This window comes from Corylus avellana, chromosome ca10, assembly GCF_901000735.1.
Source record: "Corylus avellana chromosome ca10, CavTom2PMs-1.0".
NCBI lineage: Eukaryota > Viridiplantae > Streptophyta > Magnoliopsida > Fagales > Betulaceae > Corylus > Corylus avellana.
This window is the reverse complement of record NC_081550.1, coordinates 7,744,815-7,854,814: the sequence shown is the minus strand read 5'-3', so window position 1 is coordinate 7,854,814 and position 110,000 is coordinate 7,744,815. Positions and strand designations below refer to the sequence as shown.

At 35.2% G+C, this 110,000-nt stretch overlaps 6 protein-coding genes across 6 annotated transcripts; 3 read left to right on the top strand and 3 right to left on the bottom strand.

Annotated features, from left to right (window-relative positions):
• The first annotated feature begins 4,169 nt into the window (after positions 1–4,169).
• On the top strand, positions 4,170–12,747 carry LOC132164119 (GTPase LSG1-2-like). The gene is made up of 7 exons (XM_059574543.1): positions 4,170–4,562; positions 5,094–5,195; positions 5,280–5,366; positions 8,373–8,466; positions 9,553–9,609; positions 11,326–11,405; positions 11,500–12,747. The coding sequence occupies exons 1-7, from the start codon at positions 4,339–4,341 to the stop codon at positions 12,602–12,604; spliced, it is 1,749 nt and encodes a 582-aa protein (XP_059430526.1). The 5' UTR covers positions 4,170–4,338; the 3' UTR covers positions 12,605–12,747.
• An 18,142-nt stretch (positions 12,748–30,889) lies between these two features.
• LOC132163223 (serine/threonine-protein phosphatase BSL3) lies at positions 30,890–48,690 on the top strand. Its single transcript, XM_059573430.1, has 21 exons — positions 30,890–31,743; positions 33,480–33,540; positions 33,677–33,755; positions 33,872–33,951; positions 34,037–34,131; positions 34,275–34,374; positions 36,197–36,266; positions 36,958–37,059; positions 37,148–37,229; positions 40,073–40,252; positions 41,655–41,925; positions 42,031–42,268; positions 42,382–42,552; positions 43,396–43,634; positions 46,057–46,141; positions 46,255–46,353; positions 46,437–46,636; positions 46,733–46,808; positions 47,538–47,673; positions 47,757–47,896; positions 48,007–48,690. The coding sequence occupies exons 1-21, from the start codon at positions 31,305–31,307 to the stop codon at positions 48,088–48,090; spliced, it is 3,027 nt and encodes a 1,008-aa protein (XP_059429413.1). The 5' UTR covers positions 30,890–31,304; the 3' UTR covers positions 48,091–48,690.
• A 1,501-nt stretch (positions 48,691–50,191) lies between these two features.
• LOC132164038 (uncharacterized) lies at positions 50,192–59,393 on the bottom strand. Its single transcript, XM_059574443.1, has 9 exons — positions 59,224–59,393; positions 56,983–57,073; positions 56,834–56,894; positions 52,353–52,430; positions 52,114–52,187; positions 51,526–51,639; positions 51,322–51,429; positions 50,579–50,617; positions 50,192–50,463 (listed from the first exon to the last, which is right to left on the bottom strand). Exons 1-9 carry the CDS (start codon positions 59,310–59,312, stop codon positions 50,377–50,379), a joined length of 741 nt encoding a protein of 246 aa, XP_059430426.1. The 5' UTR covers positions 59,313–59,393; the 3' UTR covers positions 50,192–50,376.
• A 15,029-nt stretch (positions 59,394–74,422) lies between these two features.
• Positions 74,423–76,569, bottom strand: LOC132163962 (protein FAF-like, chloroplastic). Its single transcript, XM_059574350.1, has 2 exons — positions 76,461–76,569; positions 74,423–76,189 (listed from the first exon to the last, which is right to left on the bottom strand). The coding sequence occupies exon 2, from the start codon at positions 76,151–76,153 to the stop codon at positions 74,696–74,698; it is 1,458 nt and encodes a 485-aa protein (XP_059430333.1). The 5' UTR covers positions 76,154–76,189; positions 76,461–76,569; the 3' UTR covers positions 74,423–74,695.
• Positions 76,570–101,698: 25,129 nt separating this feature from the next.
• On the top strand, positions 101,699–102,960 carry LOC132164586 (E3 ubiquitin-protein ligase PUB23-like). Its single transcript, XM_059575122.1, has one exon. The coding sequence runs from the start codon at positions 101,710–101,712 to the stop codon at positions 102,919–102,921; it is 1,212 nt and encodes a 403-aa protein (XP_059431105.1). The 5' UTR covers positions 101,699–101,709; the 3' UTR covers positions 102,922–102,960.
• Positions 102,961–108,097: 5,137 nt separating this feature from the next.
• LOC132162852 (NAC domain containing protein 52-like) lies at positions 108,098–108,718 on the bottom strand. The gene has a single exon (XM_059573071.1). It carries the CDS (start codon positions 108,716–108,718, stop codon positions 108,098–108,100), a length of 621 nt encoding a protein of 206 aa, XP_059429054.1.
• Positions 108,719–110,000: the final 1,282 nt, after the last annotated feature.

The following is a 110,000-nucleotide window of genomic DNA, read 5'->3' as shown; positions in this document are numbered from 1 at the left end:
TATGTGCACTACAAGTTGTCCTTGTAATCACGGTTCTGGGCCTTTAACTGACTAGGTCTCCCATTTTCAAAAACTAGTGCTCGTTCCATATTTGTGACTGAATTATTGCCACTACTAGCCACCATAGCCGAGCTGTCCGTGTTCTGTGGTTTAAGCATCAGACCTCTTCTGCTTTCCTCACCTCGAATCAGTGCCACCACCTTATTAAAACACGGAACTTCATGCCTGCCTAGAATTTGAATCCTCACTTGATCAAATTCTAAATTAAGTCCAACAAGAAAATCATAGACTCTATCTTGCTCGATGAAATCCTTTAAAACAGCGGCATCTTCAAGACACTTGGTTTTTATCACTCTATAATGATCAAGTTCTTGCCACAAAGATTTCAATTGGTTGGCATATTCAGTAACAAATTTACTTCCTTATTTTGCTACAATCGTCTTCACCTTCACCTCATATAGTTGAGCCGCATCTCTAGCTTTCGAGTATGTCTGTTGAATCGCATCCCAAATATCCTTGGCAGTAGCCAAGAACATACATGTGTCACTAATCTCAGTAATCATAGAATTCCACAGCCACACCATAATCATGGAATCTTCTTCATCCCATGCTTCAAAATGAGGATCTCCTGGTTTCGGCCCCGTACCCATGAAATGGCTGATCTTTCCCTTTCCCTTCAGCATGGTGCGGGCAAGTTGAGACCATTTGAGGTAGTTTTTTCCATTCAGCCTATATGCTGCTTGGATATTTTGCAATTCTTCGGGTTGTTGGGATCAAACAATCTCCTCCGATTGTGCTGTAGCGGTCGTCTTTGCAGCCTCCGACATTCTTCACAAACAATGATCTCTTGGCGATTAAGGCCGATCACTCGAAACGGAAGCCACCAGCAATGAAGGCTGGCAAAGGTAGAACTAAGATCAGAAACTGCTCTAAGAAATTTCAGCAATGGAGGCTAAACAGAAAAAGTGCAAAAATACTCTGTTTTTGAACTAAAAACAGGGTAAAATAGAGTACAAAGAAGCAACAATATGGTCTTGGCAATGAAGGCCTGTGTGAAGAGATTTTTAATCCCAGAAAAGAGCCTAAAGCTCTAATACCATGACACAAACTGAGAAACACTTCGTGGATGAATTTTCTTCATTAATTTGAATAATACATAAAACGTTAGATATATACATCAACCCTAGCAGCAGAAAAGGAAAACTAATTAGGTTATTTCAGATCCCATGATTTATGGGATATTCTAACAAAATATGACATTAACCAAATCAGCCTAATTCTAGGAATACAGGCTGTTACAAAATTTCCTAAAATAGCTAACTATACACGTATAGAATACAAGCCATTAAACACGTTTTCCTACAGTAATAACTTTTATCTTTTTGCTAGTTTTAAATGGAACATTGACATTTTGTTAGTAATTTATGGAGGACATTAACACAATTGATGGTTTAAATGGGACATTGACAATCAGGTAGTAGCTTAAGGGGGGTATATGTACTTTTTCCTTTAAAATAAAAATGGTTAAAAGTTATCACCTTTTAGTATTTTGGGAAAAAGATGTAAACATCAACTCACATGATGCATGAAATATTTAGTTTACATTGTGTTCAAACCTTTTATGTTTTGATAGAGTCGTATTATTGTATGAATATAGGTATTTAGGTTTAATTTGTAGTATTTGCCAAGGAACAAACAATTGATTGACCCTGATGAATGAACGTTCGTCCGTTGGTGAACGAATGTTCGTATATCTAGGTGCAAACATTTGTTGCTTCTATAATAGGTTTATAAGGTTTTTAAAGTAGGATTAAGGTTTTTATCATATCATTAGGATTTACGTGTAAAGATTATGACTTTAACATATTTATATAATGTGATTGCAGTAACATAGAGCTAAGATTCAGACTATGTCTGTTTTATTTTTTGTCGTGAGCTTATTGAGTTTTTATAATATGTTTTAAGATTGCTTCAATGAACAAATGTTTATATATGATTTTCTTAAATAAGAAGAACAACACTTGCATCATATGACAACCTTGAGTCGTATGCTACTATTATATGAGCTTGAACATATGGTCACAGAGGCTTATGTTTATGTTTTGCCTTAGATCTAATGGTTGTGTAATACCCTATCACATTGAGACACAATATTGTCCACTAATTTACAAAACTTGAACAATATTATTGTCATGATTTTTCTGGTTACAATTAGTAGGTTTACACCAATAAAAGTGATTAATAGCCAATTTGTTGTTTCCATTTATTTAGATATAAAAACTAATGAAGTAATTTTAAGTAGGTTAAAAGATAATTTTATACCAATCGCCCAACAATTATATTAGATTAATGGGGAAAATGCAGTTTGCCCCCCTGAAGTTTCAGGAGTTTTTCAATTTTAACCCTAAATTTCAAAAATTGGCAATCTACCCCCCCTGAAGTTTAAAAAATTGGCAATTTAAACCTTCCGTTTAATTTTTCTGTTAAATTGGACAGAAATTTTTTTAAAAAAGCTTGAGAGTAATGATGTAATTTCATAGATTTCCGTCCATTTTGACAGAAAAATTAAATAGATGGTATAAATTGCCAATTTTTGAAACTTCAGAGGAGTAGATTGCCAATTTTTGAACTTTAGGGTTAAAATTAAAAAACTCCTGAAACTTCAGGGAGGTAAACTGCATTTTTTCCTAGATTAATTAACTAGTAGTACTTAAACTTATTGATCATTTTGGGCCAATTTAAATCTTGGTAATTGACCACTGTAGCCGAAGAGGAAAGATCCCTCTCCACAACAAAAAAAGGAAAATGAGAAATACAAAATAAATAAAAATGAAAGCCTTTATTTTTTGGATTATATTTTACCAAAACACTTTCCCATTAGGATTAGTAATTATCTTCTTTTACTTAACCGACTAGTTAATTCTCCATTTAGGAATCTTCATTTCTTATAAATAGGGACTTTATCATCCTTTGTCTTCATAGCCTTTTTATTTTTTATTTTATTTTATTTTATTTTATCTCTCTTTCTCATTTGTTAGAATTAATTTTACATGCTCCCCTTGAAAGGAAAGCAACGAAGCTCCTAGTTAGGGCCCTCTTTTTTTCTCTCTCTCATCTTGCCCTTTCCACTGTTCGGTCACCGTAATAGATCGAGAAGAAGGAAGAAGTGAATATGGGTTACTTGACGATGAAACATTTCAAGGGTATGTAGATCTCAAGTGGCTGCCTCATGAATTATTTAATTGTTGTTGCTGAAGTTGCTGCTATTCAGTTTGAAGAAGAAAAGGCAAATGTTCTAAGTAAGAAAGATTGATCAAGGAAAAGGTTATAAAGAAACCCATGACCATGCCTATGGACAGCCCAAGGAAACAAGGGTTTGACGAAGAAAAGATCATGATTTCTGCTTTCTTAGCCCAAAGGCCAAAGAATGGTTTGTAGGGAATCTATGGTAGTGGAAAGGGGGAGATCGATTTCAAGATAAACCAAAAGAAGTCTAAATATAATAACAAAAAACCTACTGCCGGTATGAGATCGGAGAAGAGGTAGAAATTTGATTTGCCCCCCTTTCCAAACCCACCACCGGACATGCCTAAGGAAGTCAAGAATCATATAAAGGTAGTAGATGGATTATAGGTGTTTATGGAACCGGCCGGTTATTGCATAACCGGTTAATCGGGTACCCGGTTACCAATTCCAGTTGTTCAAAATTAATAACCAGGTACCCCGGTCCGGTTGCCGGGGACAATAACTGATAACCGGGATCGGGTTGACACCCTTACTCAGAGCACATTAACAAATAAAGACATTTCATTTCTAGATGTGTAAGTTTCCTAAGAGTATAATATTCTTACACAATTAATTAGTGGATGGTCTGCCCTCTAATTGGGGAGCCTCCCATTTGAATTAGAGGATGCCACATGTTTAAAAAGAGTATATGTGGCGAAAAAATATGTAATTAGGTGAATGTTATTTTTGTCTTTTTGCTGATCTTGAAAAAAATATTGACATTTGGTTAGTAATTTAAAAAATAAAAATAAAAATGGATGATAGTTAGAGTCTTTTAGAGAGAAGGGTTGAAGTTCTTTTTAGGAATATTTATTTTCGATTAATAGAAAAGCATAATAATAGACGACCAAAATAACCCTCGACAAAAATCTAAATAACACTTCTTTATTTTCAACTCAGCCCCCCTCCACCGCCATCGCATTTTAATCCCCATATTCATCGTCGTCGACCAAGGAGAGAGAAAGTTGCTTCTTTCGGCAAATTGGTGTTCCCAGGGTTTGTTGCGGAGAGAGAAGAGAAAGCAGGAAAGCATCGGTTGCTGAAGCTTTTGAGATGGGGAAGAACGAGAAGACAGGGCTGGGGAGGGCTCTGGTGAGGCAGCACAACCAGCTGATCCAGCAGTCCAAGGAGAAGGGCAGCAGCTACAGGGCCCAGCAAAAGAAGGTTCTGGAATCGTTCACGGAGGTCAGCGACATCGAAGCCGTCATCGAGCAGGCTGAGGAGGCCGACCGCGCCTTCTCCCTCGACCACCCCGTCCCCAACCTCCTCATCAGCCTGTGCGTTTCTACTCTTCACAATCCCCCTCTATTATCATCGTTCCTGTTATTGCTTTCTTTTTCTTTGAGTTTTGTCTAGTCGAAATACCGAATTTAATTGATGATTTTTGTTTTCTTCTTTCAAATATTGATTACTTACATATTTGGGAAAGTGCAATTAGGCCTTCAAAATTGGTGGTTGCCTTAGGAATTTGGTGTTGCTGTTTCACTTTTCATTCAAATGGGGAAAAAAATTAACTCTAATAATGTCATATTAGTTCTAGTGTTGAATGTTACAAGCATACATTGCGAAGCCGAATGGGAATGCAAAGAACAATGATTTCGATAGAACATCTTGTTAAGTGAGATAGGTTGGTCATAGACAATAAATTTGCTTCATATCTTTTAGTTTCAGAAATTTTACATTTCGAAGCATGTCTTTTCTAATGATTTCCTTTTTGTTCTGTTCCTTGCGACTTGGAAACTTTTTAAGCTCACCCATTTGTTATATTTGCAATTGATTTTTCTCTGATGCCTGTTGTGTGGGTGTAGGGATGCAAAAACTAGCACCAGTGACATGACGCCCGAGCAAAGGAGAGAGCAACAGAAGATAGAGGAGATGCTGCATGCCACCAGTCTCCGAGTTCCACGGAGGCATGTGTTTCTTCCCTTACCAAGTTTAAGTTTAATCGAGCATTATTTGTTGAATTAGTCGAAAAGTTTATCCTTTTTCCGCAGGCCACCATGGAATGCCAGAATGTCTGTGGAGGAGCTTGACACAAATGAAAGAAAATCTTTCTTAGCATGGCGCCGAAGCCTTGCAAGGTTAGGATATGTATCATGAAGTTATAATGTCTGTTAATGTGGACACCAACACACTTGCACACATGCAATCAGAAAAATGAGTATCAAGATATTTGTTCCTATATACCACATTTTATGATGAAATGGGGGAAACATTCACTAAAAATGAGTATCAAGATATTGGGTGGGTGGTTTTTTAATTGATCAATCTACATCTTTTTATTTTACTAGAAAATTAGTTTGGGAAGTAAACTCAAAGGTTGCTGTTTTCTTTTGCACGGTGTCTTTGTGTATACTCCCGGTGGACTTAGGAGCGCCCCACGCTTTTTATTTATGCACTTGATTAACTATCAAAAAGTAAACTAAAAGGCTGTGTTGCATTGGGTGACCCAACTCATAATTTCAGTTAAATTCTCCCTTTGTTTTTTGTTAGAGGAGTGAGTATTAATTATGAAAAAAGATACATAAAAAAGAAGAAGGTAAAAGCAGAAAGCTGGACAGGGATTATAACGACAATTTGCATGTCTGGCAAGACTAGCAGACAGGTCAATTAAGCTCAACATGCCTGTAGTCGTTGGAACTTAAAGATAGAGGAGAACAAAACTCAAGATAACCACAAAGCAATGAAATTGCTCCACTCATGTTTCCATATGGTGACTGCATCTTGAAGGCCTATTTGTGGGGAAGGGACATCTACTGAGCTAAAAGCGTATTATTCCAAGGCTAGGAACTTCGTGAAGACCTTGGCTTTAGTAAGCAAGTAGCAGAATACCTGTTAATAAAAAGACATACATGATGGCATTAAAAATTACTAACATGACAAGTGATATTTTCCCTTTTTTTTACCTCTTTGAGATCATTGGAAAGTGAATAAGAATTTCAAATAATTGATTTTGTAAACATTTTCATGCTTACAAACAAATGCGAAAAGTTGAAAAGATTGAGAGATGTTTCTACATCCAATTTTACGAAGGATGAAGAATCCTAATGATGTTTAACAACAACTAAGAAGTTTTATAGCTAAACAATGATGCTTGTGGGACAAATGCAAAAAGTTGAAAAGATTGAGAGATGATTCTACATCCATTGTTGGGAGGAATGAATGATTCTACATCTCCGGGGGTTGTTTTGAGGATGTTTGGGTGGGTTTGCTGGGGTTTTTCTATGGGTTAGCTTTGGCTACCCTTTGTATACTCCCTGTGTAATTAGGGGCGCCACACACTTTTCTCTCTCTTTAATAAAACTTCTTATTACTTATAAAAAAAAAAGAATGAAGAATCCTAATGGTGTTTAACAACAACTAAGAAGTTTTATCATGGATTTTGGGCTTGTGGGTGCTCCCTGTGTATACAGCCTGTATACTTAGGGGGCACCTTACGCTTTTTTAATAATTTTTACATTACTTATAAAAAAAACAATTAGGCGATAGCAAAATTATAACTGTATTCTAATTAAATAAAAAAATTATATAGAACCATAATCTATTAACAAAAAGATAATAATCAAGAAATTGCAAAGCCTATACTAGCGTGTAATTAAATAGACAATCAACGGTGAAGTTTTATCTTTCATGTAGTGTGTAGAAAAAACATAAGCAATGATCATTTTCATTTTAGTTAAAGCTTTGGTAGATAAAATATACTAAAAGAGATATTTAGATATACACATATATGCATTTATACACATAACTTGAGAAAGGCATGTCATGGTGATGGATTGGTGCTGGATGTGAAAGAAATGTGGGGAGACCATAAATCATCTTTTGCTCCATTGTGCAGTGGGTGGATTTTGGTTTAGAATGGGTCATGCCCCAAGGGGTGGTGGAGTTGTTGACTAACTGGAGAGGTCAGTGTGGAAGCCGCTGTAATTTAGATGCCTGGAGGTTGGCTCATTTGTGCTTTAATGTGGTGTATTTTGAGGGAGCATAATGCTCATAATTTCAAAGATTCTGAGAGATCGGTGTTAAGAGTTAAAAACTATTATGTTCAAATCTTTTTATTTTTGGGTGGTGGCTAACACTAGTTCTCATTTTTCTAGTGTCTTAGATTTTCTGGATTCGTGTTCTTCTACTTTTCCCTAGTTGGTGATCCCTCTTGTATATTTCTTGTTTACTTGGGTTGCTCCCCTTTTCGCTTTCTAGTAAGATGAATATATATATATATATATATATATATATATATATATATATATATATGAAGATGAAACAAAAGGAATTCCTAATATCCTTGAACTATTGAAACTTATTACAACTTAATGTGGATAATATCCATTATCCAATGGACTTGAAACTAAAACATTGATCTTATGGTACACTACAACGTGATTTTTTCTTCCAACCAAATATAATATCCGAAGTTAAAAGAAGAACATTGGTTCTTTTAGGTAGTGTAAAATAACTAGTATTATAAATTCATTAGGATTTTTGCAAAATAGTTCTGAATAAAGTAATATCAGGAAACAATAGTGTTTTGATCTCTTTCTCTTACTTTGATGTTGTGATACATGGAGGAATCTTAGGTCCTGCCGGTCTAAGGCCTTTGTTTTCAATGTATGTAATAATTTTTTTTTTTTTTTTGATAAGTAATAAACCAATCTCAATGTATCTAATAAAATTAGATGGCAGACTGACAATGCATCATAGGGGGGATATTGGTGGGTATGAAACACTCTTTAAAATAAAAATAATGCAGTCGTGGGAAACTGGCTTTGATTTTATAGGTTAGTTTTGCTTTTCATTTCCAGATTATTTTGCAAACTGTCACTAAATTGGGGATTTTGAGTTCTGAAGCCTTTTGAGTTCAAATAAAAGTTCACATACTGATAGATTTTTTAAGTGTGGCTTTTCAGATTTTCATTATTTATGTCTTTGTGCTATTGGTTGGTTGATAAGTCATTTTGGACTCATATATATCATGAGGGGTAATTGTCTTTTTTTTTTTTTTTTTTTTTTTTGTGATTAGTATGATGGGTAATATAATTGTTCTGATTTATGTACTTAGCATTCTTATAGCAATGTATTTGCTTCAGACTTGAGGAGAATGAGAAGCTTGTTCTTACTCCTTTTGAGAAGAATCTGGATATCTGGAGACAGTTGTGGCGGGTGCTCGAACGCAGTGATCTGGTAATGCTATGTTGTCTTTAAGGATGTGACATAAAAAATTCTCATTTTACAATAGGAAAACAATTTATTTGTAGTGTTCTAATTGTTGAGCTGTAATACTGTAGGCTACAGATATATGCATGAACATCCCAAAGCAGTTAGTCCAACTGATTTCCCTTAATGGTCTGGAAAACAAAAGTGTAGATACCTTAAATGCTTAGCTTTTCCATCAGTTGATGAATGTAGATATTTGGAGGAGCATCCTTCTTAGAAGTTTGAAGATGCTTTTACAGAGTGCAGAAACAAAAAACAAAAAAAAAAGCTTTATACTCCAGATAAATTAATTTAAAGTTCCTTTCAATTATCAACCACATTATAAACATTATTAGCTTTTCAAAGTTTAACCAACTTCAGCATCTTAGAGTATTATGAATTTCCAAAAACTGCCTAATGAAGAATATGCATGAGAGAGGGATCCATGAGTATAAATTGCTGTTCGTGTCTTTGCACGTTTCTGGTCATATATTCTCAGACTATCAAATGGCCCTGGAAGTATCCTGGACATGTAAGCAAAGCCGTGCACAGCGCATATTGTTTTTGGTTTATCTGTTACTCAACTGCCTTGGTAGTTGTATGTGGTATCACCTTTACATTTTGATTGACTTTCCACATTGCTTTCTTAATGGTTCAGATGTCAAAAGGTACTACAAGACGTTAACAGGGATATTTCATTGTTAAATGGAATTGGTTAATTATTAGTAATAAAGACCACCCCTGCATTACTGCATTTAGTTGGGGTTGTAATTGAAATAGTATTTCTCAACCACCATTGGAAACACTATTGCTCTGTGCATGAAAATCTTCCTGGGCTAAAGCAAATTATTTTGATTATTTTCTTACTCTATTAAACAGATATGTTTGCATCAAGGCAGTAAATAATTTCATAACATGCCAGAATACTACTTATCATATATATATATATATATTCTGCTCTTCCTACATTAGTATTAAGATTTTTGATAAGTGCTTATCAACTTATCAAAAATATTTGTCCTAAGCTATATGATTGACCTTGGTTTAATGCTGATTTCATTCTGTCGTTTTCAGCTTGTAATGGTTGTTGATGCTCGAGACCCACTGTTCTACCGCTGTCTTGATCTGGAGGTAATGCTTTCTTTCTCTTGTTTAGAAAATAATCCATCGGACATGATCTGGTCCTCACTGTGCCTTTTTTTTTCTTCTTCAAATATGATCTCTCTCCTAGACTTGAGATAACCTTAAGCAAATCTTAGATATTTTCTTGAAAAAAAATTCTATGGCTCAAGCACACACTATCTTGACAGTTCAAAGTTTATTTATTAAAAAGATGGGGGATGACGGCTACTCCGAGGTAGTGCTAAGTGCGAAGGGACTCACTCCCACTCTGGGAATCTCCTTTGGGGGGAATGAGAAAAGGTTTCTGGATCTGCTGACTTTCCTTGAAGAGGGACAACGTCGTGAGGTTGTGGGTTCTGCTTCTACTCTGAAGGGGAGGAGAGAGCTTAAAAATTTGGAATGTTTATTAACTTTGATGCTTGAGGCAATGGTTCTAGCCGGGGTAAAGGCTGGGCTATTATGCGGGTTTAGGGCTTCTGTGTGGTTTTAGGGTTTCTTTTGTGGGTGTCGTGGTGCTTCTCCTTTTTTTGGGTTTTTTTTTTTTTTTTTTTTTGGCTTTGCTGTTCCTTGTGTATACTCTATGTGTACTTAGGGGCACCTCACACTTTTTTAATGATATTTGCTTGATTACCTAAAAAAAAGAAGTTAATAAAAAGATGAGTCTTTACGGTCTTGATCAAGTTTTGCGCCAAGTAGGGGTAGCAGCCGGGTATTTTTATTTGGGGGAGTAAAGAAAGGTATTGTGGCTTTGTTAAACAGATAATCAGCAATGGTTAGAATCTTTCAGAACATCCAAATTGCTCTAGAATATCAGTTTCATTCTAGAAACCTTTTTAAATCTTGATACCAGTTATTTTAGATAGAATGAATATGTTTGTATGGAACATGACGAAACAAAAGGAAAGATTAATTTCATTCAGATTTTTAATTAACTCTACTAACATTTTGGTTTGAGAAATAGATTTGTTAATTCAGTCACTCCCTCTCTCCCTCCCTATATTCTTCTAGAACATATCACGGAACATACAGAAGACACTACAATTTGTTAAACAAGTCTCTGTTTTGAGTAGAGTGTAGCTTCGTTTTCAAATACATTAGGATTTGTTGAACTGGGAGTATTCTTTTATGTGGGTTGGGTGGCCGTCTGATTATGTAACAAATTACTGGAAGGGAGGCAGAATGGGGTGCTGATATGTTGCTCGAGGAGGCTAGTTCTATAAGTAGGGAGCACATCAAAATCTTGATAACTTTGGCTAGAGGGGGATGCCGGGGTGGTGTTGGTGCAATTTGGCTCTACCATTTATTCCAAGGAGTAATACCATCCTGTACTAGACAACTTTCTTTTAACCTCTTTCTCCTCTCAATTTTTTCCCCGCCTAATTAATGAATTCTCAATGATCGTTTGAAATGCTTCTCATATAAACTGTTTGCACATTTTCATGAATCATGATTAATAAATGTTGTGAGTTGGTTTATGTAGTGAAGAACTTGGACTTGTTTCCGGTGGTACAATTCATTTTTGTGATGCTTTAATGTAATTTCACAGTGGAGGGATCTAACTTCTATTTGTACTCAGAGAACTAAGAGATGAAAAAAAATGCCTGGACATATCTATGTCATCTGTGAATAAACTCCTACAAAACATAATTACTTCCTCCTTTTTCACTTGATGATTTCATGACTGCATATCAATATGGGCATGACATTGAATTTCTTTGAATGCAGGCATATGCACGAGAGATTGATGAGCACAAACGGACATTGCTTCTTGTTAATAAGGCAGATCTCTTACCATTTTCTGTCAGGTTAGTATATCTACTTTGTCGAGTCTTTGCTGTGGCAAATCAATTCTTCAGGTTTTAACCTGTTAAAACTTTCATTGATTGGCTTTGCCTGCAGGGAGAAATGGGCTGAATACTTTCGCCTTAATGAGATTCTCTTCGTGTTCTGGTCAGCTAAAGCTGCTTCTGCTGCTCTTGAAGGGAAATGGTTTAGTGATGAGCAGAAGATGGATAATCCTGATACAAAAATATATGGAAGGGATGAGCTTTTGGCCCGTTTACAGTGGGAAGCAGAAGAGATAGTGACGAGGAGGGGGAAATCGGGCTCATCTAATGTTCAGTCTCCTGGTGGAAATGCTGCAGAAAGTTCTGCATCAAAGAATGTAGTTGTGGGATTTGTTGGCTATCCTAATGTGGGGAAGAGCTCAACAATTAATGCTTTGGTGGGCCAGAAGCGGACTGGCGTCACCTCTACTCCAGGGAAGACTAAGCATTTCCAAACATTGATTATGTCTGATGAGCTGACCCTATGTGACTGCCCCGGATTAGTGTTTCCATCCTTCTCAAGCTCGAGATATGAAATGATTGCTTCTGGGGTGTTGCCTATTGATCGGATGACTGAGCACAGGGAGGCTGTGCAGATAGTAGCCGATCGAGTTCCTAGGCATGTCATTGAGGATGTGTACAACATCAAGCTGCCAAAACCAAAGCCATATGAGCCACAGACCCGACCCCCTCTGGCATCTGAACTATTAAGAACTTATTGTGCCTCTCGTGGGTATGTTGCCTCTAGTGGACTGCCTGATGAAACTAGAGCTGCCCGCCAGATTTTGAAGGATTACATTGATGGGAAGTTGCGCCACTATGAAATGCCCCCCGGAATCTCCGATGAGGAAGTTGGTTCAGAAAATGGTGTAGAACCGAGCTCGTTTGAAGAACATGATTCAGATTCATCTGATGTTGAAAACACTGAAGATGTTCAAAGTGAAGATGCACCTATTCTTGAGCATGTGCTGGATGATCTCAATTCTTTTGATATGGCTAATGGCCTTGCTTCCAAAAGGGTGACAGTTAAGAAGCCTAAGGCACCTCATAAACAACACAAGAAGCCTCAGAGGAAAAAGGATCGCTCGTGGAGGGTTGGAAATGATGATGGTGATGGAATGCCAGTAGTAAGAGTCTATCAGAAGCCAATGAATACAGGTCCTGTAAAAGTTGGGTGAGAATCGTTTTTGTTTTTTGTACTGTTTGTCTATTTGTAACAGCAATTTCTAGCCTGCATATGGTAATGCATATATGGACTATTTCATCTTGGGAAGGAAAATATCAGTTATGACTTCATAGATGCATTATACCTCAAAAATTATTATCAGAGCTCTTTACAATTACTTATATTTGCATTCATAATTCACCTACCCAATATAACATCTTATTTAGGCACCTAATGTGCAATTTGATATATACACACCCTTATAATTCATGCACCAAATATGTGACTTGATTTTCTTCATTTATGTTGTAGTGTTATTAGATTGGTTTTGATACCGTTTGAGCTATGTTGTACGGGAAAAATATAATTAAAATTTGTGATACTCTAGATTGTAAAAGTTAAATCTCATATTAGATGGGTGGATTATAAGTTTCATAGTAGTTGTGTACTAGATGATATTAGATTATATAAGTGATTCTACATTGCTTCAGTTGTGATATATTGGATCGTAGATAAGTGAATTATGAAGTGAATGCACAATCCCACATAAAATTATATTATAAATAATTATACGAAACTTTAATTATAATTTTGACTAGTTATTTTGAAGTATCTTGACTTTTAATAAAGAAACACTATTTCGTAGACTTATTATACGACTAGAATTTTGTAACAGTGAAAATTATTGTTGATTTTTTATTTTACAAGCTCTTGCTATTCTAAAAGTTGATTTTTACTGTTCAGTTGTATGATTGTAATATATCAGTCTATTAAATTGATATATTTGTTTATTTGTTTATATCAGTCTATTCGTGATATAAGTCTATTGATTTTTTTATTTTACAAGCTCTTGCTATTCTAAAAGTTGATTTTTACCGATCAGTTGTATGATTGTAATATATTAGTCTATTAAATAACATTATTCGTAATATATATATATATATATATATGAATCAAGCTGAATCAGCTAATCATGATAATAACTTTTTTTTTTTATAATAATATTAATAATAAAAGGTGTTGCCCAACCTGATCAAGGATTTACACGTGTTCAACTTTATCTCTGGTTTTGGTTAGGTTAGGGAGTTTGAAAACGCCGGCAGAAGCTAAAAGACAAAAAATAATAATTTCGTCAAATTTTGATCGCGCATGCGTCCATATTTGCGTATACTGCCACAGGGAAGGCGTCGCTCACGCCTCACAATAATACAAGATCAATATGTATAATATACAGAAGGGCAAAGATGTATAATCTACTCCCCTCTTTTTCTCTTTCATAATAACTCCTTTCACGCATGCCCGTTACCTTTACAAACTCTTTCACAGGTGTTGTAAAATAATTTGATGGTCGAAAAATTCTGGACCACAAATAAATAAAAATTAGTGTTATAAAATCACGTTAGAAAGTTGTCTTTAGAAAGTTGATTTGGTGCTATCAGAGTATTCAATTGGGTCTCTTGACATGCAATTAAGGATTAGATAATAACGTCCAATCTTTATAGAGAACATACCTTGAAATATGAAGGCTAGACAATTCCATAATTCTTACTTCCTCCCCCAATGTTAACTGCAAATTGGGCAAATAAATATTAGGTTGAAAAAATTGGACCGGTCACTCATGCGAGACAAGGTGGCACGTGTGATGTATATATGGCCCAATTGGTAGACTAGGCCCAATATCTAAAGATACTAAGGGGGGCCCATAATTGAATATAAGGTTTCAATCCTTATCAAATAGATCATACAATTTACTTCCCGTTAAATTTCTAATAATGATGTCACGTTATAATCAATTAAAAGAAGGCACATGCTCTTTTTAATATAAAAATATAAAATACAAATTTTGGGAGCGATCGGATTCAGACCACCACCCCAGATTGGCAATAGGAGATGGCTAAACTTATTGAAAATTATTTCATGAAAATTAAAGTTTTCCTCCGATTTAAAATATTTCAACACTGAAAAGTTCTGAAATTTTTTCCGTGCTTTATAAGGATCGCCTTTCTTTTCTTTTTATTTTTTTTATACACATGCTTGTGGTGTCACCTAATACGTAGATGCGCGTCGCATCGACGCTTTAGACGCACTTAGCACGTAAGCATCGTCGCACACTCGCATGCGCGACACGCTTATTATTGTGAAGTTATATTATTTGTGGGTCCAGTACTCTGTGGCCCGTGCGACTGCAGTCTCCTCCTTGGAGTTTCCAGTTTTAATGACAGCCAAAATCTACAATGAGTGTACACATAAAGACGCAAACAGGGATTTTAAGATTTACTTCATGATGTGTTTATGAAGGAATGTTTCAAGATTTAACAAGTTTGATATTTATATTTTATATGTTTGCTTTTGGTACAAGCCTTAACTCTATAGGAAGGACGAATGACACAAACTACAGAAGCCTTAACTATATGTTTGCTTTTATTTTTTAATTTTTAATTTTTTATATTTTATATTTATAAATTTTTTTTATTAAGTAAGACACATGTTATTTTTTGATTGGATATGACGTGATAAGACATTAAGACTAAAAACATTAGAAGTTTAACGAAAGGCAGGCAGAATGATGTACTTGATAATAATTCGAACTTTAGGGAGTAGGCGGTGCCATTTCATTAAGGGTGAAAAGGTGGGCGGTTAATAACTACCCGCTAACCGCTAACTGCATATATATACTTTTTTTTTTCCTTTTATTTTAAAAAGCTGTTAGCAATTATTAGGGCTATTAACCGCTTAGATGGTTACAATTAGTAGGTTTTAGCCAATAACCACTAATTGTAACTGTCTAACCGGTTGACCTTTCACCCCTACATTTCATGTATCCATCTCTGTCAGGCAAACTTTAAACCTATGTAAAACGCATCATCTATATAGTTCGGATAAGACTCAAGTTTTGCCCGTGAGCATGGCCCAAATGAATTGTTTGCACTGAAGGGAATTTAAACTTTAAACCATATAAAATTTACAAATGCTCCCTCAAAACAAATCCAACTATATAGACTTACCCCAATCCCACCAAGGGCATAGAGGTAGGAAATCGATGAAGAGTCGAGCCATAACCTTGCACCCAAGTCCCGTCAAGGGCATACTCGTAAGAAGTTAGTGAGTAGAAGTTAACAGGCATGAGTCTTATTCCCTTAACATCGTGCTTATTGAGATCCAAACCCACTAGGGAAATCGGGATGTCACCAAGACTAAAATTCTTACTACTTGAACCAACCCCTATTATGATTTTTATTAATATTTTTCATAAATCATTTTTGAGGAATCCTTTTGAGCTGATCATGGCTAAGTAAATTGCATTTAGGAAGTAGGATAAGATTTTCATGGACCAATTTGTTGCGAGTTGGGCAAATACCATCACAAGGAACGACCGCATAAATCTGAAGAAGAAAAAAATGTTAAACATCCTAAATTTTTGTTTCAAAAGTTGGTTCCCAAATAATTTGTCACCATCTTATGAGTTGGTGACACATTTCCTAAAATAATAAATCTCATAAGATGATAACACATCATTTGGAAACCAACTTTTAAGAATAAAATTTGGGATGTATAGTACTTCTCAATCTGAAAATGATGAGCATCTTTTAGACAAAGATTGAGAGGGACGTGTGGGGAGAAAGTAAATTAAATTAAAATCCATTCTGCCATAGTAATACTCTCCCAAGGCCAATGTATCCAACCACCAAGAATTGTTTAGGAAACACTAATTTTATATTAGTTTTATGTTAGCTTGACAAGTCACATCAAAAAATTGTCAATTTTTATATTACATGTTGGGTTCAAGTCATGTCGAGATATGTGTATAAAATTATATAAATCCATTATAATCAACTCATTTAATTAAATGCATCATGCTCTTTAAATGAATTTACGAGCGGTTTAACTAAAAATATAGTTGTTATTTAGAAAACATATTATATATATGTCCAATCTCTAGTGGTGGTGAAGTAAAGTAATAAGAAAGAAGTTGGAGGAAGTTATTCACACACTATTTTAAAGAGAGAGAGAGAGAGAGAGAGAGAGGTGTGAAACAAACGAAGTGTGCTGTCATTGGGGTCTGTCTGTCTGATGTTTAAAATGGAAGAAATAGGAAAGAATGTCGGTGAAAGATTCCATAGGTTTTTGTCAGTTAGGGAAACATTCAAGAGTCAAGACGATAGAATACATTTGTGAAACAAATGGACTATAATTGAAAGCACCTCCATTCTGTTGCCAACTGTACTTGTCTATCAACTATCAACTATCAACCATCAACTTCTTCATTATTCCTACATATAAACCATGCATTAATTGTACATACAAACAGTGGGGGCATTGATATATAGATATGGCAGAATTTTTAAAGTTACATGAATTCATCCAACTATTTGAAAAATGTTACTTAAATATGTCATGTTATCCATGAGAATTTAGAATAGTTTCTTTAAGCTATTGCGCTCTATGTTGTAAAAATGTTTGAGCCAAAAGTTGTCTTTCAATTTTCTGAAAAAGAAGCCTTTTGAGATTGAAGTTTTGGGTTATGATGTAGATTTTTAAATTACGGAATTTAGGCCTTTTTAGGCGTCGAAACGCTTCAAAAATGTCACATTTTAAAAAAAGTAGTATGTTTTAATTGAGAATTGAGTATATTTTTATCGGGTTTTTGCTCTTCATGTTGTAAAAAAACTTTGAATAAAAAACTCTTTTTTTTTTCCCCTATTTCTATAGACTAATAAGTATCTTTACAAAAGTGAAGAAAAAATATTTTGGGAACGAATTTGTTTCTGGCTACTTAGATAACTTGCCACTTTTTTAATATGTGACATTTTTGAATCGTTTCAACGACTAAAAATAGGCTAAATTTCATAATTTGAGAATTTTTAATTTTTTTTTTTTAAATTATAAGGGGTCCTAATCCAAAAATTCTTTTTTGCTGTCTCAATATCATGCCCACCCACATCTTTAATAAATAATATTTTTTAAGCCGTTTGATAAAAAAAAAAAAAAAATTAAATTTACAATTTTTTTAAAATTGTAAGCGGAAGATGAGCTCACACGTCATTATCACTATATTAATGGAACCATAGCAATTTGGGAATATATATATATATATATATATATATATATATGGCAATATCTTATCTACGCTAACAGACCTAAGTTCATTCATTCAAAAGTTACCGCTTTAAAAGCAATAAAGAAAAAAATAAATAAAAATTCTGCATTAGTTGTATTAATGATTAGGTAAGACTATACATTATATCACCTTATTATAATCTTAAATTTTACTATTAATTGCCTTAGTTCGAAATTAAATATTGTAACGTCTAAATCATGATCTGTCAAGTACAATGCAAATTGCGACAAGTGGGCACTTCATTAACTCATGAAACTCTTAATTGTTTTTTATTTGATTAATCAATTAACCTTCTTTTTTTTCTTTTGAAAATGATTAATCAATTAGTATCTCATTTAATCAAATAAAATACGTAAGAACACTAATTGTGCTGCCCACCTTAACAAGGTGAGACAGCTTATTAGTTAATCATAGGTTATTATGCATAAAAATTAAGATACCGCCTAATTAGGTATCTTAACCATTGAAACTCTTAACCAAACCAATTTTTAGTTGTGACCCCGCAACTAATACATGTTTAAAACAAATTACAAAACTCTTTTTCAAAAATACAAAATATTTTTTCCAAAAAAATTAATATTATATTTTTTTCTAGGAAAAAGTTGTTCGTGTATAAATTGTTTTGCAGAATTGGAGGTGTAAGGATGCTGATTATATGTATAATAAATAAAAACAGTAAAAATATTTTTAAAAAAGTTGAAGTGGTGCTGCCGCCACCGCCGCGGCCTGAACCATCAAACTCTCTTTTACTAGTAAATTTATAATTCGCTTGGTTTTATATACAATTTGGATGGTTTTAGTTTAATATTTACTTTTTAAATGGCAATTGCATTGATGAAAAACTTCTCTCACTATTTTGCTTTCTCTTTCCCAAATTCATTTTTCTTTCTCTCAAGCTCATGCTCCCTCAATTTTTGCTCTCTCTCTCTCCTCGCTATGTTTTTAAAACTCTCTCAAGTTCTCTTTCATAGACTTTCGATGGGGTGGGTGTGCGTCCGTTTCTCTTGTGCTCCCTCAATTTTTGCTCTCTCTCTCCTCACTCTATTTTTAAAACTCTCTCAAGTTATCTTTCATAGACTTAGGGGTGGGCACGGGTCGGTTCGGGGCAAGTTTTGGCCTTTTCGGCTACCCGACCCGAGCCCATCGGCCTTTTCGATGGGGGTGGGTGCACACATCCCCCCCTCCTCCCCTAAGTAAGATGGGTGCGTTCCTTTTTGCATTGTAACTTTGACGTGGCTTCTTACGACTTACCAAAACATATCACATCCTTTTCTTTTTCTTAATATTGGTTTGCTAAGAAAATACGAGGTATTATATTAGGTTTTCCATTTTGGCTTTCCCATTTCTATAAAAGTAAATAAAGCTTATTTTCTTTGGATAAATTACACTTTCTTCTCTCCATCTTCCAAGTTATCATCCCATTTGCAATCACTCCTACAAACTTTAAGTCACTATAGTCTCACCATAAATTTGAAGTTTTAGTTTCAATGTCACTCCTTCATCTAAAGTACATGTTAATTGGGAAGCAAAATACATCAAGGATGTTAAGGAAAGACAATCACAATCCAAAGAATTTGCACTTGTTGTATGTGTGAAGCAAGGTGAATCTCATAAGGAAACAATATTGAGCATTTACTATGCGTGTATAACAAGCATAATTCCCACCTACCATTTTCCAACATTAATCAACACATATTTTGGGACTTGATTCACGAGATGTATTTTCCCGCTCATGTATATATACGGAGCTCATTGTAAGTGAAAATTATACACGCAAAAATCAATTCAATAAAATTAATCTTTTTTCCTTTCATCGTTTGTCTCTGATTTTCATATGGTATCATAGCCCCAAAACGATCCTTAATGGTCCATTCATTTGCTTCTTGTGATTTTTCTTTGATGGTGATCTTTTTTTTTTTAAGTAGCCGTGCTTTGACAAAGCCTACCCAAAATTGCCGCATGTTCTTGTTAGTTAGAGAACACTAATGACCGTGTCATATGCCGTGATTCTTCATTTTCTTCACCCAAAATAGCATTCATTTGAAGGTATGTCCATTGTCACTGTGTACCATCTCCTTGCTCTTGCTTGCTTTGTTGACCCGTTAACATGTGTGAGTTAGAGACAAATATCTCAACACAACTCATGTTACATGTATATCACCGGGTGCATTAATCTCGTGAACTGTGCTTACTTTCCACAAGTTTGGAATACACTAATTTCTATTTATTCTGTCAACTTGCTTGCCAACATATCAAAACAACCCATTAGTCTAGCCCACCTACCCAAAATATCAAACCATCGCCAACCCGCCTGCATTGTTGACCCACATAATTGACCCACGCACACACCTTGGTTGTGTGCCATAACCAGTCCAGACTTTCGGTTTGCTTCCACCTTCTTGATCATATTTTCAATAAATAAATAAATAACAGACAATCCCAACCATGTTCACAACTTCCACACCATCATTCCATGGCAATCCCAACCACCATCTATATCTTCACCATTATGATCATCTAGGTGTGGTGTTGATATCTCAACCATTCATTCAGAGAAAACTACTAGACAGAGTCTGACAATCATTATGGTTCTCAGTGCCAAGAATAATCTCAAATTCATTGATTGCACTATCTCTCAACAAGTAGATTCCTCCAATGATTTTCAACAATGGATTCGTTGCAACAATATGATAATGTTTTGAGCATTAATGTCAATTTCCGGTGATATTTGTACCAGTGTTATTTATTGCAACCTTACTCATGACATTTGGGTAATCTCAAAGAGCACTTTTGTAGTGACCCAAAATAATTAACTAGGCCTAAGACAGTTTGGTTAGAGGGTTAATTAGACTTTGGGTCACTAGGGATAGCTGGAAAGACATTTTTAGAATTTTGGACTTTCTGAGCAACAGTACACGAACGCTCGCATGGGGGGACCACACGAGCACTCGCCTACTATAGTACACGAGCGCTTGTGTGGGAAGCAGGTTGAGCATTCATTGATTTTTTGTTGACCGATGATTTTTACCCAATCGAACACCTGAAAAGCATTTTTGACCTTTTGTGAACAAAATGCGATCATGCACACCTTTTCAAAATCATACATTTGAGCATTTTTAACCCGTATTGAATAGTACACGAGCGCTCATTGCTACAGTACGCGAGCACTCGTACCCTTTCAGGATTTCTCCTGCAGCGCTTTCAGCTTTTTCCCCTATATAAACCCACCCCTCACATAACCCTTAACCCTCATTTTAGCCTCAGTTGCCCTAAAGAAACCCTGCTTGGTTAGTTTTTGAGAGTTTGTGAGGTGTGTGAGTGCTCTTGGAGAAGGAGGAGGTGTGGAGCTCTAGCTATCTTCTAAGGTGACTTCTTAATCCTTCTTTCATGCTTTTCTAATTGTTGTTACTACTCTCTTAATGTTACAAGCTTTAAAGATGACATGACAAGTTCTTGTGCCCATTTTCTTGTAAAACTAAGAGCAATTTCGAAGGTTTCCAACCTTCCAAATCGCATGATAATATGTTACAAGCTTTAAAGATGACGTGGCAAGTTCTTGTGCCCATTTAATTGTAAAACCAAGAGTGATTTTGAAGGTTTTCAACCCACCCTTGTTCTCTTTAAAAGTTGCATGATAATATGTTTTTCACTTTGATGTGCCTATTTCTTAACAAAACCAAGAATGTTTTCAAAAGACTTTTAAACACTTCTTTGATTTTTTGTGATGCTTGTGTTTATTTGAGCATAGGAAGGAAAATACCAACCCATAGCCTTAGATAGAAGCCTAGACACATATTTGGGGTATTTTTGGCCGAGTCTTACTTCCTAACCGAACGCTCACCCTAGGTAACGAGTGCTCGCCCAGAGAGCAAGCCACCCATCCCTTTAACCCCAATAGTGTGGTACAAGGTTTTAGTAGTCTTTTATGTTAAATGGAACATTGTAGAGTTCTCTAGTACTACTTATAACGATGAGTTGTGTTTCGTTATAGCAGTGGTTCGTGATGTCGGAGGATTCAAGCAAGCGAATGAGGTAAGTAAACACTTACGAACACTTTCCTTAAAAACGTGGGATATGTCAACTGACTGACCATGCATATAATATGAGTATGTCTACTTTTTGTAATAACTTGGTAGCTACTTTAATAATTAGTTGATAAGATGCATCGTATGATATGGTACACCGGTACGTATAGAATAATGGTCATTGGCTTATTATATAAACTTAATTCTATGGTCAAATGTGTGCGTGTTATATGAGCCTTGGATCCAATGGTTGTTCGTGACGGGCATAGCCATTGCCTAATAGTTGGTCACTATATGATGAACATCACTAGTAGCGTGAGCCACCCGAGGTCGGACTGCTAGTGTTATGGACGATAGCATACAATGGTCGGGGCAAAGCCATTGTATTACAGGTCTCTCAGGACAACGCCAACCCTACTAAGAATGGGTAATATCTTGGGTAGACCATACATTATAGTTATGACCTATAAAGCATTAGTTTTCTGCATTAAAATATTATCAACCAAATAATATTTTCAAGATATATTAACAGAGACAACAACTCCTTTCAATGTTTACCAAAAACTACACATTTACTTTTGCTTAATAATAATGAGCTCCTTTCATATCCAATTGTGAGGTGTACTTACTAAGTCGTTAGACTTACGCAGTTATTACTCTTATAGGAAGCCTGTTTCTAGAACCCAAGAGTGGTACGTTTGCCATTATAGACTTTGCTTTAAGATCTTCATATTATTATAAGATTTGCTTTATATTATTGTTAGTTGCTCCATGTCTTAATTTGAGAATTTTACTTGTACCATAATGATTTATAGATTTTTTCAGATTTATTTTACCTTTTTATGCATTAATTCTAATAATGCTTAGAGGAGTGGTTCCCCATTTAGCCACCAGTTGGTTAAACTGGGGTAATTGTCAGTAACCTTGTTAGGCTGGCCAATGTTAGTTTTGGGGGCATTACAACTTTTCCCTAGTGAATAGTCCTCGCATGTTCCAAATAGAACAAGATATCAACAATCTTGTTCAATGGACCATGTATGTAGCCATGTATTTCACCAAGTTGAGGGGGTTATTGGATGAACTATTTGCACTTTAGCATAACCCATCTTATACTTTTGGGGCACTAAAAAAAGTCTTCCGACTTCAATGATATCAATGCATCATGAAGTTTCTTATGGGTCTCAATGGGCCATATGTGCTAGTTCGTGGACATGTCATCTTGATGGAACCTTTACTTTTGGTCAATCGAACACCAACACTACATTACAACTCCACCTGTCGTTAAGGGCATCGCCCTCATTGCAAAAGGGGATCTACCACAACAAGAGGATAGCCGATTTGGTTATTAGAAGAATGAACGACCGAAATGCACTCATTGCAGTCACGAAGGTCAGACTACCAAACTATGCTATCATCTTCATGGATTTCCACTTGGCTACCGCAAGACTGACTCTAGCTCTAGTTCTGGTCCAAAGTGTATTGTACATTCAACAGTAATAATAATCGCGCGTTCATCATAAATAATAGTGATAACTCATGAGTAAGAATAATTGTAATACCCTAAAAAAAAACATCTAATAATTTATTAAAGAAAACTAGTGTTACAAAACATGGAAAAAAAATAATAAAAACACTAAAGTAGGCAAATGCCTAAATAGAAATACGATATATTAATAAATGACAAAAAATATTCAAAATTGGGTGGGCCGATAGATCAACTCATGAGGGGTGATTAATCAATGCTATGTTAGCACCTTATCCATAGTCACCGATAGATTGATCCAAGATAACGATTGATCATTGTCAAACATGCATGCAAAAATATTGCACCCAAAACTTGAGAAAATATGGGGGTTTTATTATAAAAGCTCCCAAAACCCTAAAAGACCAATTTCTTCATTCAACCAACATCCAATAGAGTGATAGTGTGTGTGCGTGTGCATGTGCGTGTGTCAGTGTGTGTGAGAGAAAGAGAGAGATAAGCCATTTGTATGGTTCTTTGAGATTAAGGAAAGGAAATCCACACCACTAAGGTGGTACTATAATCCGAAACTCCAGTCTCTATTTTATATTTTTTAAGTTTACTTTCATTAATAGGTTGTCTAGCATTTAAAAGTATAGATCAAGTTATGAAATATTTTACTTATGGAGAAAGTGTTGAATAATTAAATTTATTTGACTTGGAGTGTTAGTCATAGTGCCTTTAAACTAAGTAATTGGTAATTAGTTGAATTCACCACGCATAACAACTACTTAGAGAATAATGTAGCGAAAAACGAAAATAAATGATATGAGACAACTAATCATATGTCCTTAAATAATTATCATGTATCATCAATACAGACCCAAAGCTTCTAAACAAACATTATTATCACAATAATAATTAATCACTAACTAATCAAACCTGATATTGTAAACCATTCGCTCAACATTTTCATCCTAGCAAAATTTTCACTCTATAGTCTGATAAACCAATGATCGTTTCGTGACCGACGCAGTCATGTTTGATTGGCAGGTCACTACATGATGCATATTATTAGTAGCATGAACCACCTGAGGTCGGACTCAATTGGGCTGTTAGTAGGACTGTAATCGAATCGAGTCAAACCAAGTATTGAATGTTCAAGCTCAGTTCGTTAAATTCTTTTCGAACACGAGCTGAGCTCAAGCTTTCCACCAACCTAGATAATCTGTTCAAGCTCTGTTCATTTATTTTTTAGCTGAGCTTTAACTTGTTCACAAGCTACCCAATTGATTTAATTATTTTATATATAAAGTAAATATCGTGATTGTTCAATTTTTTTTTCCAAATTAATGCAAATTATTAGTTATTTAATTATATTTAAGATTTATTGTTTGGCTAATTAGAGAAATTAAGTCAAATATTAAATAATCACACACGCACGCGCGCGCGCACACACACACATATATATATATACACACATATAAACTCACTTATATATACACAAAGACACTTATATCTATATCTAGACTCACAATTATAATAATTCAACTAATATATATATATATATTACATTATAAAGAACATTTAAAAAAAAAAAATACTTAACATGTTCTCATTACAAAGTTAAAAATAATATATAAGAATAATAAAAATGAAGTTATACGAGTTTGTACGAGTCGAGCCAAGCTTATATGACCTGAGCCTACATGTATATGAGCCTGGATTTTTTGGTTCAAGCTCTATTTGTTTAATAAACGAATCGATCCCGAGCCGAGCTAATTCAAGTCGAGCTCTAGCATGTTCACGAGTAGTTTTGCTCGCTTACAGCCCTAGCTACTTGTGTTATGGATGATAGTGTACACCAACTGGGACACCGGTATTATATTACAGGTCGTTTGGAATAATGCCAACCTTACTAAGAAAGGGTAATATCTCGGGTAGACCATACGGTTTGAACTATGACGTGATTATCATGTTACAACATATACATACTATATCTATACTGCATTTATGATAAGCTATCATGTCATAATGCTACATGTGGTTTATAAACGACTGAGTTCATCATCTAATGACTTGTACGCCATGTGCAGTTTTACTCTTTAAGTCATTTGACTTACCCTTGCATTCTTTTCTTATCTAAGTTGTTTAGCTGAGGATGGACCAGATGAAGCATCCGATCATTATGCGAGACTTGTTTCGGATCATTTTTGAGGAGTTGGACTATGTTTGGCCCAAGTTCACGTGGGACATTGATAGTACTATTCGCCAAGAGATGCCCGAGATTATCTTTATGTTGTATTTAGTTAAGCGTCAGCTCTAATTTCATTCTAAACAATTAGGAGTGATATATATTATATTTTGATGACTGGTCTCTGAATGCAACATTTGAGAAATTAATATATGTTATAATGCTTTTAGTTTCACTCTGATTGTTATGATTGTGGTTTTAAATTATTATCTCCGTCCCTTAGTCAAAGTCTGAGATCCCTGAGTCTTTTTCCCCGTGGAATAAGGCTGGGAGATAAACCATGAAGTCAATTACTACTTAATTGATTTTACCAGAGCTTTTCATGCTTATGAAAAATCATGATGTAATATTCTTAGATATTCTTTAAAAACCACATGATGCTTGTTAAACAATAATTTAGTAGATATGGCTCAATAAAAACATGCTAATATGTATCAAAACGGGATTGAAGTTAGGCGTTAGATTTTCTTAAGGATGAAGCCTCAACAAGGTCACCTTCTCTTTTTAGAATCTCTCTCTCTCTCTCTCTCTTTAGGGTTGCTCGTGTGAAGAAATGACAGAAATGACATTTTGTTGAGGATAATGATGTTTTATAGGTGTCTTGCACGCTCAAGGGATGAGGTGACTAAAAAGATAAAAAAATTCTTAGGCAGGATCAAACATTCGGGGCATACTTTGAACATTCGGTTAAAGAAAATATCAAATGTTTTAGTGGGATATCAAACATTCGACTTAAAAAGAATCTTGAACATTCAAGTGGGATATTGAACATTCAGCTATAGAAAATATCGAACATTCCAGTGGGATGTCGAACGTTAAACCAAAAAAAATATTGAACATTTTAGTGAGATATAGAACTTTCGAAAATGGAGAATGGTAAAAATATCAAAGTTGTTTTAGAGGAAATTTAGCCCATAGCATTTCGTATGTTTCCAAAAATGAGGGTTGATTTTTAAATTATAATTATCAAGAGAAATTTAATTATTTAAAATTTTGGGATTACAAAGAGGTAGTTACTTTTTCAACAACACGAAATAGTATGGTTAAATAACTTAAAGTTGGGTATAGATCAGTGTTATACCACACACACACACATAAGCCATTTGTGAGTTAATATTTTTTGAGGTTTTAACTGGGAAGAAAATGTGATAACTTGAATGATTTTGTGATAAAGTTATGATTTTTAAGGCCGAAATATGTTAAAAGGCTTTTAAAGTAGCTGCCATTATAACCTTAGGACACAATAGGAACGAGGAGATGTCGTAAAGTTAAAAGCTTGAGTTGAGAAAAATGCCTAAAATGGATTTTATGTAGTCACCAACAGATTGATACGTTTTAGTGATCAATCGGTGCCTAAAGACCGATAGATCGCCCTAGACAATGATCAATCAGTGAAGGTCATAAGATGAGATTAAGGTTTTAAAGATAAATTGGCATTTGTGAAAATGACTCATAATAGAGTATACAATTTGCAAAACAAGGGGTTAAAAGTCAAAACTTGAAGATTAGCACAAGATAAGTAATTACCTATGAGAACGCTAAAACAATTTATTTGTTGAGCATGAATATTTTTATTGATATAAATTGTACATTTTTTACATACATGATTTCTCTTGAACATAACTTGTGAGCCCTAACATTTTGAGAAAATGATTAATTTAAAATGTATTGTTACTTATTGTGTTTATTCATAAAATTAATTATTTTCTCATAACTAGGAAATTATAAAAAATGTGTGGCATGTCGCCCTAAGAACAAATTGATGAAGAATTGGGGGCATGTGTGCACAATTTTATATGGACTTTATCTTATGATCTGTTGTGAGTGGAATGTTAAATTATCATGGATCTTTTGATGGCTACTATTACTGGCGTAACCACCAACTGATGGTGGTCACACTTACGAGATCTCTACCTGCATGCCACCTGTGGTATCAACCCAGTCGAGTGATTAGAGGGTGACAGGCTATTGTACCTTACCAGAGCAGCATAATTGTATCAAATGTTTCATGAGATGTGCAAAGCAAACCATATACTGAAGGAGATAATGGCACATATAGGCCATTTAGATGATAGTTATAGAGTGTGATATATTTATTGATATTATAATATGCACTTCATTAGCATGATTTTTTTGTCTTTGAGCTGCTACGTGATTTCTTAAGCATATGCCTTAAACCATTTGTTAAATGAATTATTTCAAATGACCGCATTATTGTGATAATCCCTTTAAACATAACTTGTTCAAAACCTCATGTTTAAACCTTATGTACAATTATCTTCTTGACTCTTATCACCAATATAAACTAAGCTCATTGCATGTGCTAAGTTTAGTTGGTGATTTACTTACTAAAATTGTGGACTTACGTATTTTTTGCCTATAAAACATCATTTTTTTTTTTTTTTTTTTTACAGATTAGTAATGATATATGGTTCCATGAGTGAAAACTAGAGCTTAGAGGTATTCACTATGTTTTCAAGGTTATAGTTTGAAGTCTTATGAAGATGAATTTTATGATATTCTTAACTTGTTATATTTGAGGGAATAGTGTAATATAAAGGTTATTGTATTTATGGAGGCTCTTATTTGTATTAGCAATGTAAGAGGATGGGAAGAAGAAGAAAAAAAAATATATAAAGGTAAACAGTGATGAGCTCAAATCAAGATTATGTTTTCGCTGCATATATCTTGATATTATAATAGTTAATTAATATGGAAAGTACAATAATAAAGACTTTATCAATAGAAGGGATGACAACTTAATGAGTACGGAACATAAGAACTTTATTATTATTTATAAATATAGATAGTGAAAATGATAACAATGACAATGAGTTCTAGTGACAACTATAGTGTTAACAATAGAAAAATGGTTACAACATTAATCTAAATAGCCAAATAAAATGGAGAAAAGAGTGAGTGATTAAGGGAGAGATGATGTGACCGTATGGTATTGTAGCAATGAATGACATAACCTAAAATCAATAATGATTGAGCCTTTGAAAAATGTTGGACCATGTATGATGAGAAAAATAAGGTGTCTTATGGTTGAATGAGTTTTCCATGAAACTTTTCTTAAGGTATTGTTTTCCATATTTTTTTTCGTAAGATTATAAAACATATGGGAATAACATGGGTGAGATGAGAAACTTCCTCTTTATTTATCTTGCTTTAAGTTTTGTACCAACCCCCTTGGTATGGTTGGAAAGTATTCGCCCAACAGTAGAGATAATAGGAGGATGAAATAGAGTTTTCATGATTAATATGAGGGAGTGGTGATTTTTGTGTTCTCCTCCCCCGCAATGTTGGGTTGTGTTGCTCTTTATAAGAGAGTGAAATGCACCCAAAAAAAAAAAAACAAATGGTGATGAGATATCACATTCTGACCTTACCTTATGCATAAGGCAATTACGTGGCCTGAACATTTCAAAAGAAGAAGGAAACGCCACCTTTTTATTTTGAATAGTGAATTTTTACCTTAGGCAGAATATTTTTTAGTAGGTAGGTGAGAGGTAGAACTTTAGGGTTAATTACCTTTCACGTTTTTATTATTTTTCACTTAGGTTTCAATTTGTATCATAGATGATATTTGACTTATGGGTAAATACTAGTTTAATACTTTTGTCACCATTCCGTTAGCTAAACTAATGGATTGCAATGTGAGTGGTTTCAGCCACCCCCTGCGGCCAATCTAGGGGTGGTTCGACCATCCCCATAGCCTTTGGGGGTGGCTCGGCTATCTCCAAGACCTTCGGGGATGTTTCGACCACCATGTTTTGGCTATTAGGGGTGGTTGAGCCACCTCAAGGGCCTTAAGAGTGGTTTGACCACCCCCAGACAAGCCACAGGGGTGACTGAAACCACCCCCATGGTAATCCGTTAGTTTAGCTAACAGAATGGTGACAGAGGTATTAATTGGTATTTACCCATAAGTCAAATATCATTTTTGATATAAATTGAAATATAGGTAGGAAAAATTAAAAATGTGAAAACCTGGGTACTAAAAAGGTAATCAACCCTTAACAAAAAAAGCTTGTTTTTGTTTCTTACATATGAATTTTGTCTCTTACATTATGAAAGTTATTGAGAAAGTAATTTGCACTCCCGATGTGTATTAATGGTTGAAAATATATGAAAGAGTGACTTGTCGAGGCTCAATAAACTTAGTTGAGATTTAACTATTCAACTTGTTGCATACCATCTCCGTGTCATATTTTCAATGACATATTCATTGTGCCAAACTACACAATGTGTGATCACGATATGATAATAGAGCTGTTGGACCACATATATGCCTTCCAAACCATTTCTCATTTTCCCCATTAAACAACTCATGAGCTTGGTTTATGGTTGAAAAAATGTCTACTGAAAACTTAAACAAGCCATGTGCAAGTGAATTTCTTGAGATAAATCTCTATTTTGATGCAACTTATGTGAATCTTTGTATGTTGTCATGCTTGTATTTGCATAGGTGTTGTTTTGACTTCCTTAATGAAGAAGATATAAGTCAGATTGGAGCTTTTTTGAACCAGCATCACCTTGTGCAGTGACAGAGGAAGAGGGTGGCCGGTTAAGCCATGGCCACACCCCAACTCGAAGGAAAAAAAAAAAAAATTATAAGGTATTTTTTTTTTTTGGTTATTGTTGTATATCGGCCCCTTAGTAATACAATTTATTGGCCCTTGGCCCCTGCCCATATGCCATGAGCCCAACAATATATGATATGCCCATCAAACCTAATAAAATGAGGATTACTAATAGAGATCTTATGGATCGATTTAATGAAACTTCAACCCAAAATCTTGATTCAATTTAAATTGGCCTCTAAGGTGACAAGTGTTTTTTGATGGGTTCTACATTTGAAAAGTGTTTTTTTTTCTTTTTTGGGAATTATTTACTATTAATTTTGAAAAAAAAAAAAAATCCCATATATATGATTTGTATTGATAATTAGAGAGAGTAAATCAAACAATATAAGGCGCGTGAAGCTCAGCTTCTTTTGATACACGTCACTCTATCCATCCGACCCATTAGTTAGGCAAAAGGGCAAACTCCCCACAACTAGGAACAGGTAATACTTAAACCCGTTCCCGGTTAATCCGGTAACTCCTCTCTCCGTTATCCGCCCCCAACTCCAATCCTGACGGCGTATTGCATCTCATCCGTACTGTACACACCCTTTACCGGTTGATTGCGATAATAAATAAAAAAATAAAAAGGATTCAAACCAAATTGAAAAACGCCACTACCACCTCGAGAGGGAGGGACCCAAAAATACGAGCTAAAAAATAAATAAATATAATATTTATTTTTTAATTAGTTAGTAAATGCATTAATATTTCTTAGAGAGAGAGAGAGAGGGGGAAAAGCAAAAGAAATACATGGGTATTATTTAACAAAATATATATACTTTTTTAGAGAGAGAGAGAGAGAGAGAGGAGAGGGGGAGCGATTGGTAGAGAGAGAAAGTGAGAGAGGGAAAGGGATTGGTATTTTTATTTTTCTCACTTTGATGCGTTTGTTGGGCCTATGAGATTTTCTCCATCACCCGTTTTCATTTCCTCGAGGTTCCTTCGGAGAGAGCGAAAGAGGAAGCCAAGATAGTTTTCTTTTTTTTTTTTTTTTGGTTCTTTGATTGGAACTTGCTTGGAAAATTTGCGTGGTTTTCCTGAATTCAAGAATCGAGGATCTGAGCTAGGGTTTCGGTTGTGATAATTCTCCGAGTTGAGGGGGGATCGTTCGAGGTGGGGGGCTTTGATTTCACGAGTGGATCAAAATGGTGATTAGGAATGCGAATTTGCGGAAATTCTAGCTCCGATCTCGAAGGTAGGGCTCGAATCGAGGATTGAAGCAATGGATGTGGATTCGTCGTCCATGGTGCCGGAGACCGATCACGATCCGGGGGTGCAGAACCACAATACGGCGTCGTCTCCCGCTGCAATGGAGAGAGAGCAGCTAGCGGAGGCATCGCCGGCTCAGTCTCCGTCGCAACCATCTCCGCCACAGCAGCAGCAGCAGCAGCAGCAGCAAACGGTGTCGCAAGTGCAACAGAACCCGGTGGTTGGGCCGAGGCACGCGCCGACCTACTCGGTGGTGAATGCGGTTATAGAGAAGAAGGAGGATGGGCCGGGCCCAAGGTGTGGCCACACGCTCACGGCGGTTGCGGCGGTCGGGGAGGAGGGCACGCCTGGGTACATTGGTCCCAGGCTGATTTTGTTTGGAGGTGCCACGGCGCTCGAGGGAAATTCCGCGGCTACGGGGACTCCTTCGTCAGCTGGAAGCGCTGGCATCCGTATGTTTCTCAATTGGATTGCTTTTTGCTGTTGCTATTCCACTGTATTTCTTGTTGGGTTTTAGAGTGTTTTTGAGAAAGAAGTAAGTCTAGTTGTAAATTTTGGTATAGCATGCGAAACCCTAATTTCAATTCCTAGTGATCAAAGTGGCTAGGGATTGTATTTGAAGCCGAAGTTACTGGTGGCCCACATATTTCTTGTCTTGTTGATGCGTATTTTTCGAAAACCCTAATTTCGTCGTTGTTTGGAAGTGTGAACCTAGCTTTGCTAATTAGAGAATTTGGTTGCTCTGTCATTGATTGTCGTGAGATTAGTATAGAATTTGTTGTTGTTTTTTGGCTTTAGTTGTTCAAGTGGTACGCGATCCCTAGTCTTATTGAATTCAATGAATTCTGCCTGTCTTCAAATGTTTGTTTTTATATCGTCCATAGTACAGGCACTTATAACCCAAAAAAAAATAAAAAAAATATCATCCATAGTACTGGTAGTTTTTTTTTTTTGTTTGACTAAAGTGGTCTTCTGTCTAGATGGTGTCTCCTCCCTGTAACTAAGAAATGGTGGGGAAGGTTACTGGTTCAGTCTCGTAGAGGTGCGTGTTGTGTTTATCTATCACAAAAAGAAGGTAATTTTCTGGCCATAAAGAAAAAAAAAGAAAAAAAGAAAGCACTCATTCAAGTTGCATGCTAACCATAGTAGGGGTGAAGCCCCAATTAATTCAACTTGCATTTTTAGGCTGCTTTGTTATTAATTATGGTGCAACAGAACTCCAAATTATATTTGGTGAGTAAATTTGACCCTTGTATTTTCGAATTCCAATTAGTTGATGCAGAGAAAATGTGGTTAGCTTTGAGTTGCTTTAAATTCCAATCAATACAAGTGGTATAGGAGGCCTAGTTTGCTTTAATTCATGTTTCCTTATCCTTTTGTTGTTGCTATTGGTGCTCAGAAACCTCATTCTATTGTTGTTTGTCAACTTTTTGTTTAGCCTGTAAAACAAAAGTTTCTTTCAAGCCTTTAATCAAGCGATACATATGATCGCCATTCAATTTTTGGAGTGAAAATTCCAATTTTTTATGACGGGGAACCCCTCCAAGCTAGGACCATTTCGTGTACCCCTGTCAGACAACCTCAGACCCGTGCAAAGCAGCCCCTCTACATGGATCATGTAAGATTTTGGCTTTGCTGGCGGATGTGGCCCCTAGAAATTGTTTGCTCCCAAGGAGATTCGAACCTTAGACCAAAGAGGAATTCCACCTAGACCAAGACCCTTACCACTTGAGCCAACCCCGTGGGGTTAATTCCAAAGTTTTTGTTCTAGCTGTTCATGAATCATAGGACAATCCACAGTTTCTGATTTTTTTTCTTGTTTATGTTGCGAGCACCCCTGGTGTTGTTTTCTTGTGCTCCTATCGAGTAAATAATTTGTTAATTTGAAAAGTAAGCTAATTTTCTTGAGATGCAAGCCTTTCAGTGTTGGTTCTTTTGCTAACATTTCTGGTGCATGGTGGCATTGAATCCTAAACAAGTATGAATTTCATGTTTATTGCAATAGGATTTCATTGAGTTGTGGTTTTGACGAATCCATGTAAGATATGGCACAAGATGAAATATAATCGTTTCCTTTTTCTTTGCAAATTGATTCCTTTTTTCTTTCTAAATTTATTGTAAAAGTGGAATGTCTACTTTGTCTTTTGGAGTGACAATGTTCCATTCTTTAATCTTTTACTTATTGCAGGACTAGCGGGTGCTACAGCTGATGTGCACTGTTATGATGTTTTGACAAAAAAATGGTCTAGGTAAGCCTAGGAATAATGGTTCTTCATCTCATCAGACTATGGCTATACTTAATTGTGCATGTTTGGCTATAGTTGAATAGTGCATTTTTACCCCTCTTTAAATTATTCTAGTGCTAATTATATGCTTCTTTTGCAGGATCACTCCCTTTGGAGAACCACCCACACCGAGGGCTGCTCATGTGGCCACTGCTGTGGGAACTATGGTAGTTATTCAGGTTAGCATACAGTATAGTATCCTTTTGGTTGTCATTGATTAAGTCATGATTCAGTTAAATTTTCTTTTAAATTTACAATTTAGTTCTTACTAGCCTTTTTTTGTTGTCCAAAACAGGGTGGAATTGGTCCAGCTGGTTTGTCTGCTGAGGATCTTCATGTTCTTGACCTCACACAGCAACGTCCACGATGGCATAGGTAAGACTCGTTAAGGATGTGCATGCACACCTTTTTTTGGATGTATTCTGGGATTTGTTAATCAAGAAATGCTGATATTCTGTAGAGTTGTTGTTCAAGGCCCTGGGCCTGGGGCACGTTATGGACATGTGATGGCTTTGGTGGGGCAAAGGTATCTAATGGCAATTGGTGGGAATGATGGTAAGTCACATGAAAATCTTGCATTACCTTTTTTTATTTTGGATAAACTAACATCATTGTGCGTGGATTGGTTATAATAAAAAGAAATATATTTTGTGTTGAGTTGTAAGTGGTTGTAATCGGTATTGTTGTATGCCTTTCAGGGAAACGGCCTTTGGCTGATGTATGGGCCCTGGACACAGCTGCCAAGCCTTATGAATGGCGCAAGTTGGAACCAGAAGGGGAGGGTCCGCCTCCATGCATGTAAAATTGCTGTCTCTCTTTCTGTCTCTCTCTCTTCTCTCTCTCTCTCTCTCACACACACGCGCACACACATTGATGCAGAGATACAAAATCATTAAGGATCACATTTATTTTTCTTACTCGAGGATATGCATTGCTTTAAATGAGTCCTCTAATTTTGTTACTGAATCTTTGTATATATGGTCTTCATTTTGTTGGATGTCTGCCTGAACTTCAGCTTTAAAAGCACTCATGAGCAATAAATTGCATGAACTTGTTGACTGACTGATCTTCACGTGACATTATGTGGTGAAACTTCTGAACTCTTGGGTACATTACTGATTGAAATTGTAGTGGTGATTAATTACCTAGAGATATGAGGGTTTGTTGGTGATATGGCACTTGATTTTCAAGGTTTTATTAGGGATAATTTATCCCTTACTAGACGTATTATGTTCACATTATAATTGTAGTTTTAGTACTGGTTAGGGACACTTGATGCTTATAACTGTTTTGGAGGTTAGATAGCTAGACATAGTATATATAATCACATTTATTTGTTTATAACTCATAGCTAGTTTTGCATAAGCTACACTACTAAATGGTAGAGGAGAGGAACTGGATGTATCAATAACTCATATTCCCTCGATCATCTGTGGTTTAAACTGGATGGCACTTCTGTCATTGCTTTTTTATGATTGCTGGCTGTTATATGGTTGGAATCTTAAATTCAGTTGCATTTCACGATGGGAGTTGGAATCCATAGATTTTCTTAAGTTTATTATGTTTTAAGATGTGCACAAGAGATGGGGAGGATAGGCTGAGTTTAACCGAAGTGGTGAGCTTGATGTTTGTTCTTTCTATGAGATATTGAGGGAGCCTATCAGTTTCCATTCCCTTGGGTGCCCCAATGAATTGCCAGAGAACTATGGTCTTCTTATTCAGGGTTCAATGGGTGATGCCTAAGAAGGTAGTTGATGTGGTATTCTGTTGGAAAGAATTGTTGGGGAACCGTAATAATAGTATTGTCTGGAATGCTACTTATCTCTGCCTTATGTGGACTTTTTGAAAGGATTGGTAATCGGAATTTTAATGGGGTGGAGCTTGCTATGCTTGATCTGAAATCTTTGTTTGTAAAGATCATTGCACGAGTGGATGCTTGCTTTTGGCTTTGTCCAAGTTTCCTCTCTTTTAGATTTTGTTGAGGGGCTATATTTTTCTTGTAATCTTTAGAACTTTTGTACATAATCAATGTGCTGAAGAATGCTCCTCTTTTTATTAAAATTTTAATATATGTATGTGTATGTGTGTGCGTGTGTGTGTGTTGACAACTTTCTGCAAAAAGTAGATGATCTTCAATTGCTTTGCAACTTTGTTCTTTTTACATTTTCCAGTGTGTGCACTCCTTTTTAGCACATATTAGGACTTGTGCTGGACGTGGATGAGCAGGACTGTTGGGCTTAGAAAATCAAGGGCCATGTAATGTGAGATATTTCCAGTTGTACAGTTTTGTGGCCTTTGGAAGAATTTAATCGGATGGTTTTTGAAAACTGCTAGTAGTTCCATCTCTCTTATATTTGTTTGTTCATTGACGCTTATGATAATAATTAGCATTGGCTCTTGTGTTACATGTTTTTGTGTCATGTGCATGCATTGTGGATACTCATGAGAGAATTGTTTTTCTTTTTCTTTTTCTTGATTGTCAGAAAACATTTGTGGTACTTACTAGAATACGCTATGCACAAAATCTTCAATCACTGGTTGTACTTGTGAACATGATGTTATGATTCATGAATAGCTTTCTTGTATTTTATATCAATCGAGTTGGGTACTTATTTATTAGGTATGCAACTGCAAGTGCACGCTCAGATGGTCTTCTTCTGCTTTGTGGAGGGAGGGACGCGAACAGTGTGGTGAGTTTAAAAGTCTAACATGCATCATATTTAATTTCAATATGTGATATTTTGTGGCACTTGGTTTCACTTATTGTCATTTGATGATAATTGCTGAAAGGATGGGTTTAAAATTTTTTTGTGGGGTGGGCCTGGGATTAGATATGTTAAAAGTAAGTATTAGCAACATTATTGTATATCTTAATCTCCTGATTATTTTAATAAAATTTACTTTCTTGCCATGTCTAGTATCTAGACATATGTTGACTGGAAGAAGTTCTAGGATTTGATATGAAGGGAACCAATTGGAGGAAAATGGGCGGCTTTTTTTAATCAAATGGTTATTAATGATATTAGAAACACAAACATAATTAATCAGAAATTCAGGGAACTAAACTGAAATGGAGTCATTAACGTTTTAGGAGCATTTGAGGCCTGTAAATAAGCATGCATCAGAATATTCTTTTTCTGCTATTGTGGAAAGGAGCAGTGGCTTTAAAATTGAAATTTGCTATTTTAAATTAGTTCCACCCATTTGTCTAGGAATACTCATTTGTATCTATAAATTCATTCTGCTGTCCAGACGCGGCGGGGTTGGGGGGGCAGAAAATGAAAAACAAGTTATTTAGTAATGCATTCTTTTTCTGCCTCGTGTTTGAAGTTCAAGGTTAATTAACCTGATTTTTTTTTCTTCATCCTGTATTTCTTGTAGCCACTAGCAAGTGCATATGGACTTGCTAAACATAGGGATGGTCGGTGGGAGTGGGCAATTGCCCCTGGTGTATCACCATCTCCGAGATATCAACATGCAGCAGTGGGTTTTGGTTTCTTTTATTATTCTTTCAGTTGAATCCTGATCTTTTGTATTTTATTCATAAGAGATGAATTACACATGTTTGTAGGTCTTTGTTAACGCACGGCTTCATGTGTCTGGAGGGGCACTTGGTGGGGGGCGCATGGTAGAAGACTCATCAAGTGTTGCAGGTACTTGTACTTGATTTGACTTGATTTGCTTTTTACAAACTTTGGAGTTTTGCTCTGGTGTATGATGAGACTCTGGCTTTTAATGTACAAGTCAAACATGGGTTGCTGGGACCACTAGGTATACAAGTACGTCTTGACCTTATCCTGGTTGGGGCTCAGCTTGAAACTAAGTTTGGACGGAGTGGCATTTAATATGTTGACCGAGCTCTGGGTAGGTCAAGCTGAAGTTAAACTCAGTGCTTACAATCTTGGGTCAATGAATAGGATTCTGGGCCAACTTAGCAAATTGATGGTTATATATCTATGTCAGGGTGGGGAGGCATTTATGTTTCTGTGAATGGTTCTGAATTAAACTAGGATGCGATGAACCATTATTTTTTGGGGAAACTTCACTTTGACCCCTTGAACTTCAATTCGATTTTACAAACCCCCTCTGAACTTCCAAATTTCTCATTTTGGACCCCTGAACTTTCATTTACATCCAATGTGGACCCCTCTGTCAGATTTTAAATGTTATATGACGTTTATACCTCTAATTTTTGTATAAAATTCCAACTTCCAAAACGTTTTTTTATTAAAAAAAAAATGAAATTCAAGGTCATTTTGGTCTTTTTTGTATTTTTAACGGCTAAAATTAACGGTAGGGTTCTAATTGAGAGAATAAAAGTTTAGGGGTCCAAAATGAGAGATTTGGAAGTTCAGGGGGATTTGTAAAATCAGGTGGAAGTTCAGGGGGCCAAAATGAAGTTTCCTCTTATTTGTTTTTTGATCAAGTAAAAATTTAGTAAAGAATTTTTTTTTTTTTCTTTTTTGGGCTGGGCCAGACTGCCAGAGTCCCATCACAATAATGCCCCTACTCAGGAAGCGATGAACCATTCTTATTTAGACTTTGTATTATAAAGCTAAATGTGAAAAGTTGGACATAATTTATTGAAGAGAAATTGAGATGAGTCCTTCTCGTGCTTCCTTATAGGCTTAGGTGGGTGACTCTAATTTATCTCAGCTGAGAATTTAACAGCACACATTACTTATTCTGAGAAAATGAAAAGGATATTGCATTTCTCAATTTTTACAGCGCTCTTCCCAATTGTGAAGAGAAGTCATTATGATTTTTTTGGGAAATGATAGTGGGGTTTAGAATCATAGAATCATTCAGATTTCTTTCAAACTTGCCTCTAGCATGGAAGTCATGGAAAACCTTCATAATATCCTCCTTTAAAACATTCTAACAAACTTGGAAGAGTGCCATAGAATAATTGTTAGGGACCCGGGCCTTATCACTATTCATTGCTTTCACACCTCCAAGACCTCCTTTTCCTCAAACACTCTCTCCAACCAGTTAGCCTCAGTCTCCCAAATGGAGTCAAAAGAAAGGCTGCCATTTGAACTGCTTGGTATACAGAATGTTATAAAACTGCCTAATGTGTTCACTACATGTGTGGTGTGGGGAGCAGCTCCTTAAGGTAGCATTTTTGGAGTTGTTTAGTATTGCCTGCATTAGGGAGGCCTTTGTGGCATCACCTTCGGTTATCTAATGGCTATCCTTAGTGGCATGTTAATTTTGTCAGAGCGGCGCATGATTGGGGGACCTCACTATGATTAATTTAAGAAAGAGGTAGATCATTGTGGTAGATTAGTTCTGCACGTGTAAAAAGAGTGGGAAAACCATAAACCGCCTGCTACTCCATTACTAGATAGCTTGTGCTTTATCGAACTCTATCTTTGGCTTAGCATGAGTCTTGCCCTGCCGAGTTTTAGATCTCCTCGCTTGTTGGAGAGGAAAGTTTGGTAGTCCTCAAAATGAAGCTGTTTGGAAGATGATTCCGCATTGCTTGATGTGGTGTATTTGGAGAAAAAGGAATGTTCGAAACTTTGAAGATAGAGAGAGGATGGTGGTAAAGTTAAAGGCTTTCTTCTTCAATACTCTATACCAAAAAATGGCTGTCTATGAGTATTTTCAGGACTTTGTTTTTTTTTTTTTCCTTTTTCTTTTTATAGTTAGGTATTTTTCTTGTATACTTCTTGTGTATTTGCGTGTGCCTTTTTGCGCTTTTAATGAATTTCATTTACTTATAACAAAAAAAAAAGGTGGGGTTTTTAAGTGGGATAGGATTTTCAACTTCTCTGGGTTGGTAAAAATTGAACTGATATAGTCATATAGGACTTACCAATAAAAGAAAAAGAGTGATGATGTAGGATGCTCTTTTGCCAGACATTGATTCTTATTTTTTCCCCCCACTGATCTGATCTCATGCTGTTAGATGTGCTTTTTCACCTAACCTCTTGGATTTATTTGCATATCTGACTCTAAAATGATTTCTGCCTGTCTTATTTGTTTTAGCAAATCTTGGATTTTCTATCTAGGTCTATCTCTCTCCCTTGAACACATCACTGTTCAACAGGTGCTAGCTTGTCACTTTCAGGGTCTGATTGATTTGTCTTACTTTCCTGACAAACTGAAATACGGATTTGTCCTACTTTTCAAAACAAACTGAAAAGACAAGTTCTCTTTTGACATTTGAAATTGTGTTTTATTTCGGTGCTGGTATTAAATATAATTGATAACTGTGCGCTACCTCAAAATGAATACGGGAGGTTAAGCTCTCGTAGAAAAAAAATTGAGAATATCATAGTCAGTTAAACTTAATATCATTAATACTTCTTTGTTGCTGTTGTTACAGTTATCACCCGAAACAATTATTGCTGTTATTACAAAAGAAGTTGATTTTTTTTTTCCTTATTCAGAGGATGATATTTTTTTTTTTTTTTTTTTTTTTTTAAGTTCAGAAGATGATCCAACTAAAGATATCTAACAAAATTTTCATGTTCCTTCCTATTTATAGTGTTGGATACTGCAGCAGGCGTTTGGTGTGATACAAAATCTGTTGTTACTACTCCTAGAACAGGCAGATATAGTGCTGATGCTGCTGGTGGAGATGCTGCAGTCGAATTGACAAGGCGTTGCAGGCATGCAGCAGCTGCAGTTGGTGACTTAATATTTATTTATGGTGGTTTACGTGGTGGTAAGAAATGAATATAATTATCAAAAAATATAATTATGTAATTCATCTTGCTGCATTTATTTCCAGTTCTCAATTTTCAGACATGAATTCTGTCACCGAGAAAATAGCTATGTGCATCATCCTGTCTTTTGATAACTTCAGTCTATGCTGATCATAATGTTAGACTCTTAAAGTCTTGCTTAAACTTGTTTGAAGGAAAATACATTTCCTCTGGGTTTGGGTGCCTTAGAATACCAATGAGCTTTAAGCAAGGTGGGGTTGGGGGGGAGGGGTGAGGTTGTGGGTTCAAATCCCACCGGGTGTGTTACTTACCAATTAAAAAAAAGGGTGCTTTAGAATAGTGGTCTCAATTTAGATTTTAGATAATATGGACACTTGCAAGATCAATGATGGCGCTTTTAAGCAGATGTTTGTTGAAAGACGGTAAAATGGTGAGTCGATAGCTGATTGTGATTTGGTGACTCATGGATTTCACTTCATCTAATGATTTGATGGGCTAGAATCATGGGTGCAATATGTACTGCATTGCTTAATGATTAGAATTTGACTTTTACATAGAACAAAGACAAGCGGTTTGAGATTTAGGGAGAAGATTGGAAATGGGGTGGAAGGATTGGAATATTACAAGTTAATGAGATTCAAAGATTGGCTGAGAAACAAGAACGAATTAGATTGAAAGATTGGATTTGGAGATGATATTAGAGGACAATGTACTTGCATTAATGATAGGACAAGATGTGGATGTAAATGATGTTCAGTTACTCGTTAGAATGTCATTCTAACCTGTTATTTCTTAAGTGCTTATGCTCTTCTGAATTCTCGTTCCTCTCTTCTTTTGGTCATAAATGTGGCAAGAAAACGTGGGTCATCTTGCATGATGTGGCCTGCTGGTCATACTATTTAAAAAAACTCTCCACGAGATATGTAATAAGATATATATGGAAGGAGATAATGTATAGGAGTATTAATGTTACACCTTGGTCCCACATTGAAAGGATGAGTAGCCCACATAGTGTGGGTGATTTATAAAGACACTTATGGGTACTAAGTCCCACATTACTTATTTAACTAGTCATTTTGAGGTAATAATAACAGATGTGGCTAGCACTTTCGTTGGGTCGTTACAATTAAATTTAGGTTATGCGTTTACTCTTTATAAAAAAAGGGGATTATTCCCTTTTCTGCATTTTAGGCTTTATCTGCTGTTATACAGCAAACACATTGTCATTGCAGCATTATCTAGCTGCATCATTGCAAGCTAACAATTTCAGAGTTTGGCCTTCCATGTAGGATATATAAGCTTTGTCTGGGTGGTTGTCTTTCAAAGCTTTTCTATTTTGGATATTGGCGTTCCCACAGAGTTGATATTGTAACATAGTGATTTGTTGTGTTTATGCTGTAGGTGTGTTGCTTGATGACCTACTTGTTGCTGAAGATCTAGCTGCTGCTGAAACAACAAGTGCTGCCTCACATGCTGCGGCTGCGGCTGCTGCATCTAATCAAGCAGGTCGGTTACCTGGAAGGTATGGATTAATTGATGAAAGGACAAGGCAAGCAATGCCTGAAGCAGCTCCTGATGGTGCAGTTGTGCTGGGAAATCCAGTTGCTCCCCCTATAAATGGTGACATGTATACTGATATAAGCACAGAAAATGCCATGCTCCAGGGAACACGGTTAGCTAGTTATATCATTTGTATTTGCATTGGATGCAAGTAATTCGTACTTTGTTGCCTTCCTTATTCATTCAAAGAGCATTTGGATATGGTTTTTTTATGCAGGAGACTGAGCAAAGGTGTTGAGTATTTAGTTGAAGCATCAGCAGCAGAAGCAGAGGCTATCAGTGCCACGTTAGCTGCTGCCAAGGCACGGCAAGTTAATGGAGAAGTTGAACTGCCTGACAGAGATCGTGGGGCAGAGGCTACCCCTAGTGGGAAACAGATATCTACCTTAATCAAGCCTGATTCTGCTGGGCCAAATAGTATTGGTCCAGCTGGTGTTCGACTGCATCACAGAGCTGTGAGTCTAAGATTTTGATTATCTCTTGAATATTATCTCAAGCCAATTTTGGCATGGAATTATTTAAAACATTTGTGCTTCTATCTAATGTTTTTATACATGAATTATATCAGGTTGTTGTAGCTGCAGAGACTGGTGGAGCTTTAGGTGGTATGGTCAGACAGCTTTCAATTGATCAGTTTGAAAATGAAGGCAGGCGGGTCAGTTACGGGACCCCAGAGACTGCTACTGCTGCTAGAAAACTATTAGATCGACAAATGTCCATCAGTAGTGTGCCCAAGAAGGTATAGTGGACCAAGTTATTTAATATAATCAACACTGTTAATCGATGTATTTTGGATGTAGAATCACGAAACAATGAAACAGGATACATACAGCTTGGCACAGTTGGTGAAATTGCTACTCTTATTGTGTATGCGTGTGTAAAGTTTAATAACTTATTCTGTTAAGGGTTTATGTCTCTATAAATGAGACCCAGGTGGCATTTCTTTTCTTGGTTAATCACAGGATAGAAAAGTGTACTGCTAATTTCTGTCTGTATACCATATTTGGATTGGGTTGAGATCATTTGAATTCTGAAATAAGATATATCTCTTTGTGATTGCTTCGCTTTACTGGTTACCATCACATGGATTTTAGATCAATGCAGCGTACTGATCATGTGCTGAAAAAAAGAAATCTCAGTTGTCCTAAAATAAAACTTGTTTGGAATAAATTTTCTAATTATTAATTCAATATTTTGCAAGAATGATACTTGGCTTGTGGAACCTATATCATCAAGTTCTGAAGTTTTTCTATGCTGCAATTTGAATTATTTGTTGTTTACACCTGTTTCAAGATTTTTTGGATTGTTTTGTTTTGCTTACATATTTTTGCATGTTACCTGATGGGTATACATGCATCTGTCAATTATATTCATATTCCTTTCAATATCGAAACAATGGGATGCTGCTAAATCGGCTGAATTCTTTCGATTTATTCTCCCAACTTTTTCATACACGTTATCTCCTGTGTCCATGGATAATGCTCCCTTTATGGTATCATAAGCGTACCTGTAAAACAGATCTATTTTTTTTTCTTTTGAATTAATTTTTTTAAAGAGTTTCCTTTTTTCCTTCTCTTATCAGGTCATAGCGCATCTTCTAAAGCCTCGTGGATGGAAGCCTCCAGTTCGCCGGCAATTTTTTTTAGATTGCAATGAAATTGCTGATCTTTGTGACAGTGCTGAGCGGATATTTTCAAGCGAACCAAGTGTCTTACAGCTTAAAGCTCCCATCAAGATATTTGGTGATTTGCACGGGCAATTTGGGGATCTCATGCGCCTTTTTGATGAGTATGGAGCACCTTCAACTGCTGGGGATATTGCGTAAGTTATTTAATTAATGTATATTCTTTCTGTGTCAAGCATAATTAGTCATGCCATTAAGCTCTAGCTCCAATGATACCTCTCTCCTTAAGAATGGGATGGAGGGTAAGGTCGTGGGTTGAAGAAGATTCATTGGATGCATTTTTAAGGTGGCAATAAAAAAAATGTAATAGTTTACACGGTTCCACATTTGAGTCTATTGTTCAGCGTGGGCAGTGGGCAGTCCTTGGTTTAACCTTACCCACCAAAGTTTGCCCTCTTCTTACAATGATGCTAAGTTTGTTTTTTTTGGGAGGTAATTGGTTGTTGCTATGATATTGCAATGACATTGCTAGGTGACTAAGATTTACTCATCTGATGGTGCTTTTGCTATAGAGGTTTTGTCTGGATAGTCAAATTGATATAACCTGGTTAGATAGATGAAGTTATGGAGCTCTATAGTGAACTAGAAGTGCCCTAATTTTATGTGTATGGTAGGTTAATCATTGAGAGCTGAAATCTGAGGAAATTAAATCATTGTATCTCGGTCTATGTTTTTTTTCCTCTTTACCACTTTTTGGCACTATCAGGGTGCATTATGATTTTCCTGCACTAGATTCTGCATGAATGAAACACAGTTTTTACGCATGTGCAGACACTGTCATGTGCTTGTGTGTTGTACATTTGAGGAAGGCTTGATGATATTAGTTTTTCTTAGATTTATGTTCAATTCAACTTAAGTTTTAATGTACGTTTCAAAACCTTGTATACTCTCTCTTTCTCCACTGAGCGAAAACCTTGCAAATTGAGATTGGAAATATTTGGCATCTAAGTTGAGATTGGAAATTGAGGTTGTAAACTTGTTTTTATGTGGGCCATTAATTGGTATACTTGACTTATTTTATTCGACAGCTTCATGACAAACCCATCTTCCCAAATTGTGTATAGGCTACAAGTGTTAGTTTCAGTTTAATTTGTGTTGCACTTGAATTCCTAACTCTCTTAAAAATTCGTTTTTATTCCCAATTTGTAAAAAATCAGATTAACAAAGTTATCAAATTTAAAGCCAAACGCCAGATATATCAATTCCAAAATCAAAGCACACCTAAAAGAAAATTCACACAGATTTTGGTAACAAAGTGGAAATCTTTGGAAGAATTCTTCAAAAGTAAAACCACTCTAGGGGCCAGCCAACCCCCAAGGTATTAACTATAGAAGACTTATGTTACAAACTAGTCAACTTCCAAAATCTTTGTAATCCTAGACTCAGCTTGTAACCCAAGCAAAACGACCCTTTTTCTCTCACTGCAGTGGCTCAAGAACTTTTGACCTTCTTTTACAGGAATTACGTTCATGAACAAACCTTGTTCACTGCAACCTAGAACTTTGGTGGCTGAAGGTTTTTCTATGGTTTGAAAGATGATAAAATGAGGAGATATTTCATGGTTTAAGCTCAAAAGGTGTTTAATATACTCTCCCAGTGTAATGAAAAATAGCCTTAGGGTCTTATAAAAATTGTTGGTAATTAGGCTTATATAGATGGGGAGAAGATAGATGTTTTTCAGTCAAGTTAGTTTAGGATTAAAACACTCTGCAGCTGCATCGATCGAACAAGAAACTAGGTTTCACAAAGATCGCATTACTTCAATTGAATGAGGTTCAATCATGGCTGCAATCGAGAGTCTCGGTTCTACATTTATGAACATCTTCGATCAAACGAGGATTGATCGATTGTGCAATTGAAGCTTGTTAGAAGTTTGAATTTAAATGGCTCGATCTCTTTGATCAAACGACTTGGAATCATCCTTGCAACTGAAACTCTTTGGAACTTGAAATTTGATTGCTTCATTACTTCGATTGAATGACCAGCGATCGTGCTTTCGATCAGCTCAGCCCTAAACCTAAACCTTCCAACTTAGCATGTCTTGACACTGAATTTACCAACATTTAATCCTAACACACTTTACCGAAATTACAAAGAGTCTCATTGGTAGATGGGTTTGAGGCTTGCTAACAACAATCAAGGCAGCTAGCAGCCGATCTTGCGCATCAGGTGTTACCTCCATCCATTGAAATTATGCCTCAACGCTAAACTTGCATCCTCCACATAACGCAGATTTAGTTGACGGTGATGCCTGGTCGCACCATCCATGGTGGTAAATTTCTCGGTTAGTGCACCAATTTGTATGGCCAATGCAAATACAGTTCTATTGAAGGGAAGTTAGGGTTCCCATATTGGTATGGCCGGGCATAAAATATTTTGAAGTTGGGTAAAAAAGAAGAGGTAGAGAGAGAGAAACAGAACATAACCGATAGCCCCAAATTATCTCAGGCCAAGAGAAAGAAATCTATACTCGAACACTTATGTTCCTTTTTGTTCTATTTTGGTAGTAAATAAACATTTTGTGCTCCCATGATGCTGACTTTTATGATTGACTATCAGATATATCGATTATCTCTTCTTAGGAGATTATGTTGACCGAGGCCAGCACAGCCTGGAAACCATTACTCTCCTGCTTGCTTTAAAGGTAGGTTTTTGGGCTTGGTGGTTTTTCTTTGTTAAGTTAATTATCTTTTTTGCTTACCTAACTCTTTCTTTTGGAACTTGCCCAGATTTACATAATTTACATCAATTTTGCAGGTGGAATATCCCCTAAATGTACATTTAATTCGTGGGAATCATGAAGCTGCAGATATTAATGCACTTTTTGGCTTCCGGATTGAGTGCATTGAGCGTATGGTATGTATTAAGTGCATCAAATAATGTCTGTGCTCTCTTGCATAAACTGGTTGCATCTAACACCTGTATAACTTGCTGAGCAGGGTGAGAGAGATGGAATATGGGCATGGCATCGGATCAACCGATTGTTCAATTGGCTTCCTCTGGCAGCTTTAATTGAAAAGAAAATCATCTGTATGCATGGTGGTATTGGTCGATCTATAAATCATGTGGAACAGATTGAGAATCTTCAGCGTCCAATTACAATGGAAGCAGGCTCAATCGTGCTTATGGATTTATTGTGGTCAGTGCATGTTTATGCTGTTTGAATTTGGTGCTTGTAATGATGGTATGTGTCTATTTGATTTGTCAATGACATTTTAATGTGATTTTCCCTTAGGTCTGACCCAACAGAAAATGACAGCGTAGAAGGATTGCGGCCTAATGCTAGAGGTCCAGGGTTAGTTACGTTCGGGGTGAGTCTTGTCTTATAGCTTCTATTCTCTTCCTTACAGTAGCAGAATAACTTTCAATTTTGTATATTAAGAAGTGGCCTATGATTTATGAGTTTTGATGTTGGCAGAGTTGGTATCCCAAAATTAGGATATCTCTGAATAATGTGTCAAAAGTTTTTAAAAGAATAATGCACGTCTGAAAGTTTTCCAGAGGCCCATGATTTAAAATGTTCTTGTAGATCTGTTGGTTTTTCAAAATAAGGATGTCACTGAATATATTGAAGCCAATGTCTCTGTTCCAGCAATGTCAAAATTAGTTCTAGGCTGTTGATAGTGTTAGAATTTAGTGACTGTGGATGTGCAGAAATTCTTTTGGGTCCTAGATTCTATATCTAGGCTGTGCTTTACACACATAAGTAGGACTTTGGTTATCATGTCTGAATGGAAGTTCTTTGTTTCCATTAATTTAATTTTATATGTTTCAATTGATCATCTGACCTCCCCCTTTTTTAAATGCTGTTTGATATAAACAATTGAAATTTTTAGAATATATTTGGAGAACTGGTCCATTGTTGATAATCTATCTTGTACCTGTAGTCCTAGGCCTTGGTTCAGATCATAAAGGTGTAGGTTGGGTTTTGGATAAGTCTCAAGTTTAAATCTTACTAATAATTAGAAGTTGGGATTCTCTTGGTATTTTCCATATCATATTTGTGTATCATGTGCATCTAAAAGGGTTTGTTGTTTCAGCCCGACCGTGTCATGGAATTCTGCAACAACAATGATCTTCAGTTGATTGTACGAGCACATGAATGTGTAATGGATGGGTTTGAGCGCTTTGCCCAGGGACATTTGATTACACTTTTCTCGGCCACCAACTACTGTGGTATTTTCCTGGTCTTTGTGACTATTTTTTTCAGCCCCTTGGATGATTTAGCATTTGAAGTTTGTCCTTGCCCCTTTGAACAGGTACTGCAAATAATGCAGGAGCAATCTTGGTTTTGGGTAGGGATCTGGTGGTGGTTCCAAAACTTATTCATCCCTTTCCACCAGCAATTTCATCGCCAGAAGGATCACCAGAACGTCATATAGAGGATACATGGATGCAGGTCATGCTGCTTTTTATATATATATATAGCCTGAAGTGAGATTTATCATTTGTTCCAATATTGGCTTGGTGTTAAACCTTGTTTTGTTATTTGTTTTTTAACGAGATCAGGAGCTGAATGCTAACAGACCTCCAACCCCAACTAGAGGCCGTCCTCAAGTAGCAAATGATCGAGGCTCTCTTGCGTGGATATAGTATATTGGTCGGAATCGTTTCCCTGTATTCATGAAAGGCACATATTGTCAGCTGGGGTTACTTTTCTGTATGGCGAATGATGCCATATACAGGGGATTCCTGTATTTGTCATATGGTTCCCTGATGAAAATTGGAAATTTTGGGTTCTCACTGCTCAATTGGAAGCAGTTGAGGAAGATGGGGGGGTTTGGAGAAGCAGGTTGCAGGCGGCGGATAGGTTTTGTTTGATGTGCCAAGAGTTACAATTTCGGGTCTGCTCACCGTTGTAAATTGAGCTACGGGCAGGTAGAAATCAGTTCTTTGTTGTTTCTTCCTATGGGTTGGTAGTGATTGGTATTTTTCACATTAATTATATATTTTTTATTCCTTGTTTTAGGCCTATTATTTTTTCTCTTTTTGAGAGGACATGAGGTCTTTTATATGTGATTGTGAGATATATATAATCTTTGTGGGCGTCCATGTATCATAGAGGTGTTGCTTTGTGTAATTTTCATCTCTTTTCTGTACAATGTAACTTGTGTGTGAGGATAACAAACGTTTTTGCCCGACACATGAAGAAATACGTGAAGTTTTGGCAATAGAATGTTTTATTTTGATTTATGTTGCAAAGAATTAGAGACGAAGCTTCCTTCGACTCGCAGTTTTCTGTGAATGTGTGTTGGGGTGGGCATGGATTCCAACGACCGAGTCGGAACAGTTGTAAACATCACCTTTGAGGAGGAGGATTTTTGAGCCTTGTCTGTGTCTACAAAAGTTTAGAGTTGGAATTGATTAGAATAGTTGGAGTTAGACTGGGGTTCAAAGACGTCGACGAAGACAATCTTTCTACTGTCTTTGATAGATGAAGACGACGATCTTCGTCTATTGAAGTGGAAGGTAGGTTTATTTGGCTTCCTCCAAGTTCGTACGAATTCAGATCTTTGTCTTGGTTCAGAGATATTTTGGAGTGGGGGAGATTTGACTTTGAGAGGCTAGGAAGATTCATGAGAGCTCAGAGAGTATAGATAGGCCTCAAAACGGCGTAGGTGTAGTCACTAGTCAGCTAGGGTTCTAAAGGAATTTATAGCTTCTTCAAACGATGTGTTTCGGACTTCAATAAAAACGACGTGGCTTTGTAATTATTTCAAAAATAAATAAAAGTTGGGTCAGGTCTAAAAAAGTTGGAAATCTGCAAGGGCTTTTTGGTCTCTGACTTCGACTTCTGCTGGAAATTAGACCCCGCCTCTGCCTACCGTTAGAAGTCGACCTAAAGCAGGTCAAAAACCAGGTTGAGAACCGGGAAATCTAGTGGTTTATACCGCCCTAAATTCAATGTCATTTTTGCTCATCTTTTAGTTGTGCCGCTGCTCAACTCCGTATGAGGCAGTGCAAACAATCTATTTGGTCCTATAGTCCCCGATCACTTCTCTGGAGGCTGGAGATGGAGAAGTCCACGGAATGAGAGAGCTCGAGTGGCTTTCAGATAACATTAATCACTGGCTTGCCTAATGAGATGTCAATCATCCATTAGGAGCTTCCTCACAAGTTTTGATGTGGGGAGAGGATCTCTGAAAATGGCATTCGTATTCTTTACCCCTCATTCCAACTTAGTGGCTTCTTAAATCCAGGCCAGATGTAGAAGTTGTCGACATGGGTGCATGAAGCGGCCTCCATTTTCAAAAGGGAGCGCACCTGCTAATATGCAGAGGCAACAGGAGATGGGAAGGATTTGCATGCGTCGCCTACATCCCTTATACTTTTGCCCGTGGAAACAAAAAAATATGTATTTACATTCTCTGCTTGCAGCATCAATCTATACCCCTTCACAGACCAATAAGAGCTTCTCAAATTTTCCTAGGCATTCCTAGGCAACGTTTTGTAACCTCCTCTAATGGTATTAAAACCAAATCTTCAAATTGCAAGTATAATTATACAACTTAATAGATAAAAGAGAAAATTCTATGGACTCCCATACTCTCAAGTACACACTTCTTAACTCCTAACGTGGCAGTAAAATCCAAATTTAATAATGATCTAGCCTAAATTTATTGGTGATTTTTAGTGCCATGACAAGTAGCATGCACTTGGGAGTTTGTCGCATTTTTCTTATTAGATAAAAGCATCACAAATTCTACTCTATTATATCTATTTAATTATAATCTGTTATTCCTTACAATGAGCGTAGAGAAGTTGTTCCAATTACGTCTGCTGTCGACACAATAATAAATATGTTAATAGAAAAAGTCAATCGTTGATACAAATGTCAGCCTGCATGGAGAGAGCAGCCTTCTTTCGGTGATTTGTCAGCTAACCTCGCTTTACAGGCCTTTGAACATATGATTTATTGGGGTCTTCTGTCTTAAGCTTTGGAGGTCGAATTTCACCCTTCTTCCCCTGCAAATGCACATAATAAATAAGTCCATGCTTTCAGCCTTTCTCATTTGCTTTTCACGTGTGATATACAAAAACAGCCCAAAAAGATAAAATAAAAAAGTAGACACCATCTCACCTTCTTTCCACTCTTCATAAAATCTCTCCAGCTTGAAACCTGATGACCAAAACAAAAGGTAGATGAGCACACGGCCAAATTGCAGAAATATTTGCCAAGGAGAGAAAAAAAAAAGAAAAAAAAAATGTAAAGTTTGTCAAAGAACAACACATGGAGTTATAATAGTCAACAATTGCATAGCATCATCAACATAAATTTCGAACTCCAACCACGAGATTATGGAGAGCTAAATAATGTTTTATTGAAAATTTCAGCATAACGCAACATGTTGGGGTTTATGCACATGGTAGCAAATTCAGACACGCCTTCATCGGACAAGTTCATAATCAAAAGGCATTCATATATTAAAAAGTTGAAGAGTTCTATTGGAAAGCCAAATAAAATAATTAAAACATAGCCAAAATGTTAAGAATACATATAGTCAGCTCGGGTTCTTCCATTTTTGGAAGTAGAAACGAAGGCATTCTTTGTCTACTTAGGAGTTCCACCCTTTTACACGAACTACACAAAATGAATATCATGAATACAAAATGCATGAAGGCTAACATGTAATGCAGAGCACAATAATATGGAAAGAAGTCAACGAACTAACCGATATGCTTACAAAATAATAAGTTTGTAAAATATTGGTTAGACGGTAATGAAACCAAGAGCAGTATTATGCAATTTGTGCTTTTGCACCAAGGCTGTGTGCCAGATTGAAGGTGGTTTCAGGAGACATTAAAAGAGAGATGGAAACAAACCCTCTGTTCTCTTGTTCCTTCCCACTGCTCTTCATGCTCACGCTTTCTCTTCCACATCTCTTTTGTTTCTTCTTCATCCTTCTTCAATCTACCTTCCTCTTCCGATATCTGAAACGATGAGAAAGGAAGAAAGATCATGAGAATATGAAGCCAAAAATGAAAACAGCCAATAGAAACAAGGAAATAACAGAGCTTTCAGCATACCCTCATCTGCATTTTTCTCCTTCGCCATTCCTGTTGTGTTAAGATTTCTCGAACCTTCAATTTCAGCTCCTGCTGGAACTCCTCTGACTGTTCATACATTTGCTCATATTTTCCCTTAAGCACACCAAAGAGCATAAGTTAATAGGTTATGTCAGAAGCCTTGGATTGGGAAGGGCAATATATTACGGAAAATATTACTGCCTAATGTCAGGAACGACCACCCCTCTTCCCCACCAATATATATACAAAACCCCACCACAACCAATTAGAGGGGTTAAAATAAAAAGCACCAAGACAAAACAATAAAATATACTACAGTAACAATCATTAAGTTAAAAACAGAAAAAAAAAAACCCAGCATGCAAAGAATGACCAGTAGTGGAAAGAAGGCATTCTGAATATTAAAATACTCAATGCACTACCCCCCTCCTCTCGTATCAGAGACGTGCATAAGAGTACGGACTTTCACATAATTATCTGACAACCTCATCCGTGAAGCTTCTTTTTAGATTCTCAACAGAAGAACTCACATTGGAAATATGAGAAATAATATAAATCAAGTATATGGATAAGGAAAACTCTGCATACCTCTTCAACCAATGACTTAATTTTAGAAGCTGTATCTTTCTTTAGCTGCTTCTTCCTCTTTATTCTAAGTTCCTCTGCAGTTCACATTAGATTAAGAATGAGCTAAAGAGGAAAATGGAGGGAAATGTAAGAATCCTGAGAAAAAGGGTGATAAAAGTATGTACACGCAGAAGATTTCTCCTATTTCGACAGAGGTTAGATTTGCTATGAAGTTAAATCATTAAAACTTTAGTACCAACCTTTAGCTGCATTCACTTGGCTAAGAATATAATCTCTTTCCTGTTCATCAAGTAAGAGTTGTTGGGCTTTTGCCAATGCTGCTCACAAGTCAACAATCCAATGTTGGTGAATAGTCAATTTTCAATTTAATATAAAAATACATAAAACTTTCTGTGTTTAGTATCCATATTCCTCCACAACATAAAAGTAACCATAGCATAATGAAAAGTGGCAAGTGAAACAAACTATTGTGATGTCAACATGCACATACATAGAAGAAAGAACCCGATCCTACCAGTTCATACAGTAATAACATGATGCCAAAGAAATTTTTACACATCTATTCTCTTTCAAATGTGATAATGTGTTCAATGAATCATGACAAACCTAAGAAAGCATCAGTTATGTCTAAGACCCGCAATGGTATCAATGAGGTCATCCTTCATTTTCTTGATAAGTAATTCATCTTATTAGAAAGTGTTGTGGGGTGCAATCTAAGTACACAAGAAAGACACAATTAGGGAGAAGAACACAAATCTAAAAATTCTAAAAAATTATTGAAGCAAGAACTGTTGTAAACAACCATCTAAATATAAAGAGATTTGAGCAAAATAGCTTTTAACTCTAATGTAGTTCTCTCACAATCTTCAGAATTTCAAATATTGCATTCCCTCCAAATGCACCTTACTAAGCACAGTGGAGCCATCCTCCAAATTGTTATATTGCGGTGTCTTCCAAATTGACCTTTCCAACTAGCCTACAGCGCCACCATCTGTTGGGGGAATGACCCACTCTATCTCAAAAATACGAAAAATTGAAACCTACAAATCTCTAGCCATTTCGCAGTGGAGAAGAAGGTGATATGTAGTTTTCCTGCTCTTTTGGCACATGCAACACTAATCCATCACAATGACATGCCACTTTCTCAAGTTGTCCAAAGTTAAAATCTTTCCTAACACTGCCGTCCATATAAAGAATGCCACTTTTGAGCGAGCCTTATTTCTCCAGATACTCTTCCAAGGAAAGGGAGAACCAGCAGGGGGATTAAGCGCATGATAAAATTATTTAACCTCAAATGACCGCCTTTTGAAAGGGGATCCAACAAATTTTATCCTTGCCACCTCGTCTCAACTTGAGAGAGTGCACAAGATTAAAGAACGAAGTGACCAACTCCATCTCCAAATCATGCACTGATCTAAGAAAAGTGACATTTCACTGTAATGAGTCGTTTGAAAACTGCACATGATTCGCCATTGAAGCCTCTTTACAACGAGCAATACTAAACAAGACTGGAAAAGTGGTCTTCAAGGTCTAAGCTCCACACCACAAATTATGCCAAAACTTGATCTTAGACCCATCTCACACCTTAACTCTTAAAAATTTCGAGAAGTCCCCCAACCCCCTCCAAATGTTTTTCCACACCCCTACCCCGAGGATCCAAAGACCGCATTGGGACACCACCTTCCCCACAAGCTGGCATATTTAACTTCCACCACCGACCTCCACAAAGCCTTCCTCTCCGTGGCATAACGTCATAATCACTTTCCTCAAAGAGCTCGATTAAACAAAAGCGAGTTTCTAACCCCCAAAATGCCTGAAAAGATTGGAATGCAAATCCCAAACACAGCTTCTGTCATGAATTCCTATAATATAACATTCTTTGGGAAAAAGGTAACATAGCACTCATTGTTTAACCCCCTTGTCCCCTTATAATCCTATCTTTCCTATCTTTTGCAAAGCTAATTCCTACTACCAAATCTAAATCCCTTTTCCTGATCATAATAAATCTTAAATCCATAAGTTCCCCTAACCCTCATCCCACCACAAATACACATAGGAAAATTCCCTACCCCTACACTAGTTTGTATCAGAGCAAATATCCTAAAGTGAGATTCTTGCTGAAAATTTCTTCCTAGTTCATGACACCAACTAATGCGGATTTGGATTCTAAGTTAAAGGCTTTTTCTCAAGATCATGAAGGAACTAAGAAGACTGTACACTATGAGTTCAAGGGTGTGTTTAATGGAAAAAAAGCTGGAACAATGCTACTATACAAGAGACTTTGGATAGGCTGCCACCATTATGTTGGGAAAAACTCTAGCTGGAACTTGGAGTTGGATTCCTCTTTATTAGGCCCGAGTTTATCCCCACCATTGTTGGCAAACATTGCACCATTCCCCCTCCAAAGTCTCATGGATTCAGCCCAGTCAATTGGCTGCCACATTGATCTCAGTTGGATAAATTGGTTTTCAAGCATCATGATGCTATGTTCAGTGAAGGAACTCAGCCTTACCATCCACCACAAGTTAGACTAAAAGGAAGAGCCTAAGGAACACATGACAAAGACAAGGGAGCGATGGAACAAGATGGACACACTTTTGAATTTGAATACGTCAAGACCAAGTTAGTCTTGAAATGGTTTTATCAGGTCTTCAGTTTACTGGTCAAACTAGGAGTTTCAATCCTAGTTGGTTAAAGAGTCCATATAAAATACTTCACAAACTCAAGTAAATTCAATTTGTAGGTAATGGAATATTCAGTATTTAGTTATTGAAAGCATGTGTGCCTAGAGTGTTCTCTCTCTTCAATCTCTCTTCTTTTGTCTACATGCCAACAGCCCCTAACTCCTCTCTTATCCTTCCATTTTTCAAGCCTAGAGCATAGCTTTTCCTTCATATACTTGAAGCATCAAAACCCTAATTTTCCTGTAACCTTTAGCAACTAATAGCCTATCAAATTCCTTAGAATCCCAAACACAGCCACTTTCCAGAATTTCTGCAACCTATCATTCTTTATTTCAACCAATTTTTCCCTTCAAAACCCTATCTCTTCCAAACATATTCCTTTCTGTAAACCCTAAAGCCTTTTCCTCATAATTATTAAATCCAAAATCCACACATTTTTTAAACCCTAAGCCCACCACAAGCACAGTTGTAGATTTTCCCTATATCTACACTACATCACTTGGTCTTTGGTTCCAATCTTACCAATCAAAAATGTCTGGCCAGAAAACATGAAGAAAATAATGCCATCAGGCTACACAATTCACTGCTGCTATCATATTCCTCATCATGCAGTCCTTCAATTTCTATGCCTAGCCTGCCCGATTATTTCCAAGTTCTTGCAAATAGTTGGGCCCTATCCAATAAAATATAGAAACAGATGAAACTCTCAGAAACAAATGATTGATGGAAGCGAATACACAAGCAGCATATGGATAATTATTCTAATACGTCTCTTGAATGGAAGCGATCAGAAAACCTACTACCTAGAATCAAATTGTTTATTATAGAAACTTTGTCAACTATAGCTGTCCATGTAAAGAAAACTAATACAGATGGGCTCAGAACCAGATACTTCATGACATTGATGAAAGTAACCAAATGGGTGTGAGCCTGCAGGAGGAAATATAGTTTTACAGTAGAGAACCTGCACCATTGATCTTCTCCAAAAATCTGACTTAGAAAGCACTCTAAAGCTATAAAGATGTTCTGATGAATCTTTACCAAAAGTTACTGAGAGTTCTATTGAAAGGCTGCACAGAATATCACTCTGCAACCTCACTGGATAATGGTCATCCTTTGCCCTTCCCACATGGTAAAGGTCTGCACATATCCCATTACGCGAAGCACCTTTCCAAAATATCCATATTCTGCAGCTGTGTAACACACCTACATGCTGAAACTACACTAATTTTACCAAAAATAAGTCCCACCATATTACTCCACAGATTTCTTCTCCTCCTTAGATCTCTATATTTACTTTAGTGGCAGGATTATGCTCAACACCTAATGATATCATCTAAAAAGGAATAAAAGTTGGAAAATCAATTAACAAAGTGCTGGCTAAAGTTTACCACCCTACCACCCCAATATAAACAGCTACCTTCTAAACCACTCAATCCAATCCAGAAATCTAAAAGACTCAAACTAGATTAAAAAAAGAATTGGAAATTCAAGGGCCACCAGCTGTTTCTCTCTTTATAGCCCATACCTGAGGCCCATTCCATTATGTTTAAAACACAAAACTCCTTTAAGTTTGGATTTGTCAAGATTTGGCTCACAAGTTTAACACAGGTTAAAAATCTTAGCATGAAGCTTACAACCCTCAACTATCAGCCAGCATCAGTGGATAGCAACATGTAATTAGCAAATCACAGATGTGTAAGTAAAGCAGTCTCTCATCCTGCAACAAAAGCATCCAGGAAAAAATCACTTTTTTTCTCATTTTAATTGTTGCGTTTAGCACAAAAGCAGGAACAGAGAACAATCAAAATGAGTTATATGCTATAAAATTCTTTATCAAAAAGGAAAAGAAAAGAGTACTTATCAGAAAATATACATAATTCATTATTGTACCTAACATGGTAATAAGTTCTCTCTCAAGTTTAGATTTATAAATGCACAGAAATGTTTTGGACAAGATTCCCTATATGCCATAGAAATTTTACAAAGAGATAAGTAGTTGACATATACACCCATATTTGGTCCCACTATAATACCTCCAAATGCCTCTTTTGCTTGTGGATGCTTGCATTTATCAGGATGGACCAGCAAAGATAACTACAGATGTTTAACATTAAAAATGTCATTAAATTTTGATTTAATAATATAAATAAATGATCCAATTTCATTTGAATGAAGGATTTACCTTACGGTACTGCTTTTTAACATCGTCTGCGGATGACTCAAATGGTAGCCTTAGATACTCAAATGGATTTAACTTGAAGCAGGAGAGGATCCTAAGGATTTAAGAAAGTAAGAGATTAATCAAAGCATAGTATAATATGATGGAGTGAGAAGATCATAATTAACAATCAAGCATGTAAATATAATTTAAGGGGGAAAAACAACAAACATAAGCATGAATACAATGACAAGAAGGATGGTGTAACATCCCAGTCCTGCATTGGGAAGATGATAAGTCCAACATTGGTTCTTTACTAGGTGAGGCTGAGCTTTAAAAGCACTTCTAGGGAGCTCCAATTGCAACTTGACTAGTCCTTTTGAAGTGATAATGCAAATGTGGCTAATGCTTTCCTTAGGTCGTTACAGATGGAAAATTACAACATGTTAAGATTATTCCTAGATGAGGACAGTAGAAGCAATTTGCTTATTCCTTCAAAATCCTAATAATGAGAACCCCCCAAATAAAACAAGAAATGACCTCCCAGAGATACCCCAATGAACAATGCTTCTAATCAAACATTCTCACATTCTCTTAAGCCAAAATCACAAAAATAGTTGCTACAAGAGCACACAACCACAAATCATTTTGTGCTACCTTCCCTATCTTGAGGCACACCACACAGCTGACAAGTACCAAATATAACAATCATTTCCATATCAGAAGATACATGAATTTAATTGTCGAAGCTTATATTGAACCTAACACACATATTAAAGCAAAGGGCTTTAGGAGTCATAAGATGCTTGTATGTTTATATGGAGTGTCATGCGTCCTTTCACAAGCTATTTCCCAGGTGCTTTCGAAATGTAGTAATCAAACTGCCTTTTTATGCTCTTTATTTGAAGGACAGCGGGTTTGGCTCTATAAAATATTATCTTTTGTTGATGTATTATTTTTGTCATTTTGTCTTCTTATGGGAGCGCCTCTCTTGTGTACTTGAGTGGCACTCCCTTTGCATCTCCTTTAATGACTTTACTAAAAACAAATGCAAATAGATATTCAGACCGTTATACTAGTACATGTAAACAGCAAAGAATTGGTGCAATACAGAAGAGTAACTATTGACAGCAAACCAACGTGGTCAATCTTGTCTGGACAAAGTTTAATCCCAATGAGTAGGATGACTTTTAACCAGTGCATTGACTGAAGGATTTCCATCATTCATCTGCCCCTTACTCATTCCTCACCTGAATTTTACCTTCATTCTGCACAAATTTGAAATGCAGTAGGCTAAGGACAGTCCACTCACTGCTTAGGTACTTATTTATATACCAGTCAACTGAGTGCTTTTATTCAAATGTTATAGTGTTTCATTCTCTTTGCCATTTTCAGGAGAAAATGAAGGACTAGGGGCCCTAAAACAGGCATTTGCAAGATTTTTTTTTTGTCACCCAAAATGGCCTTTAGGGTAACAATTATTGATAAGAAGCCATTGTAGTTTTGTTGCATACAATTAAGATGTCAAGCTTGCTGGGGTTTCAGGCAGTATTATTTCGTTCAACCCATTGTAGCACCCTTATTTGGGAAAATGAAGATTTAACCCAATGTTCTCTTTTCCCTATAGAGGAATTACACACACACATAAATATACACACAACCACTAAAACTAAAAGATCTCATGACCTCCCTCACTATCGTACTGTTTTGATAAGAAAAAGTACTTAACGAGGAAGACTTCTGCATTCTCGCTGATACACCATAATTATTATGCATATAACAAAATTTCTTTTAGTTCTATTTTTGTTTTTTTATTTGTTTAAACTTCCATGTTTCCTCTGTCACCTTGATGCTAATATTGTCTAACCTCATAATTATTATGTTCTTCAATATGAAGAACAAATCCAATCTCATCAAGACCTAATTCACGTCTATCAAGTCTCAACATGTAGCATAAACCGGACCCAACCCCCCCAAAAAAAGGAGAAAAAAAATCGTTCAATTAGGGGTTCGGCCAATTATTCAACATGTTTCAGCCTAGAAAAATATAATCCAATGACAAACCGAGATACAGCAATGAATAAAAAAAAAAAATCAGCTTAGGGATTCAGCCAACAGCATAAATTGAAAATCTCGCCGAATGCACAAAAATAAATAAATATGAAACACTAATTGCACATCAACCGCATCCAATAGATTAGCCGAAATACCATAATCAAATAACAAAGACGAAATCATAATTGTGCACAGAGAGAGAGAGAGAACCTGAGCACTTCGTTATCCCTCTCGACTTCGCTGACTTCGGCGTAGAAGTTCTTGAGAAGCAAATCATCATCGGTGGGTGTGCTTCCCATCCTTCGCCTTTGATTTACGCCTCTCTGTCTCTCTCTCTCTCTCTCACGTACACACTCTCTCTGACAGAAGCAACATAAACATTAAACACAGACAAATCTTTGTTTAGTTTCAATCCTTTCCAGTTTAAGACCAGACAAGCTCTTGTTGGGCTTGGGCTTGGGCTTGGGCTTGGGCCTGGGCCTAATTATTTCTATCTTTTTTTTTTCCTACTTCGATATTGAAATTGTGAGACCAAATCAAAAATGCTTTTGTTTATTGTGCATTGGTTATTTTTGGTAATCGCTGTAATCTTCATTATCATTAGAGTATGAGTAATGTTACAAGTCCTTGTAGAGTCATTTTAGGGTCTTCCCAAATGTGATGTACCTTTTAAAATTACTGTTAAATTTGAGACGTGATGTATTGAACTTTGATCTGTTTGTGATTTTAAAAGTCACATTACATTTGAGATGACTTCAGAAAGACTCTAGGAAAGCTTATAGCATTACTCTTATAGTATATATATATTGAGAAATTATTCTCACGTGATATAAAAGTGAAAATAACTTTAAGGGTTTAATATTTTTGGTTATTTGTTAGATAGCATCTTCTATACAGCTGTGGCAGAAAAGTGTGGTTTTCTGCCACTAATCAGAGGTTCCCACGTAAGCTTATCGTCCCAAGCTTACACTTACGAAAAAAATACAACCACGCCTGGTTATACCAAATTTAAGTTAAAAAATGAATTAATTTGTTTTCGAACAAAATTAAAATGGTAGTAAGAGACATGAGTTGGGGTGGCCAACAAGCCACCCATGGCCTGGGGGTGGCCGCGCATGGCCACCCCAGGCCATCTAGGGTGGCCGGCGAGCCACCCCTAAGCCATGGGGTGGCCGCGCGGGCAACCCTAGATGTAGGTGGGTGGCCAGCGAGGGGGAGGGAGTGGCCAGCGAGCCACCCTTTCAATTTTTTTTTTTTTTTCTTAAAAAAAAAAAAACATATTAAGTTTTTTTCTAATATTTGGTATTATTTGGTATATAATTAGGTGTTTTGATTTTTTTTTTTTTTTTTGTGTATCATATTTTATGCTGATGTGTCATACATTGATTAGTGAGTAGAAAAGTGGGCTTTTATGTCATGACCGTATTGAAAATATTCTCTATTTGTTAATGTTTTTGTTGTGAAAAAAAGAAAAGAAAAAAGGTGTGATATTCAAATGCACTTCAAGAACAGGTCCAAAACACCTTGATCGTAGTGATGATAGCAAGCAGGCTATTTGATCTAAAGACTTCAAGGCATTAATTTTCAAGTTTCAAAAAGGTTCAATTGAATAAGGTTGAACTAGAAGACTCACATAATGCTCAGATCGCAATGGCAATTGCAGTCATCGCATAACGTTCGATTGAAATGGTCATCAAGTCATATCCGAGGCACTCGATCGTGTCCCATTTGAATATTGTTATGCGAAAACTGTAGAATCCTAACTCACTTTCAAATGATATCACAGCAAACTGATTAAACTTCAGCATACTTCTTAAAAACTTTAGTTTTCTCAACCTTTATACAAGTATCATATGTCACGACTTCCGTATACATCCTGATGGGTTACGATTCATTGATATTGTTGATTTTTTGACATTGTTCTAAGCCTAAACAAGTCAAACTTTATCCTGATCGGACCTAAGCCCATTGGTTGGGTTGAACTTGAATTAAGTCTTGAACCCAATTCTGACGCAATTATAAGCCCAATATTTAAAGTACAAAGGCAGTAATACATGAGCATATATTAAATAAAAAGAAAAAGTCCACATACCCTCCTTAAACTACCATCTAATTGATAATGTCATTCCAAACTTTTAATTAGGACAATTTTCCTCCCAAACTAGAAAAAAGTTGACAATGCCCCTCCCCCTCCCCCAAGGCTAGCAAAAGCCAAAAATGACCATAAATTTTTTCCAATAAGACAAAAATACCCCTATAAATTTAAAAAAAATATATATATTCTTTAACAGAAATGATTTTTTTTTAATAAATAAAATTTGCCTTTTTTTCCATTTTATTTCATTTTTAGTATTTTTTTTTAAGAAAAGGTTAATATGGGTATTTTCGTCATTAAGGGGACATTTTCGCAATTAAAAGTTTGAGGGTGTCATTGTCAATTGAGTAGTAGCTTGTGAGAGTTATCTGAACTTTCCCTGAATAAAACTTCATGACCAGAGCAAAAGACTAAGGCCTCGTTTGGTTGGCGGAATGTTTAGTCCATAGTAAAAAGAATAGCTACTAATAGGAATAGAACAATGTGCAATAGAATAGTTATTCTTATTCCTTAGTTTGATAACAACACAAATGGAAAAATTGGAATTGGATCAAAATTACAAAAAACCTCTTCTTTTTTTTTTTTTTTTTTTTTTTTTTTCAAACATGCATAAGTTTATTGTAGCCATGACTATTATTACATAATTAAATACGAATACCATTTTACCTGTCGATATTATGCTATTTTTTTTCAAGATCTATACGGTTTCGCTTCAGTTTGAGAATATAGATCGAGTCCTAGAGTATAGCATGTCTCAACTCTTTCACCTTGTGTTTACGATTTCACGGATAGAACTAATTTTGTTCACCTTGTAGTTGAGTATCAAAGCAAAAACAAGGAAGTTTTTGAAACCGACCTAAATCTGTGTAATGTGAATTATAGGCAACTTCGATGGGCTTATAATCTCAATCACAACAGTTGTGTGTATACATTTATGTCTCACAATAGAAGGCATATGAACACAAACTTGTATTTCAGCAACATTCCGTGGCTAACAAGAAATTGTCACCATCATTACTCCAACCAAAATAAGGTATTAATTTGTCTTTGAATTTTTAAATTTAGATAATTAAATTCATATATATATATTGATTATTCATTTATTTACATGCAATACAATGGAGTCGATCAGCTGGTTTTACACAAGATGATGCAACACAAGATTTATACAGTTTCACACACGAGATTTTAATTTTGATTATTCATTTATGTTCTTTTTTTCTTTTTTTTTTTTGAAATAATTATTCATTTATGTTAGTCTTACGGCTTCAATCCAAGCTTGTTGCATAAGTTTATTGTAGCCATGACTTTTATTACAAAATCAAATGCAAAAACCATTTTACCTGTCGATGTTATGTTGTTTTTTTCCAAGATTTATACGGTTTTGCTTAAGTTTGAAAATATAGATCGAGTCCTAGAGTATAGCCTAATTTAACTCTTACACCCTGTGTTTTATGACTCCACAGATAGAACTAATTTTGTTCATCTTGTGGCTGAGTATCAAAACAAAAAGGGTAAATATATCATAAATCCCTGAGTCAACGCGCCAAAATTAAATAGTCCCTAAGTTTTTTTTTTTTTTTTTCAAATTTATTCCCTAGGTTAATCAAAATGCCAGAAAAATCTCTGTCGTCAAAATTTTCTAACTGCCATTAGTCCCTTCTAAACGGTGTATTTTATGAATGCCAGATGAGGCGAAAATGTTGATCCTACGTGTCCAAGTGTACACGTAGGACCAAAACTCACCATTTTGGGAACATCCAAAACGGTGAGTTTTGGAAACTTGGGGGTTTCATTTTAAACTCCCAAGTCATATTTCTTCCCCGACGAAACAAATGACCGACCCAAGCATACCCATCGACCCATGCAATCCCAGACATACCAACCAACGCACGCAGCGGCTGAACGGAGACCCACTGACGGTTGAATGTAGACCCATATGCATGACATAATCCACCGTTGAGCCTAGCAGTCTGGCTTCCAACCTGAATCCGGCGTCCACCCATTTCTGACTTAGAACCGAGACCCACCGGCCGGCAACCCATCCAAGGTAATTTCCCATACTTTTTTTGTGGTCTGTGCTGGTCTAACAGTGTGGAACAACAGAAAGTAATTCCAAAGCAAATCATCAGCTACCACTTTTTGTTGTTTTTCATCCCAACAAAACCCCTTTTGAGTGAGTAGAATCTTTATGCTACTATTTCGACATATACTTTAACAATGACCGTATGAAATGCAGAGTATTCATCAATAGAAGCATTAGTAATCTTAGAATTTATTGTAGAGAATATAGCATTCGAAAAACACTCACAAGTGCCTCGTTTTGTTCAAGTTTGAAAATGACATAGGTAGATGATTCCAGATATGTGATTCTAATCAATTTGTGACCATTCCAAATATTGTGACCATGCCTGCCCAAGCTTTCTTCTTAAAAGTGTGGCCAGTCTTATTCCCTTTATATATTGTTTAGTTTTGTGTATATTGTTTTGTTTAGATAGTAAGATGAATAGGAAGAAGAAAATTCTCGGGGAAGGAGACAATGAAGACGAACTCTACACTGTGAAGCCCAATAAAGTTTGTAAATTTTATTTTGTGAAACCCATAATGGAATTGTGATTACTGCTAATGATTTGGGGTTTAATTGTAGAATGAATAGTCAACGTCGTCGGCATCTATAATATCATCGGCCAAAGAGGACATATAACCTGTGCAGTATAGGTGCAGCCTTACAACTCCAATTATAACATCCGCGACTATAAGAAATCTTGGGAGACGATTCTATGTATGACCACAAAAAGGTATTTGAATTTGGCAAATCTAGCGCTGAGAAATAGTTATTACTTCGTACTTGTTTTTTATTGTCAATTTGTTTGTGTAATGATAGAAAGTTGGACAATATCGTTTTTTCCAATGGTATGAAGAACCAACTTGTGCTTGCGGAAGGGAGGTCCTACCTGGGTTGTACAAACAAGTTAATTACCTGAAGGGCAAAGTGTCATCACTTAGGGCAGACTGAGGATTCAAACATATATGTTAGTTTTTTTCTTGGTGGTTTGTGTATTGCTGATTTGTTTAAGGTTAATGGGGCATTGATTACTACTTTTTTATTGCATGTTTTGTATCACCTTGCTTCAATTAGGGGAATAGGCCAAGTGATTATTAAAACCCCAATGACTTCTTGAATTTGTATAATTATATGTATGTTAATGTTTGGACCGAATATGAGCACGCTATATTTGGTGGTTACCTGTTTTGTTATATCTGTTTTAGTGCAAAATATTTCTAGTAGATGCATGTATGAATTCCTAAACATAACTGCATTTTGTGCAAAATTACAGATTGCATACATATGCACATTACACAAAATCAACAATGTCAACAAGTTTTGAGCAAAAGCGCCACCATTGTCATGCATTGTGGCATATTACATTCATCCACGACAAGCAGAATAAAACGTCTTAAACAAAGGTAACGGAGAATGTGATAAGTGTTTAATACAACATCAATAACATAAAAAAAAAAAAAAAAAAAAAAGCACTTAAGTAACTTCATATAACATCACTAACATCACTTAAGTTAGTGAACACAACGTCATTGTGTAGCACTACATCTTCGGCTCCTTAGTACACGGGTAGCACTACGTGTGCCACCATGATGTGATGACCTTGTCCCACTAGCTTTTGCCTATGGTTTATGTTGGGGTCCATACAATGCGTTAGCAAAAATAAAATAAACAAAATAAAATGTGAAATATTACTTAGTTTTACCTATAACTCAGTAGCCCTATGTGTACGAACCATTGGAGGTGACGACCTTGCTTGTCCTTCTTTTTGGGGCTGAGATTGTGATCTCTATAATGCATTCACAAAAAAAAAAAAAAAAAAAAAAACATAAGTGTCAAAATTACACATAAAGTCGCTCGATATTTTGGCATATCTCTGCAATACTAACAAAACTAATAATAAAGCATGTTGTATGGCTACTAAACCATTTAACTATTTCTAGTTTTACCTGTAACTCATTAGCCATACTAGTACGAACAGTTGTTTGTGATGACCCTCCTGCTGCTTCTGTGTGTGGTCCATATTGTGATCCCTAGAATGCATGCATTAACCAAACATAGTCAGAATGAAACATTTTCAGGCTAAGACAATGTAGTATCATTTTGAGTAAGGTAACTAAGTTAACAACAATAATGCTAATATTCCTCTATTCAATAAGTACTAAGTTAACAAATTTTGGTTTTACCTGTACTCGAGTAGTATCATTTTTTGGCTTATATTTCTTTGGTTACCATCTCTTCCGGCCTTCCCTTAAAGGTAAGGCACAACCTTTGTAATTATGCCCTAAACCCCCACAATTTCCAGATTTTACAACATAGCCATTACGGGTTAGCTTGTAGGGGTTAGTTGGCTCATCTGGTGCTTTTTTTCCTTGCAATCTTTGGTCTACCAGGAGTCCTTCTAATGATAGGTAGCAGAATCTCATCACATTTATCATCAGCCAGCCATGTATCCGAACTTTCAATGCCATATACTCGAGTTGCGTATCCTTGCATGTACTTGTCCATCTTGTAATATCCATCCAAATACTCCTCCGGCTTTTGCTTATGTATGTAAATTGCAGCACAAACATGTAAGCAAGGGATCCTATTCAATTGCCATCTCGCACATGTGCACATGTGGTGATCTAACCTGACTAAACGCCGTGCATCGTACACGTGGTCAACCGCGAACTCCAATTCATTCTGCCACCGACTTATATAATTTTTTGCATCACTTTTTGATCTCTCCAATTTTTTCTAAATCTTTGGGCATATTATGTATTGCGCTGCCCGAACTCCATTTCTTTTTTGCTGGAAGTGTGCCATTATTGTCCGACGGATTTCTTCAACCATTGTCAAGATGGGCTTACCTTTAGCTTCTTTAATCCAAGCGTTAAAGCTCTCAGCTAAGTTGTTCAATAGCATATCACTTTTGGATTAGCAGCTGAAAGCGTGTCTGGACCATGACGCTTTAGGTACATCGGTCAGGTAAGCGTGTGCTTCTTTATCCATTGACAAGATATTCTGCATGTGGTGTTTAAATGCATAAATATTGGCTGCCTGTGCAGCCCCCCATAGCTCTTCTTTGAAGGCTTTTCCCGTGTACCCTTTAGCTTTGAAGTTTGCATGTAGATGCCAAACACAAACACCATGCTCAGCATGTGGCAACACTACATCAACTGCAGTTCCAAGGCCCTACACACATGAATATAACATTGAATAATATGTAAGAACATACTAAAATTTTAATTGATCAAAAAGAATATAATCATTTTATGACACCAAATACCTTCTGTCTGTCAAACATTACAGTCCAACCAAGTCTACCTTCTAAGCCTCATAAATCTTCCAGCAAAATGGTAATAAACCATTGCCATCACTCTCTAGTCTCAGCTTCAACCACTGCAAATGCAATGGGGAACATGTCATCGTTTTCATCATTGCTTATGGCACACAACAATTGCCCCCCATATTTTCCTTTTAGATAACAAGCATCTAAACAAATAATTGGCCAACAACCATGCTTGAACCCATTCTTGCACACATCAAGGCAAATATACATTCTTTGGAAGAATGCTCATTCTCTCTAAATAAAAACACTACTACCAGGGTTGGTACTTCGTACTGTCGATGCATACCTTTTTGTGAGGTGATATTGCTTGAAATGGCTACCAAAGAGTTGATGTAATGCCTCCTTCTTTGCCCTATAGCAACGAGCAATGATAACGTCTATGTTAAGGTCTCTCTTCACCTTCTGTTGCAATGCATACGGGTTCCACGTGGGATCATCTTTGAAATCCTTCTTATATGTACGAACCATGTAATCGACATCGCATCTGGTGTTTTCGTATTGATAAGCACAAGTATGAGTCGGGTAGAAAGTTTTAATTTGTATACAATTCGTTGTAGCATCAATAGAGGCATAAATCCTCCATGCACAATGCATTTCTCTACATATTGCACTAACTCTACCCAAGTCATTGTGTTTGTAGTGGTAGTTGAACCCATTATGCACAGCATACAATTTAAGTGCCCTATTGAAGGAATATGTATATGCAAACTGATCCCCTATGCCAAACTTCACTGGAATTTTCGAGTCATGTTTTTCATTGAACTGCGTATACCGCTTCTTATTTTTTCCATTGTCAGAATCATTGCCCTGCAAACTCGCAAGACCATCACTTTCATCCTCAGATTCGTCATCTCCAAACTCAGCTCTTTTATCATTTATATTACAGTCAACCTTCTCCTACCAGTTGGACGTTCCATCCTTTTCTTTATTGACCTCATTAGCATCGTAGTATAGGTCTTTATCCTCACCATCAGTTATTTCAAAGTCATTCAACAGCTCCTTTATGACTTCATCAATATCCTGAACAACTTTGGTCTTCCGTGGCCTACCACGTCTTCTATTGTTTTTAGCTGTTTCTGGCATGGTGTGAACACAGTTTTGAGCATTGTCCTCCACACCGACATTACAATTATTCCCCACACCAATATTAACATTGTCCTCTTCATCTTGCAATACCGGTTGAGCATACATTGTTTTTCTTCTTATTCTTTTTATAGAGAAAAAAAGAAAGGATCAACAACCACCACAATTTACCTAAACCCTAAACACAAATAAACTTAATGCTCAATCAATTAATTTTTTTTTTTTTAAAAAAATCAACTTAAAAGACTATAAACATGTGTACCAACCTCGACTAGTGGTCAGTCGACTGGTGGTCGGTTGCTTACTTGCTTGCTTTCTTGGAGGTGCACAGTCCTTGGAAGTCATTTTCTTTGATGGTGTAAAAGTACAGGTAGCCCTAGTTTTGACCTGTGGGCTTTTAGAAATTCTTGGTTGAGCATTTTCAAAAGGGATTTCATCTTGTCCTTCTCCATCTCCATCTCCATCTTCACTGACATCCCTAATTGTTTCATCCACCCCACCACCCCCTTTTCCATCTTCTTTTTCAGTAGCTTCAAAAAATAAATGCTCCTCTATAATAACAGCATCGTCTACCAAATGTTCAACATATAAATGAACTTCTTCAGATGTGTAACTCTCAACAACATTTATAAAATCTATAATTTATGCATCTCCATTCAAAGATATCAATTGGTCATGATGGTCACTGACGTTATACTAGAGTCTAATGTCGTTCAAGTATCCTAAATCACGAACCAACTCTTTCACCTCCCACAAACTCAAATAGTCAACATCGTACTCTCTTATTTTATGGACGTCACCACCAACGTACAAAAATGGGTTATGGCGCATTATCCCACCATGATGGAAGCTTATATTGATCAGCATATCTATAAACATATAAAAGAGACCTAAAATATCAGATGATCATATGATTCATGTGAACATACGAAGAAAGTCATAAGTTCATGCAATAAGCAAACAATATTTTGCTAAGTGTTTTGTATACATATGCATGTAAAGCGGCTTACATAAGATTAAGTACATGCAACATTTTTATGTTTCATTCCATGCAATACATGCTCTTTAAGGTGGTCCATGCTCTTTTTAAGGTAGTCCATGCCTTTATACATGTTTGTTCTTTTATCCAAAGGCAAGACTGTGTCTTTCTTTAACCACAAATACCAAACTACTACCCCAGCCAAGTTGTAATTACTCACAACCCTCTCTATGACCCACAATCAATTGTCAAAGGACAAAGCATGACAAACATAGGCTATTATGGACAAAGCAATTACAGCCCAAAAGTTCACAATAATAATGGAATAAAGTTAGATTCCATTCCAACCACAACCAATATGGACCATACCCACTGCCAACAATGCAATAAAGTATGTTTTGTAAGATTTCAACACATATTATATTGTATATATAAATCTAACACAGATTTGACAAAAATTTTGGGGATGGGGGTTTCGACAAAAATCTTACAATAGAGCAAAAAGATTCTTAAAACTACAAGAAAACTGTTCCACACTGTTAGACTAGCACATACCACAAAAAAATTATGGGAAATTACCCTGGATGGGTTGCCGGCAGGTGGGTCTTAGTTCTAGGTCAGAAATGGGTGGACGCCGGATTCAGGTTGGATGTCGGACCGCTAGGCTCGACGATGGATTCTATCGCGCCGATGGGTCTCCGTTCAGTCGTCGGTGGGTCTCCATTCAGCCGCCGCCTGGGTTGGTCGTTTGTTTCATCGAGGAAGAAATATGACTTGGAGGTTTAAAATGAAACCCCCAAGTTTCCAAAACTCACCTTTTTGGATGTTCCCAAAACAGTGAGTTTTGATCCTACGTGTACACTTGGACACGTTGGATCAACATTTTCCCCTCATCTGGCATTCGTAAAACACACCGTTTAGAAGGGATTAACGGCAGTTACAAAATTTTGACGGCAACAATTTTTCTGGCATTTTGATTGACCTAGGGAGTAAATTTTCGAAAAAAAAAAAACTTAGAGACTATTTAATTTTGACGCGTTGACTCAGAGATTTATGATATATATACTCAAACAAAAATAAGGGAGTTTTTGGAATTGACCTAAATCTGTGTAATGTGAATTATGGGCTACTTCGATAGACTGATTATCTCGATCCCAGTAGTTGTGTTTATGCATTTATGTCTCGCAATATAAGGCATATGAACACAAACTTGTATTTCAGTAACATTTTGTGGATAATGAGAAATTGTCACCATCATTACTCTAACCAAAATAAGGTATTGATTTGTCGTTAAATTTATAAATTTAGATAACTAAATTCACACACACACACACACACACACACACACATATATAATATTTTGATTATTCATTTATTTACGAGCAATGCATCAGGAAGAGATAGAGCGAGATCTTAACGATCAGCTAGTTTCATAGACGCTGATGCAACACAATATCTATATGGTTTCACATACATGATCTTAATTTTGTTTATTCATTTATGTTATCCTTATAACTTCAATCCAAACTTGTTGCATAAGTTTATTGTAGCCATGAATTTTACCTGTTGATGTTATTCTGTTTTTTTTCTAAGATTTATATGGTTTCGCTTGAGTTTTGCTTGAGTTTGGGAATATAGATCGAGTTCTAGAGTATAGCATGTTTCAACTCTTGCACCACGTGTTATATGATTGAATGGATATAACTAATTTTGTTCATCTTGTGGTTGAGTATCGAATAAAAAATAAGGGAGTTTTTGGAACCGACCTAAATTTGTGTAATGTGATGGGCTACTTCGATGACTGATAATCTCGATCCCAATAGTTGTGTGTATGCATTTCTGTCTCACAATAGAAGGCATATGAACACAACTTGTATTTAAGCAACATTCCGTGGCTAATGAAAAAAATTGTCATCATCATTACTCCAACTAAAATAAGCTATTAATTTGTCTTTGAATTTTTAAATTTATATATATAATATTTTGATTATTTATTTATTAATGGACAATATCTCACGAAAAGTTAACGATCAGCTGGTTTCACACACGTTGATGCAACACAAGATATATACAGTATATACATTTTCACAAACGAGATCTTAATTTTGATTATTCATTTATGTTAGTCTTACAACTTCAATCTAAGCTTGTTGCATAAGTTTATTGTAGCCATGATTTTAATTATAGAATTAAATGCAAAAACCATTTTACATGCGGATGCTATACTTTTTTTTTTCAAGATTTATATGGTTTCGCTTGAGTTTTGGAATATAGATCGAGTCCTAAAGTATTTTTCTGATTATTATAGATACATTAACAATTTTTTTGGTAGCTTGGAATAATATTGACGCAATCAATAATTTGAGAGACATTGATAATTTGGTAGTAGTTTGAAAGGAGTATATAAAATTTTTTCAATAATTAAATTTGTATTTCAGCAATATTTCATGGCTAATGAGAAATTGTTACCATCATTACTTCGACCAAAATAAGGTATTAATTTGTCTTTTAATTTTTAAATTTAGATAATTAAATTCATATATATTTTTATAAGATTTTGATTATTTATTTATTTACGGACAATATCTCACGAAGAGACGCGAGATCTTAACGATCAACTAGTTTTACACACGCAGATGCAACACAAGATCTATACGGTTTCACACACAAGATCTTAATTTTGATTATACATTTATGTTAGCCATACAGCTTCAATTCAAGCTTGTTGCATAAGTTTATTGTAGTCATGACTTTTATTACAGAATTAAATGCGAATACCATTTTACCTGTTGATGTTATGTTGTTTTTTTCCAAGATTTATACTGTTTCGCTTGAGTTTGGGAATATAGATTGAGTCCTACACTATAGCATGTATCAACTCTTCCATCCTGTGTTTTATGACTCCACAGATAGAACTAATTTTGTTCATCTTGTGGTTCAGTATCGAAAAGAAAATAAGAGAGTTTTTACCGACCTAAATCTGTGTAATGCAATTTATGGCTACTTTGATTGACGGATATTCTCGATCCCAATAATTGTGTGTATGTATTTCTATCTCGCAATATAATGCATATGAACACAAACTTGTATTTCAACAACATTCTGTTTAGTGTATGGACCTTATTGTGGGTGTAGTTAATTTTGTTTTTGTTTTCGTCATATTTTGTGTGGAACAATTATGGATGTTGGTGGTATTTTGTTGGTTTTTATGCTTATAAAAACACTAAATATGTAAATGACAGTTATGGAGGAAAAATGAAATTAAAGGCTACATTAAAATGTATATTTTTCGGGAGGCATATGGCTCCTCACAAGTCATAGTATCACTCATTTTAAGGTATTTTTGGGTGTGTGAGGGGCCTAAAAGTGCATTTAATACTTATAAAGTTTCTTTGGAAAAAAAAAAAAAAAGTACTCGTTTGGTAAAAAAACTTGAAAGCGCTTTTAAGAGTCTAAAACGCCAAAAAAGAAAAAGAAAGAATAAGGCCAAAATGCACTTTTGGTAAAAGCTTAAAAATGAAGCTTCAAAAAACAGTTTTTGACTTAAAAGTTCTATTTCTTAAACACAAATTCAAACATGCTCTTAATCTACAATTGTCATAGGGTAAGGCATCGTTTGATTCACGAAATGTTTAGTCTATTGGAAAAGGAATAGCTACTAATAGGAATAGAAGAATGTGGAATAGAATAGTTATTCATATTCCTTAGTTTGGTAACAGCACACATGCAAAAATTGGAATTGAATCAAAATTACGAAAAACTCCATATTATTATTTTTTTTTTCAAACACATACTAAAAAAAAACCTGAAATGAAATGGCCACCCATAGAAGCAGCCGAGGGTGGCTGCAGCCACCCCCGATGATCCACGGGGTGGCTGCGACCAACCCAGAGCAGCTTCGGGGGTGGGCTCAGCCACCCCTAAAGCAAATTTGGGGTGGCCGTAGCCGCCCCAAAATGCGATGGTGGTGTCGCACCACCCCCTACCACTTCTGTGGATGGCCGACCACCCAATTGGGTGGTCAAGTCACCAACTTTATTTTTTATATTTTTTATTTTGTTTTAAGTTTTTTTAAAAAATATATATTATATGGGTATTTTTGAAAAATGTATTCTATTCCTTAAGGATTAGCTAATGAGTGACTTAGCTAATCTGTGTGTATGAGATTAATAGTCTCATGCATGGGAATAAATTATTCTAATGAATAGTGTGTTACCAAATAAAGGAATAATTATACCTAAGATTAGCTAGTTCATTCCAAGAGTTTATTCCGCAAACCAAATAGAATGTCTCGAAAGAAAGATACAATTACAATTGTTTATTTTTTGAGGTAGATGTAATGACATTTGAGACAAGAGAGAATCGACAAGCATGTGGAAAACGCAAAACAATTGGAAAAATTTGGAAAGCTTTTATCGTCAGCTATAACTACTGGTTGATTTTCTAAATTTTGTACCCCACCGGCCACCGCCAGCAGACATAAACCAACATTTGTATATACATCACTTCGATATTATTGTGTGATTGTCTTCCTTGACTTCTCTTCCTCCTCCAAAAACCATTATTTATATATGGTAACAATATTCCATAATCATAAGCATTTTTTAATTTAAGACGTGACATAATACACAAGCAAGAAAAAACCCTAAGCCTTGTGAAATTCTAAGCCCCCCTCCAGAGCGCTGCCGCCTCAGGGGAGGAGGGATGCCCGTTGCTTGCATCCCTCTTCCCTTCCTTGCTTCCCCTTTTTTGTTTTAGGTTTGTTTCTGTCTTTGGTGTTTTTTCTTCTGTTGTGCTTGTGTTCTCTCTCGGTGGGTACTGCTTTTGGGGGTTTTCATTCAAACTCTCTCCCTCCCTGTTTGTTTGTGTGTGCCGCCGATCTCCTCCGCGCTCGCTTCGCTGCTCACCGTTCGCTGTCAGGTCTTTTCACGCGCCCCTCCCGCGCCAAGCTTTTTGTGCCACCTTCCGCGGTGGTTTCCGGCCAGCTCGCGATCGGCCTCCTCCGGCTGCCGTGACCCGCTTTGAGTGTTTTTCACATTTATTTTCCTATTTTGTATTTCCTTTGAGTTCCCTTGTATTTGGTTTTATTTGCTGTAATTTCTTTTCCTGCATTAGTTTTATTGTTCCCTTTATTTCCCTGTATGGTTTTATTTATGCTTGTAATAAGGCTTTCTCCTCTTGCTTTGTTGCGCCCGGTTGCTACCCGATATTACTGGTCCAAACCTTTGGGTTGTGGATGTGAAATTTATCCTGGCTTTCGAGTCGAGGAGGATGAGTATCGGCTTGTGGGTTTTGCTCTAAAGGCCAAGGAATAAGTATCGGCTTGGGGGTTTTGCTCTCAAGGCCGAAGAATAAGCGCTACCTATGCATTAGATGATGTCTGTTTGATGCAGATCTGAGTTTTCAACCCGATATTTAGTCATAGGTTAGCGGATGCTTTGTTTTGGTTGATTTGGTCTGTTGTTGATGACTGTATATTTAGCTTCGGCTATAATTTACTTCAAAGCTTTTTGCTCTGTTTGTAAGAGCTTTAGGCTCGCAACTTTTATCAATAAATGAGTATGATATGTTTCAAAAAAAAAAAAAAAATTTATATTAGGTATTCGGGTATTAGTTAATAATTACATTATTGAATGAGAAAATCCATCACACTCATCCTCTAGTGTAGAGGAGCAGCAGATATGAGGAGGATCTTGGTGTTCCCGGAATGAAGCTCAATTAGGCCAGGGAAATGACTCATATTGGCATTCAATTGGCTGAGAATAACGAAAGCAAAGAAAGTTAAAAGAAAAGGAAGCAATCATAATGCAGGGACAGGTCACAGACAAGAGAGTCCACCAAGTCAAAGATGATGCCAAAGATCTTGCTTTGATTAATTAGCTACTAATTAATAGCAGACGCTGATGAAATTTATACAACTGTTAGGGTCATCTCTCTCTTTCTCTTGGGTTTTTTGTTTTTGTTTTTTAAATCAAAAGTACTTTTCTTTTTTGGTTCGTCTTTTTGTTTTATTTTTGTTTTTGACTACACAAACCCTGAGAGAGTGGGAAAATAAACCAAAAAAAAAAAAGCGGTACAATATGGTAATTTTTGAGTAACAATGGAGGAAATTAGAGGGTGTATGGATGATCAGGAGGTGGCAATGCAATAGGGCTCCCAGAAGAGGAGAGACCGTCGAGGCTCCTTGCAGCCGCCTCTCATAAGAACAAGCGATTGTTGCTGATCATTTGCCGCCGGAATATTAATGTTCCTGGAGCTGGAGATGATGAGATTGTTTGGGTTGTTTTTGGCGGCGGCGGTCGGCTGCGGGGGTTGTTGAGCTGCCGGCTTGGCCCGCCAGTAGTACTCATAAGCATTGAAAGAAGCTGCTGCCGTTGGCGGCGCTGCCGGGTTCGAGGGCATTAGCCGAGCCACCCGGGGCCGCGGCGGCAGAGATTTTGTCACCTCTTCTTCTTCATCGTCGTCTTCGAATTTGACAACCTCGTTGAACCTGCGTGGCCATGTCGGATTTCTGCCGGCAATCCCAATGGGCTTGTTCATCATTAGAGCTAATCTGTGCACATTTATCACCCTACTAATGGGCGCTTGCTCTATCACCATTCCAATTTCTTCATCCTCCTCTTCTTCTTCTTCACCACCATCGTCGTCGTCGTCGTCATCATAAACTTCCTCGAAATCGCCGAGTTCTTCTTCAAAATCTTCCATTTCTTCTTCTTCGTCTTCTTCTTCTTCTTCGTCTTTTTCTGCTTCATTTGGGAGAATAGAATCGACGAAAGTGAGGACAAGGCGGCCGTCCTGCCGTTGAGCGCGGAAGCGGTTCTGCGAAGGGATGGAGACGGCTTCGAGGACTAATCGGCCATTGTCGCGGCGAGATTGCATGCGGAGAGAAGCGCCATCTTCTCGAGACAGAGAAGGGAGAGGTGGGGGGAAAGATTTAGCCTGCGATTTCTTACAAAAAGCAGAGGATTTGTTATACTTTGCCACCCTTAATTCCTCGGCCGAATCAAAAGCTTTCAGATCTTCTTGTAGTTGTTGTTGCTCCTCTTCTTCTTCTTCTTCTTCCTCTGCTTCACCCGTCTCCGATGGCGGGTACGACGAGAACCCGTCGGACCCGGTTTCCGACCCGAGACTCTCCGTGCAAATTTGGAGGCTCTTTTCGCTCAAAGAGCTCGTGGATCTCTTCACAAGAGGGTGAATATAAGGAGGAGGAAGTGGGATATTGGATGCGTCGTCGTTTGCCTTCTGAGACAAAATCGAGCTCCACATATCGAATTGTTCTCGCCCTTCCATTTTCTCCTTCCTTTCTTCTTCGTCTTCTTCTCCTTCCGACGAGGACGATGAATCTGCTAAAGAAACAGAGATTCGTTCCGACGACGCGATCTTTTTCATGAGAGAGAAGCCGTTCTGAGCCAGCCATTTCTTGGACGACATGTCTGCCGACAGAGTTCTCCGAAGAGAAGCAGCTTTGGTTCTTTCGCAGTCCGACCCAAGAATGGTGACGATCCCCTGCTTCTCGACAACCTTAGCCTCTTCCTCAACGTTTGGAAACGAAGAGAACCGGAGGCTCTTGCTCAAAGAAGTAGACATCTCCAGAAATTCACCGCAGGAGAAGCACAAGTTTAGCTGTACAAAAAAGAAAAAGTAACCAAAATTTAGATAAACCAAAACCCAAGAAGCAGAGGATGCAGAGATCAAGTTGCTAAATATCCGGAGCGGGTTGGTTCAAGTGGTAAGTCACTTTAAACGGTCACACTTTACAAAAAGGCTTTATACGGTGTTTCGGAGATTTAGTCGGAATAAACCCGAATACCCGAATTATAAAAAATAAAAATAAAAATTTAAAATTAAAATAAAAAAGCAGCTTGAAAACAGTATGTGAGATGAAATTGGTTACCTTTGGCAAGCAACAGCCAACAGCACATCCAACAGAGGAGCTGTTGGGTGCTGAGTTGCAAGGAAGGAGAGGAGGATGTGTGGAAGATGACGAATATGATGTTTGAGGAGTGGCTGTGGATGATGGCAAAGGAAGAAGGGGGAGTGAGGGTATTTGTAGGGAGCCAAAAAGCCTTTGGAACCCTGTCCAATGGGGCCCGCCTACGCCACCATGAAAAGACACTCTCTCATTGGTCTCTAGTTTTTCCCTTATCAGAAAAAGTGTATGATAAAAGCGAAAAAATTAAAAATTACAAGAGTTTAATTGGATATTGAGAGGGAAGCCTCAGTTTGGTTCACATGTGCTCTCTCCCTCAAAAATTTGTATAGGATTTTATTTGGATTTAATATGAAATCAAATGAAAAAGATGTTGATCACATTCATCCGTTCAACAGGAATGTATATATATATTACAGTTGTATTCATGATTGTGATGAATTGATCTAAATTTTTGGAACCACTCATCATCTGGATGAAGACACAGCCTGATATTTGCCCTTAATTTCTGAAAACGACTTGTCATCTCAATGATTAAGGATAAAAAAAAAAACAATTTCCTTTCAATTCGGAGAAGTATAGAGTTGTCATCAACTAGTGAGGAATAAAAATAGCCATTTTCAGCCTTTCATTTATTCTTACTTATAAGAATAAAACTAGTAACGAAAATTTTCAAATATAATAAAATGTTGTCTTCAATGGTATGATGTATCATCAGTTTTTATGGTGAAGTGGATAAAGGTCCAATATTCAACCGATGCAGCACAGTTTTCAGGATTTGGGATGGCAGATCGCATTATATATAGCGTTTAATTGCTAAAAAATTGGTAAAATGTTTTATAAAGTATATATACATATACAAGCTCATTCCGCTGCGGCACGTGTTCACGTGTTGAGTTTGAGTCGCGTTGAGATACTAATATAAGACTATATATATAGGTCAATCATAACTCGATCAATTTAATTGAACGGGTCAATCCTTATCAACATTAATTTACTAGTATCGTGTCAAAAATTATCAACTTTAGTGTCGTATATCGAGTTCGAGTTATATCGAAACATAAGTATACGATGATATAGGTCAATTCTAACCCAATCTATTTAATTAAATATGTTAGACTTTTCAAATTTAATCTTATAATTCTGTGTTGAGTTCGTGTCAAATTTTCAAACTTTCTTAATAGTGTTCTCTTCCATTAAAAAATTTTAAAAACAAATCTTAATTAAGCTGTAGTTTAAAAGCATGTGAGCAACCTTTGGGTGGGGTGCCATTATGAGTCAGAATAATTAATAGTAATTTATTGTGTACATGCATATATACATGCATGTAACTGATTTTTCTTCTTCACGTTAATATTGAACATTAATTCTATCTTTTTTTCTTCTTTTTTTAATTAACATTAATTGTATCTTGAAACTGTTTTGTGCATGCCAATACAAGTGATTCAGCTTCCCACTACTGCTAATTTGAGACATGGAAGCTTACATCTTACCTCCCAAACAACTTTGAAAATGACCCAAAGATTGTTTATCTTGATAGTTAATTTACTTTCGTTTTCATCAAATGGGATTACTCACATCGATCTCTTACATATATTTCAACCTAATAATTCAGGGCTTCGTTTATTTCAACATAAAATGCTTTCTGTTAGAAAATCATTTTTAACTGAAAATGACCTCCGACAATGATTATTGGTGGTAACTAGAGCGAAGGATGAACCGCAAAAAAAAAAAAAAAATGTCGGGTATTGTGGACCGAGAAGGAGAAGTTTAAACTTAAAAAATACTTTACGAAAAGAAAAAAAATAAAAAATAATGACATGGGCAACAGAGGAATTAAGCAAAAACTCATGCAAAGGAAGGTGAGGAAAAGGGCTTAAAAAAGAAGTGGTACCATGCACAAGTGATGTACCATTTAGGTAAGGCGGAAAGTGACGGTGACTGGTGAAAATGGCTTAAGGAGGAAGCAAAGGAATCACTTTCAAAGAGGCAAACACGATTGGGCGGCCAGAAACCCATGATGATATATCACAGAGCCAGCTGACTGAGAATCGCATCATAAAAAAATATATATAGTAAAAATAATATAATGACGAAGAAAGAATATAATATATGTGGAAACAATTCATGGCGTCACGTCTGCGTTTTGGGACCCCTTCCTGTCGTTTCTTTGATCTCTCTTCTGTGTCTTTGTGAAACTCTGTGGATTGAAAAGTCGTGTGGTTTATACACGTACGTACGTATATGGAGAAGAGGACGTCGACGACCACTCATATATACCAAAAGGTTATGATGTTGATTAATTACTTGAAATAAATAATATTAATTATTATTATTATTATTATTATTACACGTAATTATTTTGGTATAAAATGAGAGAGAGAGAGAGAGAGAGAGAGAGAGAAATTAATATAGAGATCAGAGCCATAGAAAACCAACCTACGTGCTTTGCCACAAACCGAGGAACGCAAAGGGAATCAGCCCCGGATGCGCCTTGTCTGCCTATAAAGCAATTCCACTCAAACCCTACAAAGCTTATCTACTACGTCTTACCCTTTGTTTTCTATTTTGTTTACAAATAACCAACTTGTTCGCTCACCGAAAGCTATATCCGTTCGTTTGTTAATGCTTTTTAAAAGGTGTTTTTTAATTTCGATGGTGACGTAATATTAAGAAAAAGAGTATTTTTGAATGTTTTGTACGAAAAAATTACGACAACATTAAAAAGCATTAGCAAACGAGTCAATCAAAGTTTGTTTCGATCTCAAGCTTTTCTTTCTTTTTTCATTTGGGGTTTGGTAGGAAAAAGAGATTAACGGTCGAGGCTGCGAAAGATTTGAAGAAATTAGTCAACATTTGCAAGTAAGAGTAATTTGAGAAAGGGTTTGATTACAAAACTGTTTCTACTTCATATTTGACCTGAGGAGGAGGCATATGAGTTGCCTCGTGTACGTTAGAGTAACATATATGATATATATATATTTTTGGACGTATATAAAATATATGTATTTTGTGGACTTAGATAACTGAGGTGGGTCTCCCATTTTGAATATATGGATGAGGGTGAGTGGTGTATTTGATTTTTATGTTTATTATTATTATTATTATTATTATTGAATAATGTTATGCAATGAGTAATTTTATTGAAAAAATGAAATAGACTTAATATTTTCCTTTCAAATAAAACAAGGGATGAATAACATGCTTTGAATATTTGGTACCTTTCATTTTCCTTCTTTCTTAATTAGTTCTTCATCATTAAATCACCAATTATCTCAAAAGCTTAATATATATGAAATGGTAGATTTAATCATTTAATCAATATTTTAACACTAATGAATAATCTGTCTCCTTGAGATGCTGCGATTTGAATATGTGCTCCACGATGAAGATAACACTGGTCATGACAACAATCGTGCAAGAAATGTTAACAATATTAATTAGAGAATAAGTAGTGTAGCTTTTAGTTTAATAAAGTTTATATACAAATGGGAATCCAATAGCTAGGGATCCCATAGGCGTTCTTTCGAGAATTCAAGGGAAAAACTAGTTGATAAAAAAGAAGAGGCTGTGAGGATCGATGATGATGGTTTCATTCCGATGCTTTTTGCAAATACCATAATTAAATAAGTGATGAACATTAGATAATAATATAATTAAAGAAGAAAAGAGTGACACTTCATCGGAGAATTTGCTTGATCATGGAATAACCCTTAGAGACAGAGCAGCAAATATAATATTTATTTAATTTAGGTCTTGTTTCTAGGCTTTTCTACGCATTCTCCATCAATATATATGTTTGAATCTTTTCTTTTTCTTGTACACTTATTTATCCTTATTTAAAAAGAAAGAAAGAAAGAAAGAATATTTTTATTAATTAATTGTTAATTTCTAGCTAGCTAGTTTATATATTCACATCTAGCCAATTAAATAAGAAGGCAAATGTCTATGATGTACCCTAATATGCTTTGGTCTTACAAAACATTATTTAAATATGTGTACAGGAAATAAAAACGGGTACAATATGATTCATAATGTTCCCTAAAAGAAAATTACGATTCTCTTAACTAAGAAGTCAACAGGTTAATTATTTTTGATAATGAGAGTCAACTGATCATGATGAGCAAATACAAAATCAATTTAAACATAAAAATAGATTGAAAAATAAGAGTATGTATAATTATGATTAATATAATTAATTGTTTAATTCTACGCACATTGATTTAGCCCACTCTAATGGATGGATCGATTCGGAGTTGACTGACAGGAAATATAAAATGATCACCAAAGGAATTGGATTAATTCTTCTTTGAAAAGTTTTCAGTATTATTTTTCTATTGGCATGGATTAATTACGGCTTAATTAATTAAAAGCATTATTTTCTTAATGGGACTAGCTACCTAATTCTTGCCCCCTATACAGTTTATTTATTTATTTGTTTTTCTGCTGCAATGGCCAACCAACAAGCAGGCGGCTTGTGGCACTATGTCATCGATCCGCATTGATCATAATTAATTAATATAATTGTAGTTATTTAATTAGTTTTTCATTAGGGATTCCGTCATCATAGGCAAAATTATCTTTGTTTAGTTATAAAGGCATTGGATTAGTGCATAATGGATGGGCCTAAGCTGGAAATCAAAAGCAAAATTGACCAATATTTGCAACTTTTCATGAATTATCTTTTACACATGGAAAGTGTTTAAAAATGGCAGATCGATAGTGTTTGACCTAAAATCAGGAATAACTATTGGGTTTCAATGGCCATTGAATGGGGCGCATTTGCATGTGTGAGGGGCCTTCTTTTATCACTACATACTTTCTTGAAATTCTTATCTACTTAATTGATTTTTCAGATTTTTCTAGGATTTTTGTGTCTTTTAACGCGTCAACATATAAAATATCAGAGTAGATTAATAGATACTTTAGCATTTGGCTTCAACTTTGAAAATTAGGAGTTGGATTGGGATTTTGTTGACTAGCTAGCTAGGACACAAGTATTTTGGAAATGTTAAGTACTCTAGCTAGGCTCTAAATTAAATTCATTCAAAAACCACATGTTAATTATAAAAATAATAAGATTTGTATTTTTCAAGTAGTTGCCCATGACAATACCAATTTCTCTTTCCCTTTTGCAAAGCCTTCGTTATCTGCAGCGCATCGCATTCGAGTTGAATTCTCTGCAACCCTAAGTCTCTAGAAAAAATCACTGTCTACAAGGCTACTATTGCTTTTGCGTACTACACGATCTATAATATAAGGTTCGGAGAGCTCATGGTTATTAGGACATGCATTGTCCTCATGATCTCTAACAATAACACCCACGCCCATTTTTTGCTTCGTTTCGTCCATTGTAGCATCCTTATTGACCTTAGCCACACCCAAAGAAGGAACATTCCATCTTTGCATCCCTATTAATTAACTACCTTTTGATCATGCTTTCTTGAAGTAGCTTGTTTATATTCATCTAATTTTGTTTTTTCTTTGAAAATCCTCCTAAGCAAAGTTTATGAATTATGAGGCAATTACCACCCTTAGTTTGCCAAGCACTCGAAGTTCCGAAATCCCAACCCACCTTACTATTTTGATAGCCCATCCTTTCCATCTCAATCGAGGGATCTTCGAGTCAATTCCTTTTGACACCTCACCATAATTTCAACACCAATATTGATTTTTTGAATCTAAAACATTGTTTTCAAATTATATAGTTGAGATTTTGCGATATTAATTGCTAATTTAAGACGAATCACTATTAAATTTTGATATTTATTGTTGATTTTAAGTCACATCAATTTTTAAAAAAGATAAAAAAAAAAAAAAAAGTATATAACATTACTTTAAAAGAAAAGAAAAAAGTATATAAAAAAAGAATGTTGGTACGTACACGCTTTAGTTTGGAATGTTTTAAGGTTTCAGATATCCCATGTTACATGTTCTATTTTTCTTTTTTCCAAGCCCTTATAATTAACTTGTCACATCACCTTCTCTCATTTTATTTTTCCCAAGACCTTTTACAGCCTTTCCTTCGCATACGATGACTTCTTTGGTTATCTTAGCATTTCCCTTTCTCTATCTATTTTTTTTCTTTCTTTTTATACAAATTAAAAATAAAGGGTCTTTTATATGAATAATGCTAAGTATCATTTATTTATTTTCTTAATATTCTCTTAAAACTGATGTGACTTTTAAAATCACCATTAAATTTTAGATGAATTATACTTGAATTTTGATCTAATAGTGATTTTGAAAGCCATATCAGCTTTCGAAATATTTTAAGAAGATAAAAGGTGGTATCTAACATTACTCTTTATTTATATATATATATATATATATATATATACATACGTCACCTATTTTCCAGTTAGCTTTTTTCTATAAGTTTTTTTTTTTTTTTTCAAGAATTACTTGCATAAAAACATGCACACAAATTTACGTAGCCAAGCTTGTCTGATAATTAATCACAAAATACATTGCATAAATAACTATGATCTACACTAAATTTCAGAGCTCTTTAAATATGCTTTTCTTGGTTGTAGAGAAAGCCTTAGAAATGGGACAAGAATTTCAGAATTTCAGAAGTTGAAGCTCTAGTGCAGTTTGAAGTCTCTTTTTGCCAACCTGCTGTTGGATTAACAACTTATTTTCACGTACCAAATGAGAGAAGAAAGATGTAATAACACAAAATAAATAAATTGTTCATGGATCTCTCATCAGTCATCTCTGTCTTGTTCATACAAAATATCCTACACTTGCACAAAAGGAAATCATTTTATTATCCATAATGTGTCGATTGCCATATATATTCATCACTAGAGGACACCATAAAAAGGAGGAAAAGAAGTAGAAGAAGAAAAGAAAAGAAAAAAGAAAAGAAAAGAGAGAGAGAGAGGGGGGGGTGGGTTGGGTGGTGTTGCCCTAATCAACAAAGAAAAGAAAAGAAGAAAAGGGATCAATTTGGAGTGGAATCTGCATTGCAACCTAAGGGAACAAATAGGAAATAGCCACATAATAAGATGCAAGAAACGTTTTGGTGCTACGCGTTGCACCAATAAACAAATGTCATAAAAAGGGAGACCAAAGGTTATGGAAGAAAAGCATATGGTTCTGTCTGTGATTCCCACTTGCTAGAGAGAAATTAAAGCATGAGTATATATATTGGATGTCTAGTAGGAGACCCCTCTTCCTCTATCCATTTTTTTTTTTTTTTTTTACGTTATTTCTTTCTTTCTTTCTATAACAATTTTCGTCCACATGCTCATGCACAACATCCATCACTACTCGGGACCTATCACATATTTGACCATCTTTTGCTGTTTTGCTAATCATCCACTTACTACTTAGTGCTCAAGTTGGATTCCGAACACCGCAATTATCTGTCTAAATTGTTAATAATGTGAACAAGTAATGTGAGACACTCTATATAAAACTCACATGTTAGATCATTTCTAGCAAAAGTAGGCAAAATAGCTACTGAAAAAGTATAAATTTTTAATTTAACTACTCATTTTTTTTATACACACACTCTAATAGATTCTCTATTCTACTTTTTATTTTCTTTAAATATTAGTTTGTGTGGGAGAGACGACTGTGAAAGAAAAAGGAGGAGAGGGAGAGAGAGTAAAAGAAAGAAAGTGGGAGACAAAAAATAATAAATAGAGTTTATAGTGTGAATAGTAAATAGGCTGATCATTGTTCACATGCACCAGATAAAAAAAGTTAAATTGCCTATTCTATTGGAGACGAAAAAGCACTAATAATAGTAAAATTTGACTACTCTTTTGAATATGCTATGCTCAATAAACAAGTGGGTCTCATATCAGGTATCTCATTTTTACGTGCCCAAATTAGCAAGAGTTCGATAGACATATAACTCCAGTGGATTCTTATAATATTGTTTCTCTTATATATTATCATGGTAGCTGAAGGTGAGGATGACCGTAAGACAAACTTCTCCAACATTTAAATCCCTCTGAGTTTATCTTTTATTGTACCTTGTTGTTTCTTTTACCACTATAACATAGCCGCCAAATTTGATCTGCTATTGTATCTATAACCTATTTGTTGCTTTCAGCACCATAACATAGCCGCCAAATTTGATAATTTCCCTTACGAAATTTCAATTAAAAATGATTATAAATTTGTGTGTGTATATATATTCAGGTTGACGGGACATGCATAATTTTGTGTAGTAATCCTCTTTAGTCGTAACTTATACGAGAATACTAATATATAAACACTACAAAATAGGGTTGTTGATATTCTATCTCTCTCTCTCTCTCTCTCTCTATATATATATATATGAAACTTGGTACAGTGACGAGAAAAATGTTGTGGCTGATGTTGTATCTAAAAGGAGAAAAAATATAAATGCTGATTTCTTTTATATTTTTAGTAATATCTTCTTTTTATATTTTGTTATATTAATTTATTACACACACTTACAATATATAAGAGTTTAAACTCTTTGAATTTTGTATCATCCGATATATGCACTAGTTTGATTGGTCACAGATTCACAATACAATTGAAGATCGATTAATCTATTTGGATTTGTATTATCCTAATGAACAATTTGATTGATTATGATATGATCGAATGATATATCGATTGAACTCTTTAGATTTTGTACTATCATAATGTATAGTTTGATCGAGTGTGATATGGTTGAGTGATCAATTGAACTCTTTAGATTTTGTACTATCATAATGTATAGTTTGATCGAGTGTGATATGGTTGAGTGATCAATTGAACTCTTTAGATTTGGTATCATCTTGATGGTTTGATGCACTAGTCCGATCAATTGTGATACAATCAAATTCTCTGGATGTGGTACGTACCATCCTCATGCATTAGTCTAATAATTGTGATATGATTGAAAGATCGATGGAGCTCTCTAGATTTTGTATATAATATCCTTATGCATGCACTAGTTCCGTCGATCATGATATGATGGAACTATCTAGATTTCGTATAAGATTTATGTTCTGGATCAATTGGCGAAGTCCACTGGTAGATTCCAGTGACCTCTAGCAGCGGCTGGCAATCTCCAATGACCTCCAACGGCGGCAGAAAATGAACTACGAGAGTGAGAAGTTTAAACTTGAAAAATGGTTAAAAATTTTAAAAAAGGTAAATTATTTTACAAAAATTAAATAAAGTTAATTTTCATAGTCAACCAAAAATATTTTCGATTTGACCACAATTTTCGGTTGTACCAAGCATTGAAAAATAAGACAATCATTTTTCAAAACATATTTTAGGTCAAAACAAACATATATAGTCTTACTCGAATAAAGCCATTCTAATGAAATCCAATGCAACGGTTACAACTATTTACACATTCCACCGACATTTTGGTCTTCCATGATCATCATCGACGATGCCCGATACAAATGCTATACGTGTATTTGTATCATACTTTTCAAAGCATTTTCACAATAAAGGATTAGGAACTATTATATACATATATATGAGCATGAACCTTTCTTGTCCAATAGTCTATATTCTATATACTTTGCCTCAAAGGAAACAAAATATCGTGAGTTCCAGCTATAAATTTTACAGAAAAAAAAAAAAAAAGGAAACATTGTAGTATTCTGAGTTTATGTTCCAATAAGATCGTATGTTGTCGGTTTCATTCAACAAGTGATGTTTAGGCTACGTGCAGAAAAAAGTAGACATGCTTAAGACTTTTCAAAGACGAATGACATGTTGGTTTGATGGTGAAAGAATGTTCGATCCAAATTAAAAGGACATTATGGCTGTAAAAATTGCTTTAGAATTTGAACGAGATTATAGGGTTAGGTTAGGTTATAAGCATATATGAGAGTGTACATAGGTTACATAAACTTACATTAAGATTCTTCTGCCATTTGAGTCAAAAGTTTGATTAAAAATAAAAATCTAACTCGCATGCAAAAAGTTTGAATAATAATAATAATAATAATAATAATAATAATAATAAGTTAAATTTATATCAGCGGACGTCAGATGAAGCAACACCTATTCTCTCTGGAAGAAAACTTTATGGGAAAATTATTTGAGCTTGAAAAATCATGGAAGGAAAAAGGACGGTGTGTGAAAGGAAAAAGGTGGGGAAAAAAAGGAGATATTCGCAACCAACAAGTGTTGCTTTGGAAAGCTTTATCATAAAGGCTCTCATCAGCATCACCAGAAAGAAGATCTCCTCCATTATTACACTGATTGGACGATATATATATATATATCTGGTGCCACAGAAAGATCAGAGGAAGAAAACAAATGGGAAAAAAAATGGGAGAATATGTTTAGAATTTGCTTGCCATTTCATAATATATTGCGAACGAGGGTTTGCCACGTGGGGGAATGGGTAGGGGACACGTACGTTGACAGTAGTGGGGGCCGGGGAGTTGGCTTGAGCCAGGAGCATTGGTATTCCTGCCGTGGTCCAAGCCCCTTTTAGCCCTTTTAAGCCCTTTTAGCCCACCGTGATGTTGAGACCAGCGGTGGCTGTGGTTCTGCTTTTCTGGTCACACCATTATATGCATGTATTGGTGGCCAGCCTTGCAGAATCTTGGTATATTCCTAATTGTATTTTGTTTCTGAGGGAATTTTCTTAATTTCATCTCGATCTTTTGAGGGGTGAATAATTAGACACTAGAGAGGATCCTGTTTGAGAATTTCTGAATATTACATAAAAGGTTATTATTACTATTCCATTAGAGGAGTATTTTGCTGTATCAATATATCCATAACTCATCAATTTTCTCCATTCTCTGTTCCTGTTGTAAAATGGATACCCTTATCTCCAGCTGGTTGTAGCTAGCTAGAGTGATTTTTGGTTTTTTGTTTTTTTCGGTTTTGGAAAGGAAGGGTCGCCGATTCGCATGTCCTTTACAATATTGGAATGATGCGCTTGACACTACATAGTACTTGATTAACAGGTTGCCATCTTCTGTTAATTGTTCCAAGTCTCCTTTTGGATTGTTGTTTAATAAATTTCTTGATTTTCAGCTTCTAAGAGTCTTTGGCTGTGAGCGTTGGCCATATCTTAGGCTTAGGGTTGGGTATCAATTAAATCGGTGACAGTGTAGGTCTTTTCGCCCGCCGAATCAAGAAAGTCGGTATAAGCTAGTTAAGTCGGTGAAATGTCAGTCGGTTAAATCTGCCTTTTAGGTCTGTCTCTTGTATTTTTATGGATTATAGCAAACCGCATGTTAACTATAATGGAATGGCTATTTCATTTTTCTGAGCCCGTTTGGTTTGCGAAATAGACTCTAGAATGGAATGACGATTCTTATGGTCTTATGGAATAGTTATTCTTTTGTTTGGTAGGAGTCTATTCCTGTGAATAATTATTCTCATAAGAATGACTAATTCCATACACACAGGAATAGCTATTCCACTCATTTTTTAGTGGAATAGCTATTCCTTTGGAATGAAATAGATTTTCCAGAAAAACCCTTTTATTTTATTTTAACCCTAAAATTTGTTTTTATTTAAAAAGAAAAAAAACGGAGGACCTAGAATTGCAGGGGTGGCCGGCAACTCCTTTGTTTGTTTGTTTGTTTTTTTTTTTTTTCAATATGAGTTTTATTTTTATTTTTATTTTTAAGAAGAGTGAGGTTTTTGGTAATTTTGGTTTAATTCCAATTAGAATACATATGTTGTTACCAAACTAAGGAATATGAATAACTATTTCATTCCACTTTCCTCTATTCCTAGTAATAGCTATTTCTTTTCCTAATGGAATACTCAATCCGCGAACCAAACAAGAAAGTGTCTTCAGATTCCCACTACATGCACATGTACACTTCACCTTGCCTTATTTGGCACAACTTAAGTATAAATGCCTCCACTGTAATACAATAGATCAAATATAGCCCTATTACACTTTATAACGGTGGATGTAAACCATCATAAATTCCTTGGTTTTTTTCTCTCTCTTTCTTTCTCTAAATATTCTTCCTTGATATTTTATTTTATTTAATACTTTAACAAATGCAACTATGCATTTCCAATGCTATGGTAGAAAGGTTGTCGACATTAAGAATGAATGACCTCATATATATATATATATTGCATCAAATATATGCTTGAATTAGAGCATCATCATAAAGGCCTCAGAAAGTTTCAAAAGAAAAGGGCATGTAAGTATAAACCGTTATTGTGTAAAATACTGAACCATTATGCAAAGTAATGTGGATAAAATTCCTAAGTATATCAATTTTTTTTTTAAAAAAAGTGAAGACATCATCATATATATGTAGGGGCCAAAAAAAGGACCGTATATCTGAGCAGGGACGGAGCAAGAGGGGATTAGGAGTGGCCCTGGCCCCTAAAACATATTTAGGGTTGTTTAAAAACCTTATTATGATGCCGCTCGCTTTTAAAAACCGTTTGGCAATCTTTAGAGTTAAAGTTCTTAATTTCGTCCCGGTGTCGGGCCAAATCTTGCGAAATCTTGTGCATAATTTAGGATGAGACCTAATGGAAACATCATCCAGCAAGCAAGCAGTAGATTGGTGCCCAAAAAAAGGGGTAAGCCGTACTACACAATCAAGCCCATGATTTGGAATCTTACTCCATGAGGTTTGACTCGACTGATAATTAGACAATAAAGCATGAGACATGGCAAAAGTTATGGGGGGAGTGGTGGAAACTGGTGGTGGTGGGGGGCACAAAACCAGGCATGGAGATGATGTGGTTGGATTTTTGTCTACCAATATAAATAGGAGCAATCCATAATTATGTGAGGAGACACCACTAGCTTTCTTTGTTGGGCTTGTGGCTATCATTATAACTATATATGTCTCTTACATTCTGTATCCATATGCTTCAGTAGATCAATGGGGCAAAGGAGATGCAAAAATCTAACCCAAGCCCACCTAACCATCATATCTTTCTGTTTGTTATTATTATTCAACTGATCTGCTTTGAAGCATTTTTTTTTTTTTTTTTTTTTCAAACCTTTTGCTGGCTTTGTGTTGCCGAGGGGTTGATAATTTGTGTTCACTTGTCGATGAATAAATATAAGAATATATAAATCAATTATAACTTGATTCATTTAATTAAATGAGTCAAATTTTTTAATTTTAACCCACTAATTTTATATTGGATTTATGTCGGATTCGCAGGTCGTGTCAAAAACATACAACCCTTATGTTGCTTGTTAGGTTCGAATTGTGTTGAGTATGGGTATCCTATATATGTTAACCCTAACTCGAACTTTTTTTTTTTTTTTTTTTTTTTTTTTTTTTTTTTAAAAAAAAAAAAAAAAAACGGATCAAGTTATAATTGACCAATTGTGGCTATTTAACCTGTGCGTAACCATATATAATAGCACCTACCCATTAGGAGTCGCACAGGAGGGGCTTAGATGGTGAGAACCATATGCACTCGTTCAAGTTCGATTGAGTCATAGCCTAACATAGCCCTATCAGGGCATCAATGAAAATTCAAGGCAGTTAATATTAATTATGCATATGTGAGAATTTTTCATTCCGGAAATTCAAACCTATGCCCTAGTACATGCTCTGACCACTTGAAAATTTCCTTTGGTCATTAAACCACTACCTTTGATGGCTAACTTGACCTATTTAGTTAAACAAGTCATACCCCTTAACCTTAGGGTGCGTTTGCCATTACGATTTTATATACAAAAAGTGTAATTTTTAATCAAATTGCATAAAATTAATTGTTTAAGATTGCATTTTCAAATTCTAGTTCCTTACTTTTTAAAAAACACATAGTTTTAAAAGGTAAACTATAATTTTGCCAAATATTTAATTATGTTTTTAAAAATAAACGTTTTCAAATCTCACTTTTTAAATCCAAACTGACCCTTAATCTGTTAATTTTGTGTTAATTTATATCAAATTCGTAAATTGTATATATATAAAAATAAATAAAAAAAATAAAAAAAAATTGACAGCTTTAATATAACCTATGTCTATGGAACCAGGAGTCGCAAGTTGTTGGGCTATACTTACAAGGCTTAGAAGGCCTTGATTGCTGAGTTTTACACACAAGTCCATAGTCCAAGTCTTGTCCAAATTCAATTTGGGCCATGCATATTCCTCCAATCTTGTCCCACAATCTAACATTTTATTTTCTTTTCTGCAAAAGTTTAGATGAAGTTTAATATTACCTACTTTTTTTTTTCTTTTCTTTTTTTTTTTCAATTTCTTATTTTCATTATTACACGAAGAATTAAAGCACCGATAACCATAAATGAACTCGTGAATGGCAATAAGTATGTATAGAGAGGTAGCTACCGATATGTCAATTGCTAGAAGATCGAGTCCAATTTATTAATTGTTTTCAAAATATATATATATATATATATGGAAGCCAATTTTCATGAGAATCTTGGCAATTTTCTCACTGGTGTCAGCTTGCATAGGATTCATCATCTCACCAAATCTTCAAATGGATTAGAAGAATATAAAAATTCCAGCCTTTTTCTGAAGTTATCGACAAATATACTGAGTTTATGCCAAAATTCCATATTTATTCCGAAATTTCTGCTATTTTTTTTTTATTATATGCCCAACTCCGTTTGGTGTTCCTGTTCCAGATCATTCCTGATGCATGCGGTAAAAAAAAAAAGAAAAAAAAAAGAAAAGCATTTAACAATATAAATGAGATCCACGTGGTAGCAAAAGAACTCTTGTGGTCTTCCTTTCTCTCTCTCTCTCTCTCTCTCTCTCTCTCTTTTTAATTTAATTTAGAAGTCTTAAATGTGGCTAATGAACGTCAATAATATATTATTGACCTACAAATAACATGGGTACTAGTTGCACATGCTTTAAAAGGGAACCTTATGTGGTCCATGTCGAATTTTAGGTTTTAATTAACAAAATTTTGAAAAATTGTACTTTTAAAGGGTTAACTACAAAGTTTCGTTTCCAAGGGGTATCCCAATCAGCTGGGAACCACACCTCATGAAGCGTAGGTCACTCGTTCAAATCCTTTCTCCTCCTCTTATGCGGACATAAAAATAAAAAAAATTAAAAAAAAAAAACTAAAAAGTTTCGACTTCAGAATTACCCTGAGGAGGTCTAATTGTCTCAAAACCATGTTTTAATTAAGGAGTTAACTTTCAACCCTAATTACTTTTCTTCTGGTAACTTCTTTAAATTTACTGACAAAAATTTTTCTCCAATCAAGTGGGGTGTGTTTTTTCTAAAGTAACCAACTAGCTAGCTTTTGAGTCATTAATTTGATTTTCACATGACCTTATAACGTGATTTATTGAACTAATTAATCTCTGTTAAATTTATGGTTCTCCCCTAGTAACTCTAAAAGAATTATTTTTCTTTTATGACACTTGTATCAGTATATATATATTTCACCTACCATACACGCTTATCAGGGGCGGAGCCAGGGGGTTTTGAGAGGGGGCATTTTTTTTATTTTTAATTTTTTATTTTTATTTATGGGAAAGAGGAAAATAAAATTATACTTTGATAGTTGAGTTGAGTTTAGCATGTTAACAATCGACATATATTACATTTATATAAAAAATAAAACCTAAACTTATAAACTGTGTTGCGATTTTGCGATTTCAAATTTGTAATTTGCAAATTCAATCAGTCAAATTTCTCTTCTTCAAGCCATTAAACAATTCAAATAAAGTGTTTAATTATTTTTTCTGAGAGGTATGCAATCAAATTTTTACACTAATTTATTATTAAATAACAAAATGTCTATGTACAATTTTATATTTAAATTGGTCAATATAGATTAATTGTTTATGAAAATAAAAAGCAAAGATAAATTATAATTTACATTTATATGTTTTAAACAATAATTATTTATTTATTTATTTATTTATTTTGTAAACTATATTTTTTTAATATTTTTAATAAATTTTTGTTCAATTTTATTTTTTAATCTTAACCCATTTGAACCAAAATCTTATATTGAATGTTTATTACTGTAGTATAATATATTTTCTACATCAACCATTATTGCACAGGACTCGGCGGCTAGGGAAGATAGGCCTCATAAGGGACCTCACACAATTGTTGGCTTTGAGATGCTGGAGAGTGTCAAAAATTGGTTTAGGTAGATATAAACATAAGGGGAAAATTCACTTTACCCCCCTGAAGTTTTAGGAGTTTTCAATTTGAACACAAAAGTTTACAAATTGGCAATGTACCCTCCGAATGTTTAAAAATTTTTTAATTTAAACATTCCGTTACTAATTTCCGTTAAATTGGACGGAATTTTTTTAAAAAAAAAATGCCTGAGGGTAATTACGTAATTTTATAGATTTTCTTTCAATTTGACGGAAATTAGTAACAGAAGGTTTAAATTGAAAATTTTTGAAATATTAGGAGGGTACATTGCCAATTTTTAAACTTTAGAGTTCAAATTGAAAAACACCTGAAACTTCAGGGGGTAAAATGGATTTTTCCCTAAACATAAACTATGTTATGCATGATGAAAATTATTTTCCTTGCTTAACTAAAAACATTTTCAAGTTGACTAGTATTTATGCTCCACAAACATTCAAAAATAGGAAAAAACATGGTTTTAATTTTGAAAGAAAGTTTTCGTACGTAAAATGTAAATATTGGGAAGAGATGAGTAACTCACATATAGTAGGTAGTTTATAAAGAGATAGTCATGAGTATTGTTGTGTCCCTAGGCTTTATAATGAATTCTAAAGATATTTCAAATTGACTAGTCATTTTGGAGTGATAACGCAGATGTAGCTAGCGTTTTTTCCTATTTCGTTACATAAATTCTATTGTAAAGGTGCTCTCTAAATTGCGAAGATGAGACCCCAAGCACTTATGCTGAGTTGCTATGTAGTTGGCTATTGTTATACAATTTAGCATTATATATATTAATAATTTATTGAACCAGTAGTACTTATATGAAAGAAATTATGTTTTACTACTCCTCATTTGAATGTGTCTATTGTCAACCAGCTTAAATTGAACCGATATTCTTTTCTTAGCTAAAGACCTTGATGAGACAATGTCAATTTATTTTTAGATGACAAAAAAGCCAATTACAATAATTGACTTTTTCAGATGAAAATATGTACAAAGTTTAGAAGTCAATGCTGGGATGCATCATCACCAACATTTGATATTCCAATTTTTGAAAATCGTCCTACAAAATCTTGAAATGTAAACGTAAATGAAATTGATACTATTTCGTTGGAGTATGATTTTGGATTGCGTCCTCAAATATGGGATTATGATATTATTCAACGGGATGAAATTTGACGAGCTTACATTAAAGTTGGTCTGTACCAACCTATCTTTCAAAGAACCAGAAATCTAAACTAGTTAGTCATTTTTGTAGCTTTCAACCTTCGTAGTTCAAAGCATTTTTTTTTTTATGACTTGAATATTTGCTTGATAAAGATGCATTCCACTATTGATGGGTTCAAGAATTAAAATAAAGTTATGGATGCAAAAAAAAAAAATAAATAAATAAAAATTGTGCATTTCTTAATCATATATAAAATGATCATAATTCACTTCACATAGTTGTCGAGAGATTATGTGAGGACTTAATGAATCAATCTCAATACACACAAAAAGTGTTTGACAATTTCACTTATGATCAAATTTCAAACAATCAATTGTAGTTGAAGGTCTTCATTGATTTTTTCGAGTGCTTGCATGTAAAGGTATTGCTTTTAGAGGACAGGATGAAAATGTAAGTTCCACAAATCATTAAAATTTTCTTGAAATATTAGATTTTCTAGTTTTTTACAATGAAAATCTTGTTTAAGTGATAGTTAAAGCTCCCAAAAATGCTTCGTACATATCAATAAAGATATAAAAAGAAATTTTACATTTTTCTTTTCCGCCAAAGTAAAAAAGGTACTTCACAAAGAAATTGGTGATATGAAGTTTTGAATAATTGTTGATGAAGCTCGGGATGACACAATGAAGGAGCAAATGACTCTAATTTTACGATTTGTCGACAAAGATGGCTTTGTGTGAGATCTTTGTTTTTTTTTTTTTTGGGCCTACATTAACACTAAAAAATGATATATATTATGTATTGTCTGATCATAATCTAGACATTCAAAATACTTGAGGATAAGGATATGATAGCGTAAGTAACATACGAGGTGGGTGGAATGGGTTGCAATATTTGGTTTCAAATGATTGTCCATATGCCTATTACATTTATTGTTTCACATATCATATTTGCATTCGACACTAATGATAGGATCAAAAGAAGTAATTATTTTTCATCAATTTTATACTAAATTTGCTTCTATTATCAAAATTGTTGGTGCCTCATGAAATCATAATGAAAAATTCAAGGTTGCTCAAGCTGCTAAAATTGCACATATGATTGAAATTGATGAGCTTGAGAGTGGAAGAGAATTCAATCAAATTGCCAAATTGGTACTTTACAACGAAGTAGTGATATCGTTAGAGTTTCGACTTGAAATCAATTTTTAATTTGATCAAAATGTTCAGTCCAACATATGATGTTCTTCTTAAAATCTTTGATAAGGGAATAAATTTCTTCCCAACGAGTAATAGACTCAATTTATCAAGCAATGACTCCATTTGTTTTTGTTTTTATCTTGCATCTCTTGAAAGAAACTATGCTGATCACCAGTAATTTATATCAAGAATTGCAATGCAAATCTTAAGAAATTTTAAATGCCATGGATCCTGTTTCACATACTAAAGTACTTGTCCAAGAATATAGAGATAATAAATGTAATGCTTTTACTTACCAATGTGAAATCATTTTTCTAGAAACGTAACATAGATTTTCCAGATATAAATGCTTGTTAGGTCGAGCTCGCTATCAATAAGATGACTTTATTAAACATCATTATTATGTCATTTTTTTTTTTTGTGCCACCATAGATTCTCAATTGCAAGAATTAAATCGCTGATTTAATGAGCATGTGGTAGAGTTGATTATTCTCAAGTTGGCTCTTGATCCTCGAGGTGCATGTGAATCTTCTAAGATCGATTTTGTTCCATAGTTGGTAAACCAATTTTATTCGTAGGACTCTACAGATCTTGAAAAAGAACAATTGAAAATAGAACTTTACCATTATGAACATAATGTAGTTCAAAATTCAGATTTTCGGGGATCAACAGATATTTCTAAATTGTGTCAATGGTTGGTAAGCACCAAAATATTAGCTACCTATCAACTTGTTTTCCAATTTGTTACACTTGTGTTTACACTTCCCGTTTATACCACAACTATAAAACAAACACTTTTAGATATGAATATTATCAAAACTAATTAAGCTTCGCAATGACATTGAAGATGAGTTTTTATTGATTCTATGATGTTGAATAACCAAAGAGAAATTACTGTGAAATTTCGTATAGATTCAATCATAAAAGATTTTCGCGATTTGCAAGAACGTCGACAGGGTTCCATTTTAATAGTTGATTAGGTTGAAAATTTAAATATATTAAGATTATTTTGTGTCTTATCTTTTGTTTATATTTGGTTAACATTGAATGGACATTAATTTAATTTTATATATTAATTTAATATTTAATTTTAATATATTTTTTATTCATGTCTTAGCCTCATTTTATAAAAAATTCTTGATTCTCTCCTTGACGGTAAGCTGCAAGTTCAAGGGCTTTTTGCCTATCTCCCTTGCATGATATGATGAAACACAAAATAATATAGCTAGAGCCAGGCAGCCAGGTTTTGAAATTCTTCGATTTTTTAAATTATTAATATATTTTAACCCAAGCAATAATAAATCGGCCTAAATTTTAGTACAGCACATGCATAAGTCGGATTCCTTTCTTTTTAATTAATTTCTGGTTGCTTTGTTTAATATGTTTAAAGAAATTGAATTTTTGGACCTCAACGGATAGAAATTATTTAGCCTAAGATATTGAAGCATATTTAGAGTGCGTTTGAGATTGTGATTTTGTAAGAATAATTTGTGTTTTTAAAAAAATAGCAAAAAATTTAAAGCGTTTGACATTGCGATTTAAAAAGCGCTTAATTTAAAATAAAAATAAAAATTCTACGATTTTTATAAGCAAAGTAGGATGTGCATATTTAAAAAGTCACGAATTTAAACCAAAATAACATATATTTGATAAAAAAAAAAGGAACTTTTTAAAAAATAATAAATTTAATAAATACAATTTTAAAATTTAAATTTATTAAAATCGCAATCGCAAACGGATCTTTAATCAATGGCTTGTTTCTTAAAAGTATGGTACGTGCACGTTGGGACAAGAATATTATGGATCATGAACAAAAACTAATGCATTTTGATGTGTCCTGAGCTGTCTATTTAGCATTTGGGGAGGGGACTTATGTCGTTTTAAAAGTTTGATAAAAAATGAGTTTAGAGTGCTACGTACGTACCAAGACACGTGGCTAACTCGATTTAAAGATATATTTTACTCTTCTACAGGCTGTTTTTTATTTATTTAAAAAAAAAAAATTGAGGCAAAATTGAATTTAAGTTATGTCTTTATCATTTTTTTTTAATTAAAAAAAAAGAGTGCTAAAAATACATTTATGTTGACACAGCTACGAACTAATCGACAAAAAAATAAAAAAATTATATAAATAATCTATAAAATTATATAAATAATCTATGAGTGTCTTTAGGTGTACTATAACATTTATTATAAATTTTCTGACAAACTAACACGTGTCGGTGTAAAATTGTTGAATATGACTTTGTTGATTTAATTAGTTAGTGATTAAAAGCACTCGTATTGGGTTTAACAAAGAAAAATGATAAAGTCATAATTTAGATTTAATTAAGACCTAATTTTTCTCTTAAATGACAGTTTTTTTATTTTTTTATTTTTTTTAAAAAAAATTCTTGTGGAGGAGAGAGAGAGCTTTAAACTAGGAGAGAGAGAGAGAGAGAAATTGGGTCTTAGTGCAGTTTAAATTGTGGATGTATCAAACTTCTTTAACAAAATAATTTTTTAATTTTATTTTTATAGTAAAAACTTTTCAAAAATATTTTATATCCCGCTCAAGAAAATAACTAAAAATTTGTTGAGTTGCGGTAGCATTGTAAAAAAAAAAAAAAAAAAAAAAAAAAAAATAAATGAAAACATGAAAGTGAATAGTTAAAAATGTTGGCTAGCCTAAATTGAAAAAGTTAAATAACTAAAATAGAAAAATGTTATCCTATACCTTCAATTTAGCTAAACATTTATTGAGCCGGATGTCATCAATGATCTAATTTGTGGACCATATATGGAATTGGTTGACAATTCCAGCCGGTATATACATTCTTAATTATTTATCTAATTATTAAATTATCACGCCAATTTATAAAAAAATTATAATGAAAAGTTTACGTATCTTCATAATCAATTTTATTAGAGTGTGGTTGCTCATATGACATATCTTAAGATAACAAATAACGCTGCTTTGACTGCCCCATTAATCTCCCAGGCTGCTAACGCGTACCGCACGCGATGCTCCTCCGACTTTCGCTTTCTTTCATGTGAAACCATTGAAACAAAAGTAGGCGAGAAGAGAAAAAATAGAGTGAAGGTGCATTAATTCTTCAATAGGTTCAGCTACTGTTGACCTTTTTCAGTTTTTATTTTTTATTTTTTTTTAGTTTTTATTTTTTAATTTTCTTTATTGGGTTATAAATATATTCAATTATTTTCCACGACCATCACTTTAAAAAAAAGTCTATTACCGACAATACTCAGCAAAAGAAAAAGTCTATTGCCGGTATAGTTAAGTTACCGGCACATCGCCTGATAACTCTTAACCGTATAATTGTTATAGTAGGCGGTGAAAAAAAATTGCTAACTATTTAAAGATGTGACAGTTAACAGTTTTAAGTGTATGCAGAGATAGTTAATAATTACTAACCGCCTACCATAATAATAATAATAATAATAATAATACAAAATGACATGGTTTTGATGCCTTTGATATAAGGTTATCATTTTGAGTTTAGAAAATGATCTTTATTCATAAAAAAATAAAAAATAAAAAATAAATAAAATTGTTGAGCTTTGTTGGATGTTGAAGCCTTTTAATTAATTATTTAAAAAATGCCCAAAATAATCTAAAATATGTCATAAAAATGCTCAAGAAAGGCTCAAACACCAAAATAAGCCCAAACTGCCCATTTTTAGAAAACGGTATGCAATGCGGTTATGAATATTAATGACTACTAACTGACAATTATTTTAAAACTATTAACTGTTTAAAGCACAACAGTTACAGTTACGAAAATTTGATAATCACCTAAAACAGTTACAGTTAATAGTTAAAGGCAATAACTGCTAACCGTAATAGCTTCTACACTCTTAGATGCATGCCTACATGTTATGTTACCAGTGATGAGAATCACATTCAAGCATCATTGACATGACAGTGATATATAACAAATTTAAAGATGTGAAGATGAAAGTGTATCTCTCTTTTTATATTTTGTATTTTTCCCTTTTCCTGCTTGGCCTTTATTTTTATTTTTTTGTTTTTAGTGATAATTGAACGAAGTATACAATCAAGGATATTGGAACTAGAGGGCGGCGGTAAAGGCCATAGGCCATAGGCCATGGGCCATGGCCTCCTTCCCCCCTTCTAGTTAAAAATTTATATATAACAAAAATATTTATATATAAATATATAGTTAAAATATTTTATGTTTTTATGATTAAATATTTATAAACAGCCACCATTTTTTTTTCTTAAAATATTTATACATAGTTGAGTATATATACATATTTTCGGCCTAAAAATTAAGCTTCGCCCTTCCTAATAATAAGAAATTCTAGCTTTTGTCTCGGTCGGTACAATGATATATTTCATATATGATCGGTGCAAAGTACTCCCTCCATACAAATTGAGTAAAACGTTGGTTTTGCTAATGATCGAGTGTGACCCCAAAAAATTATTTGCATTCAAAGGAATTAAAACAATATTAGACTTGATGAAAATGCCACCAAAACAAAATCCTTACCACTTTAGCCAATCCTTTAGAGTTGTATATTCACTTTGTCTTATATTACTCCCAAATAGTACAAGTATTTGAAAAGAAATGCAAATACCCATGTGGTGCACCCATAGCATCCATGCAATAAGACTAAAAAGGGAATTAAATAAGAAAATAAAAACTATTTGATGCATTTTCCTTTCTTTTTCTTTCTTTTATATATATAACTTGCAATGTTCTCACAAAAACTGAAGAACAAGAAAATTTGCTTATCACTTTAATTTTAAAAATTGAAAATCCTGAACTAAAAGAAGACTATATATCTTAAAAAACTCAAGAACACAATGATTACAAATACTAATAAACCTAACAATGCAAAAATCTCTCTTGATGAAACTATATATATATATATCAAGGTCTTGGGTTTCGGCTTGACTGATCCTTCTACACGTTATTTCTCTATCATCCTATATGCAACTAGTAATTAATGGACCACACCTGATCCTGAGAATGACTTAAAGGAAAAATTAATGCATTACATGGGGTTTTAAACTCTCCACCTACATTTGATTATTATTGTTATAAGTACAAGAAAAAGATTGATAGTTTCTGTGATTCTTGTTCGATTTGATTAAAAAAAACAATGACTTTTTTTAATTAAACCATTGGGTTTCGTGGATTACGATTGATCTTGTGAATCAGAAAAAAACAAGAAAAAAGGTTTTGTTGGCTACTTCCACAGCCACAAATATCATATTAATTACATAAATATTGATGTTGTCATGCAAGCAATTAATCAATTAATTAACTACTCGCATGCATGTTACAACAATAACAGTTAACGGTAATCAAGTTGGTCAAACAATAAAAACGTCTAGGTTTGAGCCAATCACAAACTCCCATGCATGTTACAAGATCGTTTTTCAGTTGACCCAGAGCCTTGTTCTTAATGAAGTACGAGTATAATTTATAGCAGCAGCCGTGAAATACGTGGGAGCCCCATTTGCCCCCCATGACAAGCTGTCGGTACCTGCAATATTGCAGCTAGCTTGCGTCAAGATCCAGATAGATAAAATTAATATGAAAATATATAATATTCATGTCTTGGAAAAAAAAAAAAAAGAAAAGAGTCAAAACGTACCCCCATATATGCCCAATTCCCTAATTAGAGCCTGTTGGGTTAATTATTGGTTAATTAAAAAATGTTAATTTGCAGTACAATATATAAAAAGTTATATTTGCTAGCTAGTATCTACATATGTCATGTTGGTTCAAATTTTTTTGAGTCCAAATAATATTAAGTTAAGTTTTATCAAATTGGTGTAAGAGGCATCTTGCACAAGTTTGAAATTTATTATTTAAGAGTGAGTATACAAAATAATTTGAGAAAACTTCACATAGGTCATCTGAACTTCTACGAGTTTTTAGAAGACTCCACAAAGTTTAATCTACTTCATTCATTAGAGTTTGGCGTTAAACAAATGTTAAAATTGATGAAATAACCTTTTATACATTTAAATTTACCCTTAATTTCACATTAAAAATAAAACAAAAATGAAAAAGTTGAGGATATTATGGTATTTTTAATAGCCTCTGTTATGATTTAATGCCAAATTCTAACAGAATGGGTAGATTACATCAAATTAGAGTTTGATTGGTGAAATTTAGAATTTTTAAACTTTGATATAGTCTTCTCAAAACGTGTGAAAGTTGTAGAGAAACCCCCCCCCCCCCCAAATGGCTTTCATCATTAAAAAAAAAAAAAAAGAGCTGTATTAAGTAAAAATGATTCGATTTGATTAAAAAAAGAACTTTAAAAAGCATTATTTTGACTTTTCTGCTTTTAAAAAATAAATCAAAACCTATGTTTTAAACGTAGAAAAAAAAACTGAAAAATAATATATTTTTTTAAAAAATATATATATTTCTTAAACAAGGTGTCAGGCTCCCTTTGCAACACCGACTCTACCCCCAAGACTCCTTATTCATTCATTTATTATTGCGCCAACCAGTCAGTCATTTATTTATTTGTTGATCTTTTCCTCCTTCCTGGAAAATCAAAATCTCTCTCTCTCTCTCTCAATTTCCGTGTTTTGACTTTATAATTTCAACAACTTACTTGCATCAACTCTCTTACGGTATAAAAGCCGCAGCTTCTCTCATATAATCTTCAACAAGCCAAGGTTGAAGCCACATATTCTTACAAGTCTAGCCAATTTCCAGCTTTTTTGTTTGCCTTGTTTGATTTCTTTTTGCATTGTTGTTCAAACTTTTTACCTCTTTAGCCTCATCTACTAAAAACCTGGTCTGAAAATGGATGAAATTGATGTTCCTTCACATTTTCTTTGCCCCATCTCAATGGAGCTCATGAGAGATCCGGTCACCATCTCAACCGGGATAACCTACGATCGGGAAAACATTGAGAGATGGTTATTCTCATGCAACAACAACAACACCACTTGCCCTGCAACCAAACAAGTCTTAAGCAGCAAAGAAGTTACACCAAATCATACTCTACGCCGGTTGATCCAAGCATGGTGCACCCTCAACGCTTCCCATGGTATTGAACGGATTCCGACGCCGAAGCCGCCCATCGACAAATCCCAGATCGTCAAACTCCTCAACAAGGCAAAGGAGTTCCCAAACATGCACCACAATTGCCTCAGAAGGCTCAGATCTATTGCTTTTGAAAGCGAAAGCAACAAGCGATGTTTGGAGGCAGTTGGAGGAGTTGTTGAGTTCTTGGCTGCCTCAATCATGGATGAAGATGGCCATAATATTGAAATAGCCGTTGAAATCCTTTCTATTCTTAAAATCTCGGAAACCCATCTCAGAAATCTCATAAACAACGATGGTGGTGAATTTGTGGGGGCCTTAATGCAGGTTTTGAGGGTTGGAAATTACCAATCTAGAGCTTCCACAACCATGCTATTGAAGTCCGTGTTTGAAGTTGCTGATCCTAACCAAATGATCACCATCAAAAGGGACTTCTTCAGGGAGATTGTTTGTGTTTTACAAGACCAGATCTCACAGCAGGCATCCAAGGCGGCATTGAAGCTTCTTGTGGAGCTTTGTCCTTGGGGAAGAAACCGAATCAAAGCCGTCGAAGGTGGCGCGGTTCTAGTGGTGATAGAGCTGCTTATTGAGACATTGGAGAGAAGAGTGTGTGAGCTTCTGCTTGTTGTTCTGGATCAGCTTTGTGGATGCGCCGAAGGGCGGGCGGAATTGTCTAAGCACGCTGCGGGGTTGGCGGTTGTGTCGAAGAAAATACTTAGGGTTTCTCATATGGCGACGGATAGGGCGGTGAGAATTTTGTCTTCGGTTTGTAGGTTCTCGGCGACTTCTAGGGTTCTTCAGGAAATGTTGCAAGTGGGTGTTGTGTCCAAGTTGTGTTTGGTGCTTCAAGTTGATAGTAGTTTGAAAACCAAGGAGAGGGCTAGGGAGATCCTCATATTGCACTCTAGGGTTTGGAAGAATTCTTCATGTATTCCTGCTCATTTGCTTTCATCCTATCCATCTTCTTGATAATAGCTTTTTTGTGTGTAAATATAATCGGAATTAGGCGTGCAACGAGGAGAAAATTAAGATCTTCGTTTGATAAAGCTTTTTAAATAGTATTTTTTGCTTTATTAAAAAAATGTCTGGATCAATATGACATAAAAGTGAAAATAATATTGAAAGTCGTTTTGTATTTGAAGTTATTTATTTTTACTATAGTTATTTTACTAAAAGAATAAAGCTGTTTTCTAAAAAACGTTATCAAATGAGGTCATTTCCTGCAAACTTTGGGTATTATAAAAATGGGTTTGAAGTACTGGTGTCCAAAAAAGAAATAGTCAATCTCATAGGTTTGTAATTCTTCGAGAAGTTAGCATGGGCACTGCTTTATTTATTTTTTAATTTTTGGTCAATGGAACCTTTTTGAGCATGTCATTTTTTGTTATGTTCCTCGTACTCTAACCTGTTTAGTGCAAAACAATTGAATCTGTCCATGCAACGAAAGAAGGTCGAGGTTCCCATCATTAATTAATATGCAAATTTGAAAAGCGTTGTAACAATTTGGATTTTAGTGGAGATTCAGTCGAAATAAGGAAAATGTCTCACTAATCTTTTGACTTTTCTAGATTGATGCCAATTTTCTTGGAAATTTTCCCTGTAATTTAGATCTCTAGCTAAAATTCAAATAAAGCAGCAGCTGATTTCCTGTTCATGTAATTGTCGTGAAAATGACAAAGGAATTGAAAAAATGATCCGGAAAATTTAGGTAAATAATTGATAAATGTAAATTTAGAAAATTCACAACAATTTGACAATACAGATCGAATTTTGTAACTAATTTTTTTTATTAAAAAAATCGATTAGTATAAGCCCTAGCTAGCCTCCTCAGTATTATATGTCCCTACGCATTATACCAAGTGAAAACTATATTAATACCACATAGCCCTTGAACACATAACGAAAATTGAATAGAATCTTTCTAGCTTCCACTTCAATTTTTATTTTCCTAACTTGCAAAGAAATACAAAATAAAATAAGAATAAAAGATTTCAAAAAATCTGATATTATAAATTTCTGGAAGAAAATAGATTATATTATGTAGTTATCCCCGGCCAAGGGGTAGCTTAATCGGTTGTGAACCATGTTTCATGAAGCGAAGGTCACTAGTTCGAATCTCCCCTCCCCCCCTTCTCTTGTGTGGACATACCAGTATATATATATATATGGACATAAATTTTTTCCAAACCAGTATGGAGGAAATATTTTCTAACCCATGTAAAATAGTGTCAAGTGTCTATAAACATTTAAAATGCACATTAACAGGTTTGGAGGAAATTTTTGTCATATATATATATATATATATATATGTGTGTGTGTGTGTGTGTGTGTGTGTGTAAATTTGAGTGGGCTGTGGCTTGGGCTTAGAGTTTTAGGAGGCCATTGCCCTTCCTAGTCCCTTAGCTCTGCCTCTGCCAATGATTACTTGCGTATTCTAATGTGGATCAGGTTTTCTGACATTTAAAAATTAAATTAAATTCTCAAAATACAGAAATTTAGGTGGTTTTAGGGCATTGAAACACTTGGAAAATGCCACATATTAAAAATGTGGCATGTTATTGAATCAGCCAGCTAAAACAATTTTCCTCCCAAAATACTTATTTCTCACTTTTGGAGAGACGTTTATTCTTTTTCTTCATAAAATTAAAAGAGAGTTTTTGGCTCAAAACTTGTTTACAACATATATAGCAATAATATGATGAAAATATACTCAATTCTTAACTGTAACACACAATCTTTTTAATATGTGACATTTTTCAAGCATTTCAATGTCTAGAACAACATAAATTTTGTAATTTGAGAATCTGCGATTTCTTGAAATTACTGGGAATCCTAATCCAATGCACCTTGTAACTAATTAATGTATATAGTTAGAGACGAAAATCCTAGAGGGTTCAAAGTATAAACGAGGGGTCAAATATATTTTTGATAGGAGTCAAGCCTTTTAAGCATAAAACACACACACTCCAGGATCAAAGTATAAACGAGGGGTCAAATATATTTTTGATAGGAGTCACACACACACACACACATTTGATTCACCGTGATTTAGTGGGCTGCAGCGAATAACAACAACAAGGAACTGATAGGTATTTCTAAATCTTGATTCTATCAAGTAATCTAAGAAATATTCTCTAAAATGCTAGATACTTTCTAGATTTTGAAGGAAAACAAAAGACCGCTCAACTCTGAGGCTTCTTATTAAACAAAACTCATATATAATCAACAACTGCGTTTCTAGAGGCTATAAGCTTGTATTTATAAGCCCCCAAACCTTAAACCTAATAAATTCAGAAATTTTAATTCTATGAAGCCTGTCTGGACAATACATACCCTCGTCCGGACGGGCACTAAATAAAAGTGCATAAATTAAACATAGTGCTGTCCACCTTTTCAATATTCCATTTATAGCCCGTTTTGACCTATTACACATCAGAATTGGCCAAACCTTGTGACACATGACTTTGTAGATATTTAAGTTAGCTTTCCAACGCCATAAATCTTGCTCCAATCAAAGGTCCGAAACTCTAGATATGGTATTTTTAGTAAAATTCGTCAGACAAAAATAACATAGGTGTCCAGAGAGTCTTCTAACGAGCTTGCAGACGAGGTTTGCCAATCTACATCAATATTCAAATTTATAAAAAAAAATTAGGGTTAAATACATTTTGGCCCCATGTGGTTTAACACCTTTATTTTTACCCACTTGAGTTTCAATTCGTATCACAAATGGTACCCCTATTATTGATTAAAATGGAGTTAGCACTCTTGCCCAACTTCCGAACAAAAAACTGATAATAAAAAGCTGACACGTGGTAGTGAGTAGTATTAAAAATGAAAAAAAAAAAAAAAATCAAGCAATTAATAACTAAAAAACTAAAACAATTTTTTAAAAAAAAAAAAGAAAAAAGGGGCATCGGGAGCCACCCCTCTGGGCAAAAATGGGGGTGGCTCCAACCACCTCATGACTAGCTAGGGGTGGCCAAACCACCCCCAAGGGCCATGGAGGTGGTTTGGCCACCCCCAGACCTGCCGCAGGAGGTGGCCAAAACCACCCCCAAGCCAATTGGGGGTGGCCGAGCAACCCTCAAAACCTTTCGGGCCACCCCAAAAATAGTTTCGGCCACCTCCTAGCTGGCAAAGCCAGCCCTTTGGGCAAAAATGGGGTGGTTGGAACCACCCCTTGCTTTTTATTGGGCTGACGGGGACTTCCTTCAGTTTTTTGGACGAAAGTTGGACGGGAGTGCTAACTCCCTTTTAATCAATAATAGGAGTATCAGTTGTGATACGAATTGAAACTTGAGTGGATAAAGTAAAGGCGTTAAAACACATGGGGCAAAAGGTATTTAACCCAAAAAATTAAAAGAAAATTTGAAAACCAAGGGGTGCCATGGCCCCCTTGTCTATTAATAGCTCCGTCAGTATATATAATACATGACCATTATTAGGAAAAAAAAAAAAAAAAAACCCAAGTAATACAACTTAAATGTAGTAATTTTTATTTGAGATGGTCGACTGAAGGAATTGAGAAATCAAATGCATGTTTATATTTAGGAAAAAATTCACTTTACCCCCTAAAGTTTGAGATATTTTTCAATTTGAACCTCAATGTTTAAAAATTTGTAATGTACACCCGAATGTTTCAAAAATTTGCAATTAATACCTTCCGTTACTAATTGCCGTCTAAGTAGACGGAAATGACATCACGTGGGATTTTTATGCAACGTCTTCCAATTTTCCACCCAACCTAACTAGTTAAATGACGTAATTGCTCCTTATTAAAACTCAACGCCTATTTTGATTTTTTTCCTCGTCAACCCCTTTTGAACCCCTTTTGGGTGTCGTGTGGGTGTTGGAGTGAAAAAGAAAAGGAGCAAATGCCTCTCACCTGCTCCTATGCCAGCAATTTCTGTGTACTTAGATGGCAATTAGTAACGGAAGATGTTAATTGAAAATTTTTGAAACATTAGAGGGGTACATTACAAATTTTTAAATATTGAGGTTCAAATTAAAAAACACGTAAAGTGAATTTTTCCCTTATATTTAATTTAGCTTGTTTTCTTTTGTTTCATAATTCTCACAATTTCCCCTGCAATGTTGTGAACACATCATGTGCACCTTAAAGCATGCCGCTTCGAGAAGGAGATGAAGACCCAAATTGAAATTATTACAAATAGCAAGCCGGGAAATTGAATTATTATTATTATTATTTTAGTACAGAAATCCTCCATTTTGTTCAACTATAGCAGCAGGAGGATAAATATGTAAATTCTCGGGGCCTACATATTTGAAACTAGGGTGTGTTTGGCAATATTTGACTTGCAAAAGTTCTAATTTAAAAAAAAAAAAAAAAACAAATTGAACTCTCAAGCATTCGAAAATCCACTACATAAGTTCATTGCCTAACACACCCGATTTTGACCAAATGAAGTCATATATATATGGGGAAAATACAGTTTATCCCCGTGAAGTTTCAGGGGTTTTTCAATTTTAACCTCAAAGTTCAAAAATTGGCAATCTACCCCTCTGAAGTTTCAAAAATTGACAATTTAAACCTTTCGTTTAATTTTTCCGTTAAAATGGACGGAAATTTATGAAATTACATCATTGCCCTTAGGCTTTTTAAAAAAAATTTCTGTCCAATTTAACAAAAAAATTAAACGGAAGGTTTAAATTACCAATTTTTGAAACTTCAAGGGCGTAGATTGCCAATTTTTGAACTTTGGGGTTAAAATTAAAAAACTCCTGAAACTTCAGGGAGGTAAACTGCATTTTTCCATATATATATATATATGAATTTGAATAACAATGATGGCATCACTCTTAAACGGTTGACGAAGTTTTTCTAATTCGATCTCTAAATATACCATAATGGTGTTAAAAAAAAAATGTAAAAAACACATGTTCAAAGGGATATGATACACAGAATTTAATTTCCAAAACCATTTTAATTAATTAAAGGGACCGGGCCCCTTCTCCAAAGATATGGGGCGACTAGCATGCATGCATGCATGGCAACTGAAAAAAATTGAATCTTGATGCTAATTGTGCTCTCAAGAAATTACAATGGAAAAGAAAGATTGCAGAACTTATGAATTTGTCTAATTCTCGAAAAAATGAATACAATACGTAAAATTGTGCAAATTCAATCTCCTAGTCTACGTTGTCTTCCACATGAACAATGAGTATTATATTCAAGATGAAGAGGAAGACTTTTTTCATCTTCATCGGTTTCGTTGATCGGAAAAAAACTTTCCAGTCCGACCGAAATGTTCTTACTCAGGCGGCAGAGCACGTAGGAAGAGGAAGAAGAAAAACCCACTCGGGGCCGAGTCTTAGACATTGGTAGGCTGTACTCCTCCATGAACCAGGCACCATCTTGGGGCGAGTCCGGGTTCCGGTACCAAAAGCACTTCAACATTGCAATCGGAATTACCGACCGGGAAGCGCAGATGGTTATACACGACTCCTTCCTCCAAGTCCCGCCGGAAATGATGCGCCGGTCGACTGCGGAGGTACTCAACCACTTCAATTTGGTGAACAAGTAGAGGCCACCGGCGAAGTCTTTCAGAGAGGGATGGGGACCCATGAAGATATCCCATATCTCAGAAGGGTTGTTTTCACCGTAAAGATCGAAGTCAAAGATGAGATCGGCGGTGGGCAGTGGCAGTCCTATAGCCTTACGGCGAAGGTATAACCGCACAAGTTCGTCTTCCGTTGGCCAGAACTTGTAATCCGGTGCCCCCAGAGAAGAAGAATAATCCATAATATAATCCATAATAACAACTTGAGCTTCGTCTTCAGATTTACTCTATAGTTAGTTTTGGCCGTTACGGTTGGAATCTTTGCAGAGGGTATATATATATAAAAGCACGTTAATTCGGCTAGGGAGAAAGAAAGAAAGAAAAAACCCAAAATTTCAAAAAAAGGAGATAGAGCGACCCGTGACGTGGCCAGGGGAATTTGGAAATAGCCGTTGAAATCCTTTCTACTCTTAAAATCTCGGAAACCCATCTCAGAAATATCATAAACAACGATGGTTATTGAAGTCCATGTTCGAAGCTGGTGATCCTAACCAAATGATTGTTCAGGGAGATAGTTTGTGTTTTACAAGACCGGATCTCACAGCAGGCATCTAAGGCGGCGTTGAAGCTTCTTGTGGAGCTTTGTCCATGGGGTAGAAACCGAATCAAAGCCGTCGAAGGCGGAGTGGTTCTAGTGTTGATTGAGACTAAAACAAATGTGAAGAAAGTGTGATAAACTTCAATGTCTAACACGTGAGTATATTCAAGTATTTATAAAAAGCTAGACTTACAAGTGTGCTTAACAATAACCAGAAACAGAAAATACAAGATAAAGGGGATCGGATAAGAATACATTTGAATTCTAAACTGATCTCATGATCTTCTATAACCTGTGGCTGAGTTATCATCTTAATTTATCTTTTGTATTGTGTTTCTGGGATAGTATCAACTTTATTTTCTTAGTGTTGTGCTTGAACCGAATCTGCTGCCTTATCTTGAGTTGAATGTTGAGCGATAGTGCCTAATAGGGTAGTGAGACATCGGAGAGAAGAGTGTGTAGATCACTAACTTGGTCATTTATTAAAATCACAGGGACCTTCTGTGATAAAAATGAAACCCCAATGGGTAAAAATAAAGTTGTCGAACCCCATGAGGTATTAAGTATTTAATCATTTATTACAAATTTAATAGGCTAGCTTAAATGATTCACTAAAATAAAATAAAAATATGTAGAGTTGGATTGAAAATAAATTATATATATAGAAAATGGTGTATATATATTAAATAAAAATATAAAAATATATAATTATAACCCAAAAAATTTAAGGTTTTTTATTTATTTATTTATAGGTCTTAAATTTAGTAGACTAATATAAATGTTTAATAAATTAAAAAAAATGAATACTTAAACTATCAACGTCAACTCATTTGAGTCGACGCTCATAACTTCATATCAACGTCGAGTTTAGTCCTCCCCTCTCTGCTAGGGTTTCATCTCTAGCAGAGAGCACCGTCGGAGGGGGA

Excerpts from the sequence above, each read along its gene's own strand:
- LOC132164119 (XM_059574543.1), top strand. The coding sequence starts at position 4,339 with ATGGGGAAGAACGAGAAGACAGGGCTGGGGAGGGCTCTGGTGAGGCAG. Across the intron at positions 4,563-5,093 it reads CCCAACCTCCTCATCAGCCT|GGATGCAAAAACTAGCACCA; the intron begins GTGCGTTTCTAC and ends GTGTGGGTGTAG. Across the intron at positions 5,196-5,279 it reads AGTCTCCGAGTTCCACGGAG|GCCACCATGGAATGCCAGAA; the intron begins GCATGTGTTTCT and ends CTTTTTCCGCAG.
- LOC132163223 (XM_059573430.1), top strand. The coding sequence starts at position 31,305 with ATGGATGTGGATTCGTCGTCCATGGTGCCGGAGACCGATCACGATCCG. Across the intron at positions 36,267-36,957 it reads GGAGGGACGCGAACAGTGTG|CCACTAGCAAGTGCATATGG; the intron begins GTGAGTTTAAAA and ends TATTTCTTGTAG. Across the intron at positions 42,553-43,395 it reads TCAGTAGTGTGCCCAAGAAG|GTCATAGCGCATCTTCTAAA; the intron begins GTATAGTGGACC and ends TTCTCTTATCAG.
- LOC132164038 (XM_059574443.1), bottom strand. The coding sequence starts at position 59,312 with ATGGGAAGCACACCCACCGATGATGATTTGCTTCTCAAGAACTTCTAC. Across the intron at positions 56,895-56,982 it reads TTAAAAAGCAGTACCGTAAG|TTATCTTTGCTGGTCCATCC; the intron begins GTAAATCCTTCA and ends AAACATCTGTAG. Across the intron at positions 52,431-56,833 it reads AGCAAAAGAGGCATTTGGAG|CATTGGCAAAAGCCCAACAA; the intron begins GTATTATAGTGG and ends ACTTGTGAGCAG.
- LOC132163962 (XM_059574350.1), bottom strand. The coding sequence starts at position 76,153 with ATGTCTACTTCTTTGAGCAAGAGCCTCCGGTTCTCTTCGTTTCCAAAC.
- LOC132164586 (XM_059575122.1), top strand. The coding sequence starts at position 101,710 with ATGGATGAAATTGATGTTCCTTCACATTTTCTTTGCCCCATCTCAATG.
- LOC132162852 (XM_059573071.1), bottom strand. The coding sequence starts at position 108,718 with ATGGATTATTCTTCTTCTCTGGGGGCACCGGATTACAAGTTCTGGCCA.